The following is a 144,179-nucleotide window of genomic DNA, read 5'->3' as shown; positions in this document are numbered from 1 at the left end:
TTGTGGGAGCAAACCGGAGCACCCGGAGGAAACCCAAGCAAACACGGGGAGAACATGCAAACTCCACACAGTCAGTCGCCTGAGGCAGGTATTGAACCCGGGTCTCTGGCGCTGTGAGGCAGCAGTGCTAACCACTGTGCCGCCCACTCCTCTGCTATTCAACAAAATCATGGCTTCCATGAATAATCGTTCATCCTCTTACTTATCAGTAATCTATCTAACACTGTCTGAAACATATTCAAAGACATTGCTCCTACTCTCTTTGGAGAAAGAGAATTCTAAAGACTTATGACTCTCAGAATATAACTGCTTCTAATGTATTCTCTAAAAGAAATTCCTCCATCTGTATTAAATGGGCTCGCCTTATTCTGGGGTTATGTCTTCTGGTTCTAGACTCTCCCAAAATGTGAAAGTGTCTCTGCATCTACCTATGAAGTCCCCTAAAAATATTATATGTTTCAATCAAGTCGCCTCTCATCCTGCAAAATTCCAGAGTATAGGCTCAACTTACTCAATCTCTCATAAGAAAATCCCTTCATACATGGAATCAATCTAGTGAACCACAGCTTTTTAGATTATTAGGAGCCTAACTTTCCCTGAGGCACTAGATACTAAAACCTTACAAGAGTTGATGGCTTTAGTTAAGGAATATTATGGCCCCAAGTCTTCTCTAATTCTGAGACACTCTCAGTTTTACTCAACAATTCAATAACCAGGGGAATCCATCTCAGTATTTTTATATGGTTTAGATAACTGGCAGAAACATGTGACTTTGGTTTTATCTTCGTGAGATGCTGAGAGACCATTTGGCATGTGGGGATGAATGATTTAACCGTTCAAAAGCACCTACTAGTTGAAGAACAACTAGATTTCAAACCCACTCTACAACTGGCTTCACTGGGAAATGCGGCAAGTGGAGCATATGATTTGCACAATATTTTGATGGAAGTGGACACCCTTGCCAGTTCAACTGAACTTGGGGAACAGCACTTGGGGAAAGCAATTACATCGCCTCACTCAGGACATACTCTAATGGAAGGACACTAGGTCAGCCCACAGCAAAACCCAAAAATAAAGCCAAGCCTCGGCCAAACTGTTAACATTTTCTTCAGTATCTCGACAGCAAGCCATTATAGTTGCTGTCGGTAAGTCAATTCCAGACAGGAAAAGAGCTCCAACATTCAAATCAGAACCAATCAAAGTAAATGCCTGGCAAATGGTGACTCGGTTCTAATGGAGGCCTATACTGTTGCGGACGTTTCAGTAATCGCAGAATCAGTCTTTAACAAAAGTTGTTCTGGACTCCAACCCTTAAGTTTGCACAAGATCTCAGCTAGACGGAGAACCTATACCAGGAAACCTTTTACAGATTAAGAGTACAACTTCAGTTCTCATGTCTTATGAGAAGCAGTTGATTCAGTTACCACCGATTGCTGTAAAAAACTTGGGCCAAGTTTGATGGGTTGAGAAAGATTCATTCAGATTGGATCAACATTTTTTGATTAGAAAATGTCTGCCTGAGCGAAGTCCTAATTAAATGCATGGAAGTTTTTCAGGAAAGGTGAGGGACTATCAAAGGAGCCAAGATCACCCTGCATTTTGACCAGGAAACAATTCCCTAAATCTGAAACCCTGCCCAGTGCCATTTGCCTCACAGGCAAAAGTAGAGGCAGAAACCAGAAGGTTGGAAATTGAAGGAATTATCAAACTAATATATTTTGTGGAATGTGCAGCTCCGCTCATACTGATTGTGAAGCCTGAAGGATCATTTAGCTTTTGTGAGGATTTTAAACAAATGGTAAACCATTTTTTGCAGCTGGATAAATGCCCAATTCCTTAAACAGAGGATTTATACACAAAGCTGGCAAGGAGGACTCTCCTTTACGAAACTGGACATGAGTCATGCGTACTTGCAATTGCGGTTAGATGAGGATTCCCAGAATCTAATTAATGCTTATAAGGGTTTGTACCAATATATGGTCTGGCATTTGGGGTAGCGTCAGCCTGTAAAGTTTTTAAGACCATAAGACAGCGGAGCAGAAATAAGGCCATTCTGCTCTGCCATTCAATCATGGCTAATAAGTTTCTCAACGTTGTTCTCCTACTTTTTTCCCATAACCCTTGATCTCCTTGATACTCAAGAAGCTATCTATCCTCAATCTTAAATATACTCAATGATCTGGCCTCCACAGCCTTCTGTAGCAATGAATTCCATAGATTCACCACTCTCTGGCTGAAAAGGTTTCTCCTTATCCCCATTTTAAAGTGTCATAAAGGCATAGTCTAAGGCTATGCCTTCAAGTTCTAGTCTCTCCTACCAATGGAAACAGCTTCACAACATCTACCCTGTTCAGGCCATTCAGTATTCTGTATGTTTCAATTAGATTCCCCCTTATTCTTTAAACTCCATCTACTCGAAACCCAGAGTCCTCAAACGTTCCTCATAGGTAAAACTTTTCATTCTTGGGACCATTTTTTCGAACCTCCTCTGAATCCGTTGCAGGGCCAGTAAATTCTTCCTGAAATATGGGGCTCAAAACTGTGCAGAATTCTCCAAATGTGGTCTGACCAGGACCTTATAGAGCCTCAGAAGTACATCCCCGCTTTTATATTGAAGACCTCCTAAAATAAATGCCATCATTGCATTTGCCTTCCTTACTACTGACTCAACCTGCAAGTTTACCTGAAGAGAATCCTGGACTAGAACTCCCAAGTCTCCTTGCACTTCAGAGTTCTGAATTTTCTCCCCATTGAGAAAATAGTCCATGCCTCTATTCTTTCTACCAAAGTGTATGACCTTGTACTTTCCTATGTTGGGTTCCACCTGCCACTTCTTTGCCCACTTTCCTAACTTAAATCCTTCTGCAGCCTCCCTGCCTCCTCTGTGATACCTGTCCTGCTACCTATCTTTGTATCATCTGCAAACTTAGCCAGAATGCCCTCAGTTCCTTCAGCTAGATTGTTAATATATTAAAGTGAAATGTTGTGATCCTAAACTGAACCTTGCAGAACACCACTTGTCACTGGCTGCCAACCTGAGAAGGATCCTTTTCCTCCCTACCCTCTGCTTCCTGCCAGACAGCCAATCTTCTGTCCATGTCTCTGACACCATGGGACCTATCTTACTCAGTAGCCTCCTGTGCGTCACCTTGTCAAAGGCCTTCTTGAAGTCCAAGTAAATAACATCTATTGGCTCTCCTTGGTCTAATCTGCTCATTACTTCCACAACAAATTCTAGCAGGTTTGTCAGGTATGACCTCCCCTTGATGAAACCATGCTAACTTTGCCCTATTTTATCATATACTTCCAAGTATTCAGAATTCTCATCTTTCACAATGGATTCCAGGGTCTTACTCACAATCGAGGTTGAGCTAATTGGTCCGTAATTTTCCATTTCTTGCCTTACTCCCTTTTTAAATAGGGCTATCACGTTAGCAATTTTCCCATTCTCTGGGACCCTCCCCGATTCTAGCGATTCCTGGAAGATCTCCACTAACGCCTCCACCATCTCTTCAGCTATCTCTCTTGTAACCCTGGGGCGTAGCCTATCTGGTTCAGGTGATTTATCCACATTCAGGCTATTTAGTTTTTCTAGCACCTTCTCCTTGATGATAACCACAATACTCAGCTCTGTCCCCTCACTCTCTTAAATTTTTTGGATTGCAGAGTAATTACTCAGTTCTTCAGCCATTTCCTTGTTCCCCACTACTATCTCTCCAGCTTCATTTTCCAGTGGTCCAGTGTCCACTTTTGCCTCTCTTTTGCCCTTTATATATCTAAATAAACTCTTACAGTCTTCCTTTATATTACTAGCTAGTGTACCCTCAAATTAATCTTCTCCCTCCTTATTTCTTTTCTTAATTGCCCTCTGTTGGTCTTTGTAAGCTCCCAATCCTCTGGTTTCCTGCTGCCCTTTGCCACACTATATGCTTTCTCTTTTGTTTTTATGCTACCCCTGACTTCCCTTGTCAACCATGGTTGCCTCATCCTCCCTATGCCATGCTTCTTTTTCATTGGGATGAATCTCTGCTGTGTCTCCTGAATTATTCCGAGAAGTTCCTGCCATTGCTGTTCCACTATCTTTCCTACTAGGCTCCTCGCCCAGTAAATTCTGCCCAGCTCTTCTCTCATGCCTCTGTAGTTGCCTTTATTCAGCTGTACTACCATTACCTCTGATTCTATTTGGCGGCACGGTGGCACAGTGGTTAGCACTGCTGCCTCACAGTGCCGGAGACCCGGGTTCAATTCCCACCTCAGGCGACTGACTGTGTGGAGTTTGCACGTTCTCCCCGTGTCTGCGTGGGTTTCCTCCGGGTGCTCCGGTTTCCTCCCACAGTCACAAAGATGTGCAGGTCAGGTGAATTGGCCATGCTAAATTGCCCGTAGTGTTAGGTAAGGGGTTGATGTAGATGTAGGGGTATGGGTGGGTACGCTTCGGCAAGGCGGTGTGGACTTGTTGGGCCGAAGGGCCTGTTTCCACACTGTAAGTAATGTAATGTAATCTAATCTAATCTATGTTCTCCCCCTCAAATTGCAGAGTAAATTGCATCATATTATGATCACTGCCTCCGATAAGGACATTTGAGAACATTTTACAAGGTCCATCCCAGGTCGCAATTTATCTAGATGATGTACTGATAACAGAGAAGACCAATAAGGAGTACTTGGAGAACTTGGACATAATCCTTTGACATTTCTCCCAGGCGGCCATAACTTTAGAAGTAAAAAATATGCATTCCAACCACACCAAGTGGCCTATGTAGGCTTCATAATCGACAAGATCGGGTTACATCCTTTGGAAGATAAAGTGAGGGCAATGGAAGGTACCCTGGGCCTTACATCTGTATCAGAGCTTGGTGAATTATTATTGAAAGCTCATGCATAACCTGGCCTCCATCCTAGCACCTTTACATCAACTCTTAAAAAAGGGTCAGCCTTAGCCAAACTATAGCTTTCAGGAAAGTGAAGAAACAGCTATCACCCTCTAAGGTGTTGGCAAACTATGATCCCAAGCAAGATTTGGTATTGACACGATATGCCTCCCTGAACTGCATTGGAGTTAATATTAGTTCATATTTGGCCCAATAGCGTGTGCATCCAGGACTCCAGCTAATGCAGACTGTAAGTACACCCAGATAGAGAAGGAAGGTTTGGCAGTCATATTTGGAGTCAGGAAGTTCCACCAATACCTTTATTGATGTAAATTTGTAATAATAATGGACCACAAGCCCTTGCTATGTTTACTTACAGAACACAAGCAAGTGCTGCCCATAGCTTCAGGCCAAACTCAGTGGTGGGCTCTAATACTAAGTGCGTACAATTACGAGTTGGAATACCATCCAGGAGGCCAAGTAACAAATGCGAATGCCTTAAGCTGCCTCCTGTTGGCAGATACTGGTAGTACCAGTACTGGAACAGTCTGTAATGGTTTTAAGTTTTCTGGACACACTTCAAGTCACAGCTGATGATATCAGACTTCTGACACTGGAAGATTCAGTGCTGGCATAATCTGAAAAAGCTGGTGGCAATGGAAGAAACTAAAGAGCTATCACAACCAGAATTGAAACCTTTTTGGACCCAGAGAGACTAGATCACAGTAGAGGATGGCATATTATTATGGAAAGCAACAGTGATTGTCCCAAGCAAAGCTTGCTGCCAGATACTGACTGAACTCCACCAGAGTCATCTAAGGGTTTCCAAAATGAAGATGTTGGTGAGAAGTATGTCTGATGGCCAGTAATAGGATGCAGACATAACTGCGTTGGTGGGGCAGTGCCGAGAGGAGCAACAAGGATAAAACCTACTGCCAGCAGCTCCCCACATTCGTGGAAATGGCTGAGTAAACCCTGGGCTTAGTTACACATCGCCTATGCAGGTCATTTCATGGGCTCAATGTTCTTAATCATTATGGAGGCCCACTCAAAAGTGGCCAGACATGCATAGAGTTCATTCCTCAAACACAGCGATGACAATAGAAAAAGTGTGCGCAACGTTTTGCAATACACGGACTCCTGGAAGTGTTGGACAGAGAAAACAGGCCATCGTTTACTAGCAGGGAATTTGATTATTTCCTAAAATCAAATGGTATTCAACATGTAAGGACAGCAGAAAGAGCAGTGGAACTTTGAAGGCAGGCTTAAAGAAATAGCCTGCAGCTCACTGGATTATCAGGAATGAGGAACTAAATTAAAGAATAGGTCCTCAAGGGTAATGAACTCCGGATTACTGCCTGAGCCATGTGCAAATTGGCATAGGGATGCAAGAATAAGGGAAGAAAACATTTAGTTAAGAGTTGTGTGAGAATGAGGGATTCCTTTTCATGGGGCACTGGCATCATTATTGGAACAGGAAGGATCTGTACAGCTGGAGCAGTCTCCATCTGAAATGAACAGGGACCAATGTCTTAACGAAATGGGTAAATAGGGTGGTCAACAGGACTTTTAAGTAGAAATTGGCAGGGTTTGGGGTGGTAGTAAAACTCCAAGAGGTACAATGGTACAAGAGAAACAAAGCAGCAGGTGAACATCTGTGGGGGTTGTTTCACCTATATGGGAAAATGTGAAAAATATGGAAAGAAAGGAGAACTCAGTAGAGGTTATTAAAGACTCCAGAATACAAAATAGGATAGAGTGTTTGGAAAGAGTTAGGGATCAAACTTCAAGCACACTGGATAAAGGAATGATAATAAGAAGAGGGATGCTCAATACAGGACTGAAGCTTTGTATCAGAATGCACACAATATACAAAATAATGTAAATGAGCTTATGGCATAGATAAAAATTGACAGGTGTGATGTGTGGTGGGCATCAGAGAGACATGGCTGCAAGAGGATCAGGACTGGGAGCTAAATATCCAAGAATATACATTCTTATGAAAAGACAGGCAAGTAGGCAAAAGGGATTGGGTTGCCTTATTATTAAGAAATGAAATTAAATCAATAGCGAGAAATGAAGTAGGGTCAGATAATGTAGAATCTGTGTGGGTACAGTTGAGGAATCACAAAGGTGAAAAAAACCATAATGGGAGTTATGTACAGGCCTCCAAACGGTCTTCAGAATTTAGGACGCAAGATGCACCAGGAGATAGAAAAGGCATGTAAGAAACTAAAGATTAAAGTGATCTTGGAGGAACAGGTTGGCAGTGGATTGCAAAAAAAGGGCATTTGTGGAATGAGTATGAGATGGCTTTTTGAAGTAACTTGTGGTGCAGCCCACTAGGGAACAGACAATTCTGGATTTAGTGTTGTGCAATGAGGCAGACTTGATAAGGGAGCTTAAGGTGAGGGAACCCTTAGGAGGCAGTAGAGTCATAGAGTCATAGAGATGTACAGCATGGAAACAGACCCTTCGGTCCAACCTGTCCATGCCGACTAGATATCCCAACCCAATCTCGTCCCACCTGCCAGCACCCGGCCCATATCCCTCCAAACCCTTCCTATTCATATACCCATCCAAATGCCTCTCAAATGTTGCAATTATACCAGCCTCCACCACATCCTCTGGCAGCTCATTCCATACATGCACCACCCTCTGCATGAAAAAGTTGTCCCTTAGGCCTCTTTTATATCTTTCCCCTCTCACCCTAAACCTATGCTCTCTAGTTCTGGACTCCCTGTTCTGGACTCCCCGACCCCAGGGAAAAGACTTTGCCTATTTATCCTATTCATGCCCCTCATAATTTTGTAAACCTCTATAAGGTCACCCCTCAGCCTCCGACGTTCCAGGGAAAACTGCCCCAGCCTGTTCAGCCTCTCCCTGTAGCTCAGATCCTCCAACCCAGTAACCACAATACGATGAAATTTACTCTGCAATTTGAGAGGGAGAAGAAGTAATCAAACATAATGATATTACAGTTGAATAAAGGCAACTACAGAGGCATGAGGGAGAAGCTGACCACAACTGACTGGAAAAGGAGCATAGCAGAAAAGACAATGGAACAGCAATGGCAGGAGTTTCTGGAAGTAAACTGGGAGACACAACAAAATTTCATCCCTTGGAAAGAGAAGCACACGAAAGGGAAGACATGGCTGACAAGGGAAGTCAGGGACAGCATAAAAGCAAAAGAGAAAGCATGTCATGTGGCAAAGGGCAGTGGGAAGCCAGAGGATTGGGAAATCTACAAAAACCAACAGAGGACAATGAAATAAGAAATAAGGAGGGAGAAGGTTAACATGAGGGTACGCTAACCAGTAATATAAAAGAAGAGTGCAAGAGTTTCTTTAGATATATACAATGCAAAAGAGAGGCAAAAGTGGACTTTAAGCCACTGGAAAATGATGCTGGACAAGTAGTAATGGGAAACAAAGAAATGGCGGTGAAACTGAACAAGTACTTTGCGTTAGTCATCACTGTGGAAGACATGAGTAATATCTCAAAAATTCAAGAAAGTCGGTGGGCAGAGATGAGAATGGTGGCCATCACCAAGGAGACGGTGGTAGAAAAACTGAAAGGTTTGAAGGTGGATAAATTACCTGGACCAGATGGACTACACCCCAGAGTTCTGAAGGAGATAGCTGAAGAGATAGTGGAGGTGTTAGTGGTGATCTTTCAGGAATCACTGGAGTCAGGGAGGGTCCCAGAGGACCAGAAAATCACAAATGTAAACCCCTGCTTAAGAAGGGAGTAAAGCAAAAGACAGGACATTACAGGACAATTAGCCTGACCTTGACTGTTGGTAAGATTTTGGAATTCATTGTGAAGAATGAGATTTCTGAATACTTGGAAGTGCATGGTAAAATAGGGCAAAGTCAGTCTGGTTTCATCAAGGGACGTCATATTTGACAAATCTGCTAGAATTCTTTGAGGAGATAATGAGCAGGTTTGACTAAGGAGAGCCAATGGATGTTAAGGCCTTATTATAGTCTTATGGATACCAAACTGTCATGATTCATATTTGATTATAGGACTACCCCGCATGCAACTCTAGGGATAGTTCCACTAGAGTTGCTAATGTGGAGAAGACCCTGTGGTAGATTCCCAGGCCTGAGGGGAAGGGTGAAACAGCATCAGGAATGCCAATGCTGCACACAAGACTCCACTAAATGAGGCAGTTTATTTCAAGTGATGAAGTTTGATGTAGGAACCACAGGTATGGCTTGGCATGAGGAAGAGGCATGGTCAACATGTGGTCAGGTCCAGTGGTGTATCAAGTGTGGGTGGATGTGGTGTTGCTGAACAAGCACATGGACCATTCGAAAGCTGCAAATTCGCAAATGGTGAGGGAGCAAAGTGTGCCTTACTCTTCGACAGCCTTTCTGACTATTCTACAGCCCTTGGTTTCTCCCTCTCCATCAAGCATTGAGAATACCTCAAAATCTGCGATGGACATGGTGGAAGTCACTGCCTTGATGTCTTTGCCGTGAGAAGAAGAAAATAAATTTCTTCCAATATGGTCCATGTGCAAGAATCAAGTTACTATGCATTACACACTGCGTGTATCAGAGGCAGAATTGAGGAACCTGGCCCAGCAGGATCTATAAAAAAAAAGAACTGGCCTATGTACTCAGACTCGAGCGGTGGGGATAGTCATTGTGACAATGTCAGCCAGATTGACATCATGGAATATGAATTACCTAATTGGTGTTATTAATCTAGTTCAATCATGGAGCCCTAGCTGACAGATAAGAACAAATGTGTCAGGGGAAAAAAAAGAAAAAAGGAACAAATTTGTTACACATCTGGACATGCTGAGAGCTGGCTCTGAGGGAGCTGGATCAGTGCCAAGGACTCTGCATGCACAAAAAAAAGCTTGGTGATTGGATACCGGCCTCTGTGGAGTTATTTCATTTCTTCCTCTATAATTCCTGCCAAAATGCAAAACCTCACATCTTCCCACCTTATTCCCTTTGCCAAGTTCTGCTCACTAACCCATCTATATTTTTCCATAGACTCTTTATGACATCTTGGCATTTACCTTCCCATCTATTTTTGCATCATCTGAAACTTGGTAATAGTATATTCAGTTCCCTCCGAGTCATTAACCTGTGTGGTAAATAACTGCGGCTTGTGGCACTTCGAGATCCAGGTTGCCATCCTGACAATGCCCCTCTTATGGTAAAAACAATGACTGCAGATGCTGAAAACCAAATACTGGATTAGTGGTGCTGGAAGAGCACAGCAGTTCAGAAATGCCCCTCTTATCCCAACTCAACCTTCTATTCATGAGCCAATCCTTCAGCCATGATACACTACCTCCAAAACATGGACTCTTCTAAGCAGTGTAACGTGCAGTATCTTATCAAATGCCTTTTGGACATTGAAACATAGTACATCTTGCTTGACACTTCTTCAAAATATTCAGTATGTTTGTCAGTCCTGATTTCCTTTTCATAAAGCCATGCTGACTCTGCTTGATTTTGTATTTCTAAATGCTCTGCTAATACATTCTTTATAAGAGACTCATATATTTTACCAGTGACAAATGTTAAACTAAGTGGCTTATATTTACCTGTTTTTGTCTCCTTTTTTGAATAAGGGTGTTACACTGGCAGTTTTACATTCCATTTGGATGTTTCCACAACCTCAGGATTCTTAGATTACTACCGGTGCATTCACTATTTCTGTAGCTAATTCCTTTGTTATCCTAGGATCTGCTGTAAGGGTACCTTATAAATTAATACAGGATTCTAGCAGAATAGATAAGACATTTATTTTAAACAGATATATGGAGAAAAGCTTTAACGTGGGGGTGTCAAAGCTCACCGTGTGAATTACAGAACACCTTCATACAAATTATAATGTGCACATTACAATTACAAATCCAACACTTCAAGATCCATGTGTCCCATATTATCTTTGTTTCCTGCAGTCTTTTTAAGTATTATCTATTGCTCTCTCAAGGCATTTGATAGCATGGCTTCTAGCTACTAACTTGAACAGACTGAATGTTGTTACCCAAAAGGAGTATTCAAACCTTTTACCCAGATATTCTTCCCTTGTGTGACTGACAAAAGACAGGGAGTCAACTCAGGCTTTAACTAAACAAACCCTTCGTTAATACTCAATACAAAACATACATTCATTGCAACATTTGCTTCCTATTTCATCTACCTTAATTTCAACTTTAACTCACTCCACCTTTATCTTATTTTAACTTAATTTATATTTAACCCAACTCTAACTTTTGGTTTGAAACAAATACCACCTTGATTCACGTGAAGTGGCCAATTTTGCTCTCAGTCTAGATCTGCCTCATGGTTCTTTATCTCTCTGAAGATAACTTCAGGGCACGTAGCTCTCAAAGGCTCCCTTATGCAAAATCCTTTGTACTGGTAACTTTTATCCCAAATGTGCTCACTTTCCAGAAACTTCTCTGGCACTTCGTGTCAGTCTTCATGGTGGAAGATATGAGTAATTTCCCAAAAATTCAAGAGAGGGGGCAGAGCTGAATAAGATGGTCATCACCAAGGAGAATGTGTTATAAAAACTGAAAGGCCTGAAGGTGCATAAATAACCTGGACCAGATGGACTACACCCCAAAGGTCTAAGGAAGATAGCTGAAGAGATAGTGTAGATGTTAGTGGTGATCTTTCAGGAATCACTAAAATCAGGGAGGGTTCCAGAGGACTGGAAAGTCACTAACATGACACCCCTGTTTAAAAAGGGAGTAAGGCGAGAAATGGAAAATTACAGACCATTTAGCCTAACCTTGGTTGCAAATAAGATCCTGGAATCCATTGTGAAGGATGAAATTTCTGAATACTTGGAAATGTATGGTAAAATAGAGCAAAGTTAGCATGGTTTCATCAAGGGTAGGTCATGCTTGTCAAATCTGCTAGAATTCTTTGAAGAATTGGAATGGCATGGTGGCTAGCACTGCTGCCTCATGGCAGCAGGGACCCAGGTTCAATGCTAGCCTTGGGCAACTGTCTGCATTCTCCCCATGTCTGCATTGGTTTCCTCGCACAATCCAAAGATGTGCAGGTTAGGTGAATTGGCCATGCTAAATTGCCCATAGTGTTCAGGGATGTGTAGGTTATGTGCATTAGTCAGGGGTAAATGGGGGATAATAGGGGAGGGGAGTGGACAGGGGGGTTACTCTTCAAGGGGTCAGTGTGGACTTGTTGGGCTGAAGGGCCTGTTTCCACACTGTATGGATTCTAGAGAAAAAGTAATGAGCAGATTAGGGGGAGGGGTTCAGTCAATAGTGGAATAACCAGCTTACATATTGTCATGCTGTCATTCATACTTTCCACAGCTTGCCTCTTTATATATTTCAACTAACTTTCTCACTCTTGCTTGCATCAAGGGTGTAAGCACAGTGATTGGTTGCAGATGGGTTATGATTGACTGTTGCCACATGGAAACACTTGCTGTCATTTGATACTACTTCAAACATCCACGTACCTAACAGGTATTGTCCCTTGTGCTATCGATCTAGTCTCATTGTTGGATTGAATTCAGATCTTGCCTCCCCTTTTATAGACACATACTACACAACAGACATCTAAACTAATACGTATTATATTTCCCCTATCTCTACTGCACGTGGTGGTATATTACAATACCACACCTAATAATTTCCTCAAAATACCCCAATATTCTCCACCCAATATATTGTCTTTACGGGTGCTGATTCTGGTATAACTAGGATTTGAGGAACAATACCAATCAACATATTTTCATGTATAACACATTACGTGTTAGTCTTATAGACATGTGTTAAACCCTTGAGCTGTCAGCCAGTACAGCGATGTCTCACCCTTACTAATTCATCACAAACTTTTGTCTTCTCTGCTCAAAGATCCATGATCCCCAGATATTGCAGACATCACTTCTGATCACATCATGTGAGAGATTTCCCTGCATATCGATCAATAGACGCATGACTCTCCACTATTGTGGCCAACATAAGAACTAGGAGCAGATGTAGACCATTTGCCCCCTCAAGCCTGCGCTGTCATTCTGTAAGATCATGGCTGATCTTTTTGTGGACTAAGGCTTCAATTACCCATCCAAAAACCATAATCCTTAATTCCTTCACTGTTCAAAAATCTACTTTTGCCTTAAAAACGTTCAACAAGGTAGTCTTAAATGCTTCACTAGTCAGGGAATTCCACATATTCACAGCTCTTTGGGAGAAGAGGTTTCCTTCTCAACTCAGTCCAAAACCTATGCCCCCAAGAGTAGTTTCATCTGCTGGTGGAAACAACAAATGCTTCTATCCTATCCATTCCCTTCATAATTTTATATGTTTCCAGAAGATTCCCCCTCATTCTTCTAAATACCAATGAGTATAGTCCCAATCTACTCAGTCTCTCCGTCTGCCACTTCTCAGCCCATTGGCCCATCTGATCAAGATCTCCTTGTAATCTGAGATAAGCTTCTTCACTGTCCACTATACTTCCAATTTTGGTGTGATCTGCAAACTTACTAACTGTACCTCTTATGCTCGCATCCAAATCATTTATATAAATAATGAAAGGTACTTTCATACTGATACTTGTGGCACTCCACTGGTCACAGGCCTCCAGTCTGAAAAACAACCCTCCATCACCACCTTCTGTCTTCTACCTTTGAGCCAGTTCTGTATTCAAATGGCTAGTTCACCCTGTATTCCATGAGATCTAACCTTGCTAACCAGTCTCCAATGGGGAACCTTGTCAAATGCCTTACTGAAATCCATATAGATCACGACCACCATTCTGCCCTCGTCAATTCTCTTTGTTACTTCTTCAAAAAGTCAATCAAGTTTGTGAGACATGATTTCCCATGCACAAAGCCATGTTGACTATGCCTAATTGACCTTGACTTTCCAAATACATGCACATCATGTCCCTCAGGATTCCCTCCAACAACTTGTCCACCACCGATGTCATGCTCACTGATCTATCATTCCCTGGCCTGTCCTTACCACCTTTCTTAAACAGTGGCACCACATTAGAAACCTCCAGTCTTCCAACCCCTCACTTGTGACTATCGATAATACAATTATCTCAGTAAGAGGCCCAGCAATCACTTCCCTATCTTCCCACAGAGTTCCACGGTACACCTGATCATACAAGACCTCATAATCATGAATTTGCATAAGTCAATTTTCTGTTTAAAATATTCTGGACTTTCCGATGAATCCCCACCAAACATCCTTATGTGTCAAATGCATGGTTACTTATTCTCCTACTGTTAGGTTCATGGTCCCATGTTGAGTGTTGACGTCTGCATTGTTGGTGGTAGAGTACATTCCAATCTGTAGTTTGCATGTTTGTTGGGCAGTACTCCTCATCCCCTTTGCTCAAACACCATCCTACATGTACTGGCATGACAAACATTCTGCAAGTTAAACTAATAACTGTTCTATTTATCAGTGATGGATCATGATTAGTTCTGCAAGATAAAATGAAAGTTAATTAGTAAAATGATTCAGTTCCGACCAGTGCTTCCAGCAATCTATTTTGTTGGCACCTATGTGAATATGTGTACCACTGGTCAAATTTACTTCGTACAGTTCCTCCGACCTTTCTATGTCCATCTGTAACCTGCTACCTCCCACCTTTGGTGATCGTGACTACAATTCTGTTTCGATTACTTGAGGGATGGAAAGAGTTAGGGATATACTGCAGGGCAGGAGTTATAGCTGGGGGAAAAGGTAAATATGATGCGATTAGGCAAGATTTAGAATGCATAGGATGGGGAAGGAAACTGCAGGGGTTGGGCACAATTGAAAGGTGGAGCTTGTCCAAGGAACAGCTACTGCAGATCCTTGATAAGTACTTACCTGCCAGGCAGGCAGGAAGTGGTCGAGCAAGGAACCTACGGTTTACTAAAGAAGTTGAATCTTTAGTCCAGAGGAAGGAGATTTATGTAAAGGTGAAATGTGAAGGCTCAATTAGGGCGCTTAAGAGTTACAAGTTAGTTCTCTCTTTCCGTCCTTGCTGGCTAAGAAGAGTCAGGACAGGTCATGAGAAGTCTTTGGTAGATAGGATCAAGGAAAACCTTAAAGCTTTCTATAGGTATATCAGGAATAAAAGAATGACGAGAGAAATATTAGGGCCAGTCAAGGACAATAGCAGGAAATTACTTGTGGAGTCCGAGGAGATAGGAGGGGCACTAAATGATTTTTTTTTGTCAGTATTCAGATAGGAAAAAGACAATGTTATCGAGGAGAATGCTCAGATACAGGCTATTAGACTAGATGGGATTGAGGTTCATAAGGAGGAGGTGTTAGCAATTCTGGAAAGCGTAAAAATAGATAAAACCCTAGGGCCAGATGGGATTTATCCTAGGATTCTCTGGGAAGTCAGTGAGGAGATTGTAGAGCCTTTGGCTTTGATCTTAATGTCGTCATTGTCTACAGGAATAGTGCCAGAAGACTGGACGATAACAAATGCTGGCCCTTTGTTCAAGAAGGGAAGTCAACCTTGTAATTATAGACCAGTGAGCCTTACTTTGGTTGTAGGTAAAGTGTTGGAAAGGAGTACAAGAGATGGGATTTATAATCATTTAGAAAGGAATAACTTGATTAGGGATATTCAACATGGTTTTCTGATGGGTAGGTCGTGCTTCATAAACCTCATGGAGTTCTTTGAGAAGGTGACCAAACAGGTGAAGGAGAGTAAAGCAGTTGATGTGGTGCATATGGATTTCAGTAAAGCATTTGATAAGGTTCCCCACAGTTGGCTATTGCAGAAAATACAGAGATGGGATTGAGGGTGATTAAGTGGCTTGAATCAGAAATTGGCTAGTTGTAAGAAGAGAGAGGGTGGTGTTGATGTGAAATGTTCATCCTGGAGTTCAGTTACTAGTGGCGTACTGCAAGGATCTGTTTTGGGGCCACTGCCGTTTGTCATTTTTACAAATGACCTAGATGACAACATAGAAGGATGGGCTAACAAATCTGTGGCAAAAGTGAGGACTGCAGATGCTGGAAATCAGAGTCTAGATTAGAGTGGTGCTGGAAAAGCATCCGAGGAGCAGGAAAATCAAAGTTCCTGATGAAGTGTTTTTGCCTGAAATGCTAATTTCCCTGTTCCTTTAACAAATTTGTGGATGACACTAAGGTTGGTGGAGTTGTGGACAGTGCGGAAGGATGTTGCAAGTTACAGAGGGATATAGGTAAGCTGCAGAGCTGGGCTGAGAGGTACAAATGGAGTTTAATGTGGAAAAGTGTGAAGTGATTCAGTTTGGAAGGAGTAATGGAAATACAGAGCACTGAGCTAATGGTAAGTTTCTTGGTAGTATGGATGAGCAGAGACACCTTGGTGAGCATAGATCCCTGAAAGTTGCCACCCAGGTTGATAGGGTTGTTAAGAAGGAGTACGGTGTGTTAGCTTTTATTGGTAGAAGGATTAAATTTCAGAGCCATGAGGTCATGTTGCAGCTGTACAAAACTCTGGTGCGGCCGCACTCAGAGTATTACATACAGTTCTAATCGCTGAGTTAAAGGAAGGATGTGGAAGCATTGGACAGGGCGCAGAGGATATTTAGCAGGTTGTTGTCTGGTATGGAGGGAAGGTCTTACGAGGAAAGGCTGAGGAGCTTGAGGCTGCTTTTATTCAAGAGAAGAAGGTTGAGAAGTACCTTAATTGCGACATGCAAGATGATCAGAGGATTAGATAGGGTGGACAGTTTTTTTCCTTGGATGATGATGGCTAGCACAAGGGGCCATAGCTTTAAATTGAGGAGGTGATAGATATAGGACAGTTGTCAGAGGTAGGTTCATACTCAGAGCGTAGTAAGGGCACGGAGTGCCCTGCCTGCAGCAGTAGTAGACTCGTCAACTTTAAGGGTATTTAAATGGTCATTGGATAGACATATGATCGAAAATGGAATAGTGTAGGTTAGATGGGCTTCAGAATTCTTTCACATGTCGGTGATACGGAGGGCCAAAGGGCCTGTACTGTGGTGTAATGCTCTATGTTCCAGGGGCAACCTCACCTCCCACAATGGGTACCTCAGTGTGTTCTGCTTTCACCTCTAACTATCTATCTTGCTGAAATGGCTGATCACTAATTCTGGCAGCTCCTTGTTCTGTTTTCTCACAAATCATTGAGCCCTTTCCCCTATGGTCCTACTTCCTTACTAACAGTCACAACATCCCCTGTCACTAACTCATATGGAGTTAATCCAGTTGCTCTACTGGGTGTTGTCCTCAGTCCCATTAGGATACTAGGCAACAAATCTGCCCATCCTGCCTGGTCACTGAGATAGCTTGCGCTAATGCTTCATTTCACGTGTTATTCCTTCACTCTCGCATGTCTGAGTTCTGTAGGTGGTAGGGCACATGAGACTTGGTTTGATTCCAGCAAATTATAATCTTTGTAAGAATATAAGAAATAGGAGGAGCAACAGCAGTAGGCCATTCAGTTCCTCACAAGCCAACTCCTTGAGATTTCAAAAAAATCTAGCTACCACCTCTTTAAATACTTAGTGATCTAATCTTCACAACTGTATGGGGTGAAGAATTCTAGACATTTGTTACCTTCTGAAAGAAGAGATTCACTCTCGCTTAAAAAGTTTTAAAATGATCTCCTAATTCTGTAGCTATGTCCCATAGTTCAACATTCCCCACAAGAAACATCTACTTTATCAAGTCTCTTCAGAATCTTTTATGTTTTAATAGCTAACACCTCATTCTTCTAAACTCAAATGAAAAAAGGTCGAACCTGTTTAGCCATACATAGTACTTCAGGTGCAACCTCACCAACATCCTGTAGTGTTGTAACAAGATTTCCCTATTTTTAAGATCCCTAATAATAATTCCACTTACCTTCTTAGTCACTTGTTGTAATTTAGTCACTCATCTCATAAAATTGTTCGCTGTAATATATCCCTACCTTTGGATTACTTCTGCTAACATAAGTCAAGCTATATTTGTTACTGAACATTTTCATGTGGAAGAGGCTTCCACACACCCCGTAAGTTGTTCAATAATAGCCAAACAGTAAGATTTTCCCTAACTTGTTGGGACTGGCCCCACTATTTACAATCTATAACTTGTATGAAGGGACAGATTATATAAGGTGAAATCTCACAGGGGTCTGAATGACTTAGGTTCTGATATGATTTGTGGAAGACTTAGGTGGGAAGATCAGCAAAGCTTATCTTGATTTTTGGGACATTTCCTGCATTTTTGCTGAGCAGCAAGGCGAGTTTCTCACTGGGGAGCAGGGAGTTGCTAATTAATGGGGAATACAGCATATTAAACAACTTGGTAACCACCTTGTTAATGGACCAACTTACTTCATTAATATTCAGCTTCCTAACTTATTCAGTGCTAAATAAGGTAGATGTCAGTAAGTCTCAATGTGGAAATTAGAGCGAGTGCCTGGTGCCCAACTGGCTGTATGGAACCTCCATGTTGCTTAGCACCAAACAGCATCATAGAGTGTGATCCAAGGCCACCAGCCACATACTCATGTTGACAAGGATATTGGCTTTACCAGCTCCTCATGACCATCACAGCTCATCTCCAATCCACTCACAAGGGATCACAGCCTTGCATTGCACAGTGCACTGGAAAGTAGAGTTGAAAGGCTGCAAGAGGAACACTTTGTACAGAGCGATAGGCATCAAGCTCACAGACTGGACCGAAGACTGCTCTCAGGACTGCTCACTGACTGCATGCTTACAGCATTCATGTCATGTCTGTCATGCCTGTTAGTGTGTTGGCAACTCACCCAGAGCCAAAGGCAAAAACTACTACCATATTGACATGTTCTTTTGCACGGACAGAGACTGTTTGTTATGCTTGTCGGTAGGAAACTACCTGGGACTCAGTGGGACATCTTTATGCTAGACACACTGACACTGAGCCTCATTCCTGATGAAGGGCTTATGCCTGAAACATCAATTCTCCTGCTCCTCGGATGCTGCCTGACCTGTTGTGCTTTTCCAGCAACACACTGTTGACTCTGATTTCCAGATCTGCAGTCCACACTTTCGCCACAGAGACATCAGTTTTTCTTAATATAATATATTTTTATTAAGAAAAAAGATTTTTAAATATTACAACAAATACAAAACAATGCAATTCAAAAAAGTACAAAAATAGTACAAAACTAAACCCAAATAATAAAAAAAATTCCCCAACCCATCCTCCTATACGAATGTATAAACATATATAGAGAAGTATAAAATTAACAAAAAACCTAAACTAGATATTTAACTAACTAAATAAATACCTAACAACAAACAAATAAATAGTAATAACTCAGCCTAGCCAAACAAAACACTCATACGTTCATAGTTCCTCCTCCCTGGATATTGGATTCATGAAACACAATTGTTATGGCTATATAAAAGTCCTTGTTAGTGTAGCAGATAAATCTGTGTCCAGGTATTTCAAAAAGAGTTGCCATGTCTTGTAAAAATTCTCAGTTTTGTGGTGTACCATATTTGTGAGAAAATCCAGGGGAATATGCTCCATAACAATCTTCCGCCAACCCGACAGGCCTGGGGGGTTTTCTGATATCCAACCTAGCAAGATATTCTTCCTTGCACAGAATGTAAAAATATTGAAAAGTTTTGCCTTATGTGAGTCTGCAGGAAATACAATGGGTAGGCCCAAAAGGAGAGAAATAGGGTCCTTCTCCACCCCTACACCTAAAATCCTCTACATTGCACCCATCACAGCGTTCCAATATGTTTGAAGCCTGTCACAAGACCGAAGACAATGGGTAAGAGTGCCCGTGCAGACCTTGCACTTGGGGCATGCTGAAGATACCCTTGATTTAAATTTTGACAAACGGTCTGGGGCTAAGTGGACCCTGTGGAGAATCTTCAACTGTAAAGCATTGGTCCTATTGCAAATTGATATCTTCCTTGCATTCTCCCAAATATCCTCCCATGCCTCTGAAGAAACTTCAACACCCAGCTCTCTTTCCCACATCTCGCAGAGTAAATCAGACTCATCTGAGGTGGCATCCCCCAATTGGTGATATAGAGTACTGACAGAGAGTGTACTCTTAGCCCTTAGTACCCCTCTTTCTATGTCAGATTTGTAGGGATCAGTCAAAAGTGTGGTCCTTTTTTGAATAAAATCCCTAACTTGAAAAAAACGAAAGAGGTCTTTATTAGGTAACTCGTACTTCCGTACTAACTGATCGAAGGACATCATTACATCTCCTGCAAATAAATCACCCATGCAAGATATATCCCTGGCTGCCCAACGTTTAAATCCTGAATCTATCATACCTGGTTGAAAACTCGGCATACCACAGAGACATCAGTTTAACACCTGCAGCATATGCCACCTGCCTGCATGGCAAACATACAGCAACACTGCAATTCAACTAAATAACCACATCAAGTCAGGAATCGGCCTCCATCCCATCAAGGGATGGGTTGTCTGTTACGGAGCCCTGGCACTGTCTCCAGGATCAAAGTTCACAAACAGTCCAGGGCCTGGCCGCAGTCACTCCACTAATTGGAATGCTCACTGGCAGCAGATCTTTCCAACCCCAGTCGAGGAGTGGGCAACAGTCCACCCTGTAGGAGTAGCCATCCAGTCAGGGAGCTAAAAAGAGCATGGTTGGAGTCTGGTCAGTCAGGTCTAGTGGCTGTGTGATGTAGCTCAGAGATATGGGGGAAATAACAGTCTTGGAGATCAATTTGTCAATCATTTAGGAAGGTGCAATGAGTGGCTATAGTGTCAGCAAAACCATCACTAAGAAAGGGGGTGGGGAAGTCAAGGTTCAGGCCCTTGGTAAGAGGGGGAAGTAGAGGTATTTGCAGAAGTGGGAACAATGAGAGAGAATTCAAGTTGCATAGGGTAATCAAAGGCATGATACACTATGGGGAGGGGGTGTTAAATTACGGTTATTGGGATCAACCACCGACAGACAGTGTGCACCAGGGCTAGGTTGGCAGCTTAAGATGTAATCTTCTAGGAGAAATTGAGAACTGCAGATGCTGGAGATCAGAGCTGAAAATGTGTTGCTGGAAAAGCGCAGCAGGTCAGGCAGCATCCAAGGAGCAGGAGAATAGAGAAGAATTGATTCCTGAAGAAGGGTTCAGGCCCGAAACGTCGATTCTCCTGCTCCTTGGATGCTGCCTGATCTGCGGCGTTTTTCCAGCAACACATTTTCAGCTTAAGATGTAATGTCAGGTTTCACAGGCAGGGAGGACAATTAGAAGTGAAGCTCAAATGTGAGGGGTCTCCACATTGGAGTGATGGATGGGACTGGGCTGTTGGGGTAGTGTCAGGTAAAAAGGGATCAGGAAGCTATGGGGGTGTAACTAAGGACTGTCATTTCCAAGGGTGCTTTGGGATGAGTTTCACACAAGGATGATGATGGACTCAAATAAATATAAAGCAAAATGAAATGGTTGAGGTGGGTCAGAAATGGGAAGGCTGGGTCGGACCAGAGTACACACTCCCTTTTGGATGTAATGTGTTGGTTACTCAGCCTTGGCATGCATGCTGTGACCAGGGTTGCTGGACGTCAGTTTCCACAACTTCAAGAGGTCTGAGCTAGCTCTCCAACGTGGTCCGAGCTAGCCCTCCAACGTGGTCCATGTTGCAACATCCACATATGCGTGTTTTGCAGAATTGGAGCAGGCAAGGACACAATGTGATAGCTGCTTAGAAGCCAGGCGACGGAAGTACTCATACAAGAAGGATCAGGATATTGAACTAGAGGAAGCTCTCCTTATGGATGACATAGCTCACCTGAATTGAGTGATAGAAGGCAAATAGAACATGATTGGCATCTGATTCCAGAGATGCTAGCTCAGGGCAGAAAACCTTTGTATATTGATATGGTCAAGATGCCAGTATTTAACTTGCATTGTGGGTGCAAACTGCAGCCTGTATTTATTCCCTTTCAGTTTTCTTTGCTTGTCTGTCAATAAAAGTTCATTTTGGACTTGTCCGAATTGTTGTCTGTGTGTTATATTCGCCTGCTAAACAATGATAAGATGCAAGTGATCACTGGACACTGAGGACAAAATAGCAGGGATTCGGGATGGGGGTGGGGATTCTACAGACAGGACATACCTAAGGAAAGTAAAGTGTGTGGCCTAGTGTGGCAACTAGGGTGAGAGAATGACCTGCATTGCAAGGGAACATTAGGCATGTACTGTGGAAAGTATAGTTTGCAGTTGCTATGCCATTATGTTGCTGGTGAGGAAAAGAGAATTTTTATTTCTGTCATTTCTGTTTGACCGGGAAATTCTCTTCCCATGAGGTTAGAGCAGGATCATTGAATATTTTTCAGGAAGAGACAGATTCCTAACTAACAAGAGGGTCAAAGGTTAGGTAGAAAACTGGAGTTTCGCACAAAACTCAAATTGACAGGATCTTATTGATTGGAGTAAGAAGCCAAATAGGCTTCTCCTTGATCATCTGTCACAGTTTAGTTCTGTCTGATCAGTCATCTGTTGGACAAAACTTTATTGAGAATTCCAACTATTCTTCAATGTTTCCTCGAGGTGATTAATAGGACAATGATCAAAATATTGATTACTGATGAAACCTTGTTATGTCATAAAGGAGATAGCTATGATTTTATATCATCAGTGCTGGAAAATAAATTCCAATTATCCCATCCACTGCTCAATATCAATATTGCCTGACATTAATTTGGATGATTTTGTCCTTTAGATGCAAAGTCAATCACTGCATAAAGATTGGATATATCAACAAAAGGAACATGGGATTCTGAAGACATCCTCGGGTCGTTCATGAAGGGAAGGAACAGCTATCTTGCAAGCAAATAGACTTCAATTTCTACTAGGATGTAGATAATGATTAAACAGGTTATTGTGTGCAATTTCAGGCACCCAATCATCAAAAGGGCATTGATGCATTGGAGAGGTTTAAGAGAGTGAAAAGCAATCATGATTTTGGGACTCAAGGCTAAACATTATGAACAGTCTCAGAGAATTAAACATGCTTTTGTTGAAGAAAAGAAGAAGATTAGGTTGGACATGACACTTAAATTGCTGAAAGGCTTGGATAATATAGTTCTAAGTAGGTTATTTAACTTAAGAGTGTGAGCACAGAACCAGAAAACCCATTCCATAATGAACAAACCTGAAGCAAAAACACAAAATGAGAAGAAATACACTTTCCACAGAACAATAACAAAAAAATGTTACTGCCTTGCAGAGAAAGTAATAATATTGCGCACATTCAATTTTGGAGAGTTAGGTGTACATCTAGTTACAAACACCATGACAGAAGTTAATCCATTGCTGAACTGTATAAACTTACTGTGAGGCACAGTCCAACATCAATAAATTAATCTCAACTTAAAGCAGGATTAGGGTTGCTAAACTTTCACAAGTTCTCCTGCACAATGAACCAAGATGGCACTGGCACAGTAGGTAGTGTTCAGGCTTGTCAGAGTTTGTCCTCTCCTGCTGATGGCATCATTTTCTCTATGGACTTTTTGTCTTTTTTTTTTCTTTTTCTTTTCCTATATTTTTCATCTTCAAGGCCAGAGTGGTGTTGACATGATGGTGGCTGCAGTATTGGCAGCATGGATCAGGACTCCTGGCAGCAGTGGAGGTGCCGGGAGCTTGGATGCCCAACAATGGTGGTAGGCCTCGACCCTGGACTCTCAGTGGTGGGTTTGGACTAAGGACTCCTGGTGATAGTAGGCCCAGAGCCTAAAGTGCTGGGTGATGTCAGTGAGGCAGTGGCGGCAGCAGAGCCAGAGTCCCTGGAATATTGGCTTTGTCATTGCTGTTTCCAGACCAGGACTTCTTGAAGACCAGAGCATGTTGCAGAGATGTTGCAGAAGCCCTAAAGCCATAATTGAGACCCCAATTTAAACTGAACATAAACTCTTATTTAAGTAATTTCCTTTTATCCTTATTGTAACTCAAAATGGCATGTGAGTGTGGTGAACACTCTTCACTGTATCTTCAACATGTACACGACAATAAAATCATTTATTCACTCACACTTAAGTGAAACTGTGCAAGCTTTCCTGCTCTTGATTAGAATGCACCCATCTCTATAGTCCTCCTTGAAACCCAACCTGGTGTCAACATCTTCAAAACAGCTAACAATAAAATGAATAAAGTAAATTACAAAATTAAGAACGTGAAGGACAATAATGTATGTACTGTACAGCCAATCTACCTTAACACAAGATCAAGTGGAAATCTTTGTGTTAGCGAATTGAATTAGTGATTTTAATTGCCATGCCATTGGTCAACTGATTGACCATTTCTGCTGCAAAAGTGAGAAAGCTAAGTTTGCAGATGACACCAAAATTGGAGGTGTAGTGGACAGCGAAGAGGGTTACCTCAGATTACAACAGGATCTGGACCAGATGGGCCAATGGGATGAGAAGTGGCAGATGGAGTTTAATTCAGATAAATGCGAGGTGCTGCATTTTGGGAAAGCAAATCTTAGCAGGACTTATACACTTAATGGTAAGGTCCTAGGGAGTGTTGCTGTACAAAGTGACCTTGAAGTGCAGGTTCATAGCTCCTTGAAAGTGGAGTTGCAGGTAGATAGTATAGTGAAGAAGTCTTTTGGTATGCTTTCCTTTCTTGGTCAGAGTATTGAGTACAGGAGTCGGGAGGTCATGTTGCAGCTGCACAGGACATTAGTTAAGCCACTGTTGGAATATTGCGTGCAGTTCTGGTCTCCTTCCTATTGGAAAGATATTGTGGGACTTGAAAAGGATTCAGAAAAGGTTTACAAGGATGTTGCCAGGGTTGGAGGATCTGAGCTACAGGGAGAGGCTGAACAGGCTGGGGCTGTTTTCCCTGGAGCATCGGAGGCTGAGGTGTGACCTTATAGAGGTTTACAAAATTATGCAGGGCATGGATAAGATAAATAGACAAAGTCTTTTCCCTGGGGTCGGGAGTCCAGAACTAGAGGGCATAGGTTTAGGGTGAGAGGGGAAAGATATAAAAGAGACCTAAGGGGCAACGTTTTCACACAGAGGGTGGTACGTGCATGGAATGAGCTGCCAGAGGATGTGGTGGAGGCTGGTACAATTGCAACATTTAAGAGGCATTTGGATGGGTATATGAATAGGAAGGGTTTGGAGGAATGTGGGCTGGGTGGTGGCAGGTGTGACTAGATTGGGTTGGGATATCTGGTCAGCATGAACAGGTTGGACCAAAGGGTCTGTTTCCATGCTGACTCTTACATCAGAAGGCGGCCACGAGCAACAAGATATGTTTCAATTGAAAATAGTTCTCTCGAGAAAGAGGAGAGAGCCCATGGGTGCAGGGACACAGACCTTGTGGCATCATAAAAGTACACCTGTTCCTCCTGCTTCCACCAGAAAGATCTCTTTTAAGTTATCACGGAGGGCACCACCTGACAGCTTGACTAAATTTAGTGGGAGGAACAATTTAAAATGCCAGAATCCAGAGTATGACATTAGGCCAAGTGAAGCACTTGGTTCTGGGAGAAAAATCAAATACTGCAAAACCCAAGAATTTAATTGTTCTATCTTGAGTTACTCCATTTTAAATGCTTACTACTTTTATTTCCAATAAACACGATTATTTAAATTTATTCTCAGTGATTTGGATGTTCTTGGAACAAACAAAATAAGACTGCGGTTAAGTAACAAGGGTTGCAACATTGAATACAAGGCAACTGTTCTGTTGATCATAAATGCATCAACACAATAACAGAGTGACATTAGCTAATATATACACAATAGCATTCATTGTGCCACATTATGGAATGAAACTGTTGTCAACAGAGACCAAATAAATACTGGAATAACATTAGCTTTAGATAAAAAGGCTTTAATCAAAATATTATTTCAAACAGAACAGAAATTTTGTGACAGGGGTTGAGATTTTCAATACTGAAGTGGGTAGCTCAAATCCTTACTTGAGTAGACAAGCAGGAGGCTGGAAGAGCATAGCAAGCCAGGTAGCATCAGGTGGTGGAAAAGTCCGAAGTTTCAGGTATAACCCTTCTTCAGGAATGGAGGTGGGGGTAGGCGTTATAGGTGGGGAGAGAGACGGAATGGTGAGATAGTGATAGGTGAATGTAGGTGGTAGGTATAATCTAGTAGGTTGATAGGAGGAATGAATCGGTTGGTAGCTAGAAGGAGCAGTCGGTTGGAGAGATGGCAGAGTTGGAAAGGGCATCAGGGGATAGGTGGGAAGGTTTTTTGAAATTGAAGAACTCAATGTTGAGTCCTCCAGGCTGTAGGCTGCCCAGGCAGAAGGTGAGGTGTTGATCTTCCAATTTGCAGTCTGATTCACTGTGGCAATGGAGGAGACAGAGGATGGACGTCTGGATTAGTGGTGCTGGAAGAGCACAGCAGTTCAGGCAGCATCCATTCCAGCATCTGCAGTCATTGTTTTTACCTAGAGGATGGACGCCAGAGAGGGAGTGGGAAGGGGAATTGAAATGGAGGAGACCAGGAGGTCAGGCACCATACTCAGCAGAACCACTTCAATATAACCTCCAATGTATCGTCTCCAATAACTAAGCTCAGTTTTCAGCTGTCTGAGGCAAAGAGTACCTGAGGAAAAGAATTGCAAAGACTAACATCATGGTTTAACACACAGCAATGATATCCAGGCTACTAAATACTTCAGAGACCTGGAAATCTCACAGTGGGCACATTTCGGCATTGGAGAAATACCATCAATGATAACTTTGCAATATTCTCCAAAACTGGAGTGAAGGAAGACAGTCAAATCGCACCATCCTCTCCAGAGTTAACTTGTCTAGCATTAAGATGCTAATCACTCAAAACCAGCTCAGGTTAGAAAATGTTGCTCACATTCATAACACCAAAATTCCATGGAAACTGTCCTTCTCTGAATTTGGTTGCAGCACAAGATTCCAATATGAACAATGCAAATGTTTCAGGAATGTCCTCAGTATATCCTTGAAAAAATTAAACAGCCACTAGAATTAATGACAGTTGTCCTCCAAAGCTGTTGAGTGGGACAGTTCATTTGCAAAGGCATTGAGAAACTTTGTTAGAAACATAAGGGGGAAAATTGAGGCCTACTAAGAATTCATCCATCCACCCCTTCAAATACCATCTATGTCACACATAACAGAGACTGTGGATTTGGCATCAGATGAATCAGCTAGCCAAGAAAACATGGAAACAGAGTGGAAAGAAGTCATTTTCCTATCCTGAGGGATTGCCCAAGGAGACTTGTTCCACGGGGCTATAACATTGATAGTGGTTGTCCTCACTTGTCATCTGCATCATAGATAACCAGGAATTTATTTCTATGCTGGGCTGACTGAGTCTGGTCTATATGTGACTTCAGACATACAGCTATGTGGTTGGCTTTTAACTGCCCTCTAATATGGCATTTAATTGCAAAATCTCTGAAAAGTCAAAATGGAATGCATTCGGATGGACCACCTTGCATCAACTAATGACAATGGTAAACTCAGCGTTGTCGACCTGTAAATACCTCTTCAACAACATTTGGGACTAGTGCCAACATTTTGTAGACTATTCAAGTAAAAGACTCAAAAACATGTTTTGATTTGATTTATTGTTGTCATTTGTACCTAAGTACAGTGAAACGTTTTGTTTTGCAAGCAGTACAGGCAGATCATAACAAAAAAAGGACATACAGGTCATAGGCTGCTTAGACAGAGTGACACATACGAGGTGCATAAAAGCAGGATCAACATTGGCTTTGAAATTTGACAGAAACAAAGACACGTATGAGAATTCTTTCATGCATCGCATTCTAACCAGAACTCCATCAATAAGCACATCGATTTAGATCGTATCTACCTTCCCTTGAAAAAAAACGAACCAGAAATGATGTCACCCACCTTAAGAAACCAAGACCTATAAACAGAAAGGTGGGACACACAGCGCTTCACTGGAGACTCTCACTGATGATGTTACCTAGTATGGTGACAAAACGCCTGAAAACAAACTTCGAGCTCATACTTATTAGAGAGATCTGTTCAATAGTCTAAGGTCATTTTGGGAAATTATACCATATGGTGTCCCAAACAACACCATCGCTATTCCTGGGTTTGACCTGTTCCACTAGCAGATGTCAGAAGAAAGGTATAAGGTTAGGATGGAGAAGCACTAGGAATCGCCAACATTGCCTCTGGACCTCATGAAGTTTCATGTATTAATCTAACCATCACTCCTTGACATTCAATGGCATCATCATCACTATCAACACTCTAGGGGTTACCATTGAGCAGAAAACTGAACTGAAACTAATCATATAAGCACTGTGGCTAAACAGTAGATCAGAATCTAGAACTCTTGCAGCAAGGAACTCATTTCCTGACTGTTCAAAACCTATCCACCCAAAACAAGGCAGAAGTCAGGAGTGTGTTAGAATACTTGCTGCTTGCCTGGATGAATCCATCCAGGACAAAGCAGCATTTATGATCAGTGAAATTGTTTTAGATAAGGGTGTTAAAAATCCAAAGTCCCCTTTCTTTCTCACCATAAAGTTTCACTGGTTGTGAAATCTAAAAATGCTTAAAATTAAAATTGTTATTCTAATGTCAAGAAAGCAGGAGATAATCTGAAGTTGGACAAAATAAGTTTAATCAACTTTTTGAAATGCCTAACTTCACCGGAGGTTGACTGATGATGATACCTAGTATGGTGACAAAACATCTGAAAATGAACCTTCCAACTCAGCAAGCAAATTTACATCCAGAGTTTATACATCCAGAGTTTATCAGAGATTATCACTAGCTTCCTGAAAAGTACATCCTGAAAATTTTACAGCTCAAGCATAATACTTTATAGCTCTCACCTCAACTCCTACACACTGATGGAATTTATATTGCAATGGGGAACATTCCCAGATTTTTTTTTCTGGAGTTGCATCAGATTACATGTTGGGGACTTTAAGTCTCACTTATTAAAACCTATCTTTTTGGCCAAACGCTTGGTCTTTTTTGCTGTCTTGGTGTCAATTTTTGTCTTATAGCACTCCTATGAAGCGCCTTGGGATAGTTGTGCAGCGTTAAAAGCAGTAACAGCATCCTTTGTGTCGTGGACAGGTGAAATGGTGCAAAGTAATTCCTTCAGCAAGATTAAAAAAAAACACTATTCTCCATTTGAGAAAACACTATTCTCCACCTAGAATCTGGTTTGTATGGATTTGCTCTCAATCGAGCAGACGTGTTCTCCACTCTTAACGCCTACCATTAAACACGAGCAGGAGTTTACTGTCATTAACACTCGCTCTTCCTCCCTCTCTATCAGCAGCATTTAAAATAAAACGAACTTTTTCCAGCCCCCCCCCAGAAGAACAGTCAAATTTGACTCAAATTATTAAGTATTTTTCTCTCTCCACAGATACTGTAATACCTGTAGAATTTCTCTTGAGATTTCAGCTCCTTCACCAACATGGCACCTAGTAGTGATGGTCAGAGGATGCAAGGGGGGCCTTTCTAACCTCCCGGCACGTCAAGGTGCGGCGCCCGAACACATCCCTGTACAAATCATGCTTTAAAAAAAACACATTAATTAAAGCTCGCCGATTCTATCATGGCGGCTTCCTGGTTCAGACGCCAACGTTAGAGAAAAAGAAGAAAAAGACATCGCCGAATCATTGCGGATATTTGAGCGGGCTGTGTTTCCCAAGAAGTGATGAGATTCTGAGTGGCGGCAGCGAAGGACAAGGGCAGTCCGGGGTCCTTCATGACCTCTAACTGGAAGTAGAGGTTGAGCCATGGCGCCTGTCGGTTACTTGGAGCCGGTGTGTACCCGTAGCGGGGTTTTATGAGGACCGTTTGGAGAGGAGTGGGAGGCACGCCCCGGCGGTCTGTTCGTTGGCCCTCTTGCAGCCGGACAATATGGTGAGTGTGATGGTCGGCCCATTAGTGTCATCGCCTCCCTCTCACCCCCAGCCAGAGTCGGGCATGATTCTCGAGTACAACCAGTCAGGATGGCTCTCACATTTAATCCCAGGAAGGAGACTACGGGGTAGGCCCCATTTGCCTCACTGCTTGGGGGAACCCAGCGATTTCGTATTTGTGCAAATCTGCTCTTTTTTTCTTAAACGCATTCTGTCACTCCTGTAATGATTCCCGATAAGTACATCGCCTGGGGATTTGTTTCTGGCTCTTGAAATACTTGAGCTGTTTCCTCCCCCACCACCCACCCCATACTTGTTTGTTATGTTACATCTTAATCCCCACTATTTGCGAGTAATCAGAAGGCAGACATATTATTGACTGAAAACAACAAATGCTGGAGATCACAGCGGGTCAGACAGCATCCATGGAGAGAGAGAGAGAGAGTGCAAGCTAACTTTTTGAGTCTAGATGACTCTTCTTCAGAGTGAAGTGTGGAGGGACAGCATTTATGCTAATTTATGCTATAGTTTGGGGCGGGAGTGGATGTAGGGTGCTGATAGAAAAACAATGTATTATTGACTTGAGGTGAGGCTCATTGATAGTACAAGGTATCACCTTTTTTTGTTTTGAAGTATTTATAGTTGTCACGTCCAAAGAGAATTGAAAGTTATTTCAAGTATGGATATTTAAAATTAAGACAATAGTTGTCTATATCGCCAGAACTAGATTCCAACTGTTTTAATGTAAATGCTTAATTAAAGTATGACAGTAGATCAGAGTGGAATAATAAGTAAAAATGTTAAAAATGGCAGATGTTTTAAATTTTTTGGGTCAACATTGGCAATACCTTGCTTAATTACTTTCAGGGATCAATGATTTTTTTTTGATGCTAAGATTTTTTGAAAAGGAAACAAATACGTAGGGCAGAGTCCAGAAAAGGGGAAATTGGACTGAATGTTATTGGGATGATTTACTTTCTGATCCATTGAACACCATTTGGGTGAATGGTTTCATTATGCTGTGATGTTTGAGTCTGGTTCCAATTTGAAGGGGATTAAAGCCTGATTTCCTATTCTCTTAAACTGTCAATCCACCTGAAAAAATACTTATTAAAAGTTACCACATATATAGTCTTTCATCTCCAAACACTTTAAAGCTTTAAACACTAATAAAGTTAATTTTGAAGTAAGGCAGAGAATGGAGGAAATACTTAAGATTAATTATCTTTATTCTGATTTAGAAATTAAGGGTTTAAATATCCTGTTATGCAAAAGCAAATATAAGAATGGGGTAAGGGGAGGAGAGAACTTGTGAATTAAACTGAGGTGTTCAGTTAAGTGGATCACCTAGGTTGCATTTAAGCTTCCCAATGTACAGGGGAAACTGGATTGTAGGCTGAGGGTATAAAGTGCTAATTTGAAAAAAAGTATAAATAATTCACTGTTTCAATTGTGATTTGTCTGGGTTTCTGGATGGTGGGAAGGAAGAAGGAAAAAGGATAAATGTTGCATTTTCTGTGCATGTATAGTGGAGAGATTGGGGCGCTGTGGGGAAGGGAGTAGGTTTTCGCAGTAATTGAAGACTAATGGGACTAGTCCTGTTGAAATGTCAAAAAGAGAAGGAAAGATGTGTTTGGTGGAGATAATGCTGAAGGGGTAGAAATTACTGAGGATTGTCTGCTGGAGACTGATGGGCTGTTTGTTGATGAAAAGTGGAATGCTTCTTAGATCTGGAAATCAAGAGGCGAGGACAGGATTGTGGGAAATTGGATTAAAATGCTTGGGCTCCCTGTCAACTACAATAGTGTGAAATCTTTGGGTTGGGAAAAAGGAAGGAATATTGGAAGTACTGGTACGGAAGGTGACATTATTGAGTAAATGCAGCAAGAGAAAGACAACACATTGGAATACCTTGCATTCTGGATGAAGGGCTCTGACCCAAAATGTCAATTCTCCTGCTCCTGGGATGCTGCCTGACCTGCTGTGCTTTTCCAGCAACACACACTTGACCATGGAACATATGGTGAGAAGAGAGAGTTGTGGTTTTGTAGTTAACACAAAGTAGACTATCCATCTGGTGGTACAATGAAAGAATGGTATTGCAATGGATTCTGTAAATGTGTCACTTCCTAATATTTTTAAGAGTCTGGAAGAATTTGATCTTGACTGTGGAAGAAGAATAAACGTAAATGCATCTAAAAGAACTATGTTGATGTACACACAGCTTGCCTGAAATTCATCCTTTTGTAAACTAAATGTCTGTCGTACAACAGATCCATACAGTTGGATTTAACTATCATATCTTCCACAGTTTCCCCGGAAGCCGATCATCCGAGTGTGATTCTGATTGCAAGCCTATGCGTGACAAAGTTAAATATTTGTCCAATATTCTTTCAGTTCTATTTGCAGAAGAAAAATTGGTAACAATTACAATATAAAACCAAGTCATCCAATCTAAATTTGTGTCAGTATTTACTTTTCAAAACTGCAAATAGTTCTTATCGTTTTTTTAATCTTAAATTGCTATCCAACCTAATACTGAATGACAACCTTGTCCTTACCTCAACTATAGACCTTAGAGGTGAACTCCATTGTGCAACAACTGTATATGCGAAAAGTTTTATTCTGCTTGAAAACATTTGCCTTCAGTGATGTAAAAATTGGCCCTCTTTCCTTCACTTCGGGAAACAATTTTGTTTTTAAGCAAATTGCCCATACTTTGATAATTTTCAATGCGTCTTTCATATAATGTAGTAATTTGTGTCATATGAAGAATAGTCCAAAGTCTCAAGGTCATTTGAAGTTTCATTGTTTGCTACTTTGTACTATAGTTTGGACACTTTAGAATTCCTTTGGTTACTGAAATAAAATTAATTTGTTGTGAAATATTATCCAACCATTGGAACAATATCACCTGTGGTTCACACTGACTTCTTTCCCTTCCAGGGTATTATAGGTGTGCAATTAGTGGTTACTATGGTAATGGCCAGTATCATACAGAAGATCACACCTCACTACTCACTTGCTCGCTGGTTGCTTTGTAATGGAAGGTATGGGATTACTTTCAAATAAGATGTAATCAGACCAATGTTTTGATATTGCAGCTTATGTTCAATATGCCATTTTAGATCAATTATCTTTTTGTCACACTAATAGACTTTGCATAAGAGGGAATTTCCTTATGTTCAGTCAGTGTTTTATTTATTTCCAATTAGATTATTGCCTACCATTTCTGAATAGTGAAAGAGCTTTCTTTTTTTCAAACAGTGATTTAAAATTAACTTAGATGGAGGTCAGGAAATCAAAATTTTGCAGATGTTTGAAAGCAAAGCTTTTGAAACACTCAGCAGGCTAGACAAACAGTTATTAAGAACACACATGGACAGTTTGCATTTGCTTCCTTCGGAGTACTTCCTCAGAATTGGTGATGCTAGAATTGTCCTTTCTTATCCATGGAAATGATGGGGGGGAGAAACCTTTGCATAAAATATGGTCTTGATTGCTAGCCAGGCTTCTTGGGATTTTAATTGTGCAGGTGTAGCTGGAATGGCAATACTAGGTCTCACAGTTCACTATTCATCACTTTTTGCTTTAAGTAGATTGAATGCTTTGAATAGGTTATATGGGAATTGTTTTTCATGGGATTATAACTTGTTGCAAAGACAGGAAGATCAAGAGAATAAGATTCAGAGAAGGAAGGCCAAATTAAAATATATTTTGTGAAGCAAATGTTTATCTCTGATCCATGGTCTGCCTCTCATCGGGAATATGATAGATGTATACTGCTTTTGATGGCCCGCACAAGGTGGAACACATGGTTTTGGGTTTCTAGAGGTTGAGTCATAGAGTTATACAGCATAGAAACAGGCCCTTTGGTTCACAATGTCTATGCTTACCAACAAAATACTAAGCTAATACCATTTGTCTGGACTTCGTTGGTTGATAGATTATAATGCCTGGCATTTTAAATACCTATTCAGTTGTTCTTAAATTTTGCGAGAGTAACTGGCTGCACAACTCTCTTGGGGACCACGTTCCGTATTTCTACCATCTTCTGGATGAGATCTTTTTTTTTTAATCGAGTTGTACAGCACAGAAACAGACCCTTTGGTTCATCTTATCCATGCTGACCAAGTTTACAAAACTAAACTAGTCCCACTTGCCTGCATTTGGTCAACGTCTCTCTAAACCTTTCCTATTCATTTAACTGTACAAATATTTTTAAAATGTCGCAACTGTACCTGTATCACCCACTTCCTCCACGGTTCATTCCACATACAAACCACCCTCTATGTGAAAACGTTGCCCCTCAGGTCCCTTCTAAAGCTTTCCCCTCTCACTTTTAAAAATATGGTTCCTAGTTTTGAACAGCCCACTCTCTGGACAAGGCCTTTGCTATTTCCCTCATGATTTTATAAATCTCTATCAGGTCAATTTCCTATGCTCCAGTGAAAAAAGTCTTCGCTTATCCAGCCTCTTTTTATAACTCAAACCTCCAGTCTCAGCAACATCTTAGTAAATCTTTCCTGAGCCTTCTCCAGTTTAATAATATTTTTCCTGTAATTGGCCAACCAGAACTGTAAACAGTCAAAAAATGGCCTCACCCAATGTCCTGTGCTACCTCAACATGGCATCCTAACCTCCATACTTAATGGTCTGAGCAAAATGGCAAGCGTGCTAAACATCTTCTTAACTACCTTGTCTACTTGTGACACAAGTTTCAAAGATCTATGTGCTTGAAACCCCCAGGTCTATCTGTTTGATAACACCACCCAGAGCGCTACAATTACCTGTATAAGCCCTGCCCTTGTATATTTTACCAAAATGTACTTACCTTGCATTTATCCAAGTTAAACTCCATCTGCCACTCCTTAACCCATTGGCCTGGTAGATCAAGATCCCTTTGTAATCTTCGTTAACCTTCTTCACTGTCAATGACACCACCAATTTTGGTGCCATCTAACTTACTAACCATACCTCCTAAATTCTCATCCAAATCATTTGTAGAAATTACAAGCAGCAATGGACCCAGGACCAATCCGTGCGGAACACCGCTGGACACACGCCTCCAGTCCAAAAACTCTCCACCACCACTGTCTGTCTCCCATTGTCAAGCCAACTTTGTTTCTGATTGGCAAGCTCTTCCTGAATCCCATTTGATATAACTTTTCTAATCAGTTTACAGTGTGTAACCTTGTCAAAGGCCTCACTAAAGTCCATGTAGACAAGGTCTACCACTCTGCTTCATCTTTCTTTTTGGTTATGTTCTCAATCCACTCAGTCAAGTTTGTGATTCATGATTTCCCATGCACAAAGCCATATTGACTATCCCTAATCAGCCCTTGCCTCCCCAAATTGCACACCACTGATGTCAGATCCACTGGTGTATAGTTCCCAAGCTTCTCCTTGCAGCAAAGGCACAATATTCACCAATCTTTAGTCCTCCAGCATCTCACTCGTGGGTGTCAATGATACAAATATCTCTGCTTGAACTCCACAATTTGTTCCCTAATGTTCACCATGTTGTGGGATAGATTTGATTGTTTTCCAGGAGATTCAACCAGGAGATTTTTAAAGGCCACTAGCACCTTTTTCTCTGATTTCCTGTACTCACCTTAAAGTTGTGCCCTCAAGTCTTAGATTCATCTACCATAGGGAAAAGATTCTTACAATCGATCTTGTCTATGCCCCTCATAATTTTGTATACTTCAGTCAGATTCCCACTGAGCTTCTTGTACTCTAAGGAAAATGATTCCAACCTATGCAGTCTTTCCTAGTAATTGAGACTTTTCATTCCAAGCAACATGCTGCTGAATCTCATCTTCAATCTGTCAAACTGCAATCTCATCCTTCTGATAGTGTGGTAACTATAACTGTATGTAGTACTCCATCTGGTGCCTAACTGATATTTTATAATGTTGTAACAAGAGATTGTTGCTCCTACATTCTACAACCTGACTAATGAAGGCAAGCATCCCGTACCACCTTCACCACTGTGTCCATCTGTGCTGACACCTTCAGGGATCTATGAACTTCTACACAAAGGTCCCTTTGTTGCTCAGTACTCCCTTGAGACCTAATGTTTAATTTGTATATCCTTGCCTGATTAGATCTCCCAAAATGCAGCACCTCTGACTTCTTGGAGTTAATTTCTATCTGCCATTATTTTTCCAAATTGATCAGCTGATCAATGTCGGACTAGAGACTGAGATCTAGTAGAAAGTGAGGACTGCAGATGCTGGAGATCAGAGTCAAGAGTATGGTGCTGGAAAAGCACAGCAGGTCAGGCAGCATCTGAAGTGCAGGAGAATTGACGTTTCAGGCATCAGCCCAGGGCTCATGTCTGAAACATCAATTTGCCTGCTCCTCGAATGCTGCCTGACCTGCTGTGCTTTTCCAGCACCACACACCCAACTATAGACTGAGACCATCATTCTCACTGTCAACAACCCCACCAATTTTCGTGTCAGCTGCAAACTTACTAATTATGCCTTACATTCAATGGGCTCTTACTTTTTGGACCAGCGTCCAATGTGTGGGACTTTGTCCCTCTATATAAACTGTGCTATTCTCATTGGTATATTTACTCACCTTCTAACAAATCACTCAGACAGGGTCTCCCTCCAATAAATGTGTGTTGACTATCCCTGATCAATCCCTGCCTTTCCAAGTATGGCTCTGAATTTTTTTCAATAATTTACCTAGCACTGACGTAAGATTGACCGGTCTCTAAATCCCTGGTCATAAAGATGCATTAATCCTGAAGATACTAAAACATCTAATACCTTCTTGTTAATCTTCACTTGTTCTAAAACCTCACAATCTAACTGAAATCCTCAGCTATAATGTCTTTTTCCTCTGAGAATACAGATGAGAAATATTCATTTAAGACCTCACCCACATCCTCTGGTTCCATGCTCAGATTCCTTCTTTGGTCTTTAATAAGTCACACTCTTTTTCTGGTAATCAACTTACTCGTAAACTTGAAGACATTTTTTTGAAGTATGTTTTCTTGTTTCCTCTCTGCCAAGGTCCCCTTTTTGCCCTCCTGATTTATTTTTAATGCATTTCCCTAAACTCTATACTTTTAAAGGGCCTCCTCTATTGTTAATCATAGAATTCCGACAGCGTGGAAACCAGCCATTCAGTCCATTCAGTCATTGGAGGGAATCCTGAGGGACAGGATGTACATGTATTTGGAAAGGCAAGGACTGATTCGGGATAGTCATCATGGCTTTGTGCGTGGGAAATCATGTCTCACAAACTTGATTGAGTATTTTGAAGAAGTAACAAAGAAGATTGATGAGGGCAGAGCAGTAGATGTGATCTATATGGACTTCAGTAAGGTGTTCGACAAGGTTCCCCATGGGAGACTGATTAACAAGGTTAGATCTCATGGAATACAGGGAGAACTAGCCATTTGGCTACAGAACTGGCTCAAAGGTGGAAGACAGAGGGTGGTGGTGGAGGGTTGTTTTTCAGACTGAGGCCTGTGACCAGTGGAGTGCCACAAGGATCAGTGCTAGGCTCTCTACTTTTTGTCATTTACATAAATGATTTGGATGCGAGCATAAGAGGTACAGTTAGTAAGTTTCAGATGTCACCAAAATTGGAGGTGTAGTGGACAGCGAAGAGGGTTACCTCAGATGACAACAGGATCTTGACCAAATGGGCCAGTGGGCTGAGAAGTGGCAGATGGAGTTTAATTCAGATAAATGTGAAGTGCTGCATTTTGGGAAAGCAAATCTTAGCAGGACTTATACACTTAATGGTAAGGTCCTCGGGAGTATTGCTGAACAAAGAGACCTTGGAATGCAAGTTCATAGCTCCTTGAAAGTGGAGTCGCAGGTATATAGGACAGTGAAGAAGGTGTTTGGTATGCTTTCCTTTATTGGTCAGAGTATTGAGTACAGGAGTTGGGAGGTCATGTTGCGGCTGTACAGGACATTGGTTGGAATATTGCAAGTAATTTTGGTCTCCTTCCTATTGGAAAGATGTTGTGAAACTTGAAAGGGTTCAGAAAAGGTTTACAAGGATGTTGCCAGGGTTGGAGGATCTGAGCTACAGGGAGAGGTTGAACAGGCTGGGGCTGTTTTCCCTGGAGTGTCGGAGGCTGAGGGGTGACCTTATAGAGGTTTACAAAATTGAGGGGCATGGATAGGATAAATCGACAAAGTCTTTTCCCTGGGGTCGTGGAGTCCAGAGTTAGAGGGCATAGGTTTAGGGTGAGAGGGGAAAGATATAAAAGAGACCTAAGGGGTAACGTTTTCACACAGAGGGTGGTACGTGTATGGAATGAGCTGCCGGAGGATGTGGTGGAGGCTGGTACAATTGCAACATTTAAGAGGCATTTGGATGGGTATATGAATAGGAAGGGTTTGGAGGGATATGGGCTGGGTGCTGGCAGGTGGGTGAGATCGGGTTGGGATATCTGGTCGGCATGGACGGGTTGGACCGAAGGGTCTGTTTCCATGCTGTACATCTCTATGACTATGACTATCAAGGCAACACCACCCCTTCAAATAACCACCCACCCAGACCCAACCCCTGTCACTGTTACCCTGCATTTCTATGGATAATCTACTTAGCCTGCACATACCTGCACTCTCGGGCCATTTAGCATGGCTAGTCCATCTAATCAGCACGTTAGATTCCTTACAGTATGGAAGCAGGCCCTTCGGCCCAACTAGTCCACACTGACCCTCCAAAGAGTAACCCACCCAGACCCATTCCCCAACTCTACGGACAATTTAACTTGGCCAATTCACCTAACCTGCACATCTTTGGATTGTGGGAGGAATCCAGAGCACCCGGAGGAAACCCACGTAGACACGGGGAGAACATGCAAACTCCACACAGACAGTCGCCCAAGGCTGGGATTGAACCCGGGTCCCTGGCACTGTGGAGCAGCAGTGCTAACCACTGAACCACTGTGCTGCCCTAATACTCTATACGGTCAAAGTCTACAATAATAATTCACAGAAGCACAGTCTATTTAATATAGAAAGGTATCCCAGGTGTTTGGAAAGTGAGAGATCTGACAAAAATGTCTCCCAACCTAAAAGGCAACATCATGAGGTTCAAAATGCTCAATCTAAGAAATAACGCTGAGCGCCCAGATAGCATAACATTAATGATGGGGTAAACTGGATGTCATGAATAAGTGGCTATAGCTGTAAAAACAATTACTTCAAAAGATTAGAGGATAGTAGGTAGCTACAGACTGGAAGGATGTCATAGAATTTGAACACGTTATGAACATGGGTGAATCAAGCAACAGTTGAAGTTAATCTTTGAACTGTGGGAGGAAACCCGTGCAGGCACGGGAAGAATGTGCAAACTCCACATAGACAATTGCCCAAGGCTGGAATTGAACTCAGCTCCATGGCGCCGTGAGGCAGCAGTACTGATCATTGAGTGATTAGTAATGTGCTGTACATTCTTTATTTTTCATTAACAATTTATGTATCCATTGACATCCAAGGTTCTCTTGACTTGCTGCTCTTGCTGTTCACTGTGAGGAAACATGCTGACCCTGAATTCTCATTATACGACTTTCAAAAGGCTCCCACTTTGCAAATGTAGACTCACCTGCAAGTAGCTGCTCACAGTCTGTTTATCAGATTTTGTCTAATAATATTGAAATTGGCCTTCCCCCAATTTAGACACTGAAACGTTTACACTATCTTTATCTCTTTATGTATTGACTTTGAAGCTTGGAATTATGGTTACTATCCCCAAAACACTCGCCCACTGAAGCTTCAACCACTTGACTGACTTCATTCCCTCGGATTAGGTCAAGCACTGCCCCTTCTCACTTAGGACTATTATGTACTGGCATGCACTCCAAAAGTTATACCTCATCTCATCCTTTCACACTAAGGCAATCCTAGTTAATGTTGGCAAAGTTGAAATCCCCTACAGCAATAATTCTACATTTCTCTCACTTTTCTGTTATTTGCTTAAAGATCTGCTCTTCTATTTCCTTCTGCTTGTTGGGGGGCCTTTAGTTTAATTCTTCTAGGACATCCTCCCTCATTACTGCAGTGATGAGTTCCCTTATCAGTAAGTATTGAGTATCATGTATTCAATCTCCTACTTTTATTTTTCACCCTATAATAATAGTTTCCCCAGTATGGGTTAACATTCTGTTGGTTGTCTTCCTTATGTGAATAATTTTCAATGTTTGCCCCAGCATAGCTTTTCTGAACAGTTAAGGTTTTAATTTCTAGCCATTTTTGACCACTGTGGTTTGCTGGTTTGGGATTGTGTTATAAGGTATTTTGTGTTGTCTGTCTTAGGAATTATCACTGAAACAAATTTCTTTTGTACAGGATCATTCTTAAACCAGTATAAATGTTTGTTGCCTACTTGCCCTTGGGCAGCCTTGTATGTTATATTAGTTCATGTTTGTCACTTGATTTCTTATCATTGGTTTTCAGGAGGTAAATTGAAAGCAAACAATAACCTTGCCAAATTTGGAAAATCTATAGCATTCTTAATGTTAACAAGATAATAATCATTGACATTAGTTTGAAACTTTTGGTGCTGGGATAAAGACAGAAATCTAACCGAGTGTAATCAACATCCAATTCATACAATTACTTTGTTGCCTGAGGCAAATGTTTGACTTGCAATCTAGCCTTCATTACAGAAGGTCAATGAGATTGCTTCTCTGTTTTAAAAAGTGCTTTGGTATGTTTTATTTGTCTTCTTGTTCAGATGCATTTGCTTGTGATTCGTCCAAATCCTGGCACTGTGACCCTATTTTGTTGCCTGCTGCTGTTGTTTAAGAATCCAAACCCTTTGCTTCTCTATCCCTGAATCACCTGGTGGTATACATAAATATATGCAGCTATTTCATTTTGCTATTGATTGGAAGTATGATGGTATCATGAAGCACTGACTTTGCCCAAAAACACAATGGGAGCAATAGAAGACCAAACAGCCAGTGGTGCCTATTCTGTCATTCACTACGGCCATGGCTGAGTTTGGACTTCAGTTCCATTTTCTAGCTTGCTGTCTGTATCCCTTAATTGGCTGAGACCACAAATCTGTTTATTCCAACTTTAAATGAATTCAACAATGGAGTTTCCACAACCCTTTAAGTTGAAGTGTTTTTTTCTCATATCCCTTCTAAATTCATAGCCCTTTATTGTGAGACTGTTTAGATTTCCCAATAAGTGGAATTAAGTTCTCACTCAACTCTATCAAACTTTTTCAGAATTTTTTATGTTTCAATTCTAAATTCCAAATGTATAGGCCCAATTTACTCAGCTTTCTATTCCAGGGATCAATTTGCTGAGCCTTTTTTGTACTGCTTCCGGTCCAAGTATAACCTTGCATCCAATACTTTTCTTATCTCTAATGAAATATTATGACTGACACCTCCAAAAGAACTTGTAAATGTATTCATGGCAGAAGGGCTCCAAGATCAGTGCCCAATCTTAAGTCAACATTCCCATTGTTGGATATTGGAGGATCAGTGCAGACTTGATGGGCTGAATATCCTGTTTCTGCGCAATAGGGATTTTATTTCAAGGGTCTGCTTAAGAAGAGAAAAGAAGATCCTTACTTAAATCTGGAGACCAAAACTCAGTACAATACTCCAGATGTTATTTTATCAACCTATAGAGTTGTTGCAAATCTTCTTTATTCCTATACTTCAATTCTCTTTCAGGAAAGGCTAACATGCAATTTGCCTTTATAATTGCTTGCTGCATTTGAATGATACCTTTGTGCACCTTACACGTTAAAACTTAAAAATTTCATACCTTTCAAAATAAATCTGCTTTTCTATTCTGACAACCAAAGTGGCTAAGTTCACATTTCCCTACATTTTATTCCATTTGCCAGCTTGTTACCCACTCTTGCCATTACCTGTCTGTGCCTTCCTCACAACCTGGCTTGGTATCATCAACTTTGATACACTACTGTCTCTTCATCCAAGTTATTAGTGTAGATGGTAATAGCACTGATCCTAATAGCACTCCACTATTCACTATTCACCAACTTGAAAATGCCCTGTCTCCCACCACTTTCTGTAGTATTTGACAACATTAAACCTGTTGGTACCATTCTCAAATCTTGGGCGTTTTGGAGAACCATAACAAGCACATAGACTATCTCTGTAACTATCTCTTTTAGAGCTCGAGGCTTTAGGCCAAGGGTATGTTAGGTTATCATCCCTTGAGTTTTCAAGTATCTTTACTCTGCTGATATAATTTTTTACCCTCTCATTTCAGTCTCTAAAGTTACCATTTGTTTCTGGTATAAAATTTGTATCTTCTACAGTCTAGTCAGACACAAAAATATTTGTTGAATATGTCTACCATTTCCTCACTCCCATAATAATCTCTTCTGTCTGTGCTTTGAAGGAGCCAACTACTGTCCCTTTTTATAGATGTTTTCTGATTGGCCTGTTCAGAGATGATGTTACCCACCTCTGGACCAGGTGTGAGTTAAACTCCGACCTCCTTGCCAGAGGGTGCTGTCACTATGCCATTAGAGCCCTCTTCTTTTTTATATACTTATAAACAGTTCTTACAATCTGTTTTTATAACTTGCTCACTTTTTTTCCTTTTCATTAACTTTTTGGTGGTCTTGTGCTGGTTTTAAAACACTCCTAATACTCAGACTGCTTACTTTTTGTTGCAACATTGTTAGCCTCTCCTTTTAATCTAATACTGTCCTTAACTTCCTAAGCTGTGAAAGAAATTTTGTAGGTGATGTTTTATTTTTCAGTAAAACATATTTTTGTTCACTGTTTTGAAATGTTTCTTTAAATGTTTCCCACTGTTCATTTATCTTCATACTATTGATTTTATTTGCCTAATTGATGTTAGTCAGTTCTCCCCAGTACCCATGTAATATGCTTTCTTTAAGACTCTCGATCGGGATTAGAGTATGCCTCTTTGAGACGTTTAATGGAATTCGATGGTGGTATGATCACTATTTCTCAGTGGAATGTTTACTTTGCTAATGAATGTGCTTTTGTGGAGGATGCTAGTGCAATCCAGCTAACTTATTGCCATATAAATGAACAGACTTGACATTGTGAGGTCATCTGCTGTTTCAGGTACCTAACTCTTGCTTCTGGCTAATGCCATCAATTTGGTATCTAAGATAATTTTGAAAGCCAACTGTAGGTACAAGTAGACCACAGACTGCAACAGCTCATCTGTAAAGTAAAATTTAAAGGGAATATTACATATCAAAGTTTGAATAGTCTGTATGAGGATAACAACTCTAAGAATAAAGTTGAGTTGAACCAGGAATCTCTGAGATCAGTGAACATATGGCACAGTTTACATGCTAGAAGCAGGATTTTGAATGTGCTTATTACAGGACAGTGGAATAAATAATGCACAGCTTTGTACCTTCTACCGATTGTCTTGATACCATACTTATAATGTTGAACTTTAGATGCTATAGTGCTGACAATGACTTCACCTGTCCAGATATTTTAGATTATATTAATTAACATTAGATATTGCAGCTAATTTGGTATTCATTCTAAACTTTGGATGTATGTATGCTCGCTGAGCTGGAAGGTTTAGTTTCACATGTTTCATCACCATACTACGTAACATCATCAGTGAGTCTCTGGATGAAGCACTGGTGGTATGGCCCACTTTCTATTTATGTGTTTAGGTTTCCATGGGTTGGTGACATCATTTCCTGTGATGATGCCATTTCCTGTTCTTTTTCTCAGGGGATGGTAAATGGGATCCAAGTCAATGTGTTTGTGGATAGAGTTCCGGTTGGAATACCATTCTTCTAGGAATTCTTGCACGTGTCTCTGTTTGGCTTGTCCTAGGATGGATATGTTATCCCAGTCGAAGTGATGTCCTTCGTCATCTGTATGTTAAAATAGTGAGTTTCGTCATGGCTTTTTGTAGCTAGTTGATGTTCCTGTATCCTGGTGGCTAGTTTTCTACCTGTTTGTCCAATGTGATGTTTCTTGCAAGGTATTTTCTAAATGACATTAGTTTTCCTTGTCTGTATAGGGTCCTCCAAATTCATTAGCTGCTGTTTTAGTGTGTTGGTGGGCTTGTGGGCTACCATGATGCCAAGAGATCTGAGTAATCTGGCAGTCATTTCAGTGCTGTCTTTGATGTAGAGAAGAGTGGCTAGGGTTTCTGAACGTGTTTTGTCTTTGATTTTGTTGTTGAGAAATCAGCGGAGTGTGTTCATCCAGAAAAAAAAAATTGCAAACAGCTATTCACTTGTGGAACATGGGCTCTCTGGCTAGCCAGCAGTTATTGCCTGTTCCCAGTTGCCCTTGAGAAGGTAGTAGTGAGTTGTCTTCTTGATCTGCCACAGTTCAAGTACTGTAGGTTGACCCACATTTCTTAAGGAGGGAATTCCAGGATTTTGACTTGGCATCAGTAAAGAAATGACAATAAATTGCTAAGTCAAGATGAAGAATGCCTTGGAGGAGAACTTGGGTTCTCATGTATCTACTGCCACTGTCTTTCTAGATGGAACTGTTTGTGGGTTTGGAAGGTGCTGTCTTAGGATTTTTGAATTTCTGCGGGCCATCTTGTAGATTGTACACATTGCTGCAACTGAGCGTCAGCGGTGGAGGGAGTAGGTGCTTGTGGATGTAGTGCCAATCATGTGGGCTGCTTTGTACTGGAAAGTATCTAGCTTCTTGAATGTTATTGGAGCTGCAGGCTCCAGTTCTAACAAATTCCCCTGTTCAGGCAAATGGGCAATATTCTATCACACTTTATGACTTGTGCCTTGTATATGAAAGACTGGGTCTGGGGAGTCAAACGGTGAGTTACTTACCTCAGTATTCCTAGCCTCTGACCTGCTGTTGTAACCACTGTACGTATATGGCAAGTCCAGTTGAGTTTCTGGTCAATGGCAACTCCCACGATGCTGATAGTGAAAGATTCAGTGATGGTAACACCATTGAATGTCAAGGAGTGGTGGTCAGACCATCTCTTATTGGAGTCAAGAATGTGGTGCTGGAAAAGCACAGCAGGTCAGGCAGCATCCACAGAGCAGGAGAATCAATGTTTCAGGCAAAAGCCCTTCATCAGGAATGAGGCTGTGAGCCGAGGGGGTAATTTTATCTCCCCACTCCCTCGGCTCACAGCTTCATTCCCGATGGAGGGCTTTTGCCCAAAATGTCGACTCTGCTGCCCCTCAGATGCTGCCTGACCTGTTGTACTTTTCCAGCACCAAGCTCTCGACTCTAATCTCCAGCATCTGCAGTCCTCACTTTCGCCATCTCTTTATTGGAGTTTGGTCATTGCCTGCATTTGTGTGGCATAAATGTCAGCACAAGTCTGGATATAGTCCACGTTTTTGAATTTGAACAGGGACTACTTCAGTATCTGAGGAGTCACGAATAGTGCTGAACCTTGTGCAATCGTTGGTAAACATCTCCACATCTGACCTTAATATGGAGCAGCTGAAGATGGTTGGGGCTAGAACTGAGGAACTCCTAAAGAGATATCCTGGAGCTGAGATGACTGACCTCCAAAAACCACAATGATCATCCTTTGTGCCAGGTCTGACTCCAACCATTGGAGAGTTTGCCCCCTGATTCCCATTGATTCCAGTTTTGCTCAGTCACATTAGAATGTGAGCCACCTACTTGACATGTCTAGGGTATGTGTGTATGTGTATTAGTTTAAATGTTTTTCATAAAATAGTCTTGGTTTGACCCAGCAATGCAGCTTTCAGTTGGAATTTTCTTTCTGTACATCTCCATCTTCGTGTTGCCCACTAACAACCTCTGCTCACTGGCCCATCGCACAATTGATGATAATTTAAAATATGTGCAAATTAAGACAGGTTAGAGATAAAACAAATAAAGCAGCCTTCTATATAACAGACAAAGCTATAGAAAACAACATGCCTTGCAGTGCCTGGCACCAAGGGTGACTGAACTCTGCCTGTGGAAGGACAAAGTTGGGGAAATAATACTGGTTCGACAGTGATGAAAACAGGCATTTTCAATAGAGAATTCTACAGTTATGAAAACGGATGTTTCTGCAGCCACAGGTGTGAAACCAGGATCGAATGTAGCCTCTCTGGTACTTTCATCTAGCATCTTACTAAGTGACTGTGGAGCTCTTTGATATCTACTTCATGGTTCAAGTGTCTCAGTTAGAATATAATGTTTTTAGGTATTGGAATTAAAGTTTGAAATAGAAAAAGTTAACATACAAGTACACCAAGTGATTTAGAAGGCAAATGGAATTTTGGCCCCTATTGCTAGGGCATTGGAGTTTAAGAAATAGGGAAATCTTATTAAAACTGTACAGAGTTGGTGAGGTCATACTCAGTACTGTGTACGTTAAGGTACTTGTATTTAACAAAGAATATATTGGCACTGGGGCCAGTTCAAAGAGATTTGACTAATCCTGATTCCTAGGATGAAGGGGTTTGAGAAGAATATTGCAGTGCTAAAGAGAGGATGAGTTGAGGACCAAATCTATCATCATAAAAACGAAATAATTGATGCTCTAAATCTGCAATTAAGTGTGAAAATACTGAAAAAGTTAAATAGATCTGGTTGAATTTGTAGAGGGAGAAACAGAATTAACGTTTTGAGTCTCAATGATCATTCTTTTGGACATGGAATCAACTTGGTTAGAGTCAAGGCAGTATAGCAGTACCATTTCACTACTGGATATATTCTATAAGTCACAGATTGGAAAATGGTCACTGACAGCTGTGAACTCTGAAGGCTGACTGTCTGTTTGGAAGAGACGAGAAATGAGAAACATGCAGAACAAATGAAAAATGGCAAGTCGTATATCTCCTTGGGCTACTGTTATCTTCAGCAAATGTGGCAGTGTTGGTCACCATGGTACAAATCAATGTCTTGAGGTACAGGAGACTGTCACTGTGTGTTGTGTAATGCTGCTGGAAACGGGTATCAAAAAAGGCCATCAATATCAAACTGTTTCAAACTTTGATGTCCAGTGCTAGTTCCAAAAGAAGGTAAGATATGCAGAGAGCAGAGAAAAGGAAGTTCAAAGTTAAGATGTCAGGATAGTGCAAATGGGGTAAAACTGTTCTAATTGACAGGAGAATCTGGAATCAGATTTGAGCTGGTAGACAGAAGAAGCAATAGTATTGAAAAAGACTTTTATGCAGCGATTGATTTGGATCTGCAATGCACTGCCTGAGAGAGTGGTTGAAGTGGATTCAGACAAGACACTCAAAAGGAAATTGGACATTATTTGAAAAGTAGGGGAAGTGAAACTAGGAAAGTTGTATTTTCAGAGAGCTAATAAGAACACAGCAGTCCAAGCTTTCCTGACTGACTGCTACTTGGGGGGAAAAAAGCAATTTATATCAGGTTTCATCAGTAATGTGTAAATAGCGATTTATTATAACACACGCGACTTTAATAAGAGCAGAGAAAAGGAAGGATTTCTAAACTGTTACTACTATGCAACCTAACTATCTCTCCATAACTCCCAAATACACACTCTCAACTACAGTTAAGACAGACCAAAGATAACTGGCTTAATACATGGTTGAAAAAAAAGCATGTAGGCAGGGTAAATAAAATTCTGAAAGTGACAAGTCCAAACAACAAAGTGGCAAGTTACTTCCTCTCAGCCCTTTCAACTTTATCAATGCTGTCTGTAGCATGACAATTGTTCTTCAATTTGATGATTTGATTAGTTGGATCTATGATCTTGGTGATTATATTTTTTCTTGTAAGCTTTCTTTTATTTTGTTTGTTTGTTTCCCCTCACAGAGAGGGAAAAATGGGTGTTTCTGTCTTCAGGTCGCTTGGTATTTTTTTTCTCTACTGTTGGCAGTAATAGCTCTTTAACACTTTGCAGCTCAACCAGCTGTTGTCAGGAAGAATTTCTTTCACTCAAACCTCTTGGTGCCACTGAGTCCCAAATCTTCCCCATTGCTACTTCAAAAGGCAACATTGTATTGCAGAGCTCAAAAAATATGCAGCATTAACTTTCAAATTGAAAGGCTCTCCTGATATTTCATTCATAGCAGTCTAAATTCCATGTCAGTTTAGAGTTCAAAAATTGAATTTTCTTTCTCTTCATTCAAAAGATAATTGGTTATTTCCAATTTTTAACTGTGCTAAATGGACCAAGCAACTCAAATTGAATGCTCATGAAGAGATTTGGACCATCAACTGCAGCAAACATTTGTTCAGCTTCAACCCATAATGCAATGGCCTGGTATAACCTTCACCCTACCATTCTTATCAGTGAGAGATTAACCCTGGTTCAAGGTGCATACGGTCATAAGTCACACGACACTACGTTATAATCTAACAGATTTATTTGAAATCACAAACTTTCAGAAAGCTGTTCCTTCGTCAGGTGAAGAGACTTCTTTTGGACTATAACTGGGTGTTTTGTGAAATCTGACTTTGTCTACCCCAGTATAACATTGGCACCTCCACATCAAGGAACCTCGGCAAGAATGCCAGGAGCAGTATCAGATAACTTCAGAAAAAGATTCCAAGCAGATAGAGTTACGACTCTTGACTACAAGCTGCTAGAAATCAAAACCAGCATGCGGGTAGAGAAGTTAATTGATAACATTACCAATGGATTAGATCACAGATATGCAATCTTGCCTTATCCTATGTGAATGGTGGTAGATAGTTAAACAACTAACCAGAAGACCTCTGGTTTTAAAGCTTTGAAAATATCTTCAACCTCAATAGTGGTAGAGCCTAGTACGTAAGTGCTAAAGCATTTGTAGCCACCTTCAGCCAAATGTACTGAGTGGATGATTTACGTGGACCTCCTCTGCCACCACAGATCCCCATCTTCACATAATTTGATTCATATGAGATCAGAAAATACATGATGGTATTAAATACGGCAAAGGCTGTATGGACCCTGACAACCTCCCAGCAGTAGCACTGAAAACTTGTGCTGCAGAACTAGCCATGACTTTATCAAATTATTCCAGTCCGGATACAAGGTTGGTATTTACCCGACAATGTTAGAAAATTTCCCAGGCATTTACTGTTCACAATAATCAGGACAAATCCAATGCAACCCAACCGCTTGCCACTCATCAGTCTACTTTTAACCGTTTGAACTGAACTTATTTTATTGTCACATGTACTCAAATGAGTACAATGCAAAGTTTACAGTCGCCATGTTACAAGTGTCATCTTAAATACAAAGGAACCAAGGTGTGGATACTAAAGATCAAATTGTTAGGACCAAAAAATATTAGAAAAGGTGAAAAAATAAATAGTTCAGCATTTTAGGTCTTAGGAATAAATTAGAAAAATAATGAAGTAAAAATTTCAGAATATCAGTCATTGTAATCCAGACCATGCTGGCGCCTTGTCTCAAGGGAGACCTCCACCTCTCGCCACCACCTGCACCAGACTCACCAAAGGATGAGTCGTCCCACTTTAGGTTCCATCTCTTCACCACTGGGCCCACTTTGCTGATGCCACTGAACCCATGCTCAGACTGCAGCCAACAGTCCCTGGCTCTGCTGCCAGGCCAGTTCACTGATAGACCATGAGGCCCGCTTCGGCTGCAGATATCACCTTACTAGCACTGTCATCCTGAAGAGATTGCTGCCACCAGCATGGCTGTCCCCAGTTGCTAGAGGAGCTTTGTTAGCGTTGCTGCCAGTCCCGAATGGCAAGAAATGCCCTTGCTGCCATTGCCACAGATCCCAAAAGAAGAGGGAATGACTTTGCTGCCACTGCCACAGACCATGAATTGCAGGAGAATGACCTCGCTACTGACACCTATCACCAGGAGAAGCCACATCCGCCACTCTGTATGCAGTCTGCACTCACTGCTGAACTAGTGCAGCTGTTCACAACATCACAGAAAAAAAGGGTGAAAAACAATAGGAAAAGAAAATAAAGTGAAATAAAGGAACCAAAGTAAAATAAAAAGGAGAAAAGTTGGCCCCGAGCAAGAGTCCGCACACAGCTTTGTCACTCCACCACCATCTTTCAGCTTTTTGAAAGCGTAATTGATGGTACTACCAGCAACACTTTACTCAGCAGCAACTTTTCACCAATGCTTAGCTTTGGTTCCAATGTCAGAACCAAGACTGTAAAGACAATGACTGGGCTGAATTTCCAGAGTTAAGGTGAGAGTGGCTGTATAAAGGCAGTGTTTGGCCAAACATGGTATCAAGGAACTCTAGCAAAGCTGATTACTTTGTATGGTTGAGTCATGCCTAGCACACATGAAGATGGTTATGATTGTCACTGGCAATGATCTTGGTTGCATGACATCGCTGAACATTTTCAGCTGCTTCATCACAGCGCCAGAGACCCGGGTTCAATTCCCGCCTCGGGCGACTCTGTGTGGAGTTTGCACATTCTCCCTGTATCTGCGTGGGTTTCCTCCGGGTGCTCCGGTTTCCTCCCACAATCCAAAAATGTGCAAGATAGGTGAATTGGCCATGCTAAATTGCCCGTAGTGTTAGGTGAAGGGGTGAATGGAGGAGAATGGGTCTGGGTGGGTTACGCTTCGGCAGGTCGGTGTGGACTTGTTGGGCCGAAGGGCCTGTTTCCACACTGTAAGTAATCTAATCTAATTCATGACTTTCATCCTTTGGTATAAGGCCAGAAGTGGTGATGCTTGCTGATAATTGTGCAGTGTCCAGTATTGTTTGCAATTTCTCAATTGCCTGGCACAAAACCTAGATGGCATCCAGGCTTGAGAGGATAAGAAGCAAGTAACATTGCCTAGCACTTGTGTGGTGTGAATGATCATCTGCAACAGGAGAAAATCTAACCAACTTCCTTTGGTGTTCATTGAAGTTCTGCATGTTGCTATTAACCTGAAATCTTACTGGAGTGGCAGGGAAAATATTTTAGCTGCAAGAGCAAGTCAGAGGCTGTGAATAGTACACTGAGTAACTTGCCTCCTATATTCCCAAAGCCTGTACAGAGTTTGTGCAATATAACTTGAAGAAGTGAACATGCTAGTCACCAGGATATTGACCTTGTGACTTGCAGCTGTTGTCAGCCCAGGTTGCACCACGAGTGTGCAATATGTTTCTGTGTAACAACTGCTGAACTTCTATAACAAATCTGACTCTTATTACGAAGCCTAAACATATCCTTGAATAAACTAAACCTCTATAATTTACTGTTCCAGAGTGAGATGGTAACTTTATATTGGAAATGCAAAAGAATACAACATTTATCTACAAGACACAAGTTAGTAATATGATTGTTTTATTCTCTACTCAACTGGGTGAGTTCAGCTCCTAAAACAATCAAGAATCTCAGCACCATCAAGGTTAAAGCATGTTGTTTGATTGGAACCTCTTTCCTCACCTTTAAATATTTATTCAAAATTATAGCTTTGTGTACCATCTAATCCTTGCACAGTGTAGATGTATTTACAACATATGTGCTGTCGTGGTTTGAGAGAATGGTTCGTGATCACCTTATTAAGAGCAATTAAGGATGGCATAAATGCTGGCCTTATCATCAATACTGTCATCCTTCTGACCTTAAATAGGGGAACTTCTTTATTTTTTTTCTCTATCTTTCCCTAGTTATAGTTTACTCTCAAAAGAAAAAAATCACTGAAGTGCAAGAATTGTAGAGTAGTGATAATGGAAGAGTTCAGCTCCCTCAGTTTTCAATGGCAGAGTGATTGTGTTCAAGAGGGGTTTCCTGAAGTGTGATCACAAGAATTTTCAACATCAACATGTTTCCTGCCCTCTTGAAAGCTAAATCGAGCTTTATGGAATGAAGTTTTGAGATTGAAAATGTCTCTGTCAAGTAGCACGTCAGGAATAGGGATCACAATAACCTAAAAACCCATGATAATTTGTGGAGAATGATATCTGGGTGTTTCGAGTAAGAAAAAAACGGAGGGTGACTAATTTCAGTGAATTATTAAGGGATCTGGTTGGGTTGAAACTGAGACTGGCAATGGAAATGTAATTGAGTCATGGATGGCCTTTTTTTTTAAAGAAAAGAAATTATGTTGTTACTGTCTAGATGCATTCCTACTTGGAGTTAAGAGGGCAATCAAAATCAAAAGTGCCTGATTGCTAAAGGGATTTGGGAATAGGATGAATCGGGAATAGGATGAATCAGGAAAGGTAGGAGAGGAATACACTCAAACTACTCCTTTACTCATTTTCCTCTGACATTTAGGTTTTTTTAAACTTTTTTTTGTAATGCACCCACTCATTTCCTGCTCACTCTCCATTGCTGTTTTTAACCATCGTTCTCTTATACTGTTCTTTTTCTGATACACTTTAGGAAAAACATGGAATGGGTATAGAGACTGTTTAGATAAAGTGAACAAAGAAAAGCTATTCCTGTTTGCAGCTGGTACAAGAACTAGGAAATGGTTTAAAATTTTGGAAAAGAGATATGGGGTGTGTGAGGAAGATTTTTTTTATAATTAGTAAGTGAGAATGCCCTAAGCAGCTGGTGGAAGTACTGATGATAAAAGACTTTAATAGGATATTGGCTGGACATTTGAGAATAATCTTACAGAGCATTGGGGATAAAGTGGGAAAATTGGGCTGAGTGGATGGCTTAACACAGAGCTAGAATGACCAAGTGGCTTCCTTCTGTACTGACATGACTCCATGACTGAGAGATTATGGAGAATACAGGATTGTCCTCTCCGGAATAAAGAAGGCTGAGAAAGTTTGGTAAACACATTTTAAAAAGATGAAATGCTAAGACAGAATAATAAAGGAGAAAATGCCTTTAGTGCTGAAGGGTGCATAACAAGAAGCACAGATTTAAGATTGGGAAAAGAACAGGTGGAGAAAGAAAAATCCATTTTTGTTTGAATGGGCAGGATTTGCTGTGGCTGCAGGATTGGTGGATACAGGTTCTATTGTGCACATTAAAATGAAATTGGGTAATTACCTGAAAAAGGAAGAAATGCAGGTTTGTAGGGAAAGAGGATGATTGGAGCTAACTGCTCTTCAAAAGTCTACACATGTTGAATGTGTCAAAAGGCTTCTGTATTGTACTGTTCAATGATAAGTTTGTTTTTTTTGTTTCTGGCAGAACTGTGAAACAGATTGGATGGATTATGGTTTTTCTGCTCCTTAGTTTAATGTGATAGATTTTAGGGGATCAGACTTTGATATTCCATTCTTTGATTGAAGATGCATGAATCCTTTATCTAAAAAGTAACAGAGATTTTAAAAATATTTTGTTATTCTGGTTGTTTTACTGAATGCTTGTTTAGATATCAAGGCAAGAGTTAAATTTAATAAAAGTTTTAAATTTGGCAGGAAATTATAACTGTCATGGTCTTTGCATTGTATGTTGTAAGATTAATTTCTGGAAGAGCTACAGAAAACCTAAGCAAACGTTTACCTGATTTAGGAGTGAAAGACCCTGAAGCAATTATATAAATGAGCATTGTGCGAAAGCAAGAGCATTGATGCCCTGGCTAGATTAGATTACTTCCAGTGTGGAAACAGGCCCTATGGCCCAACAAGTCCACACCACCCCACCGAAGCGCAACCCACCCATACCCCTACATCTACCCCTTACCAAACACTACGGGCAATTTAGCACGGCCAATTCACCTGATCTGCACATCTTTGGACTGTGGGAGGAAACCGGAGCACCCGGAGGAAACCCACGCAGACACGGGGAGAATGTGAAAACTCCACACAGGCAGTCGCCTGAGGCACGAATTGAACCCAGGTCTCTGGCGCTGTGAGGCAACAGTGCTAACCACTGTGCCACCGTGCCGGCTAGGTACTTGCATTCATCTGACCAGTCAAGCTGTGCATGTGTGGCACTAAGAATCAGAAGATTTTTGTTGCTTGGGATTTCTGTAGAGCAAGAGTCTTAGAGGAGCAGAATTGGTTAAGTGCATCCAAGAGGGTTTCATGAAACAATATATAGATAGTCCAACTAGAGAAGAGTCCATACTGGAGAGGTTAATGAGCCTGGCCAAGAGACTGACCTTTCAGTGGGAGAGCATTTTGGAAATAGTGATGACAACTCCTTAAGTTTTAAGATAATTGTGAATAAGGATAAGTCAATTTCTTGCAGAAAGGTACAAAATTGGGGCAGGGCAAATTATTGTCAGTATTGGGCAAGAGCTTAGGAACTGCTATCCGGCAAATCCACAAGATGGATGAGGGCAGAGTGGTAGACATGATCTAAATGGACTTCAGTAAGGCGTTTGACAAGGTTCCCCATGGGAGACTGAATAGCAAGGTTAGAACTCGTGGAATACAGGGAGAACTAGCCATTTGGATACAGAACTGGCTCAAAGGTAGAAGACAGAGGGTGGTGGTGGAGGGTTGTTTTTCAGACTGGAGGCCCATGACCAGTGGAGTGCCACAAGGATCGGTGCTAGGTCCACTTTTTTTCATCATTTATATAAATGATTTGGATGTGAGCATAAGAGGTATAGTTAGTAAGTTTGCAGCTGACACGAAAATTGGAGGAGTAGTGGACAGCGAAGAAGGTTATCTCAGATTACACCGGGATCTTGATGAGATGGGCCAATGGGCTGAAGTGGCAGATGGAGTTTAATTCGGATAAATGCGAGGTGCTGCATTTTGGGAAAGCAAATCTTAGCAGGATTTACACACTTAATGGTTAGGTCCTACTTTGTTGCTGAACAAAGAGACCTTGGAATGCAGGTTCATAGCTCCTTGAAAGTGGAATCGCAGGTGGATAAGATAGTGAAGAAGGCATTTGGTATGCTTTCCTTTATTGGTCAGAGTATTGAGTACAGGACTTGGGAGGTCATGTTGCGGATGTACAGGAGATTGATTAGGCCACTATTGGAATATTGCATGTAATTTTGGTCTCCTTCCTATTGGAAAGATGTTGTGAAACATGAAAGTGTTCAGAAAAGATTTACAAGGATGTTGCCAGGGCTGGAGGATTTAAGCTATAGGGAGAGGGTGAATAGGCTGGGGCTGTTTTCCCTGGAGCCTCATAGCCTGAGGAGTGACCTTATAGAGGTTTACAAAATTATGAGGGGCATGGATAGGATAAATAGACAATCTTTTCCATGGGGTTGGCGGAGTCCAGAACTAGAGGGCATACGTTTAGGGTGAGAGGGGAAAGATATAAAATAGACGTAAGCCGCCAATTTTTCACGCAGCGAGTGGTGCATGTATGGAATGAGCTGTTGGAGGAAGTGGTGGAGGCTTGTACAATAGCAACATTTAAGAGGCTTTTGGGTGGGTATATGAATAGGAAGGGTTTGGAGGGATATGGGCCAGGTGCTGGCAGGTGGCACTAAATTGGGTTATCTGGTCGGCATGGACAGGTTGGACTGAAGGGTCTGTTTCGTGCTGTACATCTCTATGACTTTATGACTCTATTTGAAATGTGGGAGTAGTTTAAAGACCTGCTGATCACAGTTCATGACTGGCATGTTCCAGTAAGGAGGGAGAACAAGGATGATGAGGTAAAGGACCTTTGAAGAATGACTGGGGTTGTGAATTTAATCAAAATCGAAAAAAGCATATGTAGGTTATGGGAAGCTAAAATTGGACAAGGTTTTTTGAGGAGTATTAAGAAAGCAGGAAAGAGCTTAAGCAGGGAATTAGGAGAGCAAGAAGGGGCTATGAAATGACCTTGGCAAGAATGGGATTAAAGAGAATCCCCAGGCATTCTACACATACATTAAGAGGATAACTAGGGAGATGGTAGGACCACTCAAGGATAAAAGAGAGAACTTGTGCTTGGAGGCAGAGGATGTGAGCAAGATCCTAAATGAGTACTTTGCATCGTTATTCAGAGTTAAAATATCTAATACTGGGCAACATGCATTTAATGTGAGAGGGGGAAAGTTCAAAGGAGTTGTGAGGGGCAAGTTTTTTTAGACAGGGTGGTCGGAGTCTGGAGCATACTGCCAAGGATGATGATGGAGACAGATACAACGTGGACATTTAAGGGATTTTTAGATAAGCCACCCTCTCTTTATAGACAAAAACTCATCCAAAGGGACATCTGGCACTGGGTGCACCTAATATTGGTGGTGTTAAAAAGGACAGCAAAAATCGAGAGAGAAATCTGGACTAGAAACATGGGCTGCCTTTTCAGAGAAGTTGATTCAAGTAGAGTTGAGATACATTCTCATAAGGGAGAAAGATGGGGCAACCAGAGTCTGACCTCCTATGTGGTGAAGGTGATAGAAAGTAAGATGAAGCAAAAAAAAAGGTGTACATAACAGATGGAACAAATGATGATAATAAGCCTGAATAAAGAAAGTTCAGAGAAGTGAAAAAGGAAATGAAAATGTGAGTAGAGACTGACAGCCTATTTCCTTGCTTGTGGGCGGCACAGTGGCACAGTGGTTAGCACTGTTGCCTCACAGCGCCTGAGATCCGGGTTCAATTCCCGCCTCAGGTGACTAACTGTGTGGAGTTTGCACGTTCTCCCCGTGTCTGCGTGGGTTTCCTCCGGGTGCTCCGGTTTCCTCCCACAGTCCAAAGATGTGCAGGTTAGGTGAATTGGCCATGCTAAATTGCCCCTAGTGTTAGGTAAGGGGTAAATGTAGGGATATGGGTGGGTTGCGCTTCGGCGGGGCGGTGTGGACTTGTTGGGCCGAAGGGCCTGTTTCCACACTGTAAGTAATCTAATCTAATCTAATTTATCTTTGTAAGCCTGTCATGATTTGTGACTTTATATTGGTCTGTATCTTATTTCTTTTGTATGACTGCCAGTCTCCATACCAATCATATCTTGTGTTCAAATTTTGTGCTTTTACCTTTTTGACTGCTCTTTGTTCACATGGAATAAAAATTGAATGATTCAGGATACATTTTCAAATCATCATCTAATTTGCTGAATGTGTACAAGGAAATTCAGACTGTGTCTGGTAGTTCAAAACTGGAATTGTGGAAGAAAATAATAAAGGGATAAAAGGAAATTTTAAGAAGTGAAATAGCTAAAGATACAAGCAATATGAAAGTAGTAAAATGGTTGACCTTTGTGACTTTTTGAGATGCTGTTGGTTATTTGTGATTTTGTCTGGGGATAAATTTACCTAACAACATTGCAAGACCCATAGTCTGCAGTATTACATTTCTCCAATGTGGAACACTTTTTTTGTCATGTGCTCTTGATTAATTTAGTGATTGTTGGGAAAGAAACCATTTTTTGAGTGGCAGTAATGTTACATCTGTATTCTTACAGTTTGAAATGGTATCAGCATCCTACAGAAGAACAACTTCAGGCCCTTGCTGGAAAACACCAAAAAGCAAAATCCAGGAAAGACAGGTAATGATTGCTATGATTTCACTTCTTGAACATTGTATGTAGTTTATCTGTCCAATTGTCGTTAAATTAATCTATTTTGGCTTAGTGTCAAGAGCCAGGGAAGATTTCTTTCCAGCTCTTTTGACTCTTAAGAGAGCCCACAGTTGTCATTTTTCTTTATGTCTTGCTCTTGGGTGTCAGTAGAAACTCAGTGGTACCACTCTTGGCTCTGAGTTGCAATGCTTTGGATTCAAATCTCACTCTAGAAACATGATCTTTCTGACAAGTGTTAAACTGACACTCCTTTTAAGATTGTAAGAAGTAACAGCAGAAATAGTGTTACGACACAGGGTAAACCCATCTGCTAATTTAAACAAGACACACTGAAAAGCTTGCCTCGCCTCGTAATTTTTTTTGAGATTACTTGCAGTGTGGAAACAGACCCTTCGGCCCAACAAGTCCACACCAACCCTCCGAAGAGCAACCCACCCGGACCTATTCACCTCCATTTACCCCTACACCTAACAATGCGGGCAATTTAGCATGGCCAATTCACCTGACCTGCACAGTTTTGGACTGTGGAAGGAATCCAGAGCACCCGGAGGAAACCCACGCAGACATTGGGAGAATGTGCAAACTCCACACGGACAGTTGCCTGAGACGGGAATTGAACCCAGGTCTCTGGTGCTGTGAGGCAGCAGTGCTCACCACTGTGCCACCGTGCTGCCCTTTGTTCAAGTATGAGTGACAGGCAACTACCCAAATTCCACAATTTCATAGAATCATAGAGATGTACAGCATGGAAACAGACCCTTCGGTCCAACCTGTCCATGCCGACCAGATATCCCAACCCAATCTAGTCCCACCTGCCAGCACCCAGCACATATCCCTCCAAACCCTTCCAATTCATATACCCATCCAAATGCCTCTTAAATGTTGCAATTGTACCAGCCTCCACCATATCCTCTGATAGCTCATTCCATACACGTACCACCCTCTGCATGAAACAGTTGCCCCTTAGGTCTCTTTTATATCTTTCCCCTCTCACCCTAACCCTATGCCCTCTAGTTCTGGACTCCCTGACCCCAGGGAAAAGACTGTCTATTTATCCTATCCATGCCCCTCATAATTTTGTAAACCTCTATAAGGTCACCCCTCCGCCTATGACGCTCCAGGGAAAACAGCCCCAGCCTGTTCAGCCTCTCCCTGTAGCTCAGATCCTCCAGCCCTGGCAACATCCTTGTAAATCTTTTCTGAACCCTTTCAAGTTTCACAACATCTTTCCAATAGGAAAGAGACTAGCATTGCACACAATATTCTAACAGTGGCCTAACCAATGTCCTGTACAGCTGCAACATGACCTCCCAACTCCTGTACTCCATACTCTGACCAACAAAGGAAAGCATATCAAACGCCGCTTTCACTATCCTATCTACCTGTGACTCCACTTTCAAGGAGCTATGAACCTGCACTCCAAGGTCTCTTTGTTCAGCAACACTCATGAGCACCTTATCATTAAGTGTATACAGCCTGCTAAGATTTGCTTTCCCAAAATGCAGCACCTGGCATTTATCTGAATTAAACTCCATCTGCCACTTCTCAGCCCATTGGCCCATCTGGCCCAGATCCTGTTGTTATCTGAGGTAACCCTTTTTGCTGTCCACGACACCTCCAATTTTGCTGTCATCTGCAAATTTACTAACTGTACCTCTTATGCTCGCATATATTCTTTAAATCCAAAAGAAAAAAATTAAACATCAACTACTTAGTCTGTAAGCCTCCTTTTGTCTTAACGATTCATCTACCTCCCACTCTATAACTATCTACTAATCTGATAAAGCCCCTATAAAATTTACAAAGAAACAATTAATTTTCAAGACCAGCCAGTGGTGTCAATCTACCTCTGAATCTTCCAGGCTCGCCTTCGGTCTTCTCCGCAGATTTCTCATATGAAAAGGTACCTTTCAGAGAGAGGGTCTGTAGGCAGTTTGTATGGTGCTCTTTGACTCTATGGCTAACTATTCACAATGCCTGATTTTTATACCCCAAAACATTGGGTCGTCTCATTGGCTTGATGTCGTCAAAACTGGAAAATTCAAAATTAATTGGGTTTTAGTATCTTGGGGCATAATTTAAACATTGCATTTAAATTGTTGTGGAAAACAGCTCAGATCAGTATCTGAGTTACAAATCAAATGTTACATCTTCAAATTATCCAGCACACTGTGTGCCTGCAGTCAGTCACATGACAGACTTACCAGCTTTTTAATTTTCACTCTATCTTAAAGATATAGTACAAGCCTACAACTTCATAACAGTAGGTCAATCAGGCCATTAAGCTTGCTCCAGCATTTAGTAAGATCATGGTTGGTCCGTTTGTGGCCTAAAACTACTATTCCTGCCTGTTCCCTTTTGTGTCTAACTCCTTTGGAGACCAGAAGTCTAACTGAGCCTTGAATATATTCAGTGGCTCAACCTCAGATTCCGAAGACTAATGGCCCTCTGACAAATAAAATATTTACTCATCTCCATCCTAAATGGGTGACACATTATTTTTAAACTGTGTCCCTAGTTCCAGCTTCACCCTTGGTGAAAATCTTCTTCATACCTACCCAATCAAGACTCCTAAGCTTCATTTGTTTCAATAAGACCAGTCATTATTCTTCTAAACTTCAGTAAGTATAGGCCCATAAGGTGACCTCTTCATCCCAGTAATCAATCTAATATTCCTGAAGTGTTTCCATTGCAAATGTATCCCTTAAGTTAGAAGACTAAAGCTAATACTCTGGGTGCAACCTCAAAAATGCCCCTTTACAGTTGTAGTAAGACTTTCTCTGACCATTGCTATAAAGGTCAATGTTCCTATCGCCTTCCTAATTTCTTGCTGTTCTTTACTACTGACTTCTTTGTGATTGATGTATACGGTCACCATGTTCTTTTTAATGCCACACCAGTCTGCAGACTGTCTACATTTCATTGGTATTCTACTTTTCTGTTCTTCCTGTTCAAGGTGGAACTCTGAATTTCCTACATTATTTTACTGCATCAACCAAATTTTTGCCCATTTTAACTAATTTATATCTCTTCTTTAAACCCCTTGTATCCTCCCCTCAGCTTATATCCCCATGTATTGTTTGTGCCATTAGCAAGTTTAGTTATAGTACAGTAGGTGCCTTCATCCAATTCATTAATCTAGATTATAAATCATCGAGGTCCTGGCACTGATCTTTATGGCATTTCACTAGTCGCAGTCCCGTAACCTGAAAAATGGCATGTATTTCTCCCCTTTGCCTGTTGTTAGCCAATCCTGCAAATCACACCCTAACACCATGACCTCTTACCTTGCATAATAACTTTTTCTATCGCACCTTATCCAATGTCTTTTGGAAATCCAAATATTTTACTGGCATCTCTTTGTGAATTTAATTTCTTACTTTTTTCAAGATCTCTAGTAAATTTGTGAAATGCATTTTTTCTTTCTCAAAAAATCATGCTGACTATGCCTGATTGGGTTATGAATTTCTAAATCCTGCCTCCTTAATTCTCGCATTTTCATGATGACTAAATTCTGTTAACGGGGCTATAGTTTCGTGCTTTCTGTGCCTCTTCTTTCTTGAATAGACGTATTAAATTTGCCCAGCTAAAAGCATTGAGACCTTTAAAGATGGTGGACAATTTTGGAAGTTGACAACTGATACCTGCGCCGTCTCTGCAGCCATGCTTTTAAGAACCAAGGATTCAGCCCTTCAGGACAGGGACTTATGTTAACCTTTAGCGCCATTAATTCTGCTCAAGGCTAAACTCAAGGCCTGTCTGTGCTCTCAACTGCATGTTAAAAATTCTGTGCATGATTTCAAAGAGAGGTAGGTGAATTCTCACTGCTGTTCTCAGCTAAAATTTATGCCTCGACCAACATCTTAAAAAAAAAGGCATAACAAATGACTGAGGTGTCAGTGGGGGACCATTTTGGGGCCAGTAATCATAATTCTATTAGTTTAAAAATGTTATGGAAAAGGATAGCCTGGTTCTGAAAGTTAGTTCTAAATTGGTGTAAGGCCAATTTTCAAGGTATTAAATAAGAACTTTCACAGCTTGATTGGGAGAGGCTATTCACAGGTAAAGGGACAGTTGGAAAGTGGGAATCTTGTTATCTCATTCAAAAATGAGATAACAAGAGTTCAGATACAGTATGTTCCTGATGGTGTGAAGGGCAAGGCTGGTAGGTGTAAGGAATGTTAGATGATGAGAGAAATTGAGGCTCTGGTCAAGAAAAAGGGGAAAAAGGGTCAAATATGGACAACTGGGATTGAGTATAGCCTTAGGGGAATATAAGGACAGTAACAGTATAGTTAAAAGGGAAATCAGGGGGGCAAAAAGGGGATATGAGATAGCTCTTGCAAATAGAGTTAAGGAGAATCCAAAGAGATTCCATAAACATGTTAATGCCAAAAGAGTAAATAGGGAAGAGAATAGGATCCATTAAAAATCAGCAAGGCCATCTATGTGTGGAATCCACAGGAGATGAGTAAGATACCAAACAAATATTTTGCTGTGGAGAAGGACATCGAAGCTAAAGAATTGAGTTATGATATCTTAGTGTCCTTTATTAGAGGAAGTTAAAAATCTCACATCAGCAGGTTATAGTCCTACAGGTTTATTTGTAAGTACAAGTTTTCGGAACACTGCTCCTTTGTTAGGTAGCTAGTGGGGCAGAATCTTAACAGCAATGTAGATTCGTTCAATACATCGCATCAGTTGTATGACACTTTGATCTTTTACTCGAAATTCTGTGTCCTATGATCCTGCCCCACTAGCTACATGGTGAAGGAGCAGCACTCCAAAAGCTTGTACTTTCGAATAAACCTGCTGGATTATAACCTGGTGTTGTGTGATTTTTAACTTTGTCCTCTCAGTCTATCACTGGCACCTCCTCATATTAGAGAAGAGGAGGTGCTGGACATCTTAAAACACATAAAAGTGGATATAACTCCCAGGACCCGATTAGTTGTGTCCTGGAACTTTGTGGGAAGCTAGTGCAGAGATTGCTGGACCCCTTCCTGCGATGCTTGTGTCATCAATAGCCATTGGTGAGGTGTCAGAAGACTGGAGATTGACTAATATGGTCTGATTATTTAACAAAGATGGTAAGGCAAAGCCAGTGAACTAGGGACCAGTGAGCCTGATGTGAGTGGTGGGCAAGTTGTTGGAGGGTATTCTGAGAGACAAGATTTGCATGCGTTTTGAAAGACAAGGACTGATTAGGAATAGTCAACTTGGCTTTGTGTGTGGGGAATCGTGTCTCACTAAATTGATTAGTTTTTTGAAGAAGTGACAGAGAAGAGTGATGAAGGCAGAGTGATAAATGTAGTCTATATGGACTTCAGCAAGATGTTCAACAAGATTCCACATGTTAGACTGGTTTGCAAGATTGAATCACACGGAGTCCACGGGTGCCTAGCCAATTGATTGTGTACAAATTGGCTTGAAGGTAGGAGGAAGAAGGTAGTGGTGGAGGATTCTTTTTCAGACTTGAGCCCTGTGACCAGTGGTGTACTGCAAAGATCAGTGGTGGGTCCACTGTTTTTCATAATTTTATATAAATGATTTGGATGTGAATACAGAAAGCATGGTTAATAAGTTTGCAGATGACACCAAAATTGATGAAGTAGACAGTGGAGAAGGTTATCTCCGAGTAAAATGGGATCTTGATTAGATGGGCTAATGGGGCTGAAGATTGGCAGATAGACTGTAATTTAGATAAATGTTAGGTGTAATTATGCATTATGGTAAGTCAAACCAGTGCAGGAATTGTACACTAAATGGTGGGGGCAAGTGAGGAATGCAGATGTTGGAGGTTAGAGTCGATAGTGTGGTGCTGGAAAAGCTTAGCAGGTCAAGCAGCATCTGAGGAGCAGGAGCCCTTTCAGGCAAAAGCTCTTCATCAGGAATGATGCTGAGAGCCAAGTGGGTGGTGAGATAAATGGGAGGGGGGGTGGGAGGGTGAGTCTGGGGGAAAGGTAGCTGAGAGTGTGATAGGTAGATGGAGGTTGGTGTAATGGTGATAGGTGAGAGGAGGGTGGAGCAGATAGGTGGGAAGGACGATGGACAGGTAGGACAAGTCATGAGGGCAGTGCTGAGTTGGAAGGTTGGATCTGGGATAAGGTAGCAGGAGGGGAAATGAAGAAACTTGTGAAATCCACATTGATGCCAAGGGGTTAGAAAGTTCTGAGGCAGAACATGAGTCGTTCTTCCTCCAGGCATCAGGTGGTTAGGGACTGGTGATGGAGGAGGCCCAGGACCTGCAGAGTGGGAGGGGGAGTTGAAGTGTTCTGCTCTCTCCATCAACAGTGATCGACTCAACACTGACATTTTCTACAAAACGACCAACCCTCACAGCTACCTGGACTAGACCTCTTCCCACCCTGCCTCCTACAAAAATGCTATCCCTTATTCACAATTCCACTCTCAGCTATCTTTCCACCCCCCCTCCATTTATCTTACCACCCTCTCAGCCCTGATGAAGGGCTTTTGCCCAAAACATTGACACTCTTGCTCCTTGGATGCTGCCTGACCTGTGCTTTTCCAGCACTCTTGAGAGTAAATGGTAGTCCCCTGACGAGTATTACTGAGCAAAGAAACCGAGCAGTGCAGCTGCATAGTTCCTTGAAAGTGAGGTCACAAGTAGGCAGGATGGTGAAGAAGGTGTTTGGCATGCTTGCCTTTATTGGTCAGTACACTGAGTGTAGAAGTTAGGATCTCATCTTGCGGCTGTACAGGACATTGGTGATGCCACTGTTGGAATACTGTGTTCAGTTCTGGTCACCCTGCTATCAAGAACATGTTGTTAAACTTGAGAGGATTCAGAAAAGATTTACAAGGATGTTGCTGGGATTGGAGGGTTTGCGGTATAGGGAGCGATTGAATAGGCTGGGGCCTCTTCTTCCCTGCAGTGTCAGAGGCTGAGGGGTGACCTAATATCGGATTATAATATCGTGAGGGCTTGGATAGCGTGAATAGCTTAAGTCTTTTTCCCGGGGTAGGGCAATGCAAAACTAGAGGGCATAGGTTTAAGTTGAGAGGGAAAAGATTTAAAAGGGATCTGAAGAGCAACTTTGTCACACAGAGGGTTATGCGTTATAGGATGAGCTGCCAGAAAAAGTGGTAGATAGTCATGTCATTTTAAAGGCATGTCAATGGATATATGAATAGGAAGGATTTAGAGAGATGTGGGCCAAATACTGGTGCATAGGATGAGATAATTTAGGATATCTGGTCAGTATGGATGAGTTGGACCTAAGGGTCTGCTTCTGTGCTGTATAACTATGACTCTATCTTGAAAGAAGATGTACCATTATTATCCTATTGCTATTTGTGGAGCCTTCCTGGGTCCAAATTGACTTTTGTGTTTCCTACATTAAACTTATCACCGCACTTCAGAACAGGAGTTCATTGGTTTCAAAGCACTTCTGATCATCTTTAGTCATGAAAAATACTATCTAAATGTAAGGTTTGTCTTTACTCTTCAGCCCTTGAGCCTCTTCTCTGCCCTTCCTACTTTGTGCATTTGCTTCCCCTTTTACTTGCGAAGGGAGTAGAAGATCAAGTGAAAGATGCAGAGGACAAAAGGTGACCAAACAAGAGGGAAAGACAAAGGGTCGTTGGTGAAAGAAATACTTTTAAGACAGTGTTTTCTGGACCCTATTTAGAGCAATTGGTTATTGATAGAAGCTGAGGGTGTGCTGAGGGCTGTAATAGTGATTAGTGGATGATGATTAGACAGCAGTCGTACAGTGATTTACTTGCGTAGGATGTTATAGGCACAGGATGAGAGAGGGAAAGGATAAACGCAAGATGAAGAAGGAACTGTACTCAACATCCAGTTGCCAGTCTATTTGCTATCTATTGGCCAAGATCTTGTTCTATACAAACAGACTTCCTAAACACGTGAATAAACCCATAAGGAACTTCTTCCCTTCCAAAGCTTGTTTGTGGCTGTCACTGGGAAGGTTTAATTTCAACATAGATTTTTTTTTCTTTTGTACACAGCTGTAGTTCTATAATTCTGCAAGTAATGTGTTCATACCAAACCAATCTGAAGCAACAGTTGGAATCCACTATTTAACTAGGAAAATATAGGTTCAACTTCTATATTGTCAGTTTTCATAGTATGGTAAAGCCAAGAGCTCCTAATGCATATATTGATCCATATGGTCATTCTTGGCCAAGTGCTAGTTGTATGTTGAAGTGCAAGTGTGAGACTTTTTGTTTCTCAACCAATTACTTAAAACTTCTATAACACTTTGCACCAGTTGTAATTAGTTTTTGCTTATGCATTTAAGACAGGCCACACTTACATTCAAAATAGAGCCGAAAACTTTCTTTGTAGTGGGGAAACAATGTGTAAGAATTATTTACTTTAATTTGTATTTTGTTTCCGAGCAATGCACTTCCTAATTTGAGACTTATTAGTTTTTTTCTCTATTCTTTGGGATGTGAGTGTCATTTGCAAGGCCAGAATTTGTTGCTAGTTGCCCTTGAACTGAATGGCTTGCTTGGTCACTTCAAAAGGCATTAAAGAGGTACCTCCCACACTGCAGTTTGTTTTGCAATCTTGGAGGCCAGGCCAGGTAAGGTTGGCAGGTTTCCTTCCCTCAAGGACCGAATGCACCAGATCGGTTTTTCAACAATTAATAATAGTTTCCTGGTTTGCCATTACCAAAACTAGCATGTAATTCCAGATCTATTAATTAAATTAAATTACACCAGCTGCAGTACTAGATTTGACTTCATATCCCCAGAACATTAGCCTGGACTTCTGGATTACTGGTCCACTAACATTACCACAATATTACCGTCACCCTTTGACTTGCCACAGTGAGACTTGAATTTATTTGGTTCAGTACCATAAGCAATAGGCTATCGTACCCTTTTATTTCTCTTGGTTTGTCTTTTGGAAGATCTGTTTTCAAAGTTCTTCGCTGTACATTTATGGAAATAAAGGAGTACATCTAGAAGATTCTTGAAGTCAATAACTAGCCAGTGATGTCCACATTTTGTGAATGAATATTTTAAAAATCACAATTTTGCAATACTACTTTAGAATGAAAGTCTGATAAAGATAGAGGGATCAATAAAAATATAAAGTTAAGTTTATTTAAAATGCTTCTTTGTCAAATGTAACCATGAAGCTAACAAGTTGATCTTTTGGATTACAGTGCATGCTGTTAAGGTGTGACCATGATGCAGTCTTCTCACGAGATAATTAAGTTCATGCTGAACCCTTTGATTCCCTAATTCACTTGTGTGCACACACCACACCTTGTTACAAAGTTGTGTGCACAAAGTCTGTTACTGTCAATTTTCAAACCATCTGGAGTCACTTTTCAGGATTGGAATTTTAATCTTGTTCAATCTGAGTTTATCCTAGATCTTCTCCATCACTGAGACCAACTGCTGCCTTCTCAATGTCATCAGTCTTTGCCCCTCAGTTTTATGTTCAAACCCTGTGATTTCTTCCTTTCCATTCTTGATCAATGCAATACTGAAATACTATTCTTCACCCTTTATATAAATTAGTTTGTTCAAAATTCAAAGTTTGGGAGAAGATTTGTAGCTCGGGTGCTCGTTGTTGTGGTTCTGTTCGCCGAGCTGGGAATTTGTCTTGCAAACGTTTCGTCCCCTGTCTAGGTGACATCCTCAGTGCTTGGGAGCCTCCTGTGAAGCGCTTCTGTGCTGTTTCTTCCAGCATTTATAGTGGCCTGTCTATGCCCCTTCCGGTTGTCAGCTCAAACTGACAACCGGAAGCGGCATAGACAGGCCACTATAAATGCCGGAAGAAACAGCACAGAAGCGCTTCACAGGAGGCTCCCAAGCACTGAGGATGTCACCTAGACAGGGGTTGAAACGTTTGCAAGACAAATTTGTTCAAAATGCCTGTACCATATTCATACCAAGTTCTGTTTGCCTATCATCCCCAACCTTGCTGACTTCTGACTGCCTGTTCATCAGCATTTCCAATTTAAAGTTTTTGATTTTGTCCTTGCCCTTGAATCCATCGATATAGTCACACTGTTTCGAAGCTCTTGTATGCCTATGAACTTTCATTCTCCTGACTTTACCCTTAATTAGCATCCCTGAGATCTTCACCTGCATCCCTGACACACTCACCCAATTATTGAAGGTTTTGATTTCCTTGATCCCACTCTGGAATTCCCTCAAATCTCTCTACCATCACCTTTACCAAGCTTTTGATAAGGTCAAATAAATCTTTCTTGTCCATATTTCTGTTTTATCTTACCCTTGACAACTTTAGTTTTTCTTCATTGAAGTATTCTTATATGAATGCAAATTGTTGTAGCAATGTTTACAGCCTCTCCAAGTAAGTTGGAAGAGCATCAGTGTTTGTTTAGTGTTTAGGCGTGTGCAAAATTAGTCGCTGCCAAGGTTGAAAAGGTAAGGATCTTCCATCGGAATCTGAGTGAGGAACATGAGTTTCCATTAGTAGACTTACAGCCACCTTATATCGTGGTTTTGCCAGGAAGTACAATGGGCACATAGAAAGCAAGCCACTGACTGTTCCTAAGGATATTGATCTGCATTTGGAAGCAAAGACCATTACAGAGCTGGATACACGAGGTAGGATATATGGCTGAAGATGGACATTTAATTATATAATTGAAAACCCCCTTGAACTTCATGTGGTGAGTACTCCACACTCACTAATTTTCTTTTAATGTAACTTGAGAAATTAGCTTTTATTTTTCAAATTCCCTGTGGTGTATGTGGAAATATTTCAAGTAATGTTATATTTAAGTACTTCTCCATTTCTTTTTATTAGAATTCTACATATGTTGGAGAGATTGATTTAAATGTTTTGGTTCTCCTGATCAAAGCAACCATCTTTAATTGATTTATCTTGGTTGGAAGCCAAGATAAAGCAAGTCATCATAAAATCATCCTTCAGACAGTTTTATATACAGGGGTCATATGAAATCTTTTGTTACTGCCTTAGTACAGAATGCTGACCAGTTTTTAACTTTTTTTCTGCTGATGTGAGCAAATTATTTCCTTGCCACTGAACGTTCTCAACTGTAATACATAATTTATTTCTTCCTGTGACTGGGTCATATGCTTTGCCCTTGAATGCACAATGCAAGTTTTGCCCTGATGCAGTCCTTCTTTTTTTTTGAGCTGAGATGGACCCTATTTAATGTTTGTTTCATCACATCAAGTTCACTTGCCCAAATGTCTCTTCCAATCACTTATCTTCTATCTACACCACTCTTTACCTTTGCTACTGACTCATTAGCATACACTAACTTGGTTGTTGGTGGGAATATCTACAAAGTCATAAGCATGGCTATTTAGTGTGACCATGTTATTTTGAATATATCTGAATTTGCCCTCGTGTGACATCCTAATGTACTTTCTAGCTTTGTTCACCAATTCACGACCAAAAGGAGGAATCTTTACCTTTAGTATATGGAGGGAAGAGGAAACTAAATTGCTGCATCCCTCCAATTTATCAATTCAAGGATGCTGTGTTCAATTGTAGTTCCTCGACCATGTGCCAAGGTGACCGAGACCAGACTAAATTTGGTACAATCCTGGTCGAATGGCGCAGAATCACGGAGTCACAAAATTCTGAATGAATCTTTTAAAATGTCAAAATATTTACTTCAAAATTCTTGTACTGCTCTTCATTGAAATTAAATACATAATTAAATGCAAATTTTATTTTTTAGATAGCTTCCTGCAAAAATGTTCGTACAACCACATTTGCTCAGATCTCTTTATTTTGGGGTGCTTTAAATTTCAGTATATAAAATGTCTACAAAAGAATGTAAGGTGATTTGATGCTAATTGTACACGACTTTCAACATAAAATAAATTAATATGAGTAAAAGCTATTGTAAAAATCAAATTAGAGTATGATGATAAGGAATCTTGTCTAAATTGACTGGGCAAGACATTTGCAAATAGGTTGGAGGTAGAAAAATGTGAAATCTGAAATAAGTAATAAACACACATTCATTCTAAGGTGATTATTATTCCTATTGAAGAGAGAAGTTTAAACTATTCAAACCATATAATAAGTTTAGACGTAACAATATATCTGGATGAATGAGGAATATAGAAAGGGTGGTTAACAGATAAGTAGAGAAGTTAGAAGATCCAAAAAAATGGCAAGTAGAATATATTAGCCTGTAAAACTCAGGATTTATAAGCATACAAAATGAGAAAGATATGGTGAGAGTGTACAGTCCTCAAGAATGAAGCAAAAGGGGGTGAGCAGTATTGACTTGCAAAATAACTGTGTTTAATTATGCTTGCTATTTTGCATAAATGGTTAAGAGGCTTCAAGTAAGGAGCATGCAGAAGCAAATAGTCTATTTATTTCCTCAAGCTACCGCAACTTGAGATAGTCAAATCTGTTTCAACTAGAGGAATGACAGCCTGCCCCCATCCAACTCTCCAACAATGGCCCTTTTCCTCTATTTTTCCCCATTTCCCCCACTCCACAAACACTGTTTCTTGGAACACATGATCTTCGTTGCAAAGGAAAGCAATATTTGATTGAAATATTCACTCTGCTCCTCTCTCCAGAGGTCCAGAGCTTTATTTTAATTTCAGAATTCTAGCCTTTTGTTTCTATTAGTTACCTAGAGGCCTGCACTAATGCTGCAGAGACTTTTGTAACCCATTTGCTATTACTGGGCAAGTGAGATCCCAGACTGAAATCTGGCTTGATAGATCATATTTTATCTCTTTTTTTTGGTATTATCAGGGTGATTTTTGACACATGATCTGAATGCTCTAGAATCATGTTCAACAATTTTGACAGACGATTATAATATTAAAGCAATTAAGTTCAGATAAACCAACCTATTTACTTATGATACACATTGCAAAATGTCAAAATATATAGCAAAAATACAATCCCAACAGCATTCAGTTACAGTGCTCAAATGCCAGAGAATTTCCATCTAAATCCTAAATAGGGTTTGATCTAGCTGTTGCTTCAATTCCAAGCTATGCAAATCTGGTAGTCTCTTTCTTTTTTTACTCATTTACCTAAATGTTTACTTTCTTAGCTTCATGGTCATCCCTTTAGGGTTTTAATCAAAACTTCTGGTGTGGAACTTTTTAAGCTAAACCCCACACACTGGTAAACTCTTGCGTCGGAGCCTGAGGGGCGACCTTATAGAAGTTTACAAAATTATGAGGGGCATGGATAGGATAAATAGGCAAAGTCTTTTCCCTGGGATCGGGGATTCCAGAACGAGAGGGCGTAGGTTTAGGGTGAGAGGGAAAAGATATAAAAGAGACCTAAGGGGCAACTTTTTCACGCAGTGGGTGGTACGTATATGGAATGAGCTGCCAGAGGATGTGGTGGAGGCTGGTACAATTGCAACATTTAAGAGGCATTCGGATGGGTATATGAATAGGAAGGGTTTGGAGGGATACAGGCTGGGTGCTAGCGGGTGGGACTAGATTGGGTTGGGATATCTGGTCGGCATGGACGGGTTGGCCAAAGGGTCCAACAAAGGAAAGCAAACGTCGCCTTCACTATCCTATCTACCTGCGACTCTGCTTTCAAGGAGCTATGAACCTGCATTCCAAGGTCTCTTTGTTCAGCAACACTCCCTCGGACCTTACCATTAAGTGTATAAGTCCTGCTAAGATTTGCTTTCCCAAAATGCAGCACCTCGCATTTATCTGAATTAAACTCCATCTGCCATTTCTCAGCCCATTGGCCCATCTGGTCCAGATCCTGTTGTAATCTGAGGTAACCCTCTTTGCTGTCCAATACACCTCCAATTTTGATGTCATCTGCAAACTTACTAACTGTACCTCTTATGCTCGCATCCAAATAATTTATGTAAATGACAAAGTATGCAAAGTAGAGGACCCAGCACCGATTCTTGTGGCACTCCACTGGTCACAGGCCTCCAGTCTGAAAAACAACCCTCCACCACCACCCTCTGTCTTCCACCTTTGAGCCAGTTCTGTATCCAAATGGCTAGTTCTCCCTGTATTCCATGAGATCTAACCTTGTTAATCAGTCTCCCATGGGGAACCTTGTCGAATGCCTTACTGAAGTCCATATAGATCACATCTACTGCTCTCTCCTCATCAATTTTCTTTGTTACTTCTTCAAAAAACTCAATCAAGTTTGTGAGGCATGATTTCCCATGCACAAAGCCATGTTGACGATCCTAAATCAGTCCTTGCCTTTCCAAGTACATGTACATCCTGTCTCTCAGGATTCCCTCCAACAACTTGCCCATCACCAAGGCCAGGCTCACCGGTCTATAGTTCCCTGGCTTGTCTTTACCATCCTCCTTAAACAGTAGCTCCACGTTTGCCAACCTCCAGTCTTCCGACACCTCACCTGTGACTATCGAAGATACAAATATCCCAGCAAGAGGCCCAGCAATCACTTCTCTAGCTTCCCACAGAGTTCTTGGGTATACCTTATCAGGTCCTGGGGATTTATCCACTTTTAACCATTTCAAGACATCCAGCACATCCTCCTCTGTAATCTGGACATTTTGCAAGATGTCACCATCTATTTCCCTACAGTCTAAATCTTCCATATCCTTTTCCACAGTAAATACTGATGCAAAATACCCATTTAGTGTCTCCCGCATTTTCTGTGGCTCCACACAAAGGCCGCTTTGCTGATCTTTGAGGGGCCCTATTCTCTCCCTAGTTACCCTTTTGTCCTTAATATGTTTGTAAAAACCCTTTGGATTCTCCTTAATTCTATTTGCCAAAGCTATCTCATGTCCCTGTTTTGCCCTCCTGATTTCCCTCTTAAGTATACTCCTACTTTCTTTATACTCTTCTAAGCATTCACTAGATCTATCCTGTCTATACCTGACACATGCTTCCTCCTTTTTCTTAACCAAACCCTCAATTTCTTTAACCATCCAGCATTCCCTATACCTACCAGCCTTCCCTTTCAGCCTGACAGGAATATACTTTCTCTGGCTTCTCGTTATCTCATTTCTGAAGGCTTTCCATTTTCCTTTACCTGTGAACATCTGCCTCCAATCAGCTTTTGAAAGTTCTTGCCTAATACCGTCAAAATTGGCCTTTATCCAATTTAGATCTGGTCTGTCCTTTTCCATCACTATTTTAAAACAAATAGAATTATGGTCGCTGGCCCCAAAGTGCTCCCCCACTGACACCTCAGTCACCTGCCCTGCCTTATTTCCCAAGAGTAGGTCGAGTTTTGCAGCTTCTCTAGTAGGTACATCCACATACTGAATCAGAAAATTATCTTGTACACACTTAAGAAATTCATCTCCATCTAAACCTTTAACACTATGTCAGTCCCAGTCTATGTTTGGAAAGTTAAAATCCCCTACTATAACTACCCTTCTTACAGATTCTTACAGATAGCTGAGATCTCCTTACAAGTTTGTTTCTCAATTTCCCTCTGACTATTGGGGGGTCTATTATACAATCCCAATAAGGTGATCATCCCTTTCTTATTTCTCAGTTCCACCCAAATAACTTGCCTGGATGTATTTCCGGGAATATCCTCCCTTAGCACAGCTGTAATGCTATCCCTTATGAAAAATTCCACTCCCCCTCCTCTTTTGCCTCCCTTTCTATCTTTCATGTAGCATTTGTATCCTGGAACATTAAGCTGCCAGTCCTGCCCATCCCTGAGCCATGTTTCCGTAATTGCTATGATATCCCAGTCCCATGTTTCTAATCGTGCCTTGAGTTCATCTGCCTTCCCTATTAGACCCCTTGCATTGAAATAAATGCAGTTTAATTTGTTAGTCCTACCTTGTCCCTGCCTGTCCAGACTATTTGAATCACTTCTGTTCTCAGCTATACCCGTCTCAGGTCGATCTCTTTCTCACTATCTCCCTGTGTCCCATTCCGCCCCCCCCCCCCCCCCCCCCTTACTAGTTTAAATTCTCTCAAGCAGTTCTAGCAAATCTCATTGCCAGTATATTAGTCCCGTTCCCATTTAGGTGCAATCCGTCCTTCTTGTACAGGTTACTTCTACCCCAAAAGAGATTCCAATTACTACTACTCCTTAGAACTGAGATGAGAAGGAATTTCTTCACCTCATTGCCGCAGAAGACTCTGGAGGCTAAGTCATTGAGTGTATTTAAGACAGAGACAAGTTTTTGATTAGGAATGGGACCAACGGTTACAGGGAGAAGGCAGGAGAATGGAGTTGCGAAACACATTAACCTTGATTGAATGGTGGAGTGGACTCAATAGGTCAGATGGCCTCATTCTTATGGGCATTACTCTTTAGGAGGTCTCTTTCTAATACTGTGTTTTCAAATAAATCACCATGAAATACTTACAAGTTAATCTTAAACTCCTTTAGATACACAAACTTGCTTAACAAGTTCAAAATTCAAACATTTAAAATAAGTGATATTTAAAATATGCATAAATCTCTCAATTTGCATTTCTGTAGTGTCAGATAGAATGCCACTATTGCATTTAGGGGAATTTAAATTAATACGAATCTGGAATAAATGCTATTCTTATTAGTGATCATCATGGAACTACATTACTAAATTGTCACTGGGAACATTTGGTTCACTAACTGGTAAGAAATCTGTACTCTAGTCTCCTCTATTTGTGACTGCATATCCACGGAAATGTGGATGAGCTTTAACTGTCCCCTAGTGAACCATTGACATGTATCAAACCACTACAGAAAAGTGAAACGAATAAAACCAACATGCCACCCTTCATTGACCTAGACATGAAGATCATACTGATTCAAACCAGCAAAGTCTTCCTCAGGACACCTGTGCCAAAAGTGAGAGTTGCCCCACACTGTAGTCAAGCAATAGCCTGATACTGTCATACTTCCTAAATAATACTTGTACTTCCTCCATTTTTGGGGCAAATTGATAGTTGTATGTCTGCCATCTTCAAGATTACTGCCACGCCTCCAATGCAAATGGAGCACTTTCCAAACCTGTGACCTGTACCATCTAGAGGAACAAAAGCATAACCTATATGGAATGCCAACAGCTGCAAGATTCTTGCCCTTGTTACAATCCTGACTTGAAACTATAAAGCTGTTCCTTCACTGTCGCTAGACTAAATTCCCAGGACTTGCATCCCAACAGCACTATGGTGTGCTCATACCACATTAACTGCAGTGAATCAGGAAGACGGCTCACCTCCATTTTCTTGTGGGCAATAAATAGCCACAAACACACTGATTTGAGAACCAATGGAAAGAATTATCAGGAGTTTCCCAGGGATGGAAAGACAAAGCTGTGAGGAGAGACAGGCAAAACTAACACTTTCTCCTGGAGAATAGAAGGTTAAGAGAAGATTCAAGACATATTAAAATTGAAGTATTTTTATAATTTGAACAAGGAAAGACTAATTATTTCATGTGGGGTGTCTGTAATGATAACTTGTCAGTTTAACTTAGTAGTGAGGGTAAGGAAAAGTTAGAAGAAAAGTTTGCATAAACTTATTGGAGCATGTACTGGTTTGTCTCAGGGAGTGGTAGAAGCAGGTGCCATTTCATCTTTTAACAGAAAATTGGATAAATATTTGAAACAGCAGATAGCTATATAGAGAATGTAATGCAATGGAATTAGTTATTGTTGCATTTGCAAAGAGCCAGAATGAACTTGGTCCAACTAGTTACATTTGTACTGTAAACTTGTGTTTGAGAGTTGTCGAGTGTTCTGTTTGGTGGCTGATTTCTGATAATGTGAAATAAAGTCATTGATTTGATTTATTATTGTCATATAGAATCATACAGCAAGGAGGCAAATTATTTTATCTAAACAGTCTATGCTGAACGTAATCTCCAACTAAGCTAATCTCACCTGCCTGCTCCTGAACCATGTCCTTCCAAACCTTGCCCATTCATATAACTACTCTATTATATTTTAAATGTTGTAACTGTACCCGCATCCACCACTTTCTCAGGAAGTTCATTCCACACGTGAACCACCTTCTGTGTAAAAAAAAATTGCCTCTTACGTCTCTTTAAAATCTCTCTCTCCTCTCACCTTAAAAAAATTGTGCCCCCTCGTCTTGAAATCTCCCAACCTAGGGGACAGACAACTACCATTAACTCTATCTATACCTCTCATTATTTTATAAACATCTATCAGATTGCCTCTCACCTCCTATGCTCCAGTGAGAAAGTCCACAACCATTCAGCCTTTGTAACTCGCCTTCCACACCCAGCAATTTCCTGGTAAATATTTTTTGAACCCTCTCCAGCTTGATATCTTTCCTATAACTGGGTGACCAGAACTGGCCGTGGTATTCCAGAAGAGGCCTCACCAATGTCATTTACAGCCTCAACATGATTTCCCAACTCTATACTCAAAGGATTGAGCAATAAAGGCAAGTGTGCCAAACAAATTTTTAATCACCCTGCCTATATATGATACAAAGCTTAAAAAAAAATTAGGTACCTGCACCCTTAAGTCCTTCTGTTCTACAACACTACTCAAGGCTCGACCATTAATTGTGAAAGCTCTACCCTTGTTTGTTGTACCAAAATGTAATACCTGACATTTATTCAGATTGAAATCCATCTGCCATTTTTTTAGCCCATTGACCATTTGATCAAGATCCTTTTGTAATCTTAGAAAACCTTCTTTGCTGTCTACAATGCCACCAGTTTTGGTGTCAAATACCAAAATCATGTGAAAAGTACTGTTTTGTGTGCTAATCAGACAAATCGTGCCGTACATACGTACAACAGCATAATAGAACAGAATCGAATAATGTAGTTTAAAATTGTAGTATTGAGCTGAGGAAACTCCAGAAACAATTTTAGATTTTTAAAAAATGTAGTAGAAAAGGTAGATGGAATGTCTATGCTCCTCTTCTGCAACAATATAAAAAGCTCTAAGTAATTTTTTTACGAATAATGTAGTGTGGATTTTTAGGAAAAAAAAAAGATGTAAACTGGAAAGAACCCTTGGGTTTGGTTTGCAATAACGGTGTTAAAATAATTTAATGAATATGAGCTACCTTGAGATTAAAATTAACTTGAAATAGGAGCATTGCTAGCAGCAGAAACTAGACAGTGGAAAGAGGAGAAATCAAATACATAAGATTCATAAAGTCTTTGATAGAACTTCAAATATAGTGAATATTGATCAGTTCATTGAACAAAGTGAGCTCAATTCTAACAAAAGTTCTAGAAGGGAAGTATATATATATATAGATGATAAAACCAATAAGCCACGGTATCAAAATGATTCCTCACAATCTTACATTTTGTATGTGATAAGAGCAAGATTATCATAAATATCTGTTGGGTATTGGCAGAGTGTTTTCAATTTTTTGGCAAGCTAATTGTAAAGTACGTTGCGGTCTCACCTGTGTTAACAAGCTTGTTTTGATTCAAATTTGGAGTTTGCATTCGAAAATAATTTTTCTTTCTTCCCTTTCATTGACTTCTGGATCATACATGAAGCCTGAGATGAGCCTAGATATATATGATAATTGATTGTAGTATCCATTTCTCTACAGCAACTTCAATTGAGTATGCAACTAGTTGATTTTTAAAAAAGAAAACTGGATATGGTGTAAATAATTAAGAGGTGATACTATTTTATCTTTTTCTTACAAAAAGCTTTGAAATACTTGCTTGTTGAAATGTTTACTTTCTTCTACAGTTCTCCATTATTTCCCTGAGTACCAGTGGTTGGTGGATTTTGCTGCTTCAGCCACAGTTGTTTATATTATTACAGAAGTCTACTACAGCCTGACAAACCCTCACAATGAGATGAATATTAGCATAGTTTGGTGCTTGCTTGTCCTTGCCTTTGTTTTGTATCCTTTTAATAGCTGAAGAGTGCAGTAATTAATTTCTGTTTTGACTACTTAATTTAGTTTACAATGTGAAGAGGTTTAGCTTAATTTACAAGCTACATTGCACAGCTGAAAAACCTACTCAAGTTTTCTACTTTTATTTGCTTACCCATTGGTTGCAGTAATGAATTTGGAGTATTTTTCTATGGTATGTTCAATCTTTAACTTGGATCAGATTATTATATGACCATGTTCTTTGCTTTAAAAAGATTCGAATTTGACTTGAAATATTAACTATTTCTCCCTTCATGGATGCCGTCAGCCTGCTAAGTTTTCCCAGTACTTCGTGTTTATTTCAGATTTCCAACAATTGTGGTATTTTGCTTTCGTTTTGTTAATCAGTGTCCAAATTCAAGGGAAGGTAAATAGTTACTTTGTTTCTTTATTTACATATTTATGGAGTGTGCATTATGTATTGTTTTGTCATGATGGTTGTTGCAGCCTTATTAAAAGCATCAGAAAGGCTCGAATTCTGTCCCGCAACTTGTTTACTCACTTTTTCTGTGCTCACAGTTGTATACTTAGAGAGAGAGAGAGAGAGAGAGAGAGAGGGGGAGAATCATTATGATGATGGCTATGATGTCTCAATGAGCAGCTAGGTAAAGTGCTTTGATATATGCCAATGTGTGTGAATAGGATGATTCATAGTAAATTACTGTAGAGGGAATCCAACCATTTTATTTAAGACCATCAACTTTTACATGAAGTTTAAGAGAGGACTCTATTATAAATAGTATGAAAAGCTCAATATAAGCGTGTGCAATAATTTAATGCTGGTAACCATTTGATAGTGGTTGTTACAATGCTGCAGTGAGTAATGATTTATTACTGTTCTTTCAGATGTATTCTTTAGCACTGTACCAAATCTTCTTGTTGAGCCACAATGTTCATGAGTTTTAAATAATTTGGGTCCTTTCATACAATGATTTGGGCTATCCCTTAATGCAATAAACTAATTTATTGATGCTTGTAAATTTCAAGCAGCAAATTCTTGTTAGCCTGTGAGAAAATGTTATTTATTGGTCAGTAAAATGTTTAATACACACAAAAATTTATTTTGGCTCAATTGAGACCAGTGCAATGATGATCACAACAGGTTATGAGAAGAAATAGTGAAATATTAGTAACCTCACTTTTGCAATGTTGTATTGTCTAACTCCTAATTAAAGCTGTCAAAACAAATTAATTTGACAAATATCAAGTCTTGGAAGTTTTGTTTCTCCTCTCAAAAAAAATCTTTCTTTGTAGCAAAATGGGATTCACCCAAATTGAGGTGATTGAATTGATTGAAATGCTGCATTTCTGGTACTATTTCAAGATTAGTATACACTCCATTTCTTTTTGTTTGCATAGTTAGTAAATATGTGTATTACTTAATTATGATTGTGCATTATTGATGACATGGCAATTGGTTTAAGTACTCTGATCAAGATTTTTTTCAAAATTTATATTTTAAGTTTATTTTGTTTTCTTGTTTCCCTGCCATTGTTTGCTTAATAGGTGGGATGAGTGTAACCTTATCCAATTTTGGTTACTGCCCTTTAGCTAGTAATATATGTTAGGTTTACATGATGTCTGCCTTAGCTGGTGTGGGAAGCAGCAATTTTAGATTATCAAAGCAACTTTAGGCTCGTTTATTTTTGTGCCTTTTTGAAAGATACATTGTCCAGTCAGTTAGGGGTAATATTACTGAACTAATATTCTAATGTTCAAATATCAACATGACAGATTGTGAATTCAGAACTTTTTTTTAATTTCTGAAAAATAAGCTGGTGCAAGTAAATGTATGCATGAACCTGTCACATTTTTGTAAAATAAAACTGGTCACTGCTGTCCCCTTCAGGCAGGGCTTCCTTTCCTTACCTGGACTGGTCGGTGGAACTCTCCATTAGGTAACAGTGTGTCTGACTGTTACCTGAACTTCTGAAATAGCCTGTCAGTCACCATGTTCTCTTGAGCTTCTACAGTGCCAAAAACTCTGAAGGGCAGCTAGCTAACCTTTTAATTATACACGCACTTAGTAAATAAATTTAAAATTTATGCAGAAAGGAAATGACATTTATAGATTTTCTTTCATTTACAAATTCACTTATTTTGACTGCTTCTGCTTTTGCTTTATTAAGATTTCCCATTCCTTTAACTTTCTGATTACCACTATATATTAATTTCAAGCTTTTCTTTTATAATTTACCTGTATTCCTTTTGTCACGTCAGTGTTTTGTTGGAAACTACATGATAGGTAGTTATCAAAAAAAAATTCAACAATTTCTATCCATGTTGCATTCTGAAAATGTGACCTATGCAATTAAATCAAGGCAAGTACAAAGGTTCATTCCAATTTAACGCTGTTAATTATTAAACACTTGATTAATTAATTTTCACCTGAAGCATCACTTATGTAAAATGCATGTAAAATCCTACAGCAGTATATTAAATACAAATCTACCATTTGTGAATGTATTTTTGCAACTAAATGAAAAAGTTTTAAATGACTTAATTTCACAAAGTGTCTTATTTTTAACAAGAATGGTTATGCTGTATCTTGCTTGTACTTGCAATAACATACACTACCTGTGTAAAACCTTATTTTTAAAAAACTACTGCTCTGAAGTACAGTTAATCAAGCAGTATCTTTGATGTCAAATATTTATGGAATTTTATCTTCCAGGAAGAAAATCTGATAACTCTGTAGCTGGGCATCTCAAGTTACTTTGAGAGACCATGTTTTAATTTTGGACTGCTTTAACATTGTACTGATTAGACTGGATGTTTAATAGCAGTTTGACTTTGAGCCTGTTAACATTAGATACCTAGAGACTGCCACTCTAGCAGCCAGGAAAGTCTTGGTGGGCAAAGTTTTGGATAATTGCAGACCAAAGGTGTGTTGGAAAGAATGAGGCTGAAGTAGTTCAAATATTAACAATTTTTTTTGGAGAAGATTTGTAGCTCCGATTGATAAGTCTGTAAGTTTGCTAGCTGAGCTTGAAGGTTTGTTGTCATACATTTCATCATCATACTAGGTAACATCATCAGTGAGAGGCTCCGGCGAAGTACTGGTGGTATGCCCCACCTCTTTATTTATAGGTCTTGGTTTCTGAAGGTGGGTGATGCCATTTCCGGTTCTGTTTTTTATTCAAGAGAAGGTAGATAGGACCAAAATCGATGGAGTTCTGGTTAGAATGCCGTAACTGTAATAATTCTTTTGCGTGCCTTTGTTTTGCCTGTCTGAGCGTGTGTGTGTTGTCCCAGTAAAAATTGTGTCCTTCTTTATCTGTGTGTACTGAAACTAGTGATAGTGGTTTGTGTCTTTTGGTGGCCAATTGGTGTTCGTGTATCCTGGTGGCAAGTTTCCTGCTAGTTTGTCAGATGTAGTGTTTTTTTTTACAGCTCTTGCATGGTACCTTGTAAATATAGTAATCTTGTAAATCTTAGTTTTGCTGGCAGTATCTAAATGGATCCTTTAGGTTCATTAGTCACTGTTTAAGTGTTTTTGTAGGTTTGTGGCCTACCATAATGGCAAGGTGCCTGAGTATTTTGAAAGTGATTTCTGATATGTCTTTGATGTATGGTAGTGTGGCTATAGATTTTGGTTGCATTGTATCTGCTTGTTTGATTTTGTTTCTGAGGAATCGGCAGATTGTGTTTATTGGGTCCCTGTTTTTCACCAGCAAAACTAACATCATTTACAAGATACCGTGCAAGAACTGTGGAAAGCGCTGCATTGAGCAGGCTGGTGGGGGACTTGCCGTCGGGATGCATGAACACCCCACTGTCACTGGTTTCTGTGCATACGGACGGAGGGGGAAGCCACTTTGACTTGGATGGCGTGCACTCTCGGACAGGTGAGGTAGGGACATGCACAGGAATTGTTGGAGGTGTGGAGTTCTAGCCAGAACTCCATCAATAAACACATTGATTTGGGTCCTATCTACCTTCCCTTGAAGAGAAGAGCTGGAGGTGACATCACCCACCTAGAGAGGCCGGGATCTATGGGCGGAGGGGCGGGATGTGCCGCTGGTGCTTTGCCTGGGGCTCTCACTGGTGATGTTTCCTAGTGTGGTGACGGAACATCTGGGAGCAGGCCTTTAGGCTCGGTGGGCAAACTTACAGACTTAGTCCAATTACTCTTTATAGAATTCAGAATACTTCTGCTCCCAACCTGAGCTGACAGCCTTTGTTGGTAGATGTGATCCAGTTTTACTATATGTAACATTCATGCCAGACACTACTCTGTAGGCATTTGAAATTATATTGTATCATTAATACATCAGAAACTCAGATTCATCATTATTCAAGAGGGTCCTGTCTGAATCCAACAGGTGTTTCAACTGTCCAAAAAACAATGCTATTATTAGAGGGAGGAATGGTGACTTCATAGCCTGGATTTTAACTCTCTCTTGTTCCATCCAATTTCTGCTGGATAGGGGAATTATTTCCTCTTTTTATTCCATTGCACAATGTGAAGTTTCACAAAATAACATACTTACGAGGTGTTGTTAGTCAGCCAAAGTAGCGTAAAAAATGTCATCTTTAAGATTGCGACTGAATTGTTATTTTCAATGTGTATTGTAAACTTTTGGGAGTCTTCGTTATTCTCAAACATTCGCTATTCAGATCTCACCAAGCAAATGTGATTTTCACAGAACATTTAGCTATTGTACCTTGTGGAGGTTGTTCTAGATTGTAATTAAAGCATCAGTCTGTGCTCTCTAGTGGTTTATGATGTTATTAGAGCAACATGATTGAATTACAGTATTGTAAATCTCTCTGCGATAGTCATTGTTCTGTGTTCTTCGCTTTGTATAAAAGTGTTTTATTTATGAGCTAAATTGTTCTTTAGCAGACAAGCAATCTATCTATGGTGATGTAATCTTACCCAGAATGTCCTCAGGAATGGAATGTTACTCCCCAGATGCAATATTGCAAGCATGATTGCTGCTATGCTGAGACATGATTGGTTCAAGGACTTTGTTACAAAGTCAGTTGTTTTCAGACTAAGTAATGTTCCTCTTTTAATATAAAATTTGAGGAACAAATTGACACATGGAATGTGGGTAATCTTCCACATGTGGGAATGTCGAACTTCAATTAAATTGTCAATGAATCAAAGAGCATCATATGATTTGCTTCTTGTTCGTTGATGGCCCAGAATTTGTGGTCAGTGACAAAGCGAGGTGCTCATAGCTGTTTTCAAGAAAAGCTGCCAGTAAAAATCTAGCAACCTCTTTCCAACAATAGTTTGATGCTGAGTCAACGGGATGTCTTGGATTACAGAGGCAAAGATTTCAGCAAACAGGTAAAATTTCAAACACAAACAGAAAGTTCTGAAGAAACTTGCGTCTGGTAGCATTGTGGAGAGAAAAGCAGAGTTAACATTTTAAATCAGAACTTGAGGAACAACACCTCGTTTCTCACAGACACTTTACAGCCTCCACATCTCAACATTAAGCTCAATAACTTCAAAAACTGAATGCATTGTTTTTTTTCTCCTTTTTTTTTGCATTCTCCCCAATCTCTCTCTCTTTTTCTCTCTCTCTCTCTCTCTCTCTCTCTCTCTCTCTCTCTCTCTCTCTCTCATATGCGCACACACACAGCCTTGTCTTGTGTACTTTTGTACTTAATAGTGAGAGGACCAATTCTCTCCCTTTGCACCCAATCTGCAATTATTTATTTATTTATCCACCATTAACAACCCCTTTGTTCTTTGCACTGGGTCAAAAGTAATTAGAAAAAATTCCGACACCTTTTCTTCTATAAATGTCATACCAAATTCTCAACATTAACTCTCTTCCTCCTCCACAGATGCTCCAGACTTGCTGAGTTTCTTCAGCATTCTCTGTGATTTTTTTCATTATGACAATACCATTTGTGAGGTCTTGCTATGTACTAATTGGCTGCCTCCAGGTGGAGGCCGGTACAATTATAACATTTAAAAGGCATCTGGATGAGTACATGAATAGGAACGGTTTAGAGGATATGGCCAAGTGCTGGCAAATGGCACTAGATTAATTTAGGATGTCTTGTCAGCATGGACGAGTTGGACTGAAGAGTCTGTTTATGTGTTGTACATCTCTATGACTCGATTACTTTATTACAATAGCAACTTCACTTCAAACAATAACTAATTATCTGCAAAGCATATTGGGGTTTCCTTGAGTCATAATGGTTTCAGTGGAGTAATAGTAAATGTTGACATTTTTGGTAACAGCAAATTCTAGCTCATAACACCAGTGACTCTGATTTATTTGAATTGGTAATACAGGACTGATTGGATACCTTCAGTTACAGTCTTGATTTGCTATCCAATTTCATCTAGTTTTGACACAGTACTGACTGGGATAGAGGATTATGAATTTAAGTGGCTCTGGTCAATGGCAGAGCATTGAATTACAGACATAGAAATTAAATAATGGATTAGCTTTGTTTGAAATTAACAGAATGTGTGATTGTATGATACAAAGTATTACTGAAGGAAGTATCTGTAACAGTTTTGAGATCAATCTTGTAATATAGTGCAGAAACATGGGCAACCTCCAGAAAAAAGGAACAGTAACTGGAACAGAAAAAAGGAACAGTAATCTCAATGCTGAGATGGATGTTTGGTGTGACTACAAAGGACAATATCAAAGGATCAATGAATAGTGTGAAAATATCAAAGAAAATAGCTGAAAATAATTGAAATAGAATGGTCATCTGTTATGGAGTGAGACAGAGCATGTGGTGAAAAGAGTGACGGAGATGGGATTGTCCAGAAGAAGAAATAGGGAAAGTTGAAGGAAGAATGCAGTTGCTTTGGAAGAGGAATAGGTTTTCTTTTAAGAAAAGCCTTTGGAACAGCATTTTAGTAGATGTACTTAATAGTGAGAGGACCAATTCTCTCCCTTTACACCCAATCTGCATTTTAGTAGATCAGAGATATATTTATCAGTTGAATCTCACCTAAAAGGAGATTAACGTACAAATAATAGAAAGCATAATAACTTTTTAACAAAAGGTAATTAGAATCAAAAGCAAAATTAATACAGTGAATGAGGGTGTGGGTAAAATATGCCACTTAATTTCAAGTTTTCTGAATCAAAATTGGAATAAAGTTTGATATACCAGGGTTAGTATAACTTTTCCGATCATTTAGCTTTGTGACATGCATAGCCCAATACTAACTGTCATATCACTTTTAAAAATTTATTCGTTCATTGGATGAGGACATCACTGGCCTCGCCAGCATTTATTACTCATCCTTAATTGCCCAGAGGGCAGTTAAGAGTCACCCGCATTGCTGTGGGTCTGGTGTCACATACAGGCCAGACCAGATAAGGATGGCAGTTTTCTTTCCTAAAGGACATTAGTGAACCAGATGGGTTTTTCTGGCAATTGGCAATGGATTTGTGGTCATCATTTTAGCTGATTTTACTGAAACCTTAATAAAAATGCCCGAAGCCAGCAATTGGCAAGTCTAAGAACTCTTTGTGTGAATTAGTAATAGAAGCATCATCTTCAGCATAGATCCTACAATAAAAAGATCCTTTTATGAGCAATTTGTTAATTATATAATGTTTAACCGATTTCTTGAAGTTAATTGAGGAAGGATTCTCTGCTGTAAATGCAAGGAAGGCAGTTGATGTATTCTATTTAAGTTTCGCCGCTGGACAGGACTGCTCCGAGTGCTATCTTACAGGAGTCGAGTGCTGGTCATAAACCAGCTGGTGGCCGCCATGCTGTGGTACCGGCTGGTCACTTTGGTCCCTCCTCCTGGCTTTGTCGCTGACATCCAGAGAACGTTGGTTGACTTCTTCTGGGACAAAAAGATGCACTGGGTCGCTGTGCAGGTTCTGAGTCTCCCTATTGAGGAGGGCGGTCAGTCGCTGGTGTGCGTCCGCACTCAGGTCACGACGTTCCGCCTTCAGACCTTGCGGCGATACCTTTACGTCAAGCCTCCTCCTAGGTATAGACATATTTTTTCTGCCAGGTGCGTAACCTCAACTACGACACGCAGCTCCTGTTCGTCCACCGTGACGGTTTGGAGTTCGCCCTCAAGACGCTGCTTGTCTTTTACCAGGACCTGATCACTGTCTGGAACATGGTTGAATCGCGCCATGCCTACCCTCTGGCAGGAGCAGCGGCTGTCGTCAGGGAGCCGTTGCTCAGGAATCCGCACCTCCGTACTCGTGGGTTCGAGTGGCTGTCGGAGGGGAGGGCCGTAGCAGCGAGGGTGACCAGGGTCGGGGACATGCTGGGTGCCGGGGTTCTGGGCTGGACGCTGCCGCAGGACATAGCGAGCAGGGCAGCGGTAGACGTCCAGTACGTGGCCACCGCCATCCGACGCCTTAAAATGGCGGTGCTCGGACCCGACATAGTGCACCAGTTGGAGGGCACTCAGGTGTGCGGTGGGATCCCGTCCGCGTTCACCCCAGCCCGGACGGAATTTCACATTGGCCCAAGGTCCCGTACTTCCCGCAGGAGCCTGTGCCCCACAACCTGAGCCGCCTCCGGAATTTTAATTTTGTTCCCTTTCAGGGGGTAAAAAGGCGGGCCCTGTATAGACTGCTGCTGCACACCGTCCACCTCTTCTCCCTCCTCCACCGTCCAGACACGCCTTGGCGTGCCCATTTGTCACCGGGCGGTGGGGATCCCCAGTGGAGGGCTCTCTACGCGGGAGTCCTCCCCCTTTCTCTCGGGGATCTGGGGTGGAGGGTGCTGCACGCAGCAGTCCCCTGCAACCGCAGATTGCGGTGGTTCACGGACTCCCAGCCGAGCTGCTTGTTCTGTGGTGCTGTGGAGTCCGTGGACCACGTGTATATTGGGTGTGGGCGTTTGCACTCTCTCTTTGATTTTCTTAAAAACCACCTCCTCTGCTTTTGGTTGCACTTCAGTCCCACGCTCCTGATCTTCAGGCACCCGGTACGGAGGAGGGAGGGCAGGTCTGGAGACCTCCTCGTGGATCTCCTCCTGGGCCTGGCCAAACTGGCCATAAACAGGTCCAGACAGCGGGCCATAGAGTGCGTCGTTAGGGCCGACTATTTGCCCTTCTTCCACGGTTACGTTAGAGCCCAGGTGTCCTTGGAGAATGAGCATGCAGTGTCCACCAACACCCTGGAGTTGTTCAGGGAGAGGTGGACACCACAGGGAGTGGAGTGCATTATTTCCCCCTCCAACTCTATTTTGATTTAGTCCCTGCCCTCCCGTTCACTGTTTTGATCACACAGCATTGCCCTTTGATGTGAAGGGCAGTGCTTGCCACTGGCCACCTGGGTTTTTTCCTATCTTCCTGGTGGTGGAAATCGAATAAAGATTCATGCACTTTGTATCTCTCACTGTCTGTCACACCTGCACACACACACCATGGGTGCTGGGGAAAAATAAGCAGTACCGCAGTTAGGCGGTAGTGTGGGGGTTTAAAAGAAAAAAGAAAAAAAAACAGAATGCCCCTTCAGTAAAAAAAAAGAAAAAAAAATGAAATGTATCTGTTAAGAAATGAAAGACACATTGGAATCAAAGAATAAACATTCTCCATTTGAAACGTAGATATGCAACTCACTAAAAAATTGCAATTTAAAGTATTCACATGGAAGGAAGAGAAAAAGGATTAGTTGTAAATGTATTACAAGCAACAAAGCACCTGAAATTTCTGTATGATAACTTTGAATTATTTGTAGCACTATAACTACCTTAGAAATCTATTTTTATTTGTCTCCAAGTTCTTTACTCCATTTGATATATTGTGTCTTAACCAACTTTGAAATTGTGCATTGATTTTAACATGTTTTCCTTAACAAATGTTCTTCAGTAAGGCACTGTTTTCTCTGACAACTCACTACTTTAAAGTGGAAGAAGGTGGAGAGAGGTCAGTCTGCATCACATTTGGCTTTTTCTTCTTTGTAAAAGCCATGGCAATCCTAATTGTGACTGAGAACTATCTGGAGTTCGGACTCGAGACAGGTACTTAAGGCGCTGATTCTAAAAGTTTTAACTAATATACACTAGAATGTCAACTTTCAGCCTTAAGTAGGTACAGCCTTGTAGCTCAACTTTATTTTGGCATCATTGCAACTATTTTTTCAAATGTTGATTTGCATTAATGCTGCTCTCAAATATTTTCAATTACTTTTTCTGTGGCTGGTCGTCTATTTATCTTTCACTTTATGTAAGGATTATGATGTTTCTTTGGGGTGCACATTTGCTTAATTTCTTACCACTGACAAACCTGTAGCTGAGAAGAGAACAATGGGGGAGATAGAGAAACAAAAAAAGGGACTAAAGAGGCAGGATGGACTGACACTATCAACAAGTAGGTGTGGGATTGAGTAGGTGGTGACTAGAGTCTGACAAACTACTGTCAATTCTCTTACACTCGCTATGATATTGATGATTCCACATAGAGATCAGAAGGCATCAGTAGAGGCTTGACCTGCACTAGAAAAAGCTTTGAGGTTAAGACCAGAGTGAACTGAGCAACAAAATGACCTAAAAAAATTAGTCAAAGACAGTCATACAACCTTTCTATATTACATGTGATGTGTATAGATAATTGCAAGCTCTGTGTATATCCATTATTTTACTCCTGGCTCGGTTTGATATATAGCTGATCTGTAAGGAACGTTTTTTTAAACTTCAATGATGTAGAACCAGCTGCATAACCTTGGTTTTATGTATAAACAAAATTGTGCTGAGTTCTGGATCAACTTGAAACCTTAGTATATACATTGGGCTGATAATATATCTCTTTCAGCACTGTGCACACCTGCAACGCAGTTAGCTGACCTGTTGATAGTGTCACCACAGTCCATGTGCTGGTAGGACTCTCTGGCCAAGGGATGGAATAACCACCTCCAGCAGCTCTCAAAGGTATGCTCTATCCCTTAAAGGGGGAGGTAAATCACCCCACCAGTGGAGTGATTGAGAACTGCAGCTTTTTAACCATGTTAGTCTGATGATCCTGCTGCATATGGACCTCCACAAAACACTGCTGTTATTTGATAACTGAGCATAGTCATTCCATACAGTCAGGCAAATGAGTGCTAATCAGGAGTGAACAATACACATTTGTGATTTGCTGCATAACTCCTTATCTGGCCTGTAGACTTATTGGAGAATATGATCATGCAGCAGTAGATCCTTGTCAGCTTTGACAAAGGGTCAGTTAGACTCGAAACGTCAGCTCTTTTCTCTCCTTACAGATGCTGCCAGACCTGCTGAGATTTTCCAGCATTTTCTCTTTTGGTTTCAGATTCCAGCGTCTGCAGTAATTTGCTTTTATACAGTAGAACCTTCTTGGGCTTAGGTCCTTAGTTGAGTTATAGTTTCTGCAGGAAATTATTTGGTGTTCTAATAACTTTGGGCTTTAATTTGCAGCAGTCTTTATTGTCTAGCTTTGCTTTTGGAGGATGTGGTTAATGCAGGAAAAATGCAGATTTAGTAACAGGATTGTGGTGGCTTTTAAGTCGAGAGTACTTCATACTAACAATTTGCAGTATGTCACTGACTTTCTGCATCATGTGCAGTTGGTTATTGATCTTGAAGCTTATCAGCTTAAGAGTTCAAGTACTACTCTATAGAGACTTGATGATAAAATCCAGATTGACATTGCAGTGCAGTACTGAGTGAATACTGCAATATTGCAGGTCCTAAATTTTGGATGAATTGTTAAACTGAGGTAACATCTGCATCTTGGATGAACTTTTTAAACATTCCCCAGCATTATTTCAAAGCAAACCAGACATGTTCTCTCTAGAATCCTGATCAATGTGTATTTCTCTGCCAAACTCACTGAAACAGTTTATGTGAACATTTATTACATGAGGCATCTTGCTGAGTTCAATTTACTATGCTTTTTTCATTCATTTAGGGGATGTGGACATTGATGGCAGCAGCATTTTATTTTGTCCGTCCCCAGTTTCCCTCACGAAAATGAGGATAAGCTATCTTCATGAACCACTGCAATTCATTTGTTATAGGTACACCCACAATACTATTAGGGGAGGGTGTTCCAGGATCTTGAGCTAGTGACACTGAAGGAGCAGCTGTAAATGTCAAAGTCAGAATGGTGAGAGGTTTGGAGGAAAACATACAGTGCTGGTATCTGCTGCCCTTGTCTTTCTAGATGGTTGGTTGTGGGTTGGGAAGGTGTTTTCTAGGGAGTTTTGATTAATTTCTGTACTGCATTTTAGAACATAGAACAATACAGCACAGAACAGGCCCTTCGGCCCACGATGTTGTGCCGAACTTCTATCCTAGATTAAGCACCCATCCATGTACCTATCCAAATGCCGCTTAAAGGTCGCCAATGAATCTGACTCTACCACTCCCTCGGGCAGCGCATTCCATGCCCCCACCACTCTCTGGGTAAAGAACCCACCCCTGACATCTCCCCTATACCTTCCACCCTTCACCTTAAATTTATGTCCCCTTGTAACACTCTGTTGTACCCGGGGAAAAAGTTTCTGACTGTCTACTCTATCTATTCCTCTGATCATCTTATAAACCTCTATCAAGTCACCCCTCATCCTTCGCCGTTCCAACGAGAAAAGGCCGAGAACTCTCAACCTATCCTCGTACGACCTACTCTCCATTCCAGGCAACATCCTGGTAAATCTTCTCTGCACCCTCTCCAAAGCTTCCACATCTTTCCTAAAGTGAGGCGACCAGAACTGCACACAGTACTCCAAATGTGGCCTAACCAAAGTCCTGTACAGCTGCAACATCACCTCACGACTCTTGAATTCAATCCCTCTGCTAATGAACGATAATACTCCATAGGTCTTTTGTGGATGGTGCATGCTGCTAATGTGCATCAATGGTGAGGGGAATGAATGTTTGTGAATGTGGTGCCAATTGAGAGAATTGCTTTAACTTTGATGGAGTCAAGCTTCTTGAGTGTTGTTGAGGTCCATTCATCCAGGCGTGTGGGGAGTATCTCATCAAACTCCTGACTTATGCCTGGTACTGGTGGGCAGCTTTTGGGGAATTAGGAAATAAATTCTTCACTTAAAATTCCTAGCCTCTCATTAACTCTTGTAGCCAAAGTATTTATGGGCCTCCTCCAATTCACTTTTTGGTCAGTGGTAACCATCAGGATGTTGACAGGATTTCCTACATAACAAAGGTGACTTAATTCAAAAAGTACTTAATTGGTGCTTTGGAATGAAATGAGGGATGCCAGAAAATACAAATCTTTTTCATTTTATTATTCTTTGTTTAAAGTAATTGTATATTTTATTTAAAAGATAGTAGTTATTACTTCAGAAATGTATTAAGATGTGTCATATATTTCTTTCAAAGTAATTTTACAGATTGAAACTGATGCTTTTCTTTTTAATGAGATTTTTTTTTAATTGGCGAAAGCATATTCTTTTTGACAATCATATCCTTTATTTGTTCACTCCACGTTACAGCAAGCAATGGCTGAATGCTCTGGGTAGAAGGCTGTGGGACCTGGCAACATCCCAACTGTAGTCCCAGCCATGGCATTAGTTCAAGTATTCCAGCCAAAATAACTGCTCTTTTCTCACCTTCTCTTTTCTTCACTGCTCACATTTAGGGTTTGCAAACTTTTCGGACAGCGCTTTGCAGTTTCTTGAGAAACAAGGCCTTGAATCCCAGTAGGTTGAATAACTTGTATTTTCTAGTAGCTGTTATTCATGGATTGCTTAAAATTCTTCATTTGAAATATAACTTTGTGATTTATCCATGGTATTATACATTTTCTGTTATGATATTGTGTAGTTAATACTAGTTATCATAGTTGCTATTTTTCCTATTCAATTAGAATATAATTTCAAGGATGTGAATAACCATTGTGCAGTATTAAATTAGTGCATTAATGTTTTATTCTGAATGATAAAGATCTGTCGGCATTTGTTTGAGTAATTTGTAAATTTCTTTCCCAACCAAAGATAAGTTATTCCATTCTCCCACCAGGTCTAAAAAAAGTCAGTAAAGTTTAGATTAGCTGACACGTGCTCTTCTGCTGAGTTGAGGAATTTGATTTACAATGAATTAAAGGCGTAAAGGCCACATTTGGTAGAGCAATTTCATCCTTTAATGTTTGTCACTAGATTGCTATGCAATGAATTGTTAGTATAGGGGATTCGTCAATGATTGTTTTTTCTAGAAATCTAATATGTAATTCCACTTTTTTGTTAATTGATAATCAATTATTTTGGTACTTGGACTTGAGGGATATTTTTAAAACGCTATTCTCATTTCTGACATATCTTTTAATATTTCTGTTCTTAATTGATTTTCTTTTTAAAGGAAATCTTTATATTTTGTTATTCCAGGGGCCCTGTCTCGAAACTGACCTTTAAAATGTTCCTGGCTATTTTTTGCGCTTTCATTGGTGCATTTTTGACATTTCCTGGCCTGCGGTTGGCTCAAATGCATCTGGATGCCCTGAATCTTACAAATGAAAGGCTAACACAGTAAGAAAGTTATGATCATGAACTTAATGAAACTTTGCAATTTGTAAAATCTAAAGCAACACAAAAATGTAGAGTCTAAGCAAATTATCTGGCTAATTCTAGAATTTGAAGACTATTATCAGGAGTAAGTATACTGTAAGAAAAACAAACTGCTGCAATGACAAAATTCTGAAATAAAACAAATGTACTGGAAAGTCTCCGGTCCAGTAGCAACTATAAGGAGAAACATAGTGTTTAAGTTTTGAGTCCAATGACTCCTCTTTGGAAAATCTTCCCTATTAATTTATTGTTTCTGCCTTGTTACATCTGTTTGCTAAAGTCAGCTTGCTCCACAGACTTGGAGAACTGGAACACTGCATCTAGTCATTTGTTTTTGTTCATGGGATGTGGGTATCACTGGTTAGGCCAGTATTAATTGCCCGTTCCAAATTGCTATAGAAGCTAGTGATGTTTTCTTGAACCCCTTTAATCTTTGTAGATTATGGGATGCCCCCATTCCCTGCAATCCTTGTGGTCAAGGGGACCCAACCCCATTGCTGCTTTGTAGGGAGTTAGGATTTTCACCCAGCAACTGCAAAGGAATGGTGATATAGTTTTAAGTCAGAATGGTAACTGGCTCAGAGGGGAACTTGCAGGTGATGGTGTTCCTATAGAAACCTAGAAAATAGGAGGAGTAAGCCACTTGGCCCTTCAAGTCTGCACTGGGATTCCTTATCGTGACTGATCCTTGTTGCCATTGTCTTCCCATGCCCTTTGATCCCTTTACCCGAAAGCTATATCTAACTCATTTCTTGAAAGCATTCAGTATATTGGGCTCAACCTACAGCAGAGAATTCCATAGGCTCACCACTCTCTGGGTGAAAAAAATGTTCTCCTCATCTCTATGCATCTGCTGCCTTTGTCCTACGAGGTGGTGGTGGTCACAGTTTAAAATAGGCTGCTGGACAATTCTTTGTGAGTTGACGCAATACTTTTGTAAATGGTATACACTGCTGCCATCGTATGCTGATGTTGAAGATGGTTGATGCGGTGTCACTCAAGATGGCCGTTTATCCCAGATTGTTTCTTGTGTTGACCTGTACTCATCTAGGCAAGTAGATGGAATTCCATCAAATATGTGACTTGCACCTTGTAGATGGTGGACAGGCGTTGGTGAGACAGAAGGTAAGTTACTTGCTGCAGAGTTCCTAACCGCTGACCTACTTTGTAGCTACAGTACTTGTATGACTGGTTCACTTCAGTTTGTGATCAATGATAAAACACCAGGGATGTTGATGATGGAAAATTCAGCGATAGTGATGCTTTGAATATTGAGGGCTTATGTTTAGATTCTCTTTTGTTGGGAATGGACATTGCCTAACACTTTTATGTGATACAATTATTACGTGACACTTGCAGCTCAAGGCTGAATATGGTCCAGTTCTTGCTCCAAAGGAACATGGAGTGCTTCAGTATCTGAGAAGTCATGAATAGTACCGAACATTATAATCATCGGCAAACATCCTCACTTGGAGCTGGAAATGTTTACAACTGGGCCACTACACTAATGAACTTGTGCACTGATGTTTTTGGACTGTGTTGATTGACCTCCAAAACCACTACCAACTTTAATTGTGCTATAGAACATAAAACATTACAGCGCAGTGCAGGCCCATCGGCCCTTGATGTTGCGCCGACCTGTAAAACCAACCTGAAGCTAATTTAGCCGACGCTACTCCATTTTCTATGTGACTGCAGTTTTTCCCAGGATTTCTATTGACACTAGCTTTGCTCAAACCCTTGATGCCACACTCTGTCAAAAGTTGCCTCATGGCAAGGGCATCACTCTTAACTAACCACTAGAATTCAGTTTTTTTTTGTCTGTGTTCAGACTAAGGCAGTGATAAGGTCAGCAGTCAAATGTCCCTAATAGAATCCAAACTGAATATCAGTGAGTAGTTTATTTCTTTGCGAGATCTACTTGATATATTGTGGATGACCTCTTCTATCACTTTGCTCATGATGAAACAGAGACTGCAAGGTTGGTAATTGGCTGGGATGCATTTGTCCTGCTTTTTGTGATTGATCATGTCTGGGCAATTTTCTACATTATTGTATCTCAATGTTGTAACTATACTGGAACAGCTTAGCTAGAATTGTGGGCTAGTTCTGTATCATAAATCTTTAGTACTATTGTCAAAATGTTGTCAGTGTGCATAGCCTTCGTAATATCTAGTGCCATCAGTCTTGATATCACAGGAAATGAATTGAATTGATTGAAAACTGGCATCTGTGATACTGAGGACCTCATGTGGAGGCAGAGAATGACCATCCATTTGCCACTTCTGGCTGAAGGTGGATGTGAATATTTCAGCTATGTCTTTTGGACTGGCTTGCTGAGCTTCCCCATCACTGTGGATGGAGATATTGGTGGAGTTGCATCGTTCAGTGAGTTGCTTAATTATCCATCACCACTCAACTGGATTTGGCAGGCCCGCAAAGTTCAAGATCTGATCCATTGGTTGTGGGATCATTTGATTTTGTCAAAGGCATGCTGCTTTTGCTGTTTGGCATGCAACTAGTTCTGGATTATAGCTTCACCAGGTTCACCTTTCTTTTTTTTTAATGTCAGCCTGTTGCTCTTTTAGCCTGCCTTTCTAGTCTCTTCATTGAATTTCCTTGACCTGATGGTAATGGTAGAGTGGAGGATATTCCAGGCTGAGTTTATAGATTGTTGAGTACAATTCTACTGCTGCTGATGGTTCAGTGTCTCACAGATACCCAGTGTTGAGTTGCTAGATCTATTCAAAGTCTCTCTCACTTAGAACCTTGAGAGTACCATACAACAAAATACAGCAAGTGCAATTCCAAACTCATCAATCTAGGACTTCTATAGGAAGACTTGAATCTTCAGTTTCAGAAGTCAATCACATCAGTCACACTATGAAACCTCACCAATTTTCAAGCCGACATATCCAGCAAAGACAGTCTCTTAATTATCAAACTTAATTCAGAGGAAGAGGAGGAGTCTGAATATATTTTCTTCATTCCAAGTAGTCAGTTCTGCTATAATCTGTTTCTCTAATGCAAATTGGCTTTAATGTGATTAAAGAGTTTAGACCGTTAGTTGTAGAATGCAAACTTTCCTTACCCTGTACTGGCAATAACATGATTCCAGGTCCAATAGTTTAAATGACGCAGCTATTGTGTGATTGCCCTATAACGCGAGATCACACAAGAAGGGAACTATCGTTTATATCAGAACTGACGGTAGTTTGTTTCAGATAAGTTGAGCTATGAAAACAGCAACCAACTCACCGGCTCTAATCATACTTGGGGGTAAATCAATGCATGTTGTAAAAAGAGACTTGTCACTGAGATGGCGCAAAGCTTATAAAATGAAGCAGCCAGTAAGAGACTGTTGTCCTTATCCTAACTACAAGAGATAAATTTCCTGCATCTGATCTAGAATCTCTCACAAAACTGATAAGATATTATTAGTGGAAATAATGTGAAGAATCTGGTTGCAAGTGGTGTATTAGAAAGTTAATCTTATCAATCCTGAAAACTGAAAAAGAACAGTCAAGAAATTACAGCAATCCTATGCCCACTCTGTGCAACTGTAAAGATTTTTTATTTAAGATTGTTCAATTGTTTTGATATTTATTACCAAGTGAGATTCTTGCTTCATACTGTTGCTAAGTGAGTCCTTCCTAATACTGAAGTTCTAGCAAAAGTGAACTTCTTTGCTTTTATTTGCATTCTTCAATACATCATTGAATTTTGAGCCCATATTAGGAATATGAGGAATCTGAACAAGTTTCTTCTGTTGAAATATAGTCTCAAAATTGAAGACTGGCAAAATATATTGAGGATCTCCTCTTCTGTTGACAAGATTCTATAAGCTGGGTACCTATTTGCAATTCAACTAGTTTTATTTGCAATTAAGTACTTTTGTTATTGGAAAACTGACCAATCAATTTAGTATCAGAAGCAGTCAAGACCATAATGTTACAGATAAAACAATTGCCATATTGCAAAAGAAAACAATTTTATAGGCACCATACGCCATCCATTCTGCAATTCTTCCAGAAGCATTTTGTTTGGATATGATGTGCGATTCTCATGCAGGCTTTTTAGGACTGCGCCAATTTAATGTTTACATATGCTTGCATATGCACATATGCCATTCAACTCCAGACCTCATTCCTGACTTGGTCCAAACATGAACATGAGCTAAATTCCAGAGGACAGATAAAAACGACTGTATGCAACATCAGAGCAGCATTTGCTAAGTGTGGCATCAAGAATTCCTCGTAAATTTGAAGTCAATTGCAATTAGGGGAAAGCTCTCCACTGGCCATAGTCGTAATGAACACAGTGAATGATAGATGTGTTGGTTGGAGGCTAAACATTTCAGTTTTAGGCTATTGCTGAAGACTTAACATTGTGCAGTCTTATCATGAATAACCTTTCTTTGAAATGACAATGTTACGCTGCAAAATATTCAGTTCGTTTTGCAATTCTTCAGATAATGAAGTCACCCATATTTAAATGCAGAAACACCTGGACACTTGAGTTCATAAATGGTGCATAAATTAAGACTGTGCAGTTGCCAGACAATGACCATTTCCGACAAGACTGAATTGCCATCTCTGTCTGATATTTGATGACATTACCATCGCTGAAACTCCACCATCAGTATTCTAGTCAACAGTAACTCTGAGAATACTGACCACATCAGCGAGTGTTCTAGTGAATCAACTCTTAATTTGGCTTCCCAGAGCTTTTTCACTTATCTACAAGGTATAAATCAGGACTATGCTGGAAAGTTTCCCTATTTGATTAACACTGTCTTGAATGGTCGCTCCCTCCACTATCAATCCATTATCTACAAGATGCTGTGCAGCAGTTGGACAAGTTTAATGCTTCAACAGCACCTCTTAAAACAATGATCTCCACTACCTAAAAGACCAAGGACAGCAAGAACATAGATGACTAGTACTTGCATGTTCCTTTAAGTCACACACCATAGTGACTTTTGTTGTTCCTTCTTCTTCATTAAAACCTAGAATTCCTTCCCAATCAACACTGTGTGTATAGGAGAAAGTAAGGACTGTAGATGCTGGAGAATCAGAGTCAAAATGTTGGCACTGGAAAAAACACAGCAGGTCAGGCAGCAACTGAGAAGCAGGAGCATCAACGTTTTGGACATAAACCCTTCATCAGGAATGTGGAGGGGAAGCCGGCTGAGAGATAAATAGGGGGGTTGGAGTGGGGCTGGGGAGAAGGTAGGTGGGATGGCGATTGGTGGATGCAGGTAAGAGGTGATTATGATAGGTCAGTGGGAAGGATGGCACGTGTATGTGGGAAGGAAGATGAACAGGTAGGTCAGGTCAAGAGGACAATGCCAAGTTTTAAGGTTGGAGCTGGAATGAGGTTGGGGATGGGGAGATTTGGAAACTAGTGAAGTCAATGTTGATGCTGTGTAGTTGTCTGGTCCAAAGGTGGAAGATGAGGTGTCCTTCCTCCAGTTGGCAGGTAACTTTGATTTGGTAGTGGAGGAGGCCCAAGATTTGCATGTCCTTGGGGGAGTATGAGGGGGAGTTGAAATGATTGTCCACAGGGTGGTGGGGTTGTCTGGTGCATGAGAACACCAGAGATGTTCCCTGAAGTGGTCTGCAAGCTGGTGCTCAGTCTCCCCGATGTCAAGGAGGCAAGACTGTGAGAGCAATGGATACAGTAAATGAGGTGGGAGGATGTTTAAGAAAATCTCTGCCGGATTTGAAATTATCCTTTAGAGCCTTGGATGGAGGTGAGGGGTGAGGAGTGGGCGCAGGTTTCGCACCTCGTGTGGCGACATGGGAAGGTGCTGGGTGTATAGGGTAGCTTCATCGGGAACATGGATCTAACCATGGTCTCTGCAAAACACAGATAGGGATGGAGAGGGAAAAATATTTTTGGTGGTGGGGTCTGACAGTAGGTGATGAAAATAGTGGAGGATAATGCGCTGTATCTGGACATTCGTGGGTGAAATATGATGACTGCCGGGGTGGGGGGGGTAGTTCTATCCTTGTTGCAGTTGGGGGGGTGGAGTTCAAGGGAGGAGTGCGGGAAGTGGAAGACATGCATTGCTGGTCATGTGGGAGAGGGAATTGCGGTCCTTGAAATAGGTGGACATCTGTGAAATCCTGAAATGGAATTGCTCCCCCTCGGAGCAGATATGGCGGAAGTGGAGGAATTGGGAGTAAATGATTGCATTTTTGCAGGAGGGGTGTGGGAGGACGTATAGTCAATGTAGCTGTGGGTTTCGGTGGGTTTGAAGTTGATGTCCAAGTTGAGTTGGTTGCCAGAGACTGAGAGGTCCAAGAAGGTGTCGGAAATGGTCCATGTGAATTTGAGGTCAGAGTCGAAAGTGTTGTTAAAGTTGATGAACTGTTCAACCTCCTTGTGGGAGCACGAGATGGCGCCAATACAGTCATCAGTGTAGCAGAGGAAAAGGTGGGGAATGTTGCCAGTGTAGCTACGGAAGAGGGACTGTTCCCTCTATCCTATGAAGAGACAGGCATAGCTGGGGCCCATGTAGGTGCCCATGGCTCCCCCTTTGGTTTGAAGAATGTGGGAGGATTTGAAGGAGAAGTTGTCGAGGGAGAGGACCAGTTGGTGGAGTTGGTAGAGCTGTCTCATTCCACCAATTGAATGGAAATGTCGGTGGAGAGCAACTGGTTGGATCGGCGGGAGAGGAAGAAACTGAGGGCTTTTAGGCTTCCTTCATGCGGTATGGAAAAGTGTAGGGACTGGATGTCCGTGGGGAAGATGATGTGTTGGGGGTTGGGGAATCAAAAGTCATGGAGGAGGTGGAGGGCATGGATGGTGTCCTAGACATGTATGGGGCATTTGTGGACTAAGAGGGACAGGATGGAGTTCAGATATGAGAAGATGAGTTTGATGGAACGGGAAGTCATGAGACATTTGGTCAACCGTGGCAGTCAGGTTTGAATTTTGAGTGAGAGGTAGACATGGGCGGTACTGAGGTTGGAGACTGTGGATGGGAGATCCCCAAGGCGAAGAGGATGTTGATAATTTGGGAGATGATTGCTTGATGATGAGAGGTGGGGTTGTAGTCGATGATAATGAGTTGGCATCTGGCTTTGGTGCGGTCGAGTTCGGTGCTCCATTCTGCCAATGAACTCTCCTTGTCCTCTGGTTTGGTGAGGTTGGATTGGAGCCAAAGGAGTGGATGCTGCGCATTACGAGGGTGAGAAATTGGAGCATGTGAGCGGGGTGGACAGGTTGAGGCAGTCAATGTCACGACAGCCTGTGTATATACCCTCATTGCATGAAATGCAGAGTTTCACTACCACCTTATTAGTGTGTAATTAATGTTGACCTTACCAGAAATGCCCACATTCCATGAACAATAGATTCAACAAGACATCTTCAACAATGCCTAAGTACAGGTTAGGTGCTTTAGGATGTTCCCAGGTTGTGAATGACCATGTGTGAATAAATGTCGCTTTTCCATTTGTATTTAGTGTACCCTGTGGCAATCCTCAGTGACTTTACTCTTGTGAAAAATATATGATGCCTCCTGGTAAGGGTGAAACTGTAAAGGATTGGTTATAAGACGCATTTAAACATAGTCTTTACTGTTGTACCACGTATAATCTGGAACTAGTGATTGTTGCTGGATAATGCCCATTTTAATTGGGGAACAATTTATGGAGATTGCATTTATCATAATTCATAGAGTCAGAAGTTTACAAACACAGAGGCAGGCCCTGTGGCCCATCAACTTTGTAACAGTTAAAGACCTACCAATTCTATTCCCATTTTCCAGCACTTGGTCCATAGCCTTGCAAGCCTTGGTATCACTAGTGTCCATCTAAATGTTTCTTAAATATTATGACGGTTTCTGTCTTTACCACCCTTACAGGCAGTGTTTTTGGGATTTTCTCCCCCCCCCCCCCCGCCATGTTAAAACCAAATCACTGTGGAATTGATTCTTCATATAAGTATTGAAATTACTTTTTAATGTTATGTTGTTTTGAGTCAAAGTTGCTACCAGTTTGGTATATACTGTTTCACACTTAATCAGATTAGCTACCTTGCATTTTCCCTGCCTTGTTCTCCAGTTTCCACAGTTTTTTGCCTTTGCAGTGTCTTCTCCTGAGTGAACGACATTCCATTACTTCTTCAGCGTACAATTTCTGCCATGCATCCTGCACTTCTAGATTCTAATCCATAATAATTATGTCATTTGGGTACCTTGACTTGACAATATTTTTGTTTTTGATTTTTGGGTTGCATAGTGTTCCAGAGTTATGCATTTTCTGCTCGTTTGCTTATGAAAGTTTAGGTCTTGACGTCAGAGTTTAACTATGTCTTATATTACATGAAGTGTTTCCTCCCCAGTCAACTTCACAGAAATCAGTACAAGCCTTGGATGTTGCTATTAGTCTCCTGTTGATAACTACATAATTTATATCTGTTGGACAAAGTCAAGAAAGCAGAAGCGGGGGGGAAGAATAGCCACCTTTTGGATGAGTGTAGGATTACAACCACGTGATCATTAAGAAATTGAAGGAGAAATAGGCTATCTGGACTATCAAATATGCTCTGCCATTCAGCTGGATTGTGGCTGATCTAAATATGATACAAGATTGTGCAAATCCATTATAAAGAACGTAGGTCATAGAAACAGGAGTAGTTGTCATGCAACCTCTTAAGCCTATCTTCACATTCTGTAAGATCATTGGTGATTTTACTCCAGGACTCAACTCCTCTTTCATTGGCCGTTCTCTCAGCCGTCAACCCTGCCATATTCAAAAGTCTTCTGTATTGATATTTTTAGTTATTCAGCCTCCATAAGGAAATTGTAGTAGGATACTCAGAAGATTATAACATAATCTGGTAGAGTAAATCTGGCTTTCTCGAAAGGAAAATTGTGTTTATTAGAGATTGTTTTGAGAAAGTAGTTGGTAAGATGGATAAAGGGGAATTCTGAGTTTGTGGAATATTCAATTTCCAAAATGCATTTAATTAAGTGCTGCATCAAAGGGTACTATACAGGAGAAGAGCCCACGATGTAGAAGTTAACATATTAACATGTATAAATGATTGGTTAGCTAACGTTGTGTCTGGGGTCATATGTGTCAGACTAGGTTAGGACTGCAGATTGTCTTCTACGAAATGACATGAGTGAAGCAGATGATAGTTTTATGACAATTGATACCACTGATTCAGTCTGAGAATGAGAAGCTTGAATCTGAAACAACTGTACTAAAATTAAATAAGAGTAATTACATAGGGATGAGAACTAGGTTGACTGGAAAAGGAGTTTTAACGGAAAAGATGGTGAGGAATAATGGTAATGTTTAAGAAAATAGTTTGTGGCTCTCTTGAAAAAGATATTTTGGAATGAGGAAGAAGGATTTTAGGATGTGCAATAAACTAACCATGGTTAACCAAGGAAGTTAAGGATAGTATCAAATTGAAAGGAAGAGTGTGCAATATCACAAAAATTAGTGATAAACAAGAAGATTGGGAACGTTTTAAAATAATCAAAAGATAAGCTAAAAAATTTTAGAGAAGGAGAAAATTAACGTTGAGGGCAAACTAGCATGTAATATAAAAGCAGACAGTAAAAGCTTCTTTTGAAATAAAACAAGGAAGAATGAGGCCAAATTGAACATGGGCTCTTAGAGAACAAGACTGGGGAAGTAATAATAGGATTGCAGGAATTTAAAGAGGACTTGATAAATGCTTTACATCAGTCTTTAAAGAAGAAGATATGAAAAGCATGCCACAAATACTGCATCAAGGGGCTAAAGGTGGAGAATAAAATAAACACAATGTTTTAAAGTCATCATTAATGTTCAAGGCAAACCAGTGGGGTTAAACTGAATAATTCCCCCTGACTTGATGGATTACGTTCTAGGTATTTAAAGGAAGTAGATACAGAGATAATTGATAGATCAGTAATCTTCAAAGAATCTTTAGTTTCTGGAAGAGACCTGGAGGATTGGAAACACCAATGTAACACCTTGATTCAAAGACAGAGGGAGGGAGACACAAATTACTGTATGTCTTGTTAGTTTAACATCTGTCATTTGCAAAATGTTAATCTATTATGAAGTATGTAGTGCAGAGTATTTAAAAATAAAGATGAACCTCAGTTATTCCAAAGGACACGGCTGGGCACTTTTTTTCTCAGTTAATCGAAAGCCGGATAACATAGTTTAGCCGAGCATCGGGACTTTGCGATCTTGCCGGATAAACCAATATTCAGATAATCGAGGTTCTTCTGTATATGCTACATCCAAGCTTCATGAAAGGGAAATCATGGCTAACAAATTTATTACAATTTTGTAACAAGAACAATAGATAAAGAGGAACTATAGAAACAATATATTTATTTTTTCAAAAAGCATTTGATAAGGTACTGTACCTCAGACTACCTAAGAGAAGAAGCCATGGTTTTGGAGGTCACACATTTATAAAGGATTGACTAACCAACATAAGACAGAGATAAAAGGTGCAATATCAGGGTGACAACCTGTAACAACTGGAGTGCCATAGGGATCAGGCCACATTTATTTACAATCTGTATTAATGAGTTGGATATGCAAAGTGAATCACCAAATTTCCAGATTATACAATAGTAGATGGGAAGGCAAGTGAAGATGATGACTGTGTGTATACTGATTGAGTGAGCAGGCAAAAACTTGGCAGTTCGAATACCATGTGGGAAAATGTGAAGTTATACACTTTGATAGGAAGAATAAGAAGCTGAATATTATTTAAATGGAGAAAGACAGCTACAGTATGTGATTTTGGAGGCCTTTGTGTATGAATCATAAAAAAAAATCAGGATCCAAGTTTATCAGGCAGTAGCAAAAGCGAATGGACTGTCGGTCTTTATTCCAAAGGGAAGAGAGTATAACAAAAGGGAGATTTTGCTAAGTTATGGAGGGCACACCTGGAATACTGTGAACAGTTCTGGATCCCCTTCTCTAATGAAAGCTATACTGGAATTAGAGACAGTCCAGAAAATGTTCACTTTGTTGATTCTGGGTATGTAAGGATTTTCTTGAGGAGAGGGAAAGCACACTACAAAAAGTAAGAACAGAAGAAGCCCATTCAGTCTCCTCCACTACACAATGCTGTCATTGTCAATTTGATAATTCTTAACTCCACATTTCTGGCTTTTTAACAGAACCCTGAATTCCATTCCTGATTTAAAAATCTGTCTATTTCTATTTTGAATACACAAAATGATTTAGTCTCAACTGCTCTCTGCAGTAAAGAATTCCACAGTTTCATTGCCCGCACAAAAAATTACACCTTTTCTCTCTTAAATGGATGATCCCTTACCTCTGGTCCTAGGCTCCCTCACAAAGTGAAACAACCTCTCCGCATCTACCCCGTCAAGCCCCCTTAGAGATCTTATGCTTCATTTTAGGCCTGCTCTTTACACTTCTAAATTCCAAAATGTACAAGCCCAAACTCTAGGAATTGGAGTCAGGGAGATGTACAGCACCGAAGTATACCCTTCGGTCCAACTCATCCATGCCGACCCAATATTCTAAAGTAATCTCGTCCTATTTGCCAGCATTTGGCCCATATCCCTTTAAACCCCTCTTATTCATACATCCATCCAGGTGCCTTTTAAATGTTGTAATTAAACCAGCCTCCACGACTCACTCTGGTAACACATTCCATACACACATCATCCTCTGTGTGAAAAAGTTGCCCCTTAGGTCCATTTTAACTTCCCCTCTGACCTTATGACTTCTAGTTTTGGGCTCCCCTATCCTGGGGAAAAGGCCTTGTCTATTCACCCTATCCATGCCCCTATGGTTTTATAACCCTCTATAAGGTCACCCCTCAGTTTCCTGCATTCCTGGGAAAATCTGGTATTTGAACCCATGTCCCCAGGCTGGTTATCTGGGTTACTATTCTAGTGGCATTACAGTTATCTTAACCCCCCTGCCCCCCCCCCCCCCCCAAAATATTTATGCGATGGAAGTTGTAGATGGGCCTAAAGGACCTAAAATACAAATGAATTCACAGTGATGAATAGTGTTAATACCAGCATGCTGAAAGATATTAGAAGAGATTAAAGCAGCACTGAAAATTTTGAAAAATCAAGATATGATGATATTGGACACAACCAAACAAGATAATGTATTCAACTTAAAAATTTCGAAGTGTGTGTATTTAGAGAAACAAGTCAAATTGTAAAATGCACCTAGTGAAGTATGAAATGGTGTAGTGATAATTGTACTAAAATATAAGGTTATTATGATTTCCTCTAAAAGCTGCATTGAAATGGTTTGTAATACAGCAAATAAAAATTTTCCATCCATTAACTTTTCACATCCATTCATAGTAAGAGTCAGTTGTGTGGTATTGTTTATATTCCCAACAATGAACGATAGGTACTGTGGAAAATGAGTATTCAGAATAATTTCTAAAAGTGAAGAAACTCTTCTTGTTATGTGAGGGTTTGCGGAATGAATTACAAAACAAAAATTGAACATGTGAAAAGGTATGTGATATAATCTGAAAAAAGCTACCACTTGGAGTTACACATTCTGATTAACTTAGACAATACAGTATTTCGGGGCATTTGACTGAGAGCAGTAGAAGTATTATTACAGAATTCAAAGTGAGAGCTTTTTAAGTAATCTTTGAAGCCTGGAGGGAAGTGAACAGGTTGATTAGAAAGAGTTTTTTAGAACATTTTTAAGGAGAGTACTCCAAAAAGGTGGTTGATGACAGGTGTGCTTCCAGTTTTGGACAGGGGGAAGTGAGGGAGCAAAATGCAGAACTGGAATTCTCCTCCTTGTCCCAGAGCTATGCAATCTTCCAGACAGACGGCAAAGAGAACGTGAAGAAAAACAATCCATAATTCTTCATGGAGCCAGAGGGGGAGAAATGATTTTTGTTCTAAATAATTAATTAGTTTAACATAACCTGCTGCTTAGAAATCTGTTACCTGTCCCTGATGGACTGTATTCTGGAATTGAGGAACTTACCTGCAATGTAAGAAAGAGCCTTCTAGTTTTCTGGCTGATTTTTCATTTGCTCTTTTCTTGAAAAGGATGTAATGTATGTTATAGAATTTTGCTAATTCCTCACATACTTTTATAGATTTTAAAAAATTGAATTAACTATTCTTCCACTTAGATTAGATCATTGCATATTTGACATCAAATTTGAATATATTACTGATTAGGTTTGGTGCATCTTTTCCTAAGTGCTCTGCTGCTTTCTCATTTGTTCAGCTGTCTTGGTTTGCTATCCAGCATCCAATCCAATACTGCTTTTTATCTTACTGATGCTGAAACATGCTAATTGAGGGAAAGAATCTGAGTATTTTCTAGAAACCTTCCCTATTTTAACACAACCCTCTATCTTGGACAGCATGGCGGCTCAGTGATTAGTACTGCTGCCTCAGTGCGCCAGGGACCCAGGTTCGAGTCCCATCTCTGGCACTCGAATGTGGAGTTTGGACATTCTCCCCATGTCTGTGTGGGTTTCCTCCGGGTGCTCTGGTTTCCTCCCATAATCCAAAGATGTGCAGGTCAGATGAATTGGCTATGCTAAATTGCCCATAGTATTAAATGTGTTAGTCAGGGGTAAATATAGGGTTGGGGAATGGGTCTGGGTAGGTTACTCTCAGAGAGTCGGTGTGGACTTCTTGGGTCGAAGGGCCTGTTTCCATACTGTAGGGAATCTAATCTAATCTAATCTAATCTTGTCCTAATCTACCTTCAAATATATCGGTCCAAGCTTGTTGTAATGGTGAACTGGCAACGATGGTACTGACCTCAAAGAAAGATGTCTGCAAGGAATCAATGGAGTGATATCCATGTGCCTAATTTTAACTTCAATCTGGCGCTAATAAATGATGATCTCAAGATTCTAACAATCATAAAATATGGCTACTTAGCTTTTTTTTAAACAATCATATGAAGAATTCAAGCAGACAGCATAGTAGGAAGTGAATGCAGTGATGGTCTTTCAATTATTTTAATCATCTTTGAGGCAACAAAATAAACATTGGGGCACATAATTGAAGTTAAGGTAGAATCTGAAATATCATTTAAAAGTGGGATCTGCGACATTTATTGTCGTCATTGAGAGCCTAGGCAGCTGAAGGAAAGGCCACCAATGGTGGAGCAATTGCGATTAACTTGGAAAAGAGAAACATGTGTGACCACGGGGATAGAGCTGGAAGGAATGCGATTAAGTAGGTAAGTCTTTTAAGGAGCTGACTTATGGGCAATAAATCTGGTGACTTCCTTCGATGCTGTATCATGCCCATACCTGTGCATAGACAAAAGTCATAGGGGAAAAAGAACATACAGCTATATTGTGGTTCTCATGTCTCTAATCTGTCCAAGAAGCTTCACATTCAATTAATTAGTTTTGAAGCAATTTACACACAGCTTGGTTCCACAAGTGACAGTGAGACAACTGATAGCATCATCTGCTTTAATATTATCAGTTGAGGCCAGAACATTGGGAGAATTTCTCTACTCCGAACTACTCTTACCCCTATTATATTTTTACGTGTCCCTTAGATGATGGGTGTGGCCTCAGTTTAGTCTCTCACTTGAAAGATGATGACAGGACAACAGTATTATTCTCTAATGACAGGTTGGAACATGTGCTCATGTGAAAAGTCAGTTCCAAACCCCTTGGCTTCTAACTTCATGGTAAGAAAGGTACAAATATATTTTTAAAGGCACAAATGCAGTTTTTCATGTATAAGCTTACAATAATGTAATAATTAAAATTTTGTTTTATCTCATTCACGTGATGTGGATGTCTCTGCCTGGGCCAGTATTTATTGCATATTTCCAATTGCCCTCGAAGTTGGTGGTGAGCTGCCTTCTTGATCTGCTGCAATCAATTTTCTGTAGATGGACCCATATACATTCCAAGATTTTGACCCAGCAACTATGAAGGAACAGTGATATATTTGGTGGCAGATTGGAGGGGAATTAGCAGGTGATCGTTATTGTTGTGTGCTGCAGCCTTCATCTTTCTGGATGGTTGTGGAACTGGGTTTAGAGGATGCTATCTAAAGAGCATCTATGAATTAGTGCAAGTTTTCAAAATACACTGCAGCTACTGAATATCAGTGTTGGAGGGAGTGTGGGTATTGTGTCGAACAGACAATCTGGACTGATATGAATGGTGTTGAGCTACTTCAGTGATTTTTGGAGCTGAACTCACTATCGGCAAATGGGGAGTATTCCATCTCATTCCTGACTTGTGCCTTTTAGATGGGATAGGTTTGACAAGTCAGGAGATGATCATAGGATTGTTGTTGGATTGTCTCTTCTTGAATATGGTCACTTCCTGGCATTTGTGTGGTACAAATGTGATATTGTCTAAGTCCTGCAGGATTTGAATAAGGACAGCTTAAGTATATGTGAAAGCACAAGTAGTATTGACTGTGGATAATTGCACAATTAACTTTACCATTTCTGACCTGCTAATAGAGGGGAAGCTATTGATGAAGCAGCTAAAGAAGTTGTGCTAATACTTCCCTGAGGAATTCCTGCAGAAATATCCTAAAGTTGAGTTGACTGACCTACAAATACATAATTTATTAAAATCACTCTATAACCTAGAATCTGATTCTTAAAGCATTATTAGTTATAAGTCCAAGGAAATTATTTATCAATTACAATTCAACAGCAGTACAAAATTACTTATTGGGGAGAGCCAGACTTTCTGGAAAAGGAGCCAAAAGGAACGACATGACTGAAAGTGCTGAGCTCATTGGCTGGTAAGGAACAACTCTTCGCTGCTTACCCTAAATAACAGTTAGTTATTTTTAAGAAGTGTAAAATTACTGAGGGGTTAACTGAAAAGTACCAGGGATAAATAACAGTCAAAGAGTAACAAAAAAGGAGACAAATGGTAAGGGGACTGTCTTTTAGATTAAATAATTAGAAAAGTTACCTGGTAAGTTCAAGTTCAAATCATAGTAGGCAACAGCAGCCAGGGGGAATGTGTGACCTGTCATTTTGGGAAGTCATGGATTCTACCAGGGTCATAGATGACCATGTCTGCTCCCAAATTGCAGAAACCTGAGCTCCAGGCTTTGGAGTGTAGATTTGCATGTAGAATTGGAATGTTGTTGTCATCATAAAGATGTGGTTGAAGGAGGAGCTGGATTGGCAACTCCACATTATAGGGTCTAAGGGTTTCAGGCAGGACGGCAGATTGTGTAAAAGAGGTGGTGGTGTCGCATTATTAATTAAGAAGTCAATTACTGCAATAAAAAGGGAAGATCTATTTTAATGGTCATCAAATAAGATTCTGCAAGTACAACGAATAAACAGTGACTCTGAAGTGTATATTATGGGTTTCTATAGAGCAATTAATTGAAGATTAGATCATGTAGTCATTTCATTGTAGTAGGGTGTTTCAACTTTCTGATTAATTGGGATAATCATAGTTTAAAGGGTTTATAAATGTATTCAGGAGAGCTTTTTACGTCAAAATGTAAGTAGCTGTATAAGAGATGGTGCAGTTCTGACCTAAATCTGGGCAATGAAGCTGAACAGGTGTACAAAGTGGCAGTTGGAAGCATTTTAGTGATAGCAACTACAGCACCCTAAGTTTTAATTTTATTATGGAATAAGAAAAAAGGTCTAAAAAATGGCTTTTGCACTGGAAGGGGAGACAGATTTCATTAAATATGTGCCACAAGCTAGCAAGATGAGGAATGGGGAAAGAGAGCAGTTGAACACGTGGCTACAGGAATAGTGCAGACGGGAGAAATTCAGATACCTGGGTAAGTGGGACTACTACAAATGGGATGGTCTATACCTGCACCAAAGGGGTACCAATACCTTGGTGGGGGGGTGCGGGGGTGCAGATGTGCTAATGCTCTTTGGGACGGTTTAAACTAATTTAGCGGGGGATGGGAACTTCAATTGTAGCTCCAGTGTGCAGGAGATTGAGAGTAATGAGGTCATAAATGAGGTTTCAAAGTCGCAAGAGTCTACCAGCAGGCAGGAAGATGGTTTGAAGTGTGTCTGTTTCAATGCCAGGAGCATCCAAACTTGCAGCGTGGGTTGGTATCTGGGACTTTGATGTTGTGACCATTTCAGAGACCTGGATAGAGCAGGGACAGGAATGGTTGTTGCTGGTTCCAGGGTTTAGATGTTTCACTGACAACAGGGAAGGTATTAAAAGAGGGGGAAGTGTGGCATTGTTAGTCAAGGACAGTATTACAGTGACAGAAAGGACGTTTGATGAGGACTCTTCTACTGAGGTAGTATGGGGTGAGGTTAGAAACAGGAAAGGAGAGGTCACCCTGTTGAGAACTTTCTTTAGGCATCTGAAAAGTTCCAGAGATGTAGAGGAAAGGATTGCAAAGATGATTCTGGATAGGAGCGAGAGTAACAGGGTAGTTGTTATGGGGCACTTTAACTTGCCAAATATTGACTTGGAAACGCTATAGTTTGAGTACTTTAGATGGGTCAGTTTTTGTCCAGTGTGTGCAAGTGGGTTTCCTGACACAGTATGTAGACAGGCCAACAAGAGGTGAGAACACATTGGATTTGGTACTGGGTAATGAACCCAGCCAGGTGTTAGATTTGGAGGCAGGTGAGCGCTTCAGTGATAGTGACCACAATTCGGTTACATTTACTTTAGTGATGGAAAGTGGTAAATAAATACCACCAGGCAAGAGTTATAGCTGGGGGAAAAGCAATTATAATGCGATTAGGCAAAATTTAGGATGCAAAGGATGGGGAAGGAAAGTGCAGGGGTTGGGCACAATTGAAAGGTAGAACTTGTTCAAGGAACAGCTACTATGTGTCCTTGACAAGTATGTACCTGTCAGACAGGGAGGAAGTGGTCGAGTGAGGGAACAATGGTTTACTAAAGACGCTGAATCTCTTGTCAAGAGGAAGAAGGAGGCTTATGTAAAGATGAGATGTGAAGGCTCAGTTAGGACGCTTGAGAGTTAACTAGGAAGGACTGAAAAGAGACAGCTAAAAAGAGCCAGGAGGGGACATGAGAAGTCTTTGGCAGGTAGGATCAAGGAAAATCTAAAGCTTTCTATAGGTATGTCAGGAATAAAAGAATGATGAGAGAAAGATTAGGACCAGTCAGGGACAATAGTGGGAAATTGTGCATGGAGTCTGAGGAGATAGGAGAGGTGCTAAATTAGTATATTTTTTTCAGTATTCACACAGGAAAAAGACAGTGTTGTCGAGGAGAATGCTGAGATGCAGGCTATTAATCTTAACGGGTGGTGTGGGTGAGCAAAGAGATATTGGTGTCTGTGTGCATAGATCCCTGACAGTTGGCACCCAGGTTGATAGGATTGTTGAGAATGGGTTCAGTGTGTTAGCTTTTATTGGTAGAGGGATTGAGGGTTTTGGAGCCATGAGGTCATGTTGCAGATGTACAAACCTGCGGTTTGGCCGCACTCTGAGTACTGCATAGGGTTCTGGTAGCCACATTATAGGAAGAATGTGGAAACTTTGGAAAGGGTACACAGGAGTTTTAGCAGGATGTTGCTTGGTATGGAGGGAAGGTCCTATGAGAAAAGGCTGAGGGACTTGAGACTGTTTTTGTTAAAGAGAAGGATGAGAGGTGACTTAATAGACACATAAAAGATGATCAGAGGATTAGATAGGGTAGACAGTGAGAACCTTTTTCCTCAGATGGTGATGGCTTGCATAAGGGGCCATAGCTTTAAATTGAGGGGTGATAGATTTAGGACAGATGTCGGAGGTAAGTTCTTTGCTCAGAAAGTAGTAAATGCGTGCAATGTCCTGCCTGCAACAGTAGTAGACTCGCCAGCTTTAAGGGCATTTAACTGGTCATTGGATAAACATATGGATGATCATGGAATAGTGTGAAATAGATGGGCTTCAGATTGGTTTCCCAGGTCGGCACAATAAAGAGTGCTGAGGGGCCTCTACTGTGCTGTAATATTCTATGTTCTATCTTCTATCAAAATAAGGCTGGATTTGCCCAAAGTAGATTGGGAATAGCTACTTAAGGTAGGTCTATAGCAGAGGGAGGCTTTCAAAAGGAATTAGGAAGAGCACAACAGCTCAGAGTGTGCTGGATGTCCAGTGAATGAAAAGGAAAAGAGAAGTGTATAACCGATACAAAGCAAGCAAATCAACAGAGGCCCATGTGGAGTGTAGAATGTGTGTGGGGACTTTATGAAAACAATTAAGAGAGCCAAAACGGGGAATGAAAAAGCACTGGTGTGTAAGATTAGGGTGAATCCCAAGACATTCCGTGAGGAAGAGAATACCTTGGGAAAGAGTAGGGTTCATTAGGGACCGAGGGGGAAATCTGTGTGTGGACTTTCAAGACATTACTGGAGTATACAATCATGTTTGTCTTCAATTGGGAGAAGGACGATAGAGATCCAAATTCAGAAGGATGGATTATGTGGTGCTTGATGTAATGGGTGAGAAGATATTGAAGTTGTGGTGGTCTTACAAATGGATGAATCCCCAGATGTGGGTGATTTGTACCCCAGAGTGCTTTGCAAAATGAGCCCTGACCCAGTTTTTAATGCCTGTCTGGCCAGAGGACTGGAGAACAGATAATATGGTTCCACTTTTCAAGAAGGGTGGTAGAGATAGCCCATGGTTTTACAGATCAATGAATTTCTCATCAGTGGTAGATAAACTATTGAAGAAAATTCTGAAGGAGAGAAGTAATCTCCATTTAGAGAGGTAAGATTTGATCAGGTGTAGTTAGCATAACTTTGTCAGGGAAGGTCATGCCCAACAAATTTTGTCAAACTTTTCAAGGAGGTGACCAGATTTGTATATGAGAGTTGTGAAGTTTGATGTAGCTTATATGGATTTCAGCAAGGTCTTTAACATAGTCCGACATGGAAGACTGCAAAGTAAATGAATGCACTTGGGTTCCAGGTTAACTTGCCAAGTTGGATCCAAAATTGGCTTAGTGGTAGGAGACAGAATGTGGTGGTAAAAGGCTGTTTATGAGTGGAGGCTGGTGTCCAGTGTTATACCACAGGGATTTCTATATATAGAAATAATGTAGATGAGAATGTGGATGGCATGATAACTAAGTTTGTGGATGACACAAATTGGCTGGGTGGTTAATAGTGTGGAAGAAGTTTTTAGGTTACAGGAGGATATAAATGAAATGGTCACATGGGTGGATCAGTGGAGGATGGATCTTAACCCTGGTAGTTTGGAACAAGTAACGAGACAAGGGAGTACTTACTGAATGATATTAGTAAGCTTGGAGGAACCAAGGGATCTTGGAGTGCTTGTGTACAAATTGGTTAATGCGGCAGGCTAATGGGGCAATTAATAAGTCAGCTGGGACATTTGCCTTTATCAGTCTAAGCATAGATTGTAAGAGCTGTACAGAATTTTGGTTATGCAACAGCTGGAGTACCATGTGCAGATCTGGTCACCATACTATAGGAAGGGTGTGATTTCTGTGGAAGGGCTGCAGAGGAGGTTCACCACAATGTTGACTGTGTTGGAGCACTTCAGCTATGAAGAGACGCTCAATAAGTTCAGGTTGTTCATTTGAGGCTTAGAAGATTGGGTAGGGTGCTGCTTCAGATTACGGGGGATAAGGACAAGGCGGATAGAAAGCAGCTGAATGTCAGTGACAAGGATGCATGTTTTTAAAGGTGGAAGACAGGAGGTTTAGAGGGGATTTAAAGAAAAGGTTTTTTTTAACCAAGAGGGTAGTGGGGTTCTGGACTGCACTGCCTGGGAGGGTAGTTAAGACAGGTAATCTCATAACCTTTAAAAAGTACTTGGATAAGCACTTGAAATGTCATAACATTCAAGGCTATATTCCTAGTTCTAGAAAGTGGGACAGCTTGTAGATTTTGTAGTTTTGGTGATACAGACTCGATGGGCTGATGAGATTCTTCTGTAATGTATGATTCTATGGATATCTGCCAAATTGCTTGATTCTTATCACCTAGGAAATGTGAATCTGGAGAAATCTTTCCAATGTTGGAGTCAAACCTATTACAAAGGGAGACAGTTGTGGTCGTTGGAAGTTGTTAACCTCTGCCTTGAGGGCATTTCTGCAGGAACCTGTGTCTACCATCTATGTGATGTGCCACTACAATTCACCAAGGCTCCTAAGGCAGCACCTTATAATTCTGTAACCATGATTATCTAAAAGGGCAACAATTGCAATGGGACACTGCCATCTGCAATTTCTCCTCCAAACAACTTTTCATCCTGACTTGGAAATATATCATTTTTCTTTCAGTGTCATTGGGTCAAGATCCTGGAACTCCCACTTTGACAACTTTGAGAACATATGTGCACCAAATAGTCAGCAGTAGTTCAAAACGGTGGCTCACCATTTTCTAAAAGGCAACTAGGGATCGGCAATAAATGCTGACACCACCAACAAAGTTTACATTCCATGACTTAATTTAGACATAAAGTAACATTCCTACTTAACCATATACCTTTTTGGGTTTTCTGACTTATAGGACTTTGTTCCATATAAACTTCCTGTCGCCACTAATTATAGTACTCCTCTGGGTGAAGCCTATTACAAAAGACTATATCATGAATCCACCACTTGGTAAAGAAAGTATTCCTTTGTAAGTATGTTGATTTGATGAAATTGTACTTGCACAATAAACTGCATTCTGTTTACTTTATAATGTGAGCTGGGGTTTGCCAAACTTTGACTTATTGGGATGGATAGGACAGCTTTCATTACTAGTTCATGTGCTTTGAGATTTTCTATTCAATCGAGAAACCAAAAGAATTTACCATGTAACATTTACATCAGTATGATTCCAATCTTCTGTAATTATGACATTTTCGAATTTTAAGATGTATGAGCATTTATGCTAAGCTAGGTCAGGCTGGTTAACAAATGTGCTGATTATACTGAGAACTTCAGTAATATTTACATGTTGCAAACACAAGACTTATTTAATTTCCTCTCACTTAAACGTTGAAACAGTGAATCCAACCTCCATGAATTATTGTAATTTAGTGGTTACAATGCTGATAAACATTTCCTCATTTCACAAATATTTGTCGTTTCAATTTTCATTAACCAGCATTATGCTTTAAGTGTAGCTAAAAGGTTTGTATAGATGCAAATTTAGCTTCATGTGTTTGGAGGTTGCAAGCAAATAATTTATTGAATATGTATGGAATATAGGTAAAACTTTAAAGTGGATTACAGTTTACGATTAAGTAGAGGAAGATGTGGAGGGAACTTGGGGGAGATTGCAGATATTAAATTAATTCTTAATGTCAATCTTTGTAAATTAAAACACTTTTTAAAAATTTTAACAGATGATTACTAAACATATATTTAATACAAACTAAAAGTCTGCAGTTTTAAATGAGTAGAACTATATCAAGCCTAGGATGTTATTTTGATCCTGCTAGTTTTAGGAATAGACTTCAGTCAAAACAATTAAATAAATCAATTGACACAAGTTAACAGGAAAAAATTCTTCAAGAATTGAAGTTAACAGCAATCAATATAGACATGAGTTTAAATATTGCTTATATAGGTTTCAGAGAACTGTAGGAAAGCCCAATTCTAAAATTAACTAGAGTATTTGATCTATTCTGAAAGGTTTCACTCTTGGATTTCCTTGAATCCTTTGTTTTTGAAGCAATGTTATTAAATTACTTCCAGAATGTCAGAGGCTGCATATGATTCGTTAAGACTGTGGGTTATTGTCCTACTTTGTGTTCTCCGACTGGCCTTAATTCGGCAACATTTACAAGCATACCTCAACTTGGCGCAGAAGGGTATAGAACAGATGAAGAAGGAGGCAGGGCGAATCAGCACTAAGGATCTACAAAAAATGGTAAGTGAATGAGGCCAAAAATGTGGAATGTGCAAATACTCAATATTAAAGTGATTCAAAATCTGCAGAAAAGAATAGTATGGGGTAAATGAGAAAAACAAGACTCTGTTAGTATTTCCGAATTGTGAAGCCTGGGCATGACGTTTGAAAAAGAGTTGTCGTGGTGTTAAATTTGCAGGACGGCAAGAAGTGGCTAATTCAGTTGTATAACTGGTTTAAATGTATAGGGAGCAAGTTGAGGTAATGAGCCAATCCAGTGACTACTTATTCAGTTAATGCAGATATTTCTCTTTCCATGAGCAATATTTCTTGTGCATGGCCCATGGGGAATATGGATGGAAATTCAGTTAGAATTTCACTACAACAAGCCTGTGTTTAAAGTTGCTCTGTTTAATGTTGTTTTAACATTGGTATGTCAATGGGCATGTAATTTTGTTGAGTGTCACAAGATTTATGTTAACATTGGCCATGTGATCTTGGTTAGTGACCTGCTTCTCTGAGTTGCAAACCATCACTCACTCCCAACCTCTGATCTATGGCCTCAACCCCCCTCCCTGATTCACACAGTTGCTGCTTCCCTCTCCTGTACTTGCATTTCATTTAAGATCCAGGTTCAATCTAAAGTTGGAGTTCCAATGTTGTGAAAGTAAAAATCGTAATGGTTTAGAAGTACTTTTGCAATCTTACTGTTGTCTCGCTGTTTTTCTCCCAAGCCCTCACTCTCATCGTGGAGAAAGAAACAGTAAGCAGGATCATTTTAAAAACTCCTTGAATGTGAATTGAACCATTGAAGCTCACAATTCCACAACATCAGAGTTCCACCTTTGGACCAAATTGGATCTTAAATGGGAACTTCAGTACAGGAAAGGGAAGAGCAAGTGGATACATCAAGACAGACGAGGCTGCAACTCTAGTTCGGGGAATGGAGGACAGGCCATAGCTTGGTGGTTAGGGAGTGTGCAGAGATCATAATACTAGAAGGAAACCAAAAACAACATAGTTGATCCTTAAATTGCCTATGAAGTCATACAGTTGTATTAACCACTTAAGAAGTTATTTTAAAAAAATGAAATAAACACCAATGAACCACCTAGCATTGACTAAGGCAGCAAAAGCTACAACAGCTAAAATGCTGACCTTTACTAAGATCTGGGGGACAGGTGCCAAAATTAGGAGAGCTGTGTCTCCGACTAATCAAGGATCGGGCTGATATAGTCATACTCACAGAATCATACCTTGTCGATGCCCCAGACAACACCATCACCATCCCTTCATATGTCCTGTCCCATTGGCAGAATGGACCCAACTAAGGTGGCAGTATAGTTGTATATAGTCAGGAGGGTATTGCTTTGAGACTCTTCAACATTGACTCCAAAGCCTGCTATCAGGTCAAATATGGGCATGGAAACTTCCTTTTGACTACAACTATGTTCTCCGCCATAATTTTCAACCTCATGACATCTGAAGGAGGCCAGTATAGATCATTCACTCAGCATGTCTAGCTGAAGGGTGCCCTGCAAATCCCTCTCACTATCATGACCTTCAGCTCAGATGATCAACCTGGTTCAATGAAGACTACAGGATTATGTGCCAGGGGCAGCACAAGGATACCTAAAAATGAGATGTCAACTTGGTGAAGTGACAAAACAGGACGACTTGCATGCCAAAAACCGATTCTACAGTTCAAAGTTCTACGGTCCTGCCATATCCAGTTGTCAGTGTTGGTGGACAATTAAACAACTCACTGGCGGAGGAGACTCCATAAATATCCCCATTCCCAATGATGGAGAGCCCAAAATATCAATGCAAGAGATAAGGCTGAAACATTTGCTGCACCCTTCAGCTGGACGTGCTGAGTGGATGATCCATATTGGCCTCCTCCAGATGTCCTCAGCATTATTGATTCAGATCTTCAGCCAAATTGATTCACCCTACGCAATATTAGGAAATGGCTGAGACACTGGATACTGCAAAGGCCATGGGTCCTGCCAACCTTCCAGCAATAGTATTGAAGACATATGCTCCAAAGCATTGCTGCACTCCTAGCCAATCTGTTCTAGTATAGCTATAACATTGGTATCTACCTGATAATGTGGATAATTGCCTGGGTGTGTCTCACATTCAAAAACCAAAACCTATTCAACCTGGCCAATTGCCTCCCATCAATCTGCTCTCAATCATCAATAAAGTGATGAACAGGATCATCAACAGTGCTAACAAATAACACTTGCTTCATATTAACCTGGTCACTGTGTCCCCAGTTTGGGTTTCACCAGAAGTAATAAAAGCAATAATTTCATTTCTGTCAACTTGATAGAGCCTTTAATATGTCTTGTTTTATCATCTCACCTGAAAGGAAATTTGATGAAAATAAGTATAGACCAACATGATTTAACATTTTAGCGAACAAAATCCTGGTTGCTTAGATTTGCTAGAGCTCGAAGAGTTGTTTTAGGAAGCAGCATATTGAAGTTAATTAAATAACTTTTGTTTTCTCTGCTTGAAGGTTGCCCGGGTTTTCTACTATCTTTGCGTGATTGCACTTCAGTATGTAGCACCTATGATTATGCTTCTTCATACAACACTGCTTTTAAAAACCCTGGGTGAGTGCAAATTATGAGTTCATTTTCTGCTCAACTTTATTTTCTCTGTATAAGTGGTATTATAGTCAGTGAAGGTGATGTTTAAAATTTCAAAGAAATATTGATAGACTAGGTGAATTGACAAATCTTTGACAGATGGAGTTCAATGTAAGCAAGTGTAAGATTATCCATTTTGGACCAGAAAAGGATAGATCAGGGTATTTGCTAGATGGAACGAAGTTAACTAGAGTGGATGTCCAATGTGACTTGGAAATTCAGATGCATAGATCTTTAAAATACAGAAAATAATCAATAAGGCTTATGGAATGCAGGTTTTTATATCTAGCAGACAGGAGTAAAAGGATGCAGAAGTTATGCTGCTGCTACTACACAAGACCCTAGTAAGAGCCCACTTAGAATACTGAGAGTAGATCTGAGCAGCACACCCTAGGAAGGGTATATTGGCTTTGGAAGGAGTACAATGTAGGTTTACAAAAACATTACCTGGATTTCAGGGGTTAAATTTTGAGGAGATATTATACACATTGGGCCTGTTTTCTCTAGAATTTAGAAGATTAAAGGATGATCTGTTGCAAGTCAAGTTATTAACTAGAAAAGACTAGGTAAGACGCTGAGAAATAAGAAGGGTGCAGTTACATTGTTGGAGCTGTATTATAGATCACCCAACATTGAGTGTGAGGTAGAAGAACAAATACGTAAGCAGATTATGGAAAGATGTGCAGGCAACAGGATAGTGGTGATGGGAGATTTTAATTTTCCCAATATTGACTGGGATACACTTAGTGTCAGAGGTCTGGATGGGGCAGAATTTCTAAGAAGAGTCCAGGAGAGTTTTCTGGAGCAGTATGTCAATAGTCTGTTGAGGGAAGGGGCCATATTGGACCTGTGTTGGGGAATGAGGAGGCCAGGTTGTAGAAGTTGAGGTGGGAGATTTCGTTGGGGAGAGTGGCCACAATTCTGTAAGTTTTAGAATACTCGTAGTCAAAAATGAGTGTGGTCCTAACGTACTGGGCCAAGGCCAATTATTTCACAGTTAGGCATGAGCTGGGAAATGTGGATGGAACACAGCTATTTGAAGGGAAGTCCACTTTTGATATGTGGGAAGCTTTCAAAGATAGCGCAGGATAGGCATGTCCTGCTGAAAGCAAATGATAGGAAAGGCAAGATTCGTGAACTGTGGATGACAGTAGCAATCGTATGACTAGCCATGAGGAAAAGGGAAGTGTACATAAGGTCCAGGTAGCTAAGAACAGAATGGGCCTGGAGGAACATCGCAAGAGTAGAAACAGGCTTAAACGAGGAGTCAAGCGGGATAAAAGGGGTCATGAAATAGCTTTAGTGAGCAGAATTAAGGAGAATCAAAGCCTTTTGTTCTTCTATAAGGAGCAAGTGGGTAACTAGAGAAAGGATTGGTCCACTGAAGGGTAATGAAGGAAGGCTGTGTGTTGAACCTGGAGAGAATGTGTGAGATTCTGAATGATTACTTTGCATCAGTGTTCACTGAGGAGAGGGACATGATGAATGTTGAAATTAGAGATAAATTTTGATAACTCTGGATCAAGTTGATATAAGTAGGGAACATGTGTTGGGTAGACTAGAGGTTATTAATGTGAACAAATCCCCAGGACCAGATAGGATCTATCCCAGGTTGCTGAGGGAGGCAAGAGAGGAAATAGCTGGGGCCCTGACAGATATCTTTGTAGCTTCCTTAAACACAGGTGAGGTGCCGGAGGACTGGAGGGTTGCTCGTGTTGTCCCCCTGTACAAGAAAAGTAGTAGGGATATTCCAGGTAACTACAGACCAGTGAGTCTGACGTCAGGCTGGAGAAAGTACTGAGGGATAAAATCTATTTATATTTAGAAAGGAATGGGCTTATCAGTGATAGGCAACATGATTTTGTGGGGGTGGGGGGGGGGAGATCGTGCCTTACCAACTTAAGTTCTTTGAGGAAGTGACCAAGTTGGGAGATGAAGAAAGGGCTGTAGATGTCATATATATGGACTTTAGGAAGGTGTTTGATAAGATTCCCCATAGTAATAAAGTGAAGTCACTAATAAAGTGAAGTCACGTGTGCAGGGAATTCTAGCTAGGTGGATAAAGAACTGGTTGAGCAACAGGATGCAGAGAGTAGTAGTTGAAGGGAGTTTCTCGAAATGGAGAAAGATGACCAGTGGTGTTCCACAGGGATCAGTGCTGGGGCCACTGTTGTTTGTGATATGCATAAATGACCTGGAAGAGGACACTGTTGTATGATCAGCAAGTTTGCAGATGATACGAAGATTGGTGGAGTAGCAGAAAGCATAAGAGACTGTCAAAGAATACAGGAGAATATAGATAGACTGGAGAGTTGGGCGGAGAAGTGGCAAATGGAGTTTAATCCAGGCAAATATGAGGTGATGCATTTTGGGAAGTCTCATTCTAGAGCGAATTATACAGTAAATGGAAGAGCCTTGGGAAAAGTTGATGAGTTCAGGTTCATTATACCCTGAAGTTGGCTGCACAGGTGGATAGAGTGGTCAAGAAGACATGTGGTATGCTTGCTTTCGTTGGACGGGGTATTGAGTATAAGAGCTGGCAAGTCATGTTAAAATTGTACACAACGTTGGTTCAGCTGCATTTGGAATACTGTGTACAGTTCTGGTCGCCATATTACCAAAAGGATGTGGACGCTTTGGAGATGGTGTAGAGAAGGTTTACGAAGATGTTGCCTGGTATGGAAGGTGCTAGCTATGAAGAGAGGTTGAGTAGTTAGGTTTGTTTTCATTAGAAAAAAAGAGATTGAGGGGGGACCTGATTGAGGTCTACAAAATCATGAAGGGTATAGACAGAGTAGATAGAGATAAGCATTTTCCCAGAGTGAAGGATTCAATGACGAGAGGTCATGCTTTCAAGGTGAGAGGTGAAAAGTTTAAGGGGGATACACACGGCAAGTACTTTACACAGAAGGTGGGAGGTGCCTGGAACGTGTTGCCAGCAGAGGTAGTAGAGGCAGGCACGGTAGATTCATTTAAGATGCATCTGAACAGATGCATGAGTAGGTAGGGAGCAGAGGGATACAGGTGCTTAGGAATTGGGCGACACATTTAGACAGTAGATTTGGATCGGCTCAGGCTTGGAGGGCCGAAGGGCCTGTTCCTGGGCTGTAAATTTTCTTTGTTCTTTAAATAGCAGTTGATGCTATCAATTAGTGCGGGATAGATACATTTTTGTTAAGCAAAAGTATTAAGGGATATGGGCCAAAGGCAGATATATGGAGTTAGATAACAGAGCAGGCATGATCTGACTGAATGGAGAATCAGGCTTGAGGGGTTGAATGGTCCCCTTCTGTTCCTAAGTTCCTATAGTATACTGTTGCTTTTGCACTTCATGTGAATTTTGTTCCCCTGATGCTTCATTTGGTGAAGACAAGATCTAGTTTGGTGTTTAGCCAAACGAAACTGTACTCCATGTTTCATTCCTGATTTTAGCCAGTGCAGTGATTATGGGAATAAACAACTCAAATGTTAATACTTAGATTCACAGTCTCCTGTACCATGTTGGAAATTGTGCCTACGTGAAGGTCAAACTTTTTGTTTTGATCTTGTTCTTGATGCTTCTATGGCATATAGACTGCAGGCTTACACATCCTATTGGATGACTGCTAGCATCCATGCCATGGCATTATTAAGTTGGTAGTTTTTCAAGTTGAAGGAAAACTGGGAAACAGTGGGAGGTTTTTTATTTGAAAAGGATGAGCTAAATATCCCTGAAAGTTTCTGCTATAAGGTATTCTGCTGTTTTGTTTGAGGAAGGCTTAATGAATCTCTAAAAGTTTTAGGCAGTCGCTATTATTTTTTAATAAGCAATGTGTTTAAACACATTGAAAAGATTTGCTGTCTTTCTAATAATGCTTAGAAAGGGAAAGACTTTGAGACTATTTGCTCCATTGCTAACAAGAATGAGAGTGCCCTCTGTTGGTTGATTACATTTCAAATTTCTTGTGGTAGTACTCGTACTGTTCTTACTACTGTATTTGATTTCTAGTTTTTGCTGCCTTTCTGAGTAATGTTTGGTTCGGTGGGATGCAGGTAGCACTCCTTAGCTGCTGGGAATCATCTTAAAATGAGCTATAATGGAAATTGTGTTAGTCTGAATGAATTCAGCAGCTGGTGGAATTGTATTTAATGTTGAAACATTCCATCTCCTTTGGACAATATTATGTATAACTTTAAAAATATAAAAGTTATCTTGCAATTTAAAGAAAGAAGTTTGGCAAAAAGCTTTTGTTTTTCTAAGTAAAGGCAAATGTGCACAGAGAGAATGTAGTAGCAATGGTACATGGCGAAAGGAAATAGCAACGATAGCATGGGAATGGAGCTTGTGGCAACAGTAAATGTGCGAGAGGCAGTGGAAACGCAGCATAGTGTGAAGGAGATGATGGGAATATCGTCATTATTAGAGATAGAGAAGGGCAGCAGTGTCCAAAAAGGCGGGAACAACAATACTTAGGGAGGGAACAATGGTAAGAGTGCATGTAGAGAAGGCCATGTTTTCCTTTTCAAATAAAAATGGGACACAGTTGAATCATGCAGAGTAGAGTATTTTGGACTGAGATGAAGAAAAATGTCTTCACTCAAAGGGTAGTGAACATGTGGAATTCTATACCATAGAACATTGTGGAGGCCAAGTCACTGATACATTCAAGGAAGCAAGAAATAGATCTTTAGCTTTTAAAGACATCAAGAGGTATAAGAGGAAATTGGGAATATGGGGTTGAGATAGAGGATCAGCCATGATCATATTGATCATACTAGCTCAAAAGCCAGGTGACTTACTCCTGCTCCTAGTTCCTACATTTCTATAAACCTATCAGTCACTCGCATCCATCTGTCAGAATTGCCAGTTTTAATCAATGATGGGTTCACTCAAAATGTTTCCTTCTTGAAGGATGGGGATGTTGGAGAAATAAAGACCTTGTTTTATTTGGGTTTGCAGGATGCACATGTTTGTTATGCCTTCCTTTCCTTTTAATTTTGAAATGTCCTGTCTCATGGGTTTGGACAAAGGTTTGAAAGCTCAGTTGAAAACATGGTAAACAAACTGATGTTTCATTTATATTTCTTGAAACAGGTAACCATTCCTGGGGTGTCGTCTCAGAGACTTGTGTGTCTCCTACGGAGATTGCTGAAGCAACCAGCACTGACCATTCAACTACCATTAACGCTAATGAAAATAAGAAGCTAACAGTTACACAAATAACAGTAGCTTTGGGTAGTCTGCAAAACGTTTTCACTCCATTACTGTTCCGAGGTCTGCTCTCCTTTCTAACTTGGTGGATTGCAGCTTGCCTGTTTTCCACAAGTCTTTTTGGTCTTTTCTATCATCATTACCTAACAGTTGCATAAATGACAGGCATAATAAAGCTGGACTTCAAAGTACTCTTCTAGATTTGAACCTAAAGTCAAACTCACTTCTTTGGGGTTAGAACAAAAGGAAAACTTCAAACCATTTTGGAAACAACAGATCGCTGATGCACAGCACAGATAAACCTGCTCACTTCAAATGCTTCCTCTGGGTCTCCGGGTGAATAAATGTCTTAACAGTTTCAAAACCAGAAACAGAAGTGATGTTGTGTTTCTAATACGATAGATAGGTCATTTATCACTTTGATGGAACGTTGGGATTACTGGAGGTTATCAACATAAAATGACTTACCCTATTTGATTGTTTCTGTCCTACAGGTTTACCAATGGTATAGCTATGAATAAGGTTAAACTTTGATCATCTTAAATTCCCATCTTTACTAATACATTTGAATTTACTGTGAAACTACAAAATGAGTTTCTGAATTTCAAGTACAGTCAAAATTTAGCGAAGGAGTAGAAAAGCAACATAATGCATCTATTGCAATTAACTTTGCAAAACACTAGTCTGGCTAATGTAAGGTTTAATTTGCATATCACCATTTTGTTGCCTTTCAGTATTTTTCAATATGCATATAACCGGACCCTGTTTATGAATTTCAGAAATGTAGTTACGTAAACATTAATGGGAAGGTAATCTCTTCCCTTTTTTAAGTTATGGAAGCATTGAGGTCTACATCATTGCAGAAGGCTCTTTGGCCCATTTAGTCTGCACCAGTCAAAAACAGCCACTTAACTATTCTAACCACCTTTTCTAACACTTTGCCCATAGCCTTGTATGCCTTGATATTGCAAATGTGCATCTAAATACTTTTTAAATGTTATGAGGGTTTCTGCTGTACTGCCTTCACAGGCAGTGAATTCCAGATTGCCACCACCCTCTGGGCCTAAAATCCTATTCTCTCATCCCCATAAATCTTCTGCTTTTGAAATATGTCCATGGTCATTGATCCCTCCACAAAAGAAAAGATTTTCTTCACTTCCCAAGTGTATATGGGCCTTGTTGTATCTGTGCTAATCCCATAGGATCTTTGAATATAGCTTGATGGGTTGACTTTTAAATGGTTGCAAATTTTGAACTAATGATGGTAAGCAAATCTAGTTTGAGTAATAAAAAAAATTGTCAGATTCCTAAGCAAAAACTGAGCCATAAGTTAAAATCAGTCATGTTTATCCTTCCGTTGGGCAATCCAGAATTGTTCAGTGTGAAGGTGGCATTCCACTTTGCAGTTGGAATCTAAGTATAACTACTGTATATTACAGTAAAAGTTAAATATTTCAGACTTTTAAGGGAACAAATTTATTTGAATTTGTGGTTATAGCTGTAAGAAAGCTTGATTTATTGCTTGCTGTACGGTTGATGTTTTTTCAGAGCTTATTGCTTTGGTATTGTCTTAACAAGCCTTGCAGTACCACAGAACTGACAGTCTGGCTGTATGAATACAGGAAGCATGTGTTTATAAAGCACATCAACTATGCATTAAATGGAAAGATGCTCCCCAATTCTTACATAACACTGTCATATCTAGTGAATGAGTCATTCTTTGCTGAATATTGGATTTTTTTGCTTGTTCGATTTTGCAGCAGTTGAACTTCTTCACAATATAATCTGCTGCCAAATTCTGATTTTTATTTTAGACAAAGTTGCATGATAAATGAAATCTTTAAAATCTTTTTTATCAATGCACTTCAATACCAATCAAAATGTGTTGCAATTATGTAATAGTTTTCATATACCAAAACACCACAAATGATAGGGTAATATTAAGCAAGTAGTTATTGTGCGTTTCACATGATTAAGACTAGTGTAATTAAACCATTCTGCATTAGTTACTTGATAGTGAACTAACGTTTCCATTCCAATTTCAACATTTTAAGAATGTTGAACAATACAAAGATATGACAGTTAACTTTGAATTTCTTTAAAATGACATTCAAAGATGTTTTAACAATCAATAGTCTATAAAAGCTGATGATTTCATTGCCCCCTATTGTGCCGAAATTCAATGTTGATACAAACAAATTGCATTTTCTTGTGTACACTCTAACGATTAATATGGCAGTTAGCTTTTCCCTTTATTTAGTTATCGTACACTTGCCTTGTGTATTTGTTGCTGTCTAAATTCGCATTTATTTTCTCATTAACTATTGTATTACTGGACGTTGTTAAATAAAATCCAGGTGTAGATTTTAATCCAGTTACCGAGGACATGCAAATAAGGAATTAATTTTAAGTTTCTGATAATCTTATTGGATTTTGTCATTTTAAAGTACAGATTGTTATAGCATCTTTGAATAGTTCTGATTAAGACGTCATAATCTGGTCAGAAAGTACAAAATTAGTTTTATCCATATTTTTTCAAAGTAAGTCTCTTGATACATCACTGGTCACAATACCAATCCATTTTAAGCAATGCTTCCTTTAACCAGCAAGTTCAACTTTACATTTAATTTTTATATGTAAAACATTTACAGTGAATGCAAAAACAAAACTTGAAATCATCAGGAAAGTAATGTTGGACTTCTGTTTGTAGAATGAAGTGCCAAAAAAAAAGAGCATAAGCTCATCTGACCATTTATAATGAATCCTGAATGCTTGTTACACTTAATATTAGGTTGTAATAGTTGTTGCAGGAATGTGATTCTTTCATTTCGCTAGTGGATTAGGCTGAAACCAAAAATATGAAGTTGAATCCCCATTCTGACCAAGATTGGACTTTCCTGCTTTCTTACCTATAGTGAAAATAGCAGACATGTCACTTTACCTGCATTGAGCAGAGAAATAAGAAAAAAACTGCTCATTTTCTTCCTACACAAAAAATTGGGCCTTTCATCTTTTTTAAATTCTACTAACATCTTACTCAGTGAATGTGACTGTTTTATTGACCTCATAAGTTTGAAGGAAGTATGGCCATGCTAATGGAATAGTTGTCATACTTGAAATTAAAATCGATTGATTTAACAATTTGTTATTGCAAATTGATCTCTATAATCAAAATTGTATAGTCATTTATCAATTTCTGTTCTAAGCTATATACAAAAAGACATAAGTAATAACAAAGTTTTGTATGCATAACTGGCAATGTAATAAATAATCATTAACTGCTCTTTCTTTCAAAAGGTATGGGCTGATGTAGTTTGCATTTGGTCAGGTAATTCACTTTTCAAATGCTTGCTGACCACTGTCACAGTACTGTAGGAGAGCTATAGGAATTAAGGCACACCTACCCTCAGCTTAAGGTTTCTAATTTAGTCATTAAGATAGCACCCACATAGTATGGCCATCACAAAAGTGAAACCCCATCTTTTTAGTTGTACACCTGCGATGGAATTCATAAGTGAAGGTGAGCTGTAATTAAACAAGGACTGTAAATTCAGTGACGCTCATTGAGGACTTTAAATCTCTCTGTGTACACTGAATTTCAGTATCAAATTTTGACTTCTCCTGGTGAAGGCTTCACAGTAAGGTCAAAATTCTACGAGAGCATTTGAACATGTATAGTTTTAAATCATGGTCCTGAAGTTTGCACACTAAACGTAAATATGTAATTAGGTAATCTGTGGCACGTGGTTAACTATCCATAGCCAACAGTAAATGTGTGAGGCCTTTCTAAAGATTGTAGAGTTACACTTGATGTTTAGTTAGTGCAACATTGTACTCCAAGGACATGTTGCCTTTCTTTTTAATAAATCACTTTTATTGATTTGAATACAACAGTATATTTGTTTTCTGGTGCATATGTGATGGTGTTGCTTAGTATAAGATATATGTTGCAGTTAAACCAGTGTAAATTGGTCACCTTGGGGAACTGCACTAAATTGGTTGCTTAAGATACATGTTCTTTAAATCAAGGTAATATTCCTTGGATTCGTGTTCTAAATCAAACCAAAATCATGCCTGTAAATGCTCATTTAGCACAGGTTTATCATTGTTTCTACTATAAAATAAGTAAATTGAATGTGCCTTCTAAACTTTACTGGTGAATGGCCTTTTTTCTCTCAGTATATGGTCCATTTAAATTGTTTTCTTTGATCATGCAGTAAGTATATTTTTTCACAGAACAAGAGTTGGCTGTTGTGTGGCTGCATAGCTTAGTAGCATTATTGATTGAAAGTATTCAATTGAAGTGGCTAGTCATCCAGAGACCTGAACTAATAATTCAGAAAATATAAGCTCCAATTCAATCATTTAATTCAATTTTATATTTTATAAAATCAAACCTGAGCAAAAAACAAAAGTTGTGTACATGAAATTGCAGGGTTTTGATTTGTAAAAATCCAACCAGTTCACTATTGTCATTCTCTGGTCTGAACTGTATGTGACTGAACGCACATTAAATATGACTGACTCTTAACTCGCAAGCCACCAAGTTATATCACACTGCTGCAAAAAATATAAAAATGATTCAGCAAGTTATTCAACTGTTGTCTGTCTTGGTGAAGCAAGACATGCGCAATAAATTTTGCCTTTGTTTTCAATGTCCACATTACAAGATAAGTTAAAAATGACTACATAGTTCAGATTTCTATTGCACAACAAAAAGGACCTTCTGCCCATCACATCTGCATCAGTTTAAAGCAATCTTCTAACTATTTTTATGCTCTTTTTCAGCAATTGATCCATAACCTTATATGCCTTGACATCACATCTAAATACAGCAAACTTTGTTTTAACCACCTCATGAACCAGCACTGTCAATAGTTGAATAACCGTATAATACAACTGTATTATCGTGATCTCTGCAATGTCTGAGTAATCAGTTGGTGTGATTGAGCAGTTTTATTAAAGAAAACTTTGCATTGTGATTTATGCTGTTAAGTACGGTATAAAAGTGATATGCATACCTCCGCATTATGTTTCTACTATTAATTTGTGTATTTTTACCTTTTGATCAACCGGCACACTTCTAGTCCCATAGGTGCCGGTGAATTAAAAAGTTTGCTGTACTTAATGAAGGTTTCCGTCTCTACCATTCTTACAAGCAGAGAGTTTCAGATTCCCACCACCTCCCTCTGGGGGTGAAAGGTTTTTCTTCATATCTCCTCTAAACCTTCTGCTCCTTACCTTAAAGTGGTTGTAATTGGTTGGTGGCTGTCTAATTCAGATTTGTTAAGTTGATAAATATTGGGCTTGGAGAAATATCAATGTGGTCAGGTTTCACTATAACACATAATTGGCCTGAGTTTCAGAATGGGGTAGAGTTTTTAAAATTATTTATAGATACCAAATATTATTTGAATGAGTTTTCTGTTTTATATTTGTATATTATTCTTGTATTTGCATGTTTAAAATTGTGATGTGGTTACACAAGCAGCTTTGTTTTTTCTAAGTTATGTTGTAAGAATCTGTCAATGAGGAGCAATGGCAATGTGTTTCATCCGTTATAAAATTTAAAATTGAATTCTGTATTTAAAACATTGATTAAAATACAAGGCAATAAAACGAGCATTTTTTTTTGCATACATGTTGTGCCTATTTAAAAGTATCAGCAAATAGAACAGTTAATGAACAAACTGTGAACACAATGAAAGACCTTACTATATTTTCCTATCCTCATCCAATAGCTTTTGCCTTATGGGCGGCACGGTGGCACAGTGGTTAGCACTGCTGCCTCACAGCCTCAGGGACCCGGGTCCAATTCCTGCCTCAGGCAACTGTCTGTGTGGAGTTTGCCTGTAGTGTTAGGTGAAGGGGTAAATGTAGAGGAATGGATCTGGGTGAGTTGCTCTTCGGAGGGTCGGTGTGGACTTGTTGGGCCGAAGGGCCTGTTTCCACACTAAGTAATCTAATCTAATTGCTGTGATCATAGAGTCACAGAGATGTACAGCATAGAAACAGACCCTTCGGTCCAACTCATCCATGCCGACCAGATATCCCAACCCAATCTAGTCTATGGGTGGCATGGTGGCACAGTGGTTAGCACTGCTGCCTCACAGTGCCAGAGACCTGGGTTCAATTCCCGCCTCTGGTAACTGTGTGGAGTTTGCACATTCTCCCCGTGTCTGCGTGGGTTTCCTCCCACAGTCCAAAGATGTGCAGGTTAGAAGAATTGGCCATGCTAAATTGCCGTAGTGTTAGGTGAAGGGGTAAATGTAGAGAATGGGTCGGGGTGGGTTGCTCTTCTGAAGGTCGGTGTGGACTTGTTGGGCCGAAGGGCCTGTTTCCATGCTGTAAGTAATCTAATCTAATCTAAACTGAGGTAAAGGTATAGTTATTGCTCGTGATTATTCTAAAATGCAGCATCATGACTAAAACCATCACATGCCTTTTAAAACAAGCTACTGAACTTAAAAGAGTTACAATAGCTGAATCCATGCAATGATAGTGGAATCTGCTTCAATGAATAAGTCATTTGCCAGTAAAACTTTTAATCATTGCAGCATATGTCACTGTAGGGAAAAATACTACTAGTCAAATAAAACATTAGCATAGAACTTAGCTTGCAAACATTTCAAGTATTTTGTTAAATTAAAATATGTTTACTCAAAAATGTATTGATTTATCATGGCTGTTTTCCAAAATAACCGCCTTCATATTTTTCTCATAGCCTTTGTATGTACTAATTTACAATAGCAATTTTCAACATCCAACTAAGCAGCTGACTGTTGACCAGTATTCTAGCAGTGTCAATTGTCTGATATAAATACAGGTTGCAGGACCGTCAAAAGCATTGGGGTGGTTTCAAGAGTGGGCTGAGAAAGAGACAGTGGAGCAGAATGAAAACATTGCGCTTGGTCAGGTGGAGACAGCACAACAGATGTGGTTTGTCTGTACCTTACAGAAGAAGGCAGTGAGTGCCACTGGAACACATTTGTGTTGAGTAGCATTGTTACAAGTATCTTATATAAAACAGAGACTTCCTCTCTTTCACGTTGAGGTAAAAGGCCCCATTGTACTATTCAAAGAAAATCAGTGGAGCTCTCCACTGGTATCCTAGACAAAATTTATTCCTCAACAATAAACAAATTATCAGGTCATTATCTCTGTTTGCATGAGCTTGCCATGCGCAACTTCTGCAGTTCCAATATTAAAACTGTAACATCGCTTCAAAGGTATCTCATTGCCTTTTGAAGACATCCTGATATAATTTAGTCACGGAAGGTACAATGTAAATCCAAGTTCTTATTTGACAATTGCTGCTTCTGAAAAGATTTTGGCTAGGCGCAGTACCATTTTAGGTCATTAAATGGATAAATAAATGAAGAAAATAATTCAGAGTTTAATTGAGAGATGTTCACTTGTCAAGTATAAACATGATTTAGATACAGTTATGACCAAAACATAAAACAATAGTACCATATATAAAAATAAACTTTGTGAATCATATTCCATGAATTTTACTCATGTCTGGAAGACCTACTCATGTCTGGAAGACCCACTTATGTCTGGTTAATGAATACACTAATACACCAGTGGGTTATGAAAGATATTGCTCAAAATTGTATACAGTGTACATGTTGAAGTTAAAAATAAACTATAATAATGTATACATTTCTCAAAGCAGGTGTTAGCACAAAATGCTGATAAACCAAAGGGTGTGCCACAGCAATAACTCTTGTGTAACTCTGAAATTAACTGGCATAGTCAATTCTCAATCTTGGTTAGATGGTCCACCAGATGGATCAAGAAATATTGTCACAATCAAACCAAAAATAATGCTTCATGAGGGCAACTTGAAATAGGAATAAAATGCTGTTATCATGTTCACCATTTCTCGTGCACTCTCCTAGTTTGGAATTTTTAAAGTTCTCCCACAAATCTTAAGCTGCCTTTCACTTTGAGGTTCTGTTAACCATCTTTTCTTAATTGAAACAAGTTGATCTTTAATAATCATAGTATTACATTGCATTTACTCAACTGCAGTTGCTTAAAGCGTGTCACTTTTATCAAATCCATAAAAGTACCTATTTGTGATTTTTGCATCTAAGTGTATTTTGTTTTAAAATGTGTCCACCAATTTTAGATGCAAATTTTCTAGTTCTCTTCAGTAACCAAGTTAAAGTGTGTTTTTAACAGTTAAATGGTATATAATCCGAGGTTACCACAGCTCAAGTAGTTTAGCACCCATGGTTGTTTAGTTACACCTTGAATTCAAACACAATTTTAGTAATTTAATTATAACATTGTAAATTGCAATATACATGCATGAGATCAGTTTCACATGATCCAGATTATCCAGGATTTCATTTTGATTTTGCATTAAATCAAAAGGACATTAAATCTCTATACAGAAAGTGTTTTATTAGTTTGTTACTGATGAGTTAGTAATGTTTGTAACCGTTCCACAGATACTGCCTGATCTGAGTATTTCCATTATTTTCATTTTTTAATTTTGTTTCCAATATCTGCAGCATTTTACTCTTTATAGCAAGAAGCATGTGTGAGTACTTGCCTTCTGTTAAAGTCTTCAAATTAACAAAAGCGGTTTCTTTTTCAAAGATTTTATTAATGTAGTTACTGAAAGTATAACCAATGTAGATTCATTCTTTGCAAAATAGTATAACTGCTGTTCAAGTAATTTTGGCTGCAATTATGCATGTCCTGGCTCTGGTTATGGTCATACCTCTGAGTTCAAGCTCTGCTCTAGGCCAAAAACATGTAATGTAGGTTGGCACTTCAGTGTAATACCGCATGTTGTCAGAGGTGCCATCTGTGTATTTAGGTGGACATAAGATCCTGTGGTACTCTTCAAACGAAAGTATAAATGCTCATCTAGTATCTTGCTAAAGTCACCATTAGTCCCAGAGGGCAATCAGGCTGCTCTGTGAGGGAGACAATTGGTGGTTTAACCTGAGGGTCACCGCACCTCATACTTTCATCATAACCTCAGCCAGTACAGGAATTGAACCCATGCAGTTGGCAAGCCATGTGAGCCAACTGACCTATGCCATGTAACCTGTATAACTAAAACTGATTATCTCATCATTTATAGCACATTTTTATGTGTTGATTTAACTGTGGTTATCTATGTAAGTCTTTCATGATTTTTACCAAATTATTTTTTTCCTAAATCAAGATATCTCTTCTATTATGTTGTGTGCCTTGAATTCGAGAATGTGTTTTCTCTTTTGTGTTTTGTTCTTGTTCAATCCAATAATTTAAGAAATGAAAATATAATCTTAGGTATATGTTCGCAGGCAAATATTGGATTGTACTCCGTGGTTATATAAGTTTTTCTTAGTATAATAATTCTTTGTATAATTCAATGTTTGTGAATATGAACTTTATACCTAATAGAGATTTAAGTTTATCAATAATATGAAGAACACGTAGCAGAAAAGGTGCTGGTTTAAAAAAGGTCACCAAGAAATTTGCTTGTGGAACTGTGGCTGATTTTATTTTTGTGCAAATTCAATAAAGTTCTCGATTCATTGCAGCTTCAGGTGATTTTTGTTTTAAAGCCATAATCTCTAACAAATTTTCTGTAGCAATTTCCTATCTGACACTGATTATCAGTAAGAATAATTGGGTGGTTATGGTAGGGAATTTTAACTTTCCAAACATAGACTGGGACTGCCATTGTGTTAAGGGCTTAGATGGAGAGTGTACAAGGAATCTTTTGATTCAGTATGTGAATATAACTACTAAAGAAGATGCAAAACTTGACCTACTCTTGGGAAATAAGACAGGGCAGGTGACTGAGGTGTCAGTGGGACCAAATTTTGGGGCCAGTGGCTATAATTCTATTAGTTTTTAAATAGTGGTGGAAAAGGTAGACTTGATCTAAAAGTTAAAGTTCTAAACTGGAGGAGAGTCAATTTTGACGGTATTAGACAAGTTTAGGCAGCTTTGAGTAATTTTTGTTTTGAAGTCATAATTTCTAATAAAATGTGTGACCCATGCTTTCACACTTGCCCCTTCTCATTGCTCTCAAAAGCATGATCAGGTCACCGTTGCCCTCACTTTTCATTCAACAGCTTCTGCTTTCAAAGGATAAGCCTGCACCATTTTAGACAACTCCAGCAGCATGCCACCGCCAAACACATTCTCCCCTCACTTCCCCCATTTGCATTTCACAGGGAGTGTACCCTGCCGGACACAACACCCTAGTCCATTCCTCAATGACCACAAATGCCATTTCCCCTGCCACTTCACCTCTTCGCTGTTCACCGTCCATAGACCTCAGCAGAATTTCCAGTTGAAGCAGTATTTCACCTATACCACCTCCAATCTGGTCTATTGTACTCGTTGCACCCAATTTGGCCTACTCAAATTGGAGAAACCAAATGTAGACTAGGTGACCACTTTGCAGAACACCTCCAGTCTGTATGCAAGCATGAGCCTAACCTTTTGGGAACTAGCCATTTTAACACTGCATCCAGCTTACATGCCTACATGACTGTTCTTGGCATGATGCAATGCTCGAGTGAATCATTGGAGGAATCGCGTCTCATCTCGGCACTTTACAACTTTCTGGACTTCAATATCGAGTTCAACATCTTCAGATTGTGAACTCACTCCCACTTCTTTACTGTTGCATTCTCTGTCACTGTGTCCTCTCTCCCCTCCCCCCATTCCAGTGGAACTATCTGTTCTTTCCAGTTTGGTAGTCAGATGCACCACTGGATGGCCATTCTCACATTCCAGTCACTTAATCTGAACCATCAACATGCTTTCTCTCCTAGCATTCCACACCACCCCAACTATTTCATAAACACTGCCCCCTCCACATTTCACATTAGCTCTGATGAAGAATCATCTCGACTCAAAGCATTAGCTGCTCTCTCTCCACAGATGCTGCCTAACCTGCTGAGCTTTCCAGCATTTTTTTTTTGTTTTCAGTATTGGTTTGTCCTTTTCACAATTTCTGGTTTCCTTAAAAGATGACAGTATACATATGGAATGATTTATTTGACAAAAAGATCAGTGTGAATGGGAATTATAGCTCTTGAATCCAGGAAGATCTGAGAGCACCTGCCCCACTACCACAACAAATCCTCATTCATAACCTGTAACTATTTCTTAATCGAGATTTTTATGGCTACTCATATTGGTCGCGATAATAAAACTTGCTGGCATCAGTCCAAAGAGAACCCTTTTGAGGAAGACCACTCAACTCGAAACCTTAACTATAATTTCTCTCTGCAGATGCTGCCAGACCTGTTGTGCTTTTCCAGCAATTTTAGTTTTTGTTTATGTTTAGAATCTTTCAGTCACCTTTTCAGGCTGATTTAAAACATTTTTCCCCTCTGTTTTCCCATATATTAGACATTGGGATGGAATGTTCACGATTAAGATGGGTGTGCACTTTAATGTGGGTGCCAAAGATGTCAACAAATCCAGTAGCTCCAAAGTACCAAATTCTGGGTTTGGGATACATTTGTGGTGGCTGAATTTTAAAAAAAATTAACGTGTATACAAACAATATTTCAATTGCTAGTTAAACGTAGAAACGCTAACAAGGAAGAATAGGAGCATTTGGAGGCTACAGAGGACTGCTGTGTAGCAGCCTGTTGGTGCTTAGCAGATCGAGCACTGGAGGAGTCAAGGTTGCAGAAGACATTATGTAGCTATCCCCATCTCAAACAAGTATACTATTTTGGAAAATATAGGGGATGATGGGCTCTCAGGATTGTAGCACTGACAGCAAAGTTTCTGATAACGAGACTGGCTCTAATGTAACAACGGGTACATTAGGTTCCAAGCAATCAATTGTGGTAGGAGACTGTAGTCAGAGGCACAGACAGATGTTTCTGCAGCTGACAGCGAGTTACCAGAATGGTATGTTGCCTCCCTAGTGCCAGGATCAAGGATATCTCCGAGATGGTGCAGAATATTCTCAAAGGGGAAAGGGGCCAGCAGGAGGACACTGTACACATTGGAACTAATGACATAGGAAGAAAAAGGATGAGATTCTGAGGAGTGAATACAGGAAGTTAAGCAGGAATTTAAAATGTAGGTCGTTGAGGATAGTAATATCTGGATTACTCTCGGTCCCACTTGCTAGTGAGGGTAGGAATAGGAGGGATAGAGCAGATCAATGTGAAGCTGAGGAGTTGGTGCAGGGGGAGGATGATTCACATTTTTGGATCATTGAATGTCTTCTGGTGTAGATGTGACATGTAAAGAAAGGTAGATTGTACCTAAATTGGAAAGGGGCTAATATACTGGTGGGGAGATTTGCTAGAGCAGCTCAAGAAAATTTAAAATAGTAAGGTGGGAGGACCCAGGGAGACAGTGAGGAAAGAGATCAGTGTGAGATTGGTCCAGTTGGGAAAAGGGCAGGCAGGAACAAAACAGAGAATAAGGTAGGACTGATAAACTGCATTTATTGCAATGCAAGAGGTCTAACAGGTAGGGCGGATGAACAGAGGGCACAGCTGGGTACATGGCACTGAGATGCCACAACAATTGCAGCAATGTGGCTCAGGGACGGACAGGATTGGTAGCTTAATGTTCAATGGTAGAGATGCTATAGAAGGATAGAAAGGGGGACAGAGTGAAAGGGAGACGTACAAAATAATACATAGCTTTGAAAAGGTGGATGCTAGAAAATTGTTTCTGTTAGGTGAGGAGACTAGGACCCGTGGACACAGCCTTAGAATTAGAGGGGGTCATTTCAGAACGGAAATGCGGAGACATTTCTTCAGCCAGAGAGTGGTGGGCCTGTGGAATTCATTGCCACGGAGTGCAGTGGAAGCCGGGACGCTAAATGTCTTCAAGGCCGAGATTGATAGGTTCTTGTTGTCTAGAGGAATTAAGGGCTACGGGGAGAGTGCTGGCAAGTGGAGCTGAAATGCGCATCAGCCATGATTGAATGGCGGAGTGGACTCGATGGGCCGAATGGCCTTACTTCCACTCCTATGTCTTATGGAGTGGAGTTTTTGATAAGGGATAACATTATGGCTCTACTTAGGGGGGATATTCCTGGAAATATGTACAGGGAATTTATTTGGGTAGAAATGAAAAATAAGGAAGGGATGATCACCTTATTGGGACTATAGACCCCCTCCTCCAATAGTCAGCAGAAAGTTGAGAAACAAATTTGTAATTTGTGAAATCTGTAAGAATAACAGGATGGTTATGGTAGAGGATTTTAACTTTCCAACGTAGACTGGGACTGTTATAGTGTTAAGGACTTGGATGGAGAGGAATTTGGTAAGTATGTGCAAGAAGATTTTCTGATTCAGTATGTGCATATACTTACTAGAGAAGCTACAAAACTTGACTTACTCTTGGGAAATAAGGCAAGGCAGCTGCCTGAGATGTCAGTGGGGGAAGCACTTTGGGGCCAGTGACCATAATTCTATTAGTTTTAAAATAGCGATGGAAAAGAATAGACAGGATCTAAAGGTTAAAGTTCTAAATTGGATGAAGACCAATTTTGACAGTATTAGACAAGAACTTTCAGAAGTTGATTGGGGACAGATGTTTGCAATTTAAGAGACTTTACTGGAAAATGGGAAGCCTTCAGAAAGGAGATAATGAGAGTCCAGACAGTATGTTAATGTTAGGGTGAAGGGCAAGGCTGGTAGGTGTAGGGAATGAGTCAAAAGGTGTGGCACTGGAAAAGCACAGGAGGTCAGGCAGCATCTGAGGAGCAGGAGAGTCAACATTTTGGGCATAAGCTCTTCATCAGGAATGGCAGATGTAGGGAATGCTGGATGACTAAAGAAATTGAGGTTTTGGTCAAGAAGAAAAATGAAGCGTATGTCAGGTGTAGACAACAGAAATCAAATGAATCCCTAGAAGAATATAAAGGCAGGAGTGTACTCGAGGGAGATCAGAAGGGGGAAAAAATGACATGAAATAGCTTTGGCAAATAGGATTAAGGAGAATCCACAGGGATTCAACAAATATGTTAAGGGCAAAAATATAACTGGTGAGAGAAAAGGGCCCCTCAAAGATCAGCAAGCCCGCCTATGTGTGGGGCAGCAGGAGATTGAGGAGATATGAAATGAGTTTTTTTGCATCAGTGTTTACTGTGGAGAAGGGCATAGATGATATAGCATGTGGGGAAATAAATAGCGACATCTTGAAAAATATATATATTACAGAGGAGGAGATGATGGAGGGCTTAAAACATACAAAGGTGGATAAATCCCCAGGACCTGATCATCTGTACCCGAGAACTCTGTGGGGAGCGAAGGAAGTAATTGCTGGGCTCCTTGTTGAAATATTTGTATCATTGATAGCCACAGGTGAGTTGCTGGAAGACTGGAGTTTGGCTAACGTGGTGCCACTATTTAAAAAACATCGTAAGAAAATGCTAGGGAACTATAGACTGGTGAGCTTGACATCGGTGTTAGGAAAATTGTTGGAGGAAATTCTGAGGGTCAGGATTTAAATATATTTGGAAAAGCAAGAACTGATTAGGGATAGTCAATATGGCTTTGTGGGTGGGAAATCATGTCAATAAATTATTTGAGCTTTTTTGAAATGAGGATAGAACAGTGGACATGATCGATATGGACTTCAGTAGGACGTTCCTCATGGTAGACTGGTTAACAAAGTTAGGTCACAGGGAAAACTAGCCATTTGGATACAGAACTGACTTGAAGGTAGAAGACAGGAAATTGGAGGAAAGTTGCTTTTCAGACTAGAGGCCTGTAAACGGCGGTGTGCCACAAGGATTGGTGGTGGATCCACTACTTTTAGTCATTTATATAAATGATTTGGATGTGAACATGAGAGGTGTAGTTCATAAGTTTGGAGATGGCATACAAATTGGAGAGATAGTAGACAGTGAAGAAGATTACCTTAAAGTACAACAGGATCTTAATCAGATGGGCCAATGACTGAGCAGTGGCAGATGGAGTTTAAATAAATGTGAGGTGCTACAGTTTTGAAGAGGAAAATCAGAGCAGGACTGAACACTCCCCTGAACCTCACCATTAAGTGTATGTTAAACGAAAGACCTTGGAGTGCATGTTCGTAGTGGGGTCACAGATATTTAGGACAATGAAGAAGGTAATTGATATGCTTTGTTTCTCAGTGCATTGAGTACAGGAGTTGGGAGGTCATGTTGCACCTCCACAGGATACTGGTGCGGCCGCTTTAGGAATACTGCATGCAATTCTGGTCTCACTGTGAGAGAAAGAATGTTGTGAACCTTGTAAGAGTTCAGAAAAGATTTAAAATTAAGTTGCCAGGGTTGGAGAATTTGGGCTAGAGCAAAAAGCTAAATAGGCTGTGGCTGTTTACCTTGGAGCGTCAGAGGTGAAGGGCGAAAGGTTTATAAAATCACGAGGGCATAGTTTTAAGGTGAGAGGAGAAAGATATAAAAGGGACCTAAGGGGCAACTTTTTCGCGTAGAGGGAAGTGTGTGTATGGAATGAGCTGCCATAGGAACAGGTGGAGGCTGGTGCAATTACAATATTGAAAAGGCATCTGGATGGGTAATTGAATAGGAAGGGCTTAGAAGGATATGGGCTAAAGGCTGGCAAATGGGGCTAGATTAATTTAGGATATCTAGTCGGCATGGACGTGTTGGACCGAAGGGTCTGTTTCCATGCTTATGTCTCTATGCTCTATAACCTGCTTAATTGATTTGCAGATAGGTTAAGTTTTAACCTGGCAGAAATGCAGTGTCTCTGCAGACTCAATGCCATATCAGGTGGTGATATCTGCAGCCTCCTTGGAAGGCCTACAAACTGCAAGACCTGGAAACTATACATTACCAGCAGTTTGGAAAAAGACTACTAAATGAGCAGATGTTTAGGTCTATGCCTGATCAATGTCGCTCTTAGATGGCACTCAACCAGTATTTGTAATTTGAGTGATTATAATTTTCAGCCAAAATGAAATCCAAAATACTGCAGATGCTAGAATTCTGAAATGAAAATTGAAAATGCTAGAGAAATTAAAATCTAGTGGTGTCTGTGGAGAGAATTACAGTTAATGCTTAATTTAAATGTCTTCTGCAGAGTGTAAAAATTGTGATTTTTAAAAAAACTGAACATTATGAACAGTGTGTAATGAAGCCATTCAGCTCAGAAGGAAAGGTTTATGTAGTACAATCCTTTCATTGTAATGTTAATTTTCCTGACCTCTTCGAATAGAGTCATAGAGATGTACAGCATGGAAACAGACCCTTCGGTCCAACCCGTCCATGCTGACCAGATATGCCAACCCAATCTAGTCCCATCTGTCAGCACCTGGCCCATATCCCTCCAAACACTTCCTATTCATATACCCATCCAAATGCCTTCTAAATGTTGCAATTGTACCAGCTTCCACCACCTCTTCTGGCAGCTCATTCCATACACGTACTCCCTCTGCGTGAAAAAGTTGCCCCTTAGGTCGCTTTTATATCTTTCCCCTCTCACTCTTAAGGGCAGCACGGTGGCACAGTGGTTAGCACTACTGCCTCACAGTGCCAGAGACCCGGGTTCAATTCCTGCTTCAGGCAACTGTCTGTGTGGAGTTTGCACATTCTCCCCATGTCTGCATGAGTTTGCTCCGGTTTCCTCCCACAGTCCAAAAATGTGCAGGGTAAGTGAATTGGCCATGCAAAATTGCCCATAGTGTTAGGTGAAAGGGTAAATGGAAGGGAATGGGTTTGGGTGGGTTGGTCTTCGGAGGGTCGGTTGAACTTGTTGGGCCGAAGGGCCTGTTTCCACACTGTAAGTAATCTAATCTAATGAGTGTAGGGCCAGGAGATGGTGTCTACTGTGGACCTGTTGCTCTGGTAGGTGAACTGCAAAGGACCAAAGCAGTTTGGTAGGCTGGAGTTAATGTGAGCAACTAGGAAAATCATTCAGCTTCCAGTTCAGTGTCATGATAGGAAGTGATGTTTTACAGGTATCTTTAAAGAGCTGCAATGTAATACTTTTAATTAACTTTCTATTTGTTTATTTATGCACAGCTGACCATCAAATTACTAACACGTGAGGACACTCAGTAGAGTGCACTTCTCCATTATGCTGTGTTAACGAAATGTCTATTATAGTTGCAGAGCTCTTGAGGTTTTTCTCTTCCTGATTGGGATCTGTAGCTACAAAGCTTTAAAAAAGTGGTTCCATGGGGCAGCACGGTGGCTCAGTGGTGAGTACTACTGCCTCACAGCACCAGCATCCCAGGTACGATTCCCACCTTGTGTGACTGTGTGGAGTTTGCACATTCTCCCCGTGTCTGTGTGGGTTTCCTCTGGGCGCTCCGGTTTCCTCCCACAGTCCAAAGATGTGCAGGTCAGGTGAATTGGCCATGCTAAATTGCCCATTGTGTTAGATGCATTAGTCAGAGGGGAATGAGTCTGGGTGGGTTACTCTGCGGAGGATCAGTGTGGACTGGTTGGGCCAAAGGGCCTGTTTCCACACTGTAGGGAATCTAATCTAATCTAAACTTATGCCCTCTAGTTCTGGACTCCCCCACCCCAGTGAAAAGACTTTGTCTATTTATCCTATCCATGACCCTCATTATTTTGTAAACCCCTATAAGGTCACCCCTCAGCCTCCGATGCTCCAGGGAAAACCGCCCCAGCCTGTTCAGCCTCTCACTATAGCTCAAATCCTCCAACCCTGGCAACATCCTTGTAAATCTTTTCTGAACCCTTTCAATTTTCATGACATCTTTCCAATAGGAAGGAGACCAGAAATGCACGCAATATTCCAACAGTGACTTAACCATTGTCCTGTACGGCCGCAACATGACCTCCCAACTCCTGTACTCAATACTCTGACCAAATAAAGGAAAGCATACCAAATGCCTTCTTCACTATCCTATCTACGTGCTACTCCACATTCAAGGAGCTATGAACCTGCACTCCAAGGTCTCTTTGTTCAGCAACATTCCCTAGGACCTTACCATTAAGTGTATCAGTCCTGCTAAGATTTGCTTTCCCAAAATGCAGCACCTCGCATGTATCTGAATTAAACTCCATCTGCCACTTCTCAGCCCATTGGCCCATCTGATCAAGATCCTGTTGTAATCTGAGGTAGCCTTCTTCTCTGTCCACTACACCTCCAATTTTGCTGTCATCTGCAAATTTACTAATTATACCTCTTCTGCTCACATCCAAATTATTTATGTAAATGACAAAAAGTAGAGGACCCAGCACTCCACTGGTCACAGGCCTCCAGTCTGAAAAACAACCCTCCACCACCACCCTCTGTCTTCTACCTTTGAGCCAGTTCTGTATCCTAATGGCTAGTTCTCCCTGTATTCTGTGAGATCTAACCTTGCTGATCAGTCTCCCATGGCGAACCTTGTCGAACGCCTTACTGAAATCCATATAGGTCACATCTACTGCTCTGCCCACATCAATCCTCTTTGTTACTTCTTCAAAAAACTCAAGTTTGTGAGACATGGTTTCCCACGCATAAAGCCATGTTGACTATCCCTAATCAGTCCTTGCTTTTCCAAATACATGTACATACTGTCCCTCAGGTTTCCCTCGAACAACTTGCCCACCACCGATATCAGGCTCACTGGTCTATAGTTCCCTGGTCTTGTCCTTACCACCTTTCTTAAACAGTGGCACTACATTAGACAGCCTCCAGTCTTCCGGCACCTCACCTGTGACTATCGATGATACAAATATCCCAGCAAGAGGCCCAGTAATTACTTCTCTAACTTCCCACAGAGTTCCAGGGTACACCTGATCAGGTCCTGGGGATTTATCCACCTTTATGCATTTCAAGATATCCAGCACAGGAATGTGTAAACAGAATTGAGGGGTGGCTGGTAGTAGAGAAATGATACTCTCCTCAACCTTCACTGCTCATACTGTGAGAAAATCCCATCAATGAAGCACAACACCAGTACAATTTTTGCTACATAAACACTTAATGTGTCAATGAGTGAATGATTGGTATGTCCAAGATTTGGAGCTGGACTTTTGTACTTGTTAACAAGAGACTCCCGAGTGATCGTGGTGTGCTACACTCTGTGCTAAGGGGAGGATTAGAACTGCAAAAGGAACTAGATGCAGAACACCCATCACCTTCAGGTAAAAACCAATGAAGGGAAGTTGGAAGGAAAATATGAATATAGTGATCCCTCTGGTATGCCAGCCCATTTACAAGTACCCATGGAAACTATAAGGGATTCCTACTTCTCAGAAGGTGAGTTTGCCAATGTGATTGGACCAATATAACAATCACCCCAAATGGACACTTTTCCTCAGTTCCCATTCACTATGCCACCGACAGAAAGCAGTAACTAACCATCAACCTGCTGTATTTTCTCCATTTGTATATTCATCTCTCCACATTCACCAACAAGCAACTGCAACAAACAATAACAAACGTATTCAAGAACTGCTATAGAGGGGCCAGTAAGATTTTTTTTAAAAAGCAGGAGTAGGCCATTCTTACCTACCTTGCCATTCACTAAAATTATCAACTCCCTTTATACAAGGTCTTCATAGCCCTCATCTTTCCAAAAACCTACATGTGCATACAAACAGTTTCAAGGGTGAGCTGGTGTCTTGGGGGCTGGGAGGGAGAGAGATTGGGATCTGGGAAGAGATGTGGAAAAAGTCCAGAAAGAGTGCATGGGAGGATAAGAGGGGTTCCCCATTCCTGGGCCTTCCTTGTTACCAAGTCTCCACCCCCTTCTTGTCACTTCCTTGTTGCTTCCCCCCAACCCCATCTCCTAGCTGTTCCTCATTGCTCCCTGGCTCTGGAGCCTTCCTCCCTCCTCACTTGATGGGATCCTCCCCCATCCCATGTCACCTCACCCCACTGCTGACTTCAGTTTAAAAGTGCCATATTTTCCTGAGTGTATGTGAGCTGCATTTGCACATGATGTCACACATAAATTGTACACGATGACATTGTGTTTAGAAATGTGTGCATGCATGTTCATGAATTAGCGGTTATGCACAGTTGCAGGATCAACAAACACTTCTCTTTCAAAATCAACCATCTCCTCTTTAAATACTTTCAGTGATCTAGTGTCCTTAACTCTCTGGGGTAGAGAATTAAAGACATTCACTATCTACAGGGAGATAAATTCCTTTGCATCTCAGTGTTAAAATAATGTCTCCTAATTCTGTAACTATGTCCCCTAATTTGAGATTCAACCACAACTGGAAGCACATACCCTGTTGGGTCCCCTCAAATTCTTGTTTCAAAGAAAGAGAAAGGCCCTCATTCTTCTCATGAAACTCTAATGAATAAAAATTTAATCTGTGCAGCCATTCTTGATAAATCAAACCTTTCGACCCAGGAATCAGCCTAGTGAAACTCTTTGAATTGCCTCCAATGCTAATATATTATTTATGAAATGCAGGAACCACAGCTATATCCAGTACTCCAGGTGTGGCTTCACCAACACCAACCAAGTCCTCCCAATTTTTAAACTCCATATTCTGAGCATTGAAGGTCAAGATTTCATTGTTTGATGTATCTGTGCACTAACTTTGTTTCATTTACAAGAACACCCAGGATCCCACCATACTTCACTGTTTTGGAGGATTCCTCCATTCAAATCATAATCTGCCTTTTGAATCTTTTATATCAAAGTGTATGACCTCATAATTTCCCATACTAAACTCCATCTGCCAAGTTTTCGCCCAGTCACTTGACCTATTTATATCCTCTTGTAGGTTCCTTACACATACATCACAACATGTGCCACAACTATTTTTGTAATGTCAGCTTATTTGGAAGCATTTCACTCTGCTTGCTCTACCATATGGATTATAAATAATTGAAGCCCGAGGACTGATCCATCTGGCACTTCCATTAGTTACATCTTTTAAACTGCGAAAGATTAATTAACCAATAACCTTTTATGTGGCAACTTATCCAATACCTTGTGAAAATCAAAACACGCTATACCTACACACTTCCTTTTATCAATTCTACTTGTTATATCCTCAAAGATCACTAGCAAATTTGTCAAATATGATTTCTTTTTCACAAGACCATATTGACTCTGTAAGCTTTACAAGATGTTCTTTCCTTAATAACAGACTCGAGCATTTTTCCAATGACAGATGTTAGGCAAACTGTCTTATCGTTTCCTGCTGTCTCCCTTCAACAAGGGTGTCACATTAGTGATTTTCCAGTCCACTGGAATCCTTTTTGAATCTTGTGCATTCCAGAATATTTCAACCAATGCTTCCACTATCCACTTCCTTTAAAACCCTTGAATGCGTGCCACTAGGTCCTATTGACATGCCTGCCTTTAGCCACATTAGTTTGTCAAATACATTGAGCCTTCTGATAGAGACTTTTACAAGGCCTTTCCTCCTGTTAGCATCTTGCTTAGCTGTTATTTTGGGATATTCATCATATCTTTCAATGTGAAGACTGATGCAAAATGTTGGTTGAAATAATTTTCCATTTCCCTGTTCCTTGTTTCAGTTCCTGTTGTAAACTTCAAGGGTCCCACACTTGTTCTCTTTCTTTTGAGATACCTATAAAAACTCTTTGCTTTTATATTTCTTGCCAATTTATAGTAATAATCAATGTTCTCCTTTTTTAGCTTTTCAGCCATAAACTGATGGTTCCTAAATAAAATATCCCGTTCTTCTGGCCTACCATTAGTTTCCACTGTCATTGACACCTCAGTATTTGATTAGTCTCCATGACCACTTTGTTAAGCAAAGCTCATTCATTCTTCTCATCAAGTCCTTATTTTTGCCTGGCGATAATATATTATATTATATTATTGACCAGGGTGGCAGATAGAAGAGAACACTAACCACTGCAAGTTCCCTCTAAGCCACTCAACATTTTGTATTGTAAGTATATTGTTGTTCCTTCAGTGTCACTGGGTCAAAATCCTGGAACTACTTTACCAAAGGCATTGTGAGTCTACTACAAATGGACTGTAGCAGTTCAAGAAGGCATCTTAGCACCATTTTCTCAGGGGCAAATGGGGAGATAAATGCTGCCCCAGTCAGTGACATTGACATCTCATGAATGAATTTAAAAATATCTTTGCTTGTCTCATGTTTGAATTCCCTTTCACTTTCATATGTACATAGAAGGTTAATTAAACAATTTTCCAAAATAATTAGTAAATCCCGGCCCCCCCACCAAGAATATTCGTTCCAGTCCTCATAAGTTGTGACCTGTTGTCTTCTTACCTCTCCTTCATTGGCCAATTCAGTGTAGCCACTTTCACTTGGTTTCACTTTTGACCATGCAGTTGTAACCAGAGTAAGTCTGCACTGAGGAGAAACTGCTGCAGCCAGAAAGTGCTGAGCCCTGTGGAATGCCATGACAAGGAAAGCAGTTGAGGTCAATATATGGAATGTTTTCAAGACCAAGTTAGATATA

At 40.4% G+C, this 144,179-nt stretch overlaps 1 protein-coding gene across 6 annotated transcripts; it reads left to right on the top strand.

The window, feature by feature from the left end:
* Positions 1-29,525: 29,525 nt before the first annotated feature.
* On the top strand, positions 29,526-131,380 carry tmem161b (transmembrane protein 161B). Of its 6 annotated transcripts, XM_072582834.1 has the most exons (12): positions 29,526-29,697; positions 32,643-32,746; positions 56,815-56,898; positions 67,415-67,512; positions 76,539-76,695; positions 86,519-86,670; positions 90,269-90,329; positions 91,011-91,151; positions 112,645-112,758; positions 113,823-113,997; positions 116,504-116,600; positions 121,711-131,380. In XM_072582834.1, exons 1-12 carry the CDS (start codon positions 29,695-29,697, stop codon positions 121,983-121,985), a joined length of 1,461 nt encoding a protein of 486 aa, XP_072438935.1. In that variant the 5' UTR covers positions 29,526-29,694; the 3' UTR covers positions 121,986-131,380. The 6 variants fall into 6 exon arrangements, with proteins under 6 accessions (XP_072438935.1, XP_072438936.1, XP_072438937.1 ...); XM_072582835.1 differs by lacking the exon at positions 32,643-32,746; XM_072582836.1 differs by lacking the exon at positions 91,011-91,151.
* The last annotated feature ends 12,799 nt before the right edge of the window (positions 131,381-144,179 follow it).

Source organism: Chiloscyllium punctatum, chromosome 2 (genome assembly GCF_047496795.1).
Source record: "Chiloscyllium punctatum isolate Juve2018m chromosome 2, sChiPun1.3, whole genome shotgun sequence".
Classification (NCBI taxonomy): Eukaryota; Metazoa; Chordata; class Chondrichthyes; order Orectolobiformes; family Hemiscylliidae; genus Chiloscyllium; species Chiloscyllium punctatum.
This window is presented reverse-complemented; position numbering and strand designations above follow the sequence as displayed.

Excerpts from the sequence above, each read along its gene's own strand:
- tmem161b (XM_072582834.1), top strand. Across the intron at positions 32,747-56,814 it reads TGGTTGCTTTGTAATGGAAG|TTTGAAATGGTATCAGCATC; the intron begins GTATGGGATTAC and ends GTATTCTTACAG. Across the intron at positions 76,696-86,518 it reads CTTGTCCTTGCCTTTGTTTT|TAAGGCACTGTTTTCTCTGA; the intron begins GTATCCTTTTAA and ends AATGTTCTTCAG.